Source organism: Trachurus japonicus, chromosome 2 (assembly GCF_045865225.1).
Source record: "Trachurus japonicus isolate A0001 chromosome 2, Traja_1.0".
NCBI classification, from domain to species: Eukaryota; Metazoa; Chordata; class Actinopteri; order Carangiformes; family Carangidae; genus Trachurus; species Trachurus japonicus.
In genome coordinates, this window is record NC_140908.1 from 9349455 (window position 1) to 9493633 (window position 144179).

At 42.9% G+C, this 144179-nt stretch overlaps 2 protein-coding genes across 5 annotated transcripts in view; both read right to left on the reverse strand.

The window, feature by feature from the left end:
• Positions 1-60418: 60418 nt before the first annotated feature.
• On the reverse strand, positions 60419-115653 carry LOC146990810 (fidgetin-like). 3 transcript variants are annotated; one of them, XM_085799582.1, is made up of 5 exons: positions 115602-115653; positions 95563-95714; positions 91241-91508; positions 90263-90293; positions 60419-63282 (listed from the first exon to the last, which is right to left on the reverse strand). In XM_085799582.1, exons 4-5 carry the CDS (start codon positions 90285-90287, stop codon positions 61007-61009), a joined length of 2301 nt encoding a protein of 766 aa, XP_085655708.1. In that variant the 5' UTR covers positions 90288-90293; positions 91241-91508; positions 95563-95714; positions 115602-115653; the 3' UTR covers positions 60419-61006. The 3 variants fall into 3 exon arrangements, with proteins under 3 accessions (XP_085655708.1, XP_085655700.1, XP_085655716.1); XM_085799574.1 differs by lacking the exon at positions 90263-90293; XM_085799590.1 differs by lacking the exons at positions 95563-95714; positions 115602-115653 and having other exon boundaries at positions 90263-90354; positions 91241-91313.
• Positions 115654-137116: 21463 nt separating this feature from the next.
• Positions 137117-144179, reverse strand: part of LOC146990811 (uncharacterized) — an 11143-nt gene continuing 4080 nt past the window's right edge. The window contains exons 5-11 of one of the 2 annotated variants that reach the window (XM_085799611.1): positions 143376-143405; positions 143205-143287; positions 142915-143112; positions 142722-142821; positions 139935-140455; positions 138515-139316; positions 137117-137627 (exon numbers count right to left, since the gene is read on the reverse strand). In XM_085799611.1, the coding sequence (XP_085655737.1) occupies positions 137620-137627; positions 138515-139316; positions 139935-140455; positions 142722-142821; positions 142915-143112; positions 143205-143287; positions 143376-143405 (1742 nt within the window). In that variant the 3' untranslated portion in view covers positions 137117-137619. Of the gene's footprint in view, positions 137628-138506; positions 139317-139519; positions 139719-139910; positions 140456-142721; positions 142822-142914; positions 143113-143204; positions 143288-143375; positions 143406-144179 lie in introns of those variants that run through there. The other variant, XM_085799602.1, reaches the window with a different exon arrangement.

Sequence of the window (144179 nt, forward strand, 5' to 3'; positions counted from 1 at the left end):
ACGTCTCCCTCTCAGACATGCATGCACAGCAAACACACACACACACACACCCACACCCAGACTCTAGGGAAACATCTGTCCTGCCCTTACACTATAACTCTCCCTCCATCTGGTACATTGAGAATACAATGCACATGGAGGTTTGGGGGGGAGAGGGGATGGAGAGAAGGCAGCATATGTTGCTTTTACAACCTCTGCTCCCGATCACACACAGAAAAGCTGTATTTGTATCCGCCTGCAGCTTTTGCAGAGACTATTGTTTGCTTTAACGCATTAATATGAATTAATCAACAACAGCTAGTTTCTCATCACACTGTAATGACATTTGAATGCACGACACATTTTTTCCTTTCCATTTCACCCCTGTCACACGGCCAGCACGACTCACTGACTCACAGCAGTGAAACAGTAAAAGGCTAGGCCTGCCCTTGAGTCATATCCACAGTAAATGGAGTGACAGCATTAATTAATTGTATTTTAGCTCATAATATGCTCCCTGAACGGACAGCTGGTAGCAAAGAACAGCAATTCCTTTAGAAGACAGGAACACCTGCACACATGGATCAAAACCAGTGTTATTATTTGTACAGTGCAAATAATGTAGGTATTCAATTTTGGGACCTTGCAGAAATATGTGCACTGAATAAAAATGGTGAACGACAGGATAAAGCCTCATTCAAATCATTTCTAAAGCCATTTACAAGATGCATGTGTGTCTAGACCTCCATTGATAGGCTTTTATTATTTCATTACCTACAAGACAAGGCTGTGAGAAGACAGAAACGCACGGGGAAACGGGAGCACAATGCCCCAAAAGAAGATGTAGAAAGCTTTAACCTGCAGTACAAGGCCATTTCCAGTGCTGCTGAATCCCCATTGGCTGTCGCTCTTTCCAAACGATGAACCTCGAACAGTTTTATGACATCATTAGCAGGCAGCAGATCCATGACCATTTTTCTCTCAGATAGCGACTGGGGCGTTTATTGACGTCCAGTGCAGGAGAGATGAGGAGAGAACGAATCTTTATTCGACACAGGCAGAGGGTTAGACCTTTGGTGCTAATTTTGTGTTTTAGTGCAAAGCCTCGTTATAGATAATATGTGCAGTTTTACCAATCTTGATGACACTTTCTCTTCAGTTACTGAAATGTTTCACTAACTATAAACTATAAACCATAGAAAGATATCCAAATCTAACTGGTGGTGTGTTACTGCCTCTCCATAAAGTCTTCTCCTTCCCGTTAACCCCTGAATATCTCCGACCAGATGGTTTATAGGAAGTGTATTGGCTATAAATAGATAAAAGTGTATTTACTCTTCATCTGTCGAGAACATCACTTATCTGTTTACGGCCTTCATGAGGCTGCATCCTCCCTGCCAGCTTTTATGAGTTATACGGTGAGAGAAGGAAATTAAACTTCATCCCTAAGATGCTGTTAAAGCTGTAATTAAGTATAAAGTGAAAATTAAACAGTGCAAGCGGGAACACACAGGTCGACACTCAGGAATGCTGTTGTGAAGCCAGTAAAGATATTTGCTGTGTTATGAGTTTACCTGTGTTTCATTAAAAGCAACAATGTGATCAACACCAAAGCATACATTAAAAACTAGAGCCTTTTAGTCTCACAGGAAACACTGTGTGTCGCCACCTTATCCTGCAAACCACACGGAATATATGTGATAAAGGTTGTAGAGGCTTGGTGACATGTGGATTAATCATATTAGCTGCGTTTCCACTAAGGAAGTTCCTGGTAAAGAGACAGGAACCGCCCTGTCTTCTTAAAATTATTAACCTAAACTTCTGTCTGGCAAATATCCTATTAAAAAAATCTGGATTGATTTTAAGATCCTTTTAATGGTTTTTAAAGCTCTTAATGGTCTCGGTCCCAGTTACCTATCTGACTTGCTTTTAACATATGAACCCTCTAGAACTCTCAGGTCTTCAGGCAGCGGCCTTTTAATTATTCCAAAAGTTGCGAACAAAACATATGGTGAGGCCTCATTTTATCATTACGGCCCACGCCTGGAACCGACTGCCTGAGGACTTGAGGAGAGCAGATAATCTGGACATTTTTAAAAGCAAACTGAAGACCTACCTTTTCAGCCTTGCTTTTAACTGATTCGTACTATTTCTATTATTCTGAAACATGCATTTAATTTAATTTATCTCATTTTCTTATTTATTTGTTTACTATTATTATCTTTTTTATTCTATTTTAATTCATCCATTCTTTTCTATATTTTATCCCACTACACCTGTCTATTTTACTTCATTTTACCTTGTGTCCTTCTCGTCTTCTCTTTTTATCTATTTTACCTCATTTGATCTAGTATCTCTCTTATCTTCTCATTCTATCTATTTTACTTCATTTTACCTAGTGTCTTTCTCCTCTTCTCAATTTTATTTATTTTACTTCATTTTATCTAGTGTTTTCCCCACTGCAAATGAGTGAGTATTAGATAGCATTTCCCCAATGTTCTAAAATTATTGTGTGAATGTGTATGTGTTTGCGAATTTATGTATGTCTCCCTAACAGGTTTCCCTATGTCTCCCAATATGTGTCCCCTATATTGCTTGTTTTTAACATGTGAAGCACTTTGAGCTGCCATGGGCATGAAAAGTGCTATGCAAATAAAGCCTGATTGATCATAAAACAACCGTGTCGACCAAATTCATGGAGTTTAACATAATTCACCAACATGTATTTTATGTTTCAATTCAATTCCCAGCTGTGTGGCCCTTCACTGACTCCATCGACGTCAGTATGAACCCTCTGGGAGAAAAAATACTGCCCACTGGCCAATTGTCTGTATGTGAGTTATTTATTCAGGGGGGACGGACGTCATCTCCAGAAGTGAGAGGTGAACGGGTGTCACCAATGAGCTTCTTTTAAAGACTGTATGATTACCCAATGCTGCTTTTAATTGGAGGAGTTCACACTCCAACAGAGGGAGGTCAAAGATGATGAATTTCTCCGTCAGAGGTCAGTTGACTTGGACATACAGGCAAATTGCAGCAGTTGCCGTTAAAAATCAATTTAATTCGCTGTTAAAAAACTTTGCCAACAACCGGGGTTGAAATGATGGAGTACGTCTGCGGCCGTGTCTTCATTTAAAACAGGGATGGGTGTTATTCACTGAGTTGTGGCGTTGCCGTACGAGCCTAAGTTGAGGAAGGATAGAGCAGAGCTAAAAAAAACAAAAAAAACAGCCACTTTATAATTGGAGCTGAGTCAGCAGGCGAGTGATTACAACGCTGCCCTATGGGATCATTACCATCATTATTGGAGAAAGAAAAATGGTTATTACTGTGGAGTGTAACCTTGCCTTCAGCCCCGCTAATTAGGTAGACTAATACCAAACACTGCACGCTTTTGACAGACTGCCACTCTCGGATAGCAAGGAGGTCCACATTCAGCAGAGAAAGGCAGTACTCCATCCACAGCTGCTCCTGGGGGGCGTGGCCAAACGGGGGCTTCCTTCCTCCATCAATCAATAGAAAAAACACACACACACACACCCTTCCCTTCCACTGAATCATTTAAAATTAGTTTTGTCATGCAGAATTTAGAGATGCCACCTGCTAGGACGTCAAGGTGAGGGTCTTCAAAAAGGGGTTCGTTCTCCAGCTTTTGTGAGCGTATGAAAAGCTAACATGGTTAATTAACGTGGGCCGCCGACAAACCAGCAGTGATTTCCCCTGGTGGTTGTAAAGGATCTCTATTACTACGAGGCATTTTCTCTGACCTCAGCTCATGAGAGAGGCTCAGCGTGCTGCTGCTGCTGCGGCTTGTGCAGCAGTCATTAAATAAACCCGGCCGGCGCAGCCTAATCCACTCAACATCAGCTCATTCATGACTACAGAGAGGAACGGACAGCATGTGTGTTTGAGAGTACGCATATTTATACATATCTGGTTGTATCTGGAGCATCTAGGAACCCCTCTACTGCAGTATTTTAGAAATGCTAAATGTAGGGTGGAATAAGGTGAACGTAGATTATGACCATGCATTTTTTTTTATTGCTTTCTATTCACAATTTGTGCTCTTCATTCCTTTGACTGATGTCTGATGCTGCAATAGGCTACTGTATATTTTTCCGATCTTAATCTTAATCTGACACTCCAACTCAGAAGATTTGGGGCACAGAGTTGTTGTTTGACCAGAGAGCCACTCTGCGCGTGCAAACATTTAATAATCCCAAAGACATAATGAACGTTTTCAGTATGCAAACATTTCGTTCAAACATTCACATGAAAAGCTGATTGAACATTGGAACGATATATGAAAACCAAGGTGTAAACAGACAGTTCAGCTGTACTGTATGTTGCATTTAGATTCTGAAGCAGGCTACACTTTATAATCTTGTTGTTTACTGCCAGGTAGCATCATCTTACTACTTAGAGCATCAACTTTGCTGAAGGACTGAGGACCACCACCATTCCCAGGTGTTAAGTTCAAGGGGAATTATGCAAATCCGGTTGCTTTGTCACTGTTTTGGTTGGCAAATAATGCTCAGAACAGCACCCAACTTCAGCAACAGTACAAACAGGGTCCCATCCCATATACGAAGCATCAAACATCCGATAGCTTTGCCTGGTTTCTATTGAAAAGAATCGACAACACAACTCACCAAGCCCTGGCGAGTCGATTACAGAGTCCACAAACAAGAAAATGTATGATTATTACTCTGTGGAAATGCAATCAAAGCCTACCGGTTTATAACAGTCATTATAGGTTATTATGCACATAGCGGTCGGCAAACTTGATCTCTTGAGAGGGGGTCTTACTCTGTGTTTTTGGGGAGTCGTTTTTGTGATTAAATTTGCGGACAGCGCCATGTTGGATTGGCCGCCTTTAAGTAGCTACAGTTTGCTACAAAGGAAACACTGACAACTGCTGCTTTGCTTTGTGTGCTACTGAATTACCTGAGTATGCTATCTATAGCATGCTAATTTGATCTAATCCTCCTCTTCCTTTCTTTATAGAGCGTTTCATGCTACAGTACAGTCATAAAATGCACTAATCCGATACACCACATAACTACACACTGACCCATCCACTGCACACAGAGAAAAATAGAAGTACGGAAATGTATTCAAAAGGGTACAAACCCTTGTCGCTCCAGGCGTACCTTTTTTAGAGACAATTTTGTACCCATTGGTGCCGGTACATTTTTGTACCTTTTCAAATTGTACCAGTTTAAGTACAATTGTGCACCTAGCATCTAAAGGGTATATATTTAAAAAATAATTACTAGTTGAATGTTTAATTATTATCCCTATGTCAAATGATTAAATTTACGCCTCATAGGTAATACCCTTTACTTAGGCTACTAATTTTTTCTAACAAAGGAAACACTGATAATGTACCTTCAGGGGGTAAATACTGTACCTTAGGAGTATCTATAGCATGCTTGCCATTCTGGAACATTTATGTGCCTTTTCTACCCCCAAAAGGTACACATAGGTACTCTAGAGTACAATAATTGGCCCTATAGGCTACAGTAGGACAGAACTGTACCTTTAAGTACAGAAATGTCCCCCTTCTGTACCCCTATTTTTATCTGTGCAGAGTAAATGTTCTCTCAACCCAATTGTTGATTTCATATGCAAATGGCAACAATAAAACAGAAGCCACACCCCCTGCAAAAAAATGAAAGAGTAGAAAATTTTCAATTAGTGATGTTGAGGATGATGGTAACGATTAATTAATCATGATCATGATGATGACAGTGTGTCAGAGCTGGGTGATGATGGTTGTGATAAAAACAGTAGCATCAATGAGTCCTATTAGCGTGTCTCCTTCGTGAGAAAATAAATTCCCCTCTGTGTTAATCTCCCCACTGGCATCGGCCTGGAGCCTCCTTGCTGCTGCTGCTGCTGCTGGGAGTGTTTTTGAAAGGAGAATATCCCCCCGTAAGCCCGACTCTATCAGCTCTCTTGGTCCATTCATTTTTAGCTTAATCTGTTCAGTATGTGGAGCAATTTAGATCAGGCGGCCGAGGCCTTGGCCCCTAATCCACGGATGACTCCAGGGGCAAATGGCTGCCTACACCCAGGAATGACCCTCTCATTCTCTCTCTCTCTCTTTTCTCTTTCAGTTTATTTCTGCCTGTTCATGTTTTTGTTGGCCTTTGACCTCCGCTCTGCAGGAAAATCTAAGACATTAGGGCAGAGCAGAAAAGTGTTAAGAGTTATCATTGACGATGCATGGACTTGGGACGCATCCTCTGTCCGTCCGTGTCTGTCTTTTTCCACAGCCTGGCCTCTTCCACACAGATAAATGTCTCACCTTTCTACATCTCCTGCCTTGCTATCTTCTGGGAGCTCAGTGGTTCATGGGAAATACGCGGCGGGGACGCGGTGTTGGCGTGCCTCCGATAACCCCACGTGTCACTCTGAGATACCGTGGGCCGGCGGCTGCCTAGCAAAACCCGTGGCTTTGTGTTCTGTCAGTGTCGCCATCACAGCTAAACGCCTGTGACTGCACAGCTCATCGCCACTGAGAGGTGTCATCTCAGAGATGTATCACCCCACACATGTCCCCGGCTCTTTGCGCGTCCACTCCGGAGGTGTCAAAATGGAGTGACTCTGACTGAGGGGTGGCGTGTATTATGTGTGTGTGTACTTGTATGTCCTTTCAAGAACAAATCGGTGTTTTTGTGCATGGACAGCGTGGCCATCTTGGTTTGTTATCACTTCTAAATGGAGCCTGATTAACCTGTTAAAGGCCTCTGGGTAGACATTAGAGATTCTACCTCAACATTTTCATTGAATTAAAGAAAAAACACAACACACACTATAAACAGCAGTGTGATTATAATCTGCTCCCAGAAACCAATCAGTGGTGCTATATATAGTGGGATAATAACAACGCCAATGCACACTACAGCTGTGCAATGATCACAATAATAAGTATCAGTAATAATCATCATACACGCATTTAATACTATTTATGAGGAAGGAAACACATTCAACTCGTGAAAAAAACTCATTCAATTTGAAGTCTCTGTCATGAGATGAGTTGATGACAAATTATATCAAAATAATCAAAGGTCATGACATCATAATGTTCTAAAAAAAAATAAAGCTTTCTGTCCATTCCATTATCAGTGATGTGGAGCTAAACGAGTGGTCGGATGTCGCACTGCACTGCAAAAATTCAAAATCTTACCAAGAATATTTGTCTTATTTTTAGTCAAAATGTCATTTCTAGTCAAAATAAATCTAATTGTACTTAAAATAAGACTCATCACATTTAAAAAGTAGCTTGTTTTTCAACACTTTTTCCTTTTTTCAAGCAAATTTTCCACTTTAAATAAGTAGAAAAATCTGATATGATAGATGTTTTTCTTTCTTATTACAAGCACAAAAATCTTGCTTTCACTGGCAGATTTTTCTACTTATTTCAATTGAAAATTTGTTTGAAATAAGTGAAAATGATCTAAAAACAAGTTCATTTTTAGGTGATGAGTCTTATTTTAAGTGGAAAGAGATTAGTTTTGACTAAAATTGAGACATTTTGACAAGAAATAAGACAAATATTCTTGGAAAGATTTTGAGTTTTTGCAGTGTGATCGAAAAATGTTTCCATCCTCTAAGCCATTTGCTTCCAATAGCTTTGAACGCCTGTGTTTCCTTCATCCTGGCTGACAACATGTTTGTTTTTCACTATAGCCTATAATATAAAAATGATGAGGTAAGACACAAGCGAGAGATGCTGTGGTTAGCTCGGGTGCTAACGCTAACACTTTGGAAGTGCAGATTTAGCGCTCTGTGTCCTGGATCGATGGCAGGAGGACAGTAAGTAACATTATCTGATCAGATCAGTGAAAAAGCTTTGTTGTGCTTCCTGTCTTCACTCTTGGGTATCACTCTGGTGTTTATCTAACTTTAAAAAGCTACTGCCACAGGATTATGTAACGACAACTGGTCGATCCATCACTGCCACCTGACTGAAATATCTCAGCAACAATCGGATGGATTACAATGGCGGTTTGTTTAGGCACTTATGGTATAAGGTGTCCTCCCACTAGCGCCACCCTGAGGAGGGTATTTGTGGTTTGAGTGACAATGACATCATCTATCAGCCCATCATCTATCAGCCTTAGCTTGCATTTCCTGCACTAAACTCCACTGATTGGTATAGAGGTATTTATATCGAGCCATGTATTATTAAACTGATCAAAATAATAATACAATTTTTTATTCTGTCACATCAACCATCAAGTCAATGATCTTAATCTCAAACTCCAAATTGCTCCACCTGCTGCAGAGTTGCATTAGCACACATCCCAAGTCAGGTCTCCGATTGGCTCCTTGTGCCAGTTCCTATGAGCATAGCACCCAGTCCTGTTTCTGCATTTAGCATTTCTTTGGCCTATAATGACTCCTGCTGAGAGACAAGCTCTCAATGAAGTCCTTTTGTCATTTGAAATTACGGCAGTGGCGACAAAGCTCCAGAGTTAAAGCCTTATACCTCCCTCTGTCTGCTGCTGCACGTGCCACTCAACTTGTAAACGACACATATACACACACCTGAGATTTCCACTCATTGTACACCGATCATGTGTGTAATTTAATGAAGCTGTGTGTCATCTTGTCACCAAGCTAAAAAAAAAAATCACAAAACAAGTCACATGAATCATCCTCTGGCAGTAGGAGTTAGTTGGCGTGTGAATCTGAGGAAGTCGCTTGGCAGCACGACTAGTTTGAGCAACATTAAATTTTAAATATAGCCTACTTTCTGCAAAGATTGGGCAATAATAAAGTCATAAATGTGAAGTGAATAAAGTCAATGGTTCCACTCTGAAGTCACTGAGGTGACCGATGGGATCTCTAGCATCACTTCCCTCCATAAAGTCTCCTTGGACAGAGTTTAAAAACAGTCTGCATACTCTGAGCACTATGCATTCTACGCACAGACATGATTAGACCAACATTATTATGCATTAGTGTTGACAGAGCACACAGGGAGCCAGATATTTATAGCTTTGTTTACACACTGAACAGCTCTGTAACCTGGTAATCCCTTGTATTTCTCTGATGAATTTGTGGCCCGTGCAGAAGGTTCAAATCTATCCTTTAAACATTTGGTGTGGTTACGGTGTTAGTTAAAGGGATAGTTCAACATTTTGGCAAATTGGCCCATTGCCATAATCCCTATAGTTTTAGGAGTAGGTTCGTCACCTCAAGCTGTTTTAGAACGGCAGAGCATTGCGAGAGTTGTTTTAGAGGTAAATTCGTGCAAAACCGCTGATGTGCATTCCCGTCGGGGGCAGTTTTTCAGCAAGCAGTCTCTGTATTTGCCTCTGCAACAACTCTGTCTGGTAACGTTCTGTTATTATCTCATAGCGTGGTGAATGTGCAGGTCACAACTTGTCCACCAGAGCGTTTTGGAGTTGTTGGATTTTGTATTTCATGGGTTTGATGAGGGAAACCAAGAAATTCCATTAGCCACCGTAGCGTAGCTCTGAGCAGCTCGCGGCTCTGCTCCGCCGTTCTAAAAACAGCTTGCACCGACAATTGAAGGTAATGAACCTACTCCTAAAACTATAGGGATTATGGCAATGGGACAATTTGCCAAAATGTTGAACTATCCCTTTAATAAGTCAAGCTAATGTGCAGGAAAAACCAATGTTGTTCAATCAGACCTGGAGTTTCCAGACAATATATTATATACATGAGTATTTCCACCTTGAACTGCAGTGAAACAATGAGTCTCATTAAAAAAACAGGTCCGACAACCCGACAACATTAGCACTGTGTCGGCCACGGCCCGTTGCAAGCTGAACCGTCTCCACAGCAGAAATATGAGAATGACTCTCAAGGTGTGCTCGGTCTTGTCAGATGATGAAAGGCTTGATGGCCTCCGATGGCCTGGCTGTTGGGAGGTTATCCCTCTGGAGACCGGGGCTGCTTCCTGTGCCACGGCTCCATTCCTCCTGTTCATTACCATACTGTTGTCAGAAAGCTCTGGACGCACTCCAGCCAACCGAAGCCACCACCCCTCCTCCTCCTCCTCTGGTGTCTCTTTCTCTCTTTTTCTCTTTCTCTAATTCTGTGCCAGCTCTAGCCGATCTGGAGGGTTTGAGGGGTGGGAGGGTGGGTGGGGGTTGGATCCGGAGCCAAGGTTGCCGTGGCAACTTGTCCTATAGCTGGATGGATCATCCCCTCGGCTTGTGTTCCCCCCGCAACGACCATCACAGAAGAGTCAACTTCTTCCCCTCTGCAGGATTTTCCCTGTTAAAAAAAAAAGGCAAATGCTCTTTGATTTCCTTTTTCTACATTTTCTTCATGTGTCATTTTCTGTCTCCCGCTCCCCCCCGAGTCAGCAGGGTTAGGAGGAGGATGACGTTTTTGTGTTGCAGCCACAGTCAGATGAAATAAGCAACGGTGAAGTGAAGCCACGGGGTCACACTCCTCTGTGGGATTTCCCATCATGCCTCCTCCACTGACAAGGCATTAGAGAGAAGTCGTGGCGGCTGCCAGGGGTGAGACTCTCCAGGGAGGAATATGACATCTGCAGCTGTGAAGGGTTTTCAAGATTTATACCTGTGTACACACACAGACAGACACACACAAGCTTATTTCTTGCAAATAAAAAGATCCCTGTACGCCGCTGGAGTTTGCTCAGCATCGTACGGTAAACAACGAGCGGCCCAGCGAGCGGCGTAACCGACCTTTACAACTGTGGCGAGCAGAGGAGCAGCTCAGGATGCGCCACACGTCCATCCAGAGTCCACGTCGGGCTGCGCCGCTGCTGCTGCTGCTGCTGCTGTCGGCCAAGAAGATCAATCTGAGGATGCGGTGGACGCTGGCTCACCTGGTCTGATGCCTGGGCTCATGAATCTCAATTTCTGCTCAGGCTCACAGACTGGTTGGATGGAGCGAAAAACAGCATGAACCCACCGACCCAATCTGGCTTGTACAGGTCGGTCGTGGTGGTGTCACGGTGACGAATCGGTTCTGGACGGCCAGTAGCACTGGACACGTCAGGGATTAGATTAGATCTGACCATGAAAACCACCAGGATTCATCCTCTGGTGACGACAAACCTCCATTCAGACCTGAGAGTCAAACTGACGTTTATTTCCTGCTTTAAAAACAGTGGACATTTCATCAAGATTGATCATTACTTTAAAGGGATAGTTCACCCAAAATTTGAATTTTGGGTGAACTATCCCTTTAACCTCTATCCCTTAATTATCATTCAGATTTAGTGCCTGCTCTGTAAACACTCTGGTTCTCTCTGGCCTGTGCTGCCAAGTTTCCAAAGGCCTCCAGGTGTTATTAGTGATTTGTCCATGAATATATTTACACCCAGGTGCATTAATCTTCGAGGATGCTGAGTATTAAGCACCGTGATGACCACATCGCTTGAGATTAAACCCGACAGCGCTGTGTGAAGTGTACGTGCGCTGGCATCAGCCGCACTCACTTTAACCGACCCGAGTTTGAGCAGTAAACACTTCTCTCCCCACGGGTCCAGAGAAAACAGCTACATTTCTGTCTGGTTGCGCTTGACAAATCAAGTCACCTGGGGAGCTGGAGAAGTTTCTAAATCCGGCGTCAACATTTCTCTGCTTCTGAGAAGATGTTTGAATAACTCCCGACTGCCGGTGCAGAGTGCATGTTCCTGCGCCGTCTTTGCAGGGACCTCAATCCGATTCCTCACCCTGACTCTCCTCCTCAGGTCCAGCATCCAACACCAGAGGTATAGTGGGACTGCAAATGTCCTAAAACAAACACACATACACACCCTTCATCGACCCAGGTGGGACAATCCATTTAAAAGATGTCATACAAGGTGAAGTTAGCCACTGATCAATCTCCTCCATTGATTTATGGCTAATGACATTGAGAGATGACTGCAAAAAGCTGCTACATTTAGCTCATTGACACGTCGTATCGAGTGACGGATGGCTGACTGTCAATCATTTGGGAGGAGAGTAGAGCTCCCCGCCAGCTAATTGACAATATAAAGGGCTAAATATAAGATAGGAGGCTATTTGTAGCACGTCTGAGACTGGGCGTCTCTTTAAAATGTGATCAGTGTGACTGGGTCCATCGCTTTGGTTTAGTCATTAATCCAAATGCATGAGGTGACGCCTGGATTACAGCGATAAAAGAAGAGTCAGTTCTTTTGAAGTGCCTCTGAGCAAAACACCAATCACTTTGATGTTTCCAGTGTGGATGTAATCAGCCAACAAGATATATTCACTCTAGAGCTGCAACAATTAATAGATTAATCGCACAAAAATTGATTATTAAGTTAATCGTCAATAAAATTTTAAGAAAAAAAGTCAAAATTCTCTGATTTCAGCTTCCTAGATGTGAATATTTCTGGTTTCTTTGTTCCTTTATGACAATAAACTGAGTATCTCTTTGGTTTATGGACAAAACAAGACATTTGAGGACAGGTCATCTTGTGGTTTGGGAAACACTGATTGATATTTTTAATCTTTTAACATTTTATTGACCAAACAACTAATTGATTACTCGTTTAAATAATTGACATTAATCGATAATGAAAATAATCGTTAGTTGCAGCCCTAATTCAATCAAAAGCTCACTCATTACATTCAATGCCAATGTTTTCCTCATCTATGTAAGGCATGTGTGGAGGTCAGACAGACAGGCCCAGTGGTGGAGTCCATGGTATAGTCAGTATAAACACTGAAAATGCATTAATATTTCAGTATGCCCACTACAAGCATTTTCAAATCCAGATTAAAGACATTTCTGTTTTCATGTGAGCTCTTTGAAAGAAATTTAAATCCTAATCTTGGATTCACACTCTAAGTCCTCTTATTTGTTTTAATACAGATTATGTTTTGTTTTTATGTAAAGTACATTGCCCTTTGGTATGAAATGCGCTGTATCCATAAAGCTGCCTTACCCTGCCTACAGCAAAACTATCTAATAGTCTATGTGGTACAGGTATGAACGGTAACAAATTAGACCACAGTACCACTGGACAGGCCCATCCATCAACCCCCACCGTTGGTGCAAAAGAACATTTGCATTGGACATAATTATTATATTATCCTGTTATATACCCAGATGAACACAGAAATGAATGGGGTGGTGGAAAAAGAAAAATTAAGAATACGTTTTTTCCTGTTCTGAGCCTGGATTTATTGTTCGTCACTTTTTCTTTCTACATAAAAGCCAATAATCGGTTATCTGTTGAGTGCACAAGCAGCTTACTATCCCAACCCAAACGTCCACGCAGTCACCAAAGAGAAGCAAACACTAAAAAACCGATATTATTAATAACAGTGGTGCATTTTAAGGACCCTTGCTCTCACGCTGAAAGTTAGTTGAAGATTGATTGATTCTCTTGAGGCCAGGAGAAGATTAGATCAAAGCAGAGCAAAACTAAAAGAAGAAATTTATCTTGCACTGTACTGTACATGCTGCATACTGGATGGTCAACACATTCTGAGGACATTTGACTACATCTAATCAGCAGCACTCAGTCACAGTCAGTCAGTCAAGACGTCTGCTGCCACTGGCTGATTTCTAATTAAATGGACCAATTATTCATTTTGCCAGAGACACGCTGCTGTTTGCAGGCTGCTATCATTTCTTGTGCATCACCCTCCTTCCTACTGCAACAATAATTAACTCCCTTGGCTTTTTTTACACGGTGTATTGGTGTCTGTTTAACAAGGCTGAAAAACAACCAAAGCCAGGCATCCACACCGTGTCTTAGCTTACCCCAAGTTATAATGATGTAATTAAAGCATTTAATTAGAGCTTTCCACAGCTGACGCCATCGGTCGGTGTAACAGGAGCTTCTGCCTGCTGCCTATCGAGGGCAAGGGGAAACTATAGAAGCGTCCTATAAACTCAGACGGTGACTGCCAGAGCGCCAGCAGGATTCAGTTCCTCTTATAGGGCACCTCCGAAAGCAGCTGGCCTCATTAGACGCTACAAAGTTATGTAGAGGTAAGGAGGGACGTCAGCTGGAGAATCGCCCGGGATCTTTTTACCTTTGCTTTCGGTCTTTTAAATGTCAATGATGGTATGAATGAACCTCACCGGGCTGCACCGAGTCATAACTCCTCAGATTGGTGCTGCTGCAACATTACACATATATGTGATATACCGCAGTGTGTGAATATTTAATGAGGTGGTTGTCAGTGCACGTATGAAGCAGAGGCCCCGGGTGTCGTAGAGTGAACTCAAACCTATAATATATATATATGTATCTATATATATGTATGTAAGAGGTAATGAAGAGGGGTAATGAAAAGGAAAACAAGAACAAGAGCAAAAAAAATGTTGGAAAAATGAAGAGTAAACTTTTCCACCTATAGTATGTAATATCTCATCTCATAGAATGACTACTAGGTTCCTATCGCCCCCTGCTGACGATGTGATATAAGCACAACTATCATATATCTGGTCAATACATCACACTTATATTACTGCTGAATGATTCACCTACAAGCACAACTCATTTGTTGTTTAAAAAGGGACTGCAAAGAACAAACAAAATCTCTTTTTGTGACACTTTTGCCGACAGAAACGGCTGATGGATGAGAGAGGTCCGAGGTCAGGCTGGTTGGAGCAGACAGAAACACTTCTACAGTATGAACTCCTAAAGAACAACACTACACGTTAAGGCTATAATAGAAGAAACTCTCCATTCATTCAGCATTAACCTCTGACCTTTCACTCTGAATGATCTGGCCTTTAAAATGATGTGACTTTGACTTTGTATTGGTGATTTCCTGTCTTATTTTGAAATTCTTCTTTCCCTAATGTCCACTTCCCTCCCTGATGTATTTAATACCTACAGTACCTTACAACCAAAAATGACTCACTTCCCTGCATTTGCCCATCTGTCGGCTCCACTTAGCCCAGTGTTTTTCAACCTTTGGGTTGGGACCCCACGTGGGGTCGCCTGGAATTCAAATGGGGTCGCCTGAAATTTCTAGTAATTGATAAAAGAAATTACTGATAAAAATATGTTTTTAACTAACACCACACACAATCTTAAACAACTGTATCTATACTTTCACTTTCTCGAATATAAATCGAGTTCAAATAAAATGCAGCATAAAAGTATCTGAGCTGGCATCTTGAATGACAGGGGGGTCGCCAGAAATTTGTGATGTCAAAATGGGGTCACGAGCCAAAAAAGGTTGGGAACCACTGACTTTACCATTCCCTCTTTGGTGCTAAAGAAAAGAAAACGCGGCTGTTTTCGTCCGAGTCTGGAAGAAACGTTGTGAGTTCAGCATCAGGTGCCAGGCCGCTCCTTTACACACCAACACTTCCACTTCCACTTGTTAACCAGTGTCTCCATTGCATCCTGTCTTCCTCAACACCTCCTGCCTTGCAACTCAATCACCACCACCTTCTCCTGGTGAGAAAAAAACACATTTAGCTGCAAAGACAACTCACAAACAGCCCACTTTAAGACAGATCACAATCAAGATGATGGGAGGAAGACATCCAGTAAAAAAAAAAAAAACTTTAAAAGCAGTTCAGTGAAAGGCCGGCATAAGTTTAACAGAGCCAGGTTACCTGTTACCTCCACTTTGCTGGCTTCATATTTCACAGATGGGTTCTCTTGCAAGGACTTGGACTGGAAAAGACTTGACTAAATATATTCAAGTGTTAAATTCCAGCACTGCAGTAGCATCATGTTTCTGACTGAGAAAAGCTCGGCTCACATTTAAACAATGCCACGAAAAAGTCCTGAGCGGCGTTCATTTGATTAATTGCGATCATTTACAAGTTGTTCTCCTGGACGGGGGGAACATTATAAGCCATTATGCGACCCATCTGAAAGAGGAGCCGAGCGGCGCAAACACACAATCACAGGCATCAGTTGACCTCGAGGTGGAAGGTCACGGGGAAGCTTGATTTCACGACTTGACTTGTGTCTGGATCAATCATTTACCGCGCCTCGTCAAATTAAAGCTCTCTGTCTGTCATTAACTATATAACCACTGAGGTAAACGCAGGAGGAGCAGGGTGAAACCGGAGCAGAGAGAGAGAGCAACACACCTGCCCGTCTACCTCCCCTCCCTTTTCTCCATTACACATGTGTTGTCTGGTCTGTGTCGAGGACCCCCGGGTGAGATGAGCCCCCCGTCATGTCTGCACAGATCTAAACCACTTTAGAGGATGAGCAGCGGCCTGAGCTCCCTGCAGACGTCCTAGCGCAGCACTCTGTGCAGAATGAGATCCTGCAGTAGCCCCTGTTTAGCCACAGATAGCGGCTAAGTGCCCTGTTAGTTCACTCTATCTCCAACCCTTCAGGCTTGATTCCCAAGAGCCTCTTAAGAGATGCTGTGCAGGGTTTTTTTCCCCTTCTTCCTCTTTTTAAAAGCAGCTGAGCTCAGAAAAACACATTTGTCACACCGAGGAGCTTTACAGGTATCAACGCCTGTTACAGCCCATCATCCTGCTCATATAAGTTTATATGCACTGGCTGCAGTTATTAAACTACTAAATTAAAGCATTTGTTTTCTTTTTTACGACCTCTGTCCCCCAGTAGAGTTTTTTATGGGCAGTGCTGTTGTGTGTTCCCATATTAAAATCAAACTGGTGACTTTTCCACCCAAAGAAAAGCTCAGCAACTTTATAAAACAGCTGGGAACAACTGAAGGTTGAACCAAATGTCAATCAAACAGGAAGAAGTATTTTCTATACTATTTTCCACTGCAGATTTGTACACTTTTCGGTTTCTAGTTAGTGTTTAGGGGTTGGCACAATGAGCAATTCAGGAAATATCTTTTAAAAATGGTTTTAAAAGCATCAGTCATGTTGGTTTTATGTTATTTGAACCATTTTTAACAAAAGCACAACTGATGCCCATGAAAATGTCGAATGATGTAACCACAAAAGAGTGATATATACATATTAAATATTTTATTCAAATTTACTTGTACTTTCTTCTGAAAACATGTCATTTAAATAGATGGTTTGTATTTTGTTTTGGCTGTATTTCTATATTTACATTTTAATGCATTTTGGCAACACTGAGCAAGACAAAATAAATAATGTGACAATTTATGTAAAAAGGTGTCAAGAAACATAGTGTTGCACTGTAAAAGTGAATTACATTTATTCCACATTCGAGTCCAGATTTATTTTACACCACTTGACAATGGGTTGCATCACGTCATCGACCCATTTACTGTTTGTTTTTGTTTTTTCTTTCCTGTTGAAACATGAAACATGATATAAATGTTGCATTTTTGCTTCTTTGGGGTTTGGGGTTTGTCTCCATACTTCCATTTAAATGCCCTACTTTCATGATATTACTGTATATCACTGTTGCATGAACTTTTTACATTTTCCATCAATTTCACCCGGAAGTCAAATATCCCAAACTTTTTGTGTGAGAAGTGTACATCTTTCTGGTGCATGAATAAAACATATCTGAATCTGAAATGCATATACAGATGGAAATAAAAACAAACCGACAGAAAGTTAAAGGGTTAAACCAATAGAAATGGAAAGACACGCGTGTCTAAAAGGACAAGTGAGTGACCTGCTCTGATATCGCAGCTCTTTTCACTTGCACAGACTGAACTAACCGTCCGTCTCACCACTCGTCTCCGTAGGACAACCCTATATGGGCTATAGGTTTACGGACACCGATACACCTGGGTTACGTCTAAGTGGCTGAGGGTTAAAGTGGCTTTTTTTTCTTTTCTAAGAAGGATGCTTTTACTGTACCGCACTCTATAAACATCTCTATTTCCAGGACACGGCTCGGTTTAAAGGGACCTGTCAATCAAACTCTCACATGGACAATGTCTTTCCACTGATCTGAAGTGGCAGGAGGAGTCACTTTCAGGCGAATGGAGACGGAGGTGAAAGGGCAACCCGATCCCTTCCCCGTCCCCGGCCAATCGAGTCGTTGGGAATCTCCTAATGAGCTTCACTTAATGAGTAAAGATCAGACCTACATGTACAGACGGCAACTCACCGGACAGAAGAGCTTTCTGGTTTCATTTCCTGTTTTATTTTTTATTTTTTAAGTATTTTTAACACATCTTGAAGGTGTGTGTGTTTGTGTGCCATGAAGCAGGTGTTAAAGTAGGAAATAACTAAATGGAAAACGACAACACACACTCTTTCTGCTCGATTGTGTTTTAAATATTCATGCTGGGGAAACTCTATAAGAGGAGAATGGCCAAGTTTCCTTCTAGCCCGTCTGACGTTATCGACAAAACACCTACATTTTCATCGAGTTACAGTACAGCACAGACAGCACACACTCCTCCATCAACATACATCTGAATGGATCCATCGTCAGGACTGTCACAACAAACCCACTTTGTATTAAGTCTCTGGGAAACGGTTACATCCTGAGTGTCAGAGTGTCACGGTGTGGGAGTCAGGAATCATAAATCATCCGGATGATGAAAGCACGAACAGAACAAAGGCAGGAGTCTGTTTTATGCTGGTGTCTAATATTAGCACTACACTACACTCTTTTCAGCGATAACATACTTTCTATCACTCACCGATTTGCACTGTGAGACGGTAAGAGTATATTTTTTAAAAAGTTGAATTCAAAGACATGATGACAAGAGTTCAAAGAAAAGCTTAACTATTTCAGTGCAATATGAGGCTGTTGGTTGCCATAACGACCAGCAGAGGGCAGTCCTACTGCATATATGATGCCCTGACATCCCACTGACCACGTTCAGTCACTGCAGTGATTCAGTGATCAATGATCGGTTTTCTATCAAAGCTAAACAAACAAACAAACAAACAAAAAAAGTGTCAGAATAGAATAAATAGACCTCCATATTTTATTATGCCAATTTTAATCTGCAATTTACAGCTGGCTTCGGCCTTTTAGCTCAGAATATTCATAATAAACTCAATATTCAATGTGTTTAGGCTGAAGGTTTTAAGTTTCCACATGTTATTCTTATGTAATATTTTTAAATGGCATAAAATCCTGATGGTGTGTTCACATGTTAAAGAGACAAGAGTTAGACTTTTAAGTCATATAGGAATTTAGGACAGAAAAGACATTATAAAAAGACAGTATAATATAATAGGCTACTAGTACAGTAGGTGAGTAATTTAGAGAACATGGTGAGTTTACTATAGGCTGCTGTTTCCTTTCCAACTATATCATCCGTTTAGGACATTTTCAGTTACATAACTTTGTTTTCTGCTGAGTTGTTACTTAACAAACTTAAATAAAGAATCACTTTAATTGAATTTATGTCGTTTTCCACCGTTCGAGGTTTGAATGGTCCTCTTTTAATGACATCACCACGTTGCGCCCCCCCTTCTCCTTATTATTCTATGGGTAATTTGCGCTACAAACTGTTCATCTCCAGGAGCGTAATTCCTAATATTCAACAGGAATCTATTGACATTTGCATCCTGAATTTAGTTGCAAACAGAAATCTAGTTTTTATTGATATGTTCCAATGTTTAAAGCCAATAAATGTCTCTTTTTCTATTTTGTCTTCTGTATGTGTGTATATTATTAAACTATGTTCAGGGTTATACTATAACAGAGGCATAAAATGATCAGAAAAAGACAATTATTGTGTTATTCGCAATTATTTGTATGCCAATTATCAACTAAAATAATATATTGAACACTTTGAAGTGATCGGTTTCATGTTGAAAAGGCCTTTTCCTGACAGAGCTGTGGTCTTAACCCAGTTTGTCCTCAAGGTGGCGACAAAGATCAGCAACGACGGTCCAAACAACCACGACCATGATGGACGATCTGTTTCATTTCTCTCTCTTACATATAAGAAACTGAAAAGTTAAAAAAAATAATTAATTAATTAAAAAAAAAACCTTTCCTGATCTCTTCCTGTGCAATCAAGGACGGGATGAAATTAAGAGCTCTTAATACTTGAAGCAAATGATACTTTATTTTAAATAAAGGCCAACGCATTCAACTGTGGCTGCATTTGAATTATGTAAAAAAAAAGAAAAAGCAGACCAGAGAGTTGAGATGAGACATTTTGTTTTCCATCCTGTTGAAATCTCAACTTTCTTACCTAAAAATGTCACGTCAATTAAACCTTTTCTATATATTTTTTTACATCTCATACTGTAAAATATGAATCGACTTCCTTGCATTGAGGTCTGAGGTCATCAATCGGAGTGTGTGTGTGTATGTATTCATATTGTGTGTTTCACATCAGTGAGGGAGGCGAGAACCTACAGGTGGGCTTTTTCTCCCGGGGCGTGGGAGTGAAGAAGGAAGTCAGGTAACTAAATCAATATCATGTGAATTATTAAGAGCTTCCTCCGTTGTCACGCACCGTGGATTCTCAAGAAAAGATACACTCCCTCCCTCCCTCCCTCCCTCCTTTGCTTGTTTTCTCACTCCCTTTCTACATTTCCCTTCTGTAAGTTTTCTCTTTTACCACCAGATCAACACACACACACATACACACACATACTCATGCATGTACACATAGCTACATACTATACGCCTTGTACCATTTCCACACATGTGCAGTCTCACACACACACATGCACTGGTCTTTAAGCTCACCCTTGTTGGAGTGCTCATTAGTCAGTGCAGTGATGCAGAGTAGCCCTGTCATTAGCTGAGAGCTCTGTGTCCTCCACTCCCATCCCTCTGTTTTATTCTCCTTCTCTCCACCAAGGATTCGTCTTCATTTTATCTCCGAAGCCAGGGGCATTCCAGAGATCTACATGACAAAGATCTCCCTAATCCCACTGAAGTCTAAAATACCTTCTGCAGACCGTCTTTATTAGCAGAACTGAGATCAGGTATCCTAATTGCCTTTTGCCGTGTGTGTGTGTGCGTGCCTGTGTGTGTGTGTCACTTGTTACTGCTGTTAAGCTTAAAACTGAGAGGAAACAGAGTTTGTTCAACTCTGACTTTGTTTCCTCTGGTTCAAAAGTCTTATATCCCTGCTCCTCCTAACATTTCACTACTTTATTTTATTTTATTTTATTTTATTTTGGGTGAAGTGCTTATTTGATGTCTTTGGGTCAAAACCAGTTATTAAAAAACTAGACGGTTCTTAAAACTTAAAACAAATTTATCTTTAGATAGATAGATAGATAGATAGATAGATAGATAGATAGATAGATAGATAGATAGATAGATAGATAGATAGATAGATAGATAGATAGATAGATAGATAGATAGATAGATAGATAGATAGATAGATAGATAGATAGACAGACAGACAGACAGACATCTGTCTCTACAGTGTGTTATCAATAATAAAATACAGGATAATATAACAGTAAAGTATAAAAACAGATAATCTGTATCTTTAAACCTCCACTTGTTTCACGTCTGTGCTTTTTCTTCTCTTAAACACACCTGACCAAATGCAGACAGATTCACTTTGAGATATTTCCAGCTCGGCTACGATGGATTTTTCTTTTTTTCTTTTTTTTAAATGTCAGGTTTGGGTGTCAGTCCTTCAGAATCAAAGACTAATGGCCTCTTTCATCACTGTGCAGCAACATTCAACAATTACAGAGTGAGAAATACATCATGGAGGAGGCAGTGATGAAATGTCTCAGCGGAGTGTGGTGTGGTGTGGTGGTGTCTGTGATCCAGCATCCAGCACAGACCCAGGAGGCATTTGGAGTCGGGGTGGTGGGGGTGGTGGGGGTCTCGACTCCCACTTTCACTGGACTTAAGGACCTCTTACTCCGATGCTGCGATCACTATAACTAATGCTGTCGCTCTCTGCACCTGTGTTTAGCCGGCAGCTGAACTTCACATCCATTTCATGTGAAAGGCATTCTGGGAAGTGTAGGAAATAAATAACTAGAAAACACCACACCCACCGACCTCCTGACACCGCTGCAATCTGATTTTTACCCACTCACACTGGATTTTGACTCAGACCTATACATCATTTTCTAATCCGCCAATGAAAAATAGTCCCTGACCAAACTGCTCCTGTTTGATGTTTCAAAATAAGACTCCAGTTCACATCGTCTTCCTGTCGACCACGAAGATTGATCTGATCTGATCTGAGAAACTGATTGTTTCTAAAACAATAAGTCAATAACACTTTCTTTTAGATTTTTACTGTTTGTTTTTGGAGCTCATTAAAGGGATAGTTCAACATTTTGGCAAATTGGCCCATTGCCATAATCCCTATAGTTTTAGGAGTAGTTTTGCATGAATTTACCTCTAAAACAACTCTGTCTGTAACGTTCTGTTATTATCTCATAGCGTGGTGAATGTGCAGGTCACAACTTGTCCACCAGAGCGTTCTGGAGTTGTTGGATTGTGTATTTGATACATTTGATGATCATCAAATGTATCAAATACACAATCCATGAGCCTCTGTAGCGTAGCTCTGAGTAGCTTGCGGCTCTGCTCCGCCGTTCTAAAAAACAGCTTGCACCGACAATTAAAGGTAATGAACCTACTCCTAAAATTATAGGGATTATGGCAATGGGCCAATTTGCCAAAATGTTAAACTATCCCTTTAACATAAACGCATGCCATTCAGTATAATCAGGTGTTGAATTATTTCAACAGTAGTTAATGATGGATCATTGTCAATAAACTCACTGAGGATTTATGTGCTCCGTAACCTATAGAGCCATTACATCCCAGAATATAAAACACAGTTGCTGAGTTGGTGCATGCATGCACCATAAATGACAGTCAACTTCTGCTTCTGGAGGATAAAGGACGTGTGCAGCAGTAAATGCTGGGCCCCGTCCAATCAGCAGGGATCACTCAGGACCTTGTAAACCTATGATTTTCTGGCGCACACTTTTGTAGCATATCAGAAACAAGACTTCCTTCCCTTCCCTTCTCTCTGTCTCTCTTTCTCTCTCTCTCTGTCACTTCTTTAGCGCTTGTGACACTAATGCGTGTTCATCATGTTTAACCCCAAGAATCCATCACAACGACGAGACGTATTTATTCTTCTCAGTCGTCAGGAATCCCACCCCGCATCCCCGGTCCTCATTTGTCTGAGTGGGAGACGGCTCCGTCACGCAGACTGATGGGATACGCCGCTGAACACATGTTATCCGATCAGTCTTCCTTTCCCTTTTTTTTTTTTCCTCTGGCTGCTGTTTCTTATCTCCCAGTCGGCCCTTCTTGTTTACCGACACCATCACTTAAAACACAACATCCTCTTATGTCTATTAAGGCTAATGACCGTGTTGTAAAAAATCTATCAATCTGCACACACACACAGAGCCAGGGAGAGGTTGAGGAGTTGTAGAAGTTGTTAGAAAACATGCCAGGTAAATTTTCCGCAGCAGATATTCCTAACAAAACACGACTCTTAAGTACATTTGCCAGAATGAATGTAAGCTATTTCTGACACATAAACACCCATCACACCCAACCTGCTGTGTTACCAACCACCATCAACAATGCAATTAATGAACACAATGATGATAGCACCAGGAGGACAATCCTCTTTGCTCATCACGCATTCCGCGCTGCATGCTATTACAAATGACCAAACACTCCATATAATAGCACATCATTTAGCCGATGTCCTTCGCTGGCTTGGCTCCCCGCATACCCTACACTGGCCATCAAAATCTCTGTGATAGAGCACATTAATTACACCCATCCAGAGACAGCTATGATTACAATTTCACACGTTTGAATGGACTACAGCCATTTGCCACAAAACTGCAGAGGCAGAGCAATGACTTTGGTGAGGCGGGGAGTAGGGGGTGGCGGCGGCGGCGGCGGTGGCGGTGGGGGTCGTCGGTAATTCTCCGGAGAACTGCAGATGCAGGATATGTGGACGCATGGATGCTGACAGCTCTGGCGTTTAAGCAATGTGCTGTAATTGCATGCAAATGGACCTGAATCTGTATCTTAACACATCTTCATTAGCCGGTTCACAAGTGTCTGCAGCTTAGATGGAGGGACAATGGAGGGTTGAAGTTAATTCTTAGTCGGCGAGTTCTGTTTTCATATTCGACAACTTTAATTAAGCGATAGATTAAGTTTTGAAGGGATGGTTTAATGCATTGAATCCCATGAGTGGTCTAATAAACAGCAGAATAGAATCAGTCAGTGGATATCTAATGGGGTTGAAAATACACACAGACATCTATATTTCATCAACCAAGTGCTTTTCCCCCCTAATTTAAATAGAACTTAAACATTACACTAAATGTCTTGGTGTCTTTCTGCTGTGCTGCATGATGCCTCAAGAAATGTAATGATGTTTGATAATTACAAGAGGAAAAGTTCAATATGACTAATGTGTTCTCACTTTTTCAGAAGTTACGATATCATGAGTTTTACTGTAAAAGCAAACTTAAGACATTTACCTTTTTCGCATGGCTTTTGATTCGATTTTACTTTTTTACTTATTACCTGTTTTTCCTATCCTTTTATTTATCTATTTTAATCGTTTAGTCTTCAGTCTTCTTAGCCTTCTTAGCCAAAACTAATGTTTGTTACCTTTAATTGTTGGTGCAAGCCGTTTTTAGAACGGCAGAGCAGAGCCGCGAGTTGCTCAGAGCTATGCTACGGAGGCTAATGGGATTTCTTGGTTTCAAACTCATCAAATACACAATCCAACAACTCCAAAAGGTAAATTCATGCAAAACCGCTGATGCGTGTTCCCGTCGGGGGCAGTTTTTTGGCAAGCAGTCTCTGAATTTACCTCTAAAACAACTCTTTCTGGTAACGTTCTGTTATTATCTCATAGCGTGGTGAATGTGCAGGTCACTATTTGTCCACCAGAGCGTTTTGGAGTTGTTGGATTGTGTATTTGATGAGTTTGATGAGAGCCATCCACATTGAAATGGATCTGGCCAGGATCGCATTTGAAAACCACCTCCTTATATGGTTTGAATCAGATTTGTACAATCAGATCTCATGAGGTTTTTGCCTGTTTATACTATCAGAAAAATTAAACTAGATACAATCTGGATCAGATTAGGAGTGGCAGTGTGAACAAAGCCATAGAGAACAGGACATGCTACTAGTATAAAGTTATATAACCTAAGCAACCGACCTGTTGAAGTCCACACTGTTCATTTCTAGCTTTGTATAACATTTGCACATTTTAACATGTGAGCAAACACACTAATATGATAAACTACATATGACCCATTTAGCATGTTACATGTTATTAACCCAACATTGATTGATGCAGCTTTAAACAGAACAATAGAGGGCAGTAGGAAGGGCAGGACGGATGTGTTTCCAGCTCTGATTTAAACATAAAGAACAGCTTTGGTGAGTAATAATCAGTGATGGGGATGAAGCATGTGGCAGCACGCATTATATTCATTCTCTGTAAAGGGTGTCTGGAATCGTTTTGACCTGTAATCCCCAAGATTATAGTGGCTAAACTGCCCACTGTGTGTTTTCTTGCTCTTTATCAACTCATGGTATGCTAGGCTGAGAGGACTGCTGGCCTCTGGATGCCCTTAGCCTGACATTCAGGGATCACAGGGGTAGCTTGCTGTGCGTGTGCACGTGTGTGTGCGTCTGAGTGTGTCCACGTGCGCACAGACTCCACTGCTGCCCTTGGGGCGGAAACCGGCTCCTAGGAGGTAACAGTAGGTCAGGGGGTTAGAGCAATTAGGAAGCAGTTGGAACCATTAATAAGCTGATATATCAGTTACACTATTGTTGATATAGACTGCCTTTTCAACTATAGGCTGGAAGTAACCTCTGGACAACTCACTGTACTCCTATTAGGCTCAAGACTTGCTAATAATTGCCACCCACGTTTTTAGTTCACAGCCTTTAAATAACCCCAAATTTACACGGAAATGACAAAAATGCTCAGAAATTATAATTCTTAAAAAATAACAAATTAGTAAGTGAACCTTGGACATGATGGCCGGCACGGAGAAAACTCTTTCAGCTCTTTGCCACGTCTTCAGGCAACATGTCTTCTAAATTCACATCAGGGTTTTTTTTTTTTTTTACTTCTTTTTTTTTGGGTGTCGGGAGGGTTTCACCTGTGAGCCGAGCCCACCTTGAGCAGTTTGATTTTCCTCACTGTGCCTCCAAGCCAGGCTGTGAACTTTCAAAGGCTGCGAGCAAAGCCGCTGTGAAAACTCAGACAGGGAGAAGGGGAGCGAGGGAGCGAGGGAGGGAGAGGTGGGGTGGGGGTGGGGGGAGTTGGATCTAAAAAGCCTACAAGCTCAGGAGCTCTGTGGCTGAAAAGGATGGTGGATGGATGGCGTGGAGGTTTCTTTCAGCCCGGGTTGTTTAGAAACCATAGAAATGCGGGTAGTAATGGGGATTGACAAGGCCACCCACGTGAGGGAAGGACGCGGCGGTTGCATGAGAACGACACGGCGTGCATCCCCCCCCTCCCCAACTTCTCCTGAGAGGTGCTACCCCGGTGAGCGAAACACCAACCGGCCCTCCAGCTCAACAATAAGGCTCTTCCTGCCGCCGCCGTGCCTCTCTAACCCGCAAGCGGGAGGGATAAGCGGAGGAACACAGCGGCGCTCCCCAGGAGTAGCAGAGGCCATTTTGTCAAGCCACTGAGTGACTGACAGGAGCTGACGATAAAGGGAGAGAGGAGCGGCGTTGAAGGATAGCGGCCTCGGTGATGGAGTGCTCGTGGGGAAGAGTGGCTATTGAATCCTCTTTTTAATCTGTCTGTCAAGGTTATTGAAAGTGCTGTCTTCGTTATTGCACGCCAGCCTTGGAGTTGGAGGGGACATAAGTACGAGGACACGCCCTGTTCCTGCGGGCAGATAAACAAGCTGTGAGCGAATAGAATACACACAAATGCAAAACTTATAGATGTGCAATGCAGCTGAGAAAGTTCTGGTAAAAGGTGCTGAAAACAAGCCTGAATGGAGGGGAGCGAAAGTGCACTACATCCGTATTGAATCTTTAAACATTTGGGTGGCCCCGAACATTGATCCCATCAAACCCCGGTCCTCACATTTTTGATCCGCTCTTCACACCAGTGGCTGTTCTTTTTGCCCTCACACAATCTGTGCCTACCCCCTCCTCAGGTTAGACCGAGGGAGGGGGCTCCACTCCAAACTGGACCCCTCTTTTCAATCGATGTTCATCAGAGGGTCGGAGCAATAACTTGTCAATGGGATTCTCATTAGGATTCAAGTATGCTTTTGAATAATATTGTATAGTACTGAATCACACTGACAGATGACTGGGTGAGTGGCAGTTGAGAGCTTTGTCATGGAGTGAATTTTAATCAAAAGAGGGGACGGTGTCAGGCAGGAATTGATGTGTCTGTATCAAACCACTGATACTGCATGTTCCTGTTTGATCTGATAATCTTTAAAAAGGAGTTTATCACTTTAAATAGAGGTTCATACAAACACTTAGTCCCTTTAAAAGGATGGAGCTGCCTTTCTTTTCTCCATTATAAGGAACCCAGACCAACTGCACATTACTCTGCCTCTTAACGCATCCTGACTTGGTGCCAGTTGGCGCCAAACCACTGATTGGTCACCGGATACATGTATTAAAAAGTTCCTAAAATGCTGTTTTTACAATAAGAAGCCCTAACACCACTAAAACAACACTTAAAGGGATAGTTAAACATTTTGGCAAATTGGCCCATTGCCATAATTCCATAGTTTTAGCAGTAATTGTCGGTGCAAGCTATTTTTAGAACGGCGGAGCAGAGCCGCGAGTTGCTCAGAGCTAAGCTACGGAGGCTAATGGGATTTCTTGGTTCCAAACTCATCAAATACACAATCCAACAACTCCAAAACGCTCTGGTGGACAAGCTATGAGATAATAACAAAACGTTACGAGACAGAGTTGTTTTCGAGGTAAATTCATGCAATCCTGAGCCGTAAGTGTTAGTTTTCACCAGTCTTTGGACAGCAGTGGAGCACATGGACACTCCAAGCTACATTCAAGGTTGATCTATACTGTTGACATTCGGAGAAAGACACTTATCACACACTGATCCTTTAAAAACGATGTCCTTATCATGTCAGCTCGGAGTGCAAAGCAAACTTCCTGTAGAAAAGAAACAATTCCCTCTGTTCCTTCGTAACATCCCCGGCTGTGTGAATTGCATGACCACCCAAACGGAACTAAATGTAATTACGATCTACTCAAGGTTAATTTGGTCAGTAATGGTATTACGTATATATGGAGTTGCCTCTTTTTTTTTTCCTTTTCTAAATACCAGTCCATTAAATCTCTGTTACGAGAAGATGACACTGAAATGAGACCAAGCATATACACATTAAAAATAATTAGTTTGTTCTGTATGTTTTTCTTGAGAGGAAGATAAGAGTTGAACTAAAGTAAGATTTATTTTTATTTTTATGATTATTACCACTGATCGTCTCTTTGTTTGTTACAGTTCCTTTGTCGACTCCTAATATCCTTCTGGACAGACTGAGATATTCATGCGCTCTGGTTAAAATCGATCAGTCGACGTGCTCTTATTTGAGCTCCATTCAAATTACAAATAAAAGACGGTCTTTCAAAAATTGAGCTTTGCTAACCAAGGAGTGCTACTTGAAAAACTGGCATCTAGCCAAGAGAAATAACCTTCTTTTCTCTTATTCATTTCATTTTTAAAAACTTGGTCAGAGATTGCCCTTAAAGAGAATAATTTTCATATGCCAAAGGCGTCTCTTTGTTATCCCCTTGTAAGCACAGTTTTCTATCAACAAAGTGGTCTGAAATTACCAAATAATCCGTCAAGAGCCGCTGCTTTTCAGAGCGCTCTACCTCATATCAAAGGCTTACCTTGCCTTGTATTCAAATTTTTCCTGCATTATTTGACTATTAATTTCTTCGAAAATAATGGACCTCTGGAAGATATAAAATCTCTAAAAGATGTATTCTAGTGCTGCAAAATCACTTATTTGCTCATGAGAAGCCGGCCAATTTGTGCTGTCCCTGAACCACAAATGGCTATCAAGAAAGACATAACAAAAGCTACTGTATATGATTCACTGTCTATTCAACTCTTTCAGTTATGTCCTTTATTAATATAATGTACTAATCTGCTGTTTAGAGTTTGAAAGGGAATGTCTTTCATGCTATGCAGTTGCCACTAGTCTCACACACACACACATATGCACATAGGAATATTTGTTTAAGAAGGAGATTGTTATGACCGTAACATTATCAGCTACAGTTTACACTCCCGCAGCAATTAGGATGTCTTCGTGTGTGTATGTGTGTTCCTACTGTAGATGTGCACTGGTGTGTGTGTGTGTGTGTGTCTCGTCACAACATATGCCGGAGCCAGTGGGGAATAGTTTTCCCCAGAGAGTCTTCCACACAGCCCTCTAGTCAGTGTCTCAAATTAGAGGGAGCAGCGGCATAGCTGTGCCTCATCCACTTTAATAGCATTTTAACTGTTATTGGAGCTCTTATATATGAGCATTCAGTGATGCTGGTCATGCCGGCGTGCCTATGAAAAGGACAGTGCCACAATAGCCTCCAACTGAACTGTGACAGGCCAATTAATGAGCCTTCATTGGGAAACAGTCGTTACATAGGTCACCTAAGAAGTGTAATTAGAATGCGATGTAGATTCTTATTTTTATTGAGAGCGTTAAATTGAAAGAGGGAGCGCAATCAATGGCAAGTTGTTATAACGATGTGGGTTAAAAAAAAAAAAAAAAAAAAAAGGTGACTGTTTATGTTGGAGAAGCAAAGCAACTCACATGCAAGAGTGAGCACACACAACACACAGGCATAAATGTCGCCCGTGAGGCTTGATAGATGTGTCACAGTGGGGATGTGAATGGGAGCCAATTACATTTATAATGTCAAACGTGGTGCAGAAATTAGCTTCAGTATTATTATGTGGAAGCTAATTGCAAGGAAATGCTAAAATGATTTAAATCACCAGGGCTATTTCAAGACATTCAGACATTTTGAAGATAGCTACAGCACTAACAATTTGTACCACCCATTTTATAATTACATTTAATAGGTTGTCTTATCAGCGCTCTAAAAGTGGATTTGGATTATCGCAGGCAGGACCAGACCGAGAGAACAAAATTGTATTTTTTTTTTTTTTTTTTTAAGCGATGAGTGCCGGCCATTCTGCTCATAGGGAGAAGAAGAGGAGGGAGAGATAATATTCTGGGGGTTAAACTCTTGGATTGCCTTCTTCAAAAGGTAAAACGGAGCGGAGCGCTATTGGTGGGCGCCGCGCTTTGTGTTTTCAAGAAGGCAGGCTGGAAGGTCTACTATTGGCATTCACCGCCACTTAACTACCCGGCGCAATAGATTTCCTACAGTATGCAAAGACACATACAGAGCATGTTGCCAAGCCGTGCTCAGGAATTGACCCCCATCCAGCGGCACTGACCTCACCATTGTTGGCGCTCTCAGCATTCAGATTGTATGCTAATAAGGCCAACGGATGGAGGGTAGGGGAACCAGGAGACGTGCTTTGTTACTAAGTGTATAAGCAACACTTAAGTTGCTGCTGCTTGTTAATGTTCAGGGTCCAACACCACAACCGCTTCTTTTTTTTTTTCTTAAACAGAAACACAGTATGTACTGTAAGTATTATCCATGAAGGATGAATATTAAAAGGTCAAAAGGAATTAAATGCAGTCTAGAAAAAAATCTTGACAGAAGTTTTTCCCACCAAATTCATTTCACTTAACGTAGACTGTTCTGAAGGACACTCAACACTTTAATGTAGAGCGTTTCATTGTTTGAATACAAGATGGTGAGCCCAAGTTAGCTGAACGTGTCAAGTGCTGTCTGAACTGTGCCTCGGAGTCACAAAAAGAGCTACAGGAGAGGCGTCAGAGAGGAATAATGACAGCGAGAGAAGTCGATGAATGAAGGAGGCGCGATTGGGAAAATGTGGGATTGTGTGAAAGGATGGCGTGGAAGGGAGGAGGAGGAGGAGGAGAGGTGGATCTGTATTCTGCGAGCGTGTATACAGGCCCGGCGAGGGCTTAGGGCTCTCTGTGTCCGCAGCAGCACCTCAAAGCCTTATCCACAGGTGTACAATCAGCAACATAAGCAATAGGCCCCTTTTAGCCTAAGACCACATCATCCGCCGGCCGGCCATGCAGACCCAGGGTGCCGCTCAGAGCTTAGCAGGAGATTAAGGTCTGGTTCTGGTGAAGGAGGAAATGTATCATTCATAAAGCAACATTTCCTAATGGTGTATGATGTTGTCTGCTCCACGTCTTAACCATTTAACCTCTGCCTCAAATGAATTTCCCTTTTTCTTTTTCTGCTACCTTTACATTCATCTGCAGGTTTGATTTTTGGTTTCTGGTAGTGACTTTTATTCCCTCCTACAAAACGACCTTATCTGGACAATAAGTAATGCGTACATTAGATACGAGATGAACAAAGCTGTACGATCATCCATCTTGCTGTTGTTTATTATGTGATGTAATAGGTCAACCGGAAAGTGGGCCGTATTAACCCGCTGAAACGACGCATATCGCCACCTAGTGTTGAGGAGGAGGACATGTCGTCAGATATCCGATTTTCTCAGTTGCAGAAGTCCGATAAGATGCCAAAATCGTGTCCTATGTTTTTCCCACTGCTTCGCTGTGACATCATAAAGTTACAGAAGTCCAGATGGCCTGTCTTAAGGCTCGGTTTCTTGTCAACAAGCTGTGTATACTTTAATAGCTACACAACCTTAGACCTGCTTTATAATGAAAAGATGTCTAGATGGCACCTTTTTAAAAGCCAAGCAGTATTTTACTATTTCCTTATTCCCTACACTTGACTTATATTATTACAGTAATTACCAGTGTTAACATGCTGCACTGTCCTGAATTAAAAAGAAAAAAGAAAAACAAGACTATTTCTGTTTTAAATGCTTCTTGTGAAGCTGTGTTAACAACATGGTGTTCTCCTTTTGTTGTGATTATCTGAAGGCTATATCTGAGTACATCCGTAAGATGCTATGTGATTACTTAAGTATGTTGCAGTGAGTTTCACAATGAAATAATAATAAATAATGTGTGGTTGTGGGTTTGCATTGAGGAGAACTTGGTGATTCATAGAGTACGCAACAGGGAGATGTGTGTGTGTGCGGTGATGAGTTGGCCTTGATTTTTAAAGAGAGAGTGGCGGTAATCAAGCTCTGTGCGTTGTTAATTCCATGTTCCATTATGTGCTTACATGCATGGGCACACGGTGAACGACTGTACTCTGCACACATGGTTCAGCCACTCACCTCATCACACACACACACACACACGGATACAAACAGAGGCAGAGCTCTATACATGAAGCATCTCTGTCTCTGTCTCTCTACCTCACTGTGAGTCATTAGCCATTCCAGACGCAGGGTGATCAGCAGAGCCAGCCTGGCCTGAGACAATTAGAGACCCCAGAGGTGGCTGCACATCACAATGAGCCCCGCGGCCATGATTAAAACATCAGCCGCGCTCTATGCAACGCTGACGGGAGGAGAGAGAGAGAGAAGAGAGAAGTGGAGGGGGGGTTAGCGGGGGAGAGATCACAAAAAAAAACACATGAAGGGATTGAGAGTTTAGTTCTATCAGCTCCCTATGTTCCTGATTAAAAGAGGTGTTTGTTCATCATTTCATGAGCTAGAATAAGTCATTAAATGGGGGTTGGGCTTCATGTATTCTTTATTATTCATACATCCCTCCCCCTTCACCACCACACACGTAGCGCGCACACATTACACAACTGTATCCGGGTGATTTAAGACACTCGGTGCGATGGAGTCGTCTCGTCCGAGTTCTGTCCTTGTCGGATCGTGGATGGAAACATGTCCGCCTCCTCAACACTAGGTGGCGATACGCGTCGTTTCAGCAGGTTGATACAGAGCCCTTTCCAAGCATGCACCCATGTAGGTCTCAGCAAAATGTCCGATGTGCGATGACACTGTTCAATATCGCGATGACGATATGACTTGCAATAAATAAGCAAATGTGCATATTAGGGTTGCAACTGACTAACTAACTATCTGTCGATTAGTTGTTTGGTCAATAAAATGTTTTTAAAAATGCTGAAAAATGTCAATCTGTGTTTCCCAAACCACAAGATGACGTCTTCAAATCTCTTGTTTTGTCCACAAACCAAAGACAGACTCAGTTTATTGTTGTAAAGGAACAAAGAAACCAGAAATATTCACATTTAAGAAGCTGAAATTGGAGAATTTTGACTTTTTTTCTTTAAAAAACTACCCAAACCAATTACTCGATTATCAAAATAGTTGACGATTAATTTAATAATTGATTATTGTTTGTTGATTGATTAATTGTTGCGGCTCTAGTGCATATTAACCATACAGTTCCTGTGTATTTCGAAAAACGACGATCAATATGCTGTAGTACATACACCAAGCCACACAAATACACCAAAAACAGCCAGCCCTACACACATGCATCGTCCAGTTTTCAGTCAGATTAAGGCGTAAACATGCAGAGGAAAATTGGTTTCCAATCGCATCATCTGGGCGTTTTGAATGGATGTGGAGAAGTCGGACTAACACATTTACATGAACTCTAGTTGTTCAGTTACAGACGGATTAAAGGCCATAATTCGTTTTTTTCAACTGTCATGTAAACGTAGTGACTGACTCCCTTCATCTCTGCTCACCTGGTTCAACAGTGACCTCAGGAAAAGATGTGACAATATTCACAGGCCATCAAACCAAAGAGAGAAGGACGACTGCAGCCGTCAGTGGATTACCACCGCTGCGACGCTGCTATCTCCTTTGACATTTGTGGCTTTGATATGTATCTCAGTGAAGGGAGATTTAGATAACAAATCCCTCAAGTGCTTCATTGAGCCGAGGTGCATACTATTCAAAAACCTTATGGAGCGGGGCTGGGAGGGGGGGGGGGTCGAAATAACTTGAACACCACTTGAAATAGCACCTGACGTTTGAAGTAACCAAATCACAGTTACAAAAGACAAATCAAACAATGTCCACGTGAATGCGTCCATTCACAGTCGTTCTTTCAGGTATTTAATTCTCTTTTTGTGTAATGGAAAATCCAAATATAAAGTTAAGTGTCTGTTTCAAGGTAGATTTACTTTACAATTAGGCCTACCTGTGAGAAAAAGTTTTGCCAAACAGAGTCCAAGTTACTTTCAAAAAGAAAATTTTGATTTGTACGTTTTTCTATAGCTGCATATGTTTTATTATTAGCAGCAATTTACAGTAGGAGAGCGTGTCCAGCATCAAACTTCAGTTCACAACAGTCTTTATCACTTCTTTCACACTATAGTAACAAAAGGCCGGCTTTATTTTCTCAGAGAGACTGATGAAAGAAGAGAATGAGAGATTGCGTTCAGTTGTAGAAGTTTGGTGGTAGTGGTGGTGATGGGGGGGGGACATGACATCGTGACCACAACTTTCTGTTAGCAAGTAATTATAACACTGATTCGGTCCAGCAGAGTTGTAATTTATTTTGCTGGCCTCTGTTTGTTTACTTGTCTGTTCATCTCTCAAGTTGGCTTAATGAAGTGAGCAGGACGTAAATAGGCTGCTGCGTGAAACAGGAAGTCAAGGCGAGGCTCCTCCTGTTCACTTGACTGGGACGCCACATTGTCTGTTGGTTTTTAAAGGGCCAACTCCACCTGTCTAGCATTGGATGACGATGAAACATGACTACACATTTCCCATGGTGCAACTTGATCTATCTGTCTTGGACTAGTCCTGACTCTGACGTCTCAGTGAGTTCATATACACTTTTCAGGACGACTGAAATTTGTAATTAAAAAAAGAAAAAGAAAAAAGGTGTCATCAACTTTTATTTTGTCCATCTGCTACCTTCTACAAAGCTTGGTATCGCAGTAACAAGAAGTCTTAAAGGTACATTGTGTAGGAATTGCTCCCATCTAGCGTTGTGGTTGTATATTGCAAGCAACTCAACATGCTGCATTCACGTGAAATTGGGCAGACCGCAGACGGACAACAGCCTCTACGTAAACAAGTGGTCCGTCAGCACGAGGCAAAACAATACACGTGACAATATGTTGTCATGGCGATGTCATATTGTTTACCTGACCCACGTTTTACCAGCTTTCTCTCGACTTCTGTGACAAAAATGACATCTGGTTTGTTACCGACGGCCGTCTGCCCGACTGCAGGTGAATGCAGCATCAGTGTAACACTCCATTCCTACTTTTCACAGATGCCACCTCGACCTGAGCCGACAGCTCCAGTGTCTCCGGTGAGTTTCCGTGGTTTCTTACCGTCACGCTGCCACTGAACGTAAAAACATGACGACACGACATGGCAGCCAGCACCGAGCTTACCCGCTCCATGTAGATATGAATGATATGAACGGCTAATTCAGAGCTGAAAGGAACACTTCAGTTTGTTGATGGGGGGGATTACTGATTAATGAAAAACAGACTTTTGAATGAAATAATCGATTTTCGTGAATAGATAACAGGAGAAGTTACACAATGTCCCTTTAAGTGTGACATTTTTAAGAGAGGCTGAGTGGGTCAACACAACACTGAAAAAGCTTTAACAAGACACTCCTCGTCTGCTCTATTATTAGCCAGCCTGAGAGCGCACACTCCCTCCAGTCAGGGAAAAACCAACCTATTCACTGGTATTCCCACTGTGATGTGCCCCCGTATTCCCAGTCCTCGCTGCCTGGGCCGACCCTCATCTCCCCCCTGACTCCTCCTCCAGCTCCTGCCACCCCACCCTGCTCCACCTCCCCTCAAGAGCCCGGCTGTCCTCTGATCTGGAGCGACACCACCGCTTACCCAAAGGCAGCGGTCCTCCCGGAGAAGGCTGCGGCTCTCCCAGAGTCCCTGCGGTGCGCGGCCCTCTGTCCCTCTGTTCTTATGGTTCAGTCACCATTGAGCAAGGCCACATGGGAGCTCCACTCCAGCACTGTGGTCCCACCACGGAAACTCCACTGTTCACCCACTGTGCAGCTTTCTGTCCCTCCGTGGAACCTGAGGTCTGCGGGTTGGACGTAAACCTGTACGGTCAAAGGTCAACAGTGCAAATATTTCACCAAAAATTCACCTTCACATGAACCAAGACAGAAGGAATAAACAAGATGGACGCAACATCTATTCGTGGCTCTGAGGTTGCAGCTGCCGACGCTGTCTCATTGCATTTAGGATGTTGCTGCGTCCCCCTCCTGTTCTGACACACGCTACAACAGCTAATTATATGTGATAGCTGGTATTATTCAATTCAGAAACAGTCGTACCTCAAAGAGCAAAGAAAATTACAAAATTGATTTGATGACAGCTAAATTGCGAGAGAAGGCCTTGATTTAACCAGCCAATGTAAATGAGTCCAATTTAGACTCATGTAATGCAGCGGGCAGAACGCGGCAGAAAATGATCAGGCCGGCCAGTCACAGATATTAAAATGAATTATATCTAATCGGAATTTTAGTCACGCTACATTAACTAATAGAAAGTTATTAACATTTCAAGAGCGTGGGGGGGGGGGGGAGAGGAAGAGGAGGGAGGCGAGGGAACAGAAAAAAAAACGCTTTTGCCTGCAAAATTAACAGTGGCTGGGCTGACCTGTGGGCTTGCGGATGTGAACACTGTAATGACAGCATAATGGCATATTTACATTTAAAACCTCACTGGCTAATATTCAGATTCAGAATAGACGCTAAGTCAAGGAATATTTGGTTTGGCCTCCTGGCCTCTCAGCAGAGGGTTTCTCTGATTTCAATAGTACAGTCTAACTTTTAATTTCCTTTTTTTTCTTATTTCTGTATCTGCTTTTTCTTTTTTACGACTTGTCTTTGGTATGGTCTCCGTACAGTATGTCTTTAATCTAGGATGTTACAGGAAAGTGCCAACTCCTTCCCTTGTTATTTCCTTCATCTTTTCATTAGAGCGTATCTATAGAAATATTACGCGTCTCCACTTGTGTTTGTCTTTGTTTCTCCTCCTCCCCCACCCCCCTCCTGATGATCCCAGTCTGTCATTAGGCTAAGAAGGCCATCCCTGACAGCTATTTTACCTCTGGCAACAGAGTTTTGTATTTTAAGTGTTTCACTTTTATATGTTTTTTTCTCCCTTTTTTTCCACCAATATGACTTCAGTGTCTTATGCTTCTTCAATCCACTCTGTTTTTAAGTTCAAGGGCTGCGGAGAACACAGAGGCGCGTTCAAAGACGCTGCGTTTGAGACGGTTGATACCTGCCAGGTTTTGCTAATTGTCAAAGAACACTGAGAATATCCATAATGAAACGGCGCCCACCAGTCAGCCAAGGACGGCGCGGCATTCAAAGGCGTTTCATCACTTATCACACAACCACCACAACTGAGCCATTAGTATTCACAACATATTAGAAGCTTCATGGACATCATACAAGACGGTTTCGGATAAACTCAAAGCGTCGTCAATCCTTAATAAAGGCGTCAAAGTCTTTCCGTGCTCGTGAAGTTTGTTTTCCCGACCGGGGGGTTATTCAAATTCTAGTGTTTTTCAGTAAGTGAATAGAACAATTTACATGCACACAGTGTGAATGTGTGTCTGTATGTGTGAGTGTGTGTGTTTCTGTGTTATTGTTTCTGGGTTTCGCCAGAGTTGGGCTGACCTCTGGCTCAACACGTTCAGCGCCAGACATCACCGCTCCTCTGCTCTCCTCATTTCCACTCCTCCGCTTGTCTGCAACCGCTCTGTTCATCCGCAGCAAGCGATGAAATTTTTACCCAGGACAGACTGCCTTTTTTATAATTTAGCACTGTATGGGGGGGAAGACAGCTCCTAGTATGGTGTAGCGATGCATTTAATGTTTGATTCTTCAAAAAAAACAAAACAAAGAAAGAGCTGTACTGCTGCTGCGTGGTGGGTTGTCATTGTGGTATAAAAAAATACATTCAGATCTAAGGAGGGGTTAGTGTGTGTGTGTGTGTGTGTGTGTGTGTGTTTCCATGAGGGTGACACACACAGGATGAGACAATATCTGGGGTTCACGCGTGTCAGGATCGAATCATAACATGCTCCCTTTACGAAATGTACCATGGTATTTGAGGAAAACGTGAAGGCTCGCTTCTCTTTGTCCTTTTATTCTGACACTTTTAGCTTTTGACATTCATATGGTCGATGTGTGTGTGTGTGTGTGTGTGTGTGTGTGTGTACAGTAAGTGTCTGCATCCATCCCTGCAGTGCTGTGTTTAAAAATTTGAAAAAAAAGAAAAGAAAAAGCAACAAAGACCGTCTCCAGCTCTGACGTCCAGACTGCAGACCTTCCTCTTAGCCCACCATCTGCTCCCCAGGTCACCACCACACACACATCCATGCTGCCTGCTAACTTAGTAACCGTTTCAATATGCACTGATGTGTTAAATGCTAAGAGACTGAGCTCTGATTTTTCTGTCTGAGGAACTTCCCCAACATCCACATTTTAAACACAGAGCAGGAAATTGTACAAAACGCTTTCATGTCACATCATCACCTCACATTAACCTGGGAGGGAGGAGAACAGACATTTGATATTCTTTAAGACGCAAGGAGATCCAGAGTATCGTCATGGATACAGGGAGCAGAATTGAGTAGCTTTGTGCGTTTACGATGGAAATGACATGTACATAAATACAGGACAAGTCTCACTTTACGAGTCGACGCCATATGACAGAGGACATGAGGCAAGAATAGAGTCAGGTGACCAAAACAAAACAACCACACAGCTACATCCACAACGATGTTGGACCGTGTGAAAACAACCACATATTCACATCACAGATTTACTATGTGCACATACATCAGGACCTAAGTTGTGATTATAACGTGGAGAGCTGCAACAAAACTGGCAACTTTCACAATGCAATTACTGATCTGATGATTGGCACCGATCAGGCGCACTTACATGGTTGTGTAAAATAACTGACTTTAGAAAATTGGAGATGTTGACACAGCACATTAGATAGGCTACAGTCTCTGCAGACGCACGTGAAACCAAACCATCAACAGCAAACAGACAGGCCAACCACAGCAGTCTAGAGATAATATCTAACATCTACAGCAGAGGTCTTCAACAGGGGGTCATGCAATTTTTGGTTGATTATGAAACTTTGTAGCCTATATTTTTTTGTTTCCACATTTGCATATAAATACACATTTTTATAATTATTTAAAGTAGGGAGTCCCTGCTTCATCTCTCCATTAGTTTGGGGGTCCTTCACCTGAAAAACGTTGAAGACCCCTGATCTACAGTTTGATCCATAGAGCACAAAGTAAAGTGAAGACACAACAGCCCAAGTGCAAAGCAGCAGAACCAAACACCGGAAGTAACAACTAGAACGTCACAGGAGCGAACCACGTGATTACTAATGGGGGGGAAACACCAGAGGAGGATCCATGCATTTACAGTCTATAGCTGTGTCCCAATTTTGTAGAAAATACAACCAACAAGCAACGGCAAAGACTGCAGCTTTACATCAAAAGAAATCAATAGATCCCCCTAATTCAATTCCAAGGTGGAAGATAATAATAATGTGCACAACACACACCTTGAACTAATGAACGGAGCTCTCTCTCCCGCTTGCCTTGCTGCAGCTGTTAGCATCGTTAGCATCGCCGGTCTCCCGCTGGCTGCTGTGTGGCTCCTCCGGCTCCCGCTCCGTCTTCATATTTCACATGGGTTCCGTCAAATGTCTGATATGGAAGCAAAGTCATTGGGCTCTACAGGCTAATGCCTATGGCTAATGCATATATAACGTAATATCTATGAGGCTAATGTTACAACAGCTGTTAGCTTCTCTTGTTTTTTGTTTCCGGGGCTCCACGTTCAGGTTGCCTAGTGACGTACGTTGACTTCTGACCTCTTCAATGAGGTCGTGATTGTATGTCGCAGCCAAAACACACCATATGTATTTTTTCTTTTTCACATTTAATCTCGCGTTCGTGCTTTTTATGTTTTATTTGATGCATTTCATGGCTTTATTTAATAAGACAGTACAGAAAACAGAGTGAGAGAGAATGAGGAAGTGACGTTATATTGACGTAGTGACGTAATAGACACTACCAAAACAAAATAGGCTACTGTAAATCGATTATTAATGTCAAAACATACACAGAAAACACAACACTACACATAATAGTATTATCAGGAAATAAATACAAGTTTATTTATATTTCAATATTTAATTAATGGTTTCACATCTTTGGAAAGTGCTGTCTACACCCCCATGAATAGTTTGCAAAAAAAAAAAAAGTTACAAACCCAGTGAACATGAAGCATTGTTCAGCAAAACATGTGCATTTATTGCATACACCTCATAATGACAGTAAAAAGAGAAGGTATCTGATATGACAAATGAATAAAAAGCACCTTGTCATAATACAACACTGATTATGAGTCCATTTCTGGCTGTTCACAATGCGTTGGCTGTGTTGCTCTGGTGATAAATGATAAAACAGACCAAGGACAGCTTGTGTCAAATGTGTTTTTTAATATCTTGTTGCAACACTCTTGAAGAAGAAACAGCTGCAACGTAAAGTCAAAAGCCTCATCCTCCAAGAAAGTTTCACTTTCCAAATCTTTGTTTGCTACTTTGCTGTGGTAGTTAAAGAACAGCAGCAACATTACAGCAGGTAGCTGGTTTTAATGTTGTGGCTGATCACTGTTTACAGCATGTTGCTGTTACTTTATATAATTAGACTCCCTGTAATGGCAGGTTGAAGGTCTGCAGGAAAAACAGAGTAGAGGAAGTCAGTGAGAGTGTGGGCATCTGCTGGTTTATGTTTTATGTTCCTGTGGATGTGTGTGTGTGTATCAGACCACACATAGAGCATACATGTGAGCCTGTATGTTTATGAGTTGTTGTGTCCGAACTGAGGCGTCTGTCTGCGTCTGTTCGCACCCTGTGGTAAAAAAGAAAAAAAAACACCAAAAAAAAAAACAGTTTGTCTCCCCCCACCACTTTACAAATGAAATCAGTGCTGTGAGGCTGTGGATTAATATCATAAGGAAGGCCAGAGTGGGCCATTAGAGTGGTGTAATGTTGCTCCGGGGCCTTGTGATGGATGGCCATCGGCGCTACGGCCCTATTTGCACACAGTCACCTCTGTGGTGGCCGCCATTAGCAGGACATGGGAGGTAAGGGCTAAGGGATGGTGGTGAGGTGGCTAGACCAAGGTTTTATTAGAGAGGTGCGAGTGTGTGTGTGTTTTTACTTCACTGTATGTGCCGGTGCGAGTGTGTTCATATTTGTGTGTTTGCAAGCAATTTTGAGTGTGTCTGCAAAGTGTGTGTGTGTGTGTGTTTCGACTCTTCAACAGACAGATGTTGCGCTCCCCGCCCTCCACTCTATCTAACGTGTCTGTCTCTCTCAGTGGACGGCGGTGGTAGGCAGCAAACACACTCAGTGTAATTAAGACAAATTAGCCCGGATGGCAGCTCGCAATAACAGCAACATATGTTGGGAGGTTTGTGTACAGAAGATTACAATCAAAATCATCATTAGCAAACCACTTATCACAAACCTTGGTAGATTAATAACGCCTCGATTTCTTTTGAATTATTTATCTCACTCTTCTTTTACTTACACACATTTTTTCCCCTCCATTTGCTCTCTTTGTTTATTTGTCGTCTTCCTGTTGTATTTCTATCTCTTTGCCTCAATCCGTCACTTTCGGAGACAAAACTGGCTTCAGATTCTCCGTCACTGGTCCTGGACTTTGTCGTCTGAAATGATAAATGCCACAATTAGATTCTGTCAGGAGGCGTAAGCTAATTCTGATGCTAACAGTACAACTTTCTGGACCGACGTTTTTTAAATGAAGAATATTGCAGCCAAAGCTATGATGTAATGCTTGAAATGACAGAAATCCAAGGAGGCCTTATTGTCATTGCCACAGCATGTGGGGAAACAAAATATACTTCCACATAAAACACATAATAAACATGTAAGACGTTTAACATTAAAAATCAACAATATTAAAATCAGATACGTTATTAAAGGTGCATACTGTAAAAAGGACCTGCAGACAAAGTCAGTGCACAAAAAAGCATAGTGCAATGCATCATGTAATGCTTATAAGCTTATCTTCCACCTTGGAATTGAATTAGGGGGATCTATTGATTTCTTTTGATGTAAAGCTGCAGTCTTTGCCGTTGCTTGTTGCTTGTATTTTCTACAACAAACCAACAGCAACACAGTTAAATGTGTTTAGTGGAGCTGAAACACCATGAACACTATGAAACACACTGCTAACAGCTATAGCTCTGGCTGACTTTGTAATGTTTCCAGCTGAAAGACTAAATCTCCTTTTTTTTCTCCATGTTGCAGCACGACAGATAAGATGATGTGATTTCTTTTCGTTTATTTATCTCATTCAACTCTGCCCATTCGCTTTATTTAATTCTCTTCCTCACTTTGTTTCTCTCATCTTCTCTCCTCTCCTCCTCGTTCCATCTCTCTGTCTTGCTCTATCGCTCTCCATGTCACTCCCCTTCTCCTCACTTCTCTCTCCATCTCCCTCAACATTTCAAAAGAATGAATTACTTTGGGCTGTCACTTGGCCCTGGCCAAGAATTCATTTTTGTGGGTCAAGTGTTTCAAACTGTCATCTTTGACAGGAACCATCTCATACAGTAACTACATGGATGGACCTTGACTTGGAGTGCTTTCATTTTGTTTTTTTTTCGTCCTTTCTTTCTCCCTCCTCTCTTCATATGCATGCTAAAAAGATCTTGGCTATTGTTGGTACAGAAAGAAGGAGGGATAGCGCGTAGCCATGAAAAGGGCGGCAAAGCAGAGATCAATACTGGATTAATAGATTCAACTCCACCACATGCAAAGTTATATGAGGTGTGAAAATATCAAGGGCTCCAGCCGAACACTGAAACACTCCAGCGTGAGGATAAAAGACGTCACTTGACACGACAGGAGTGCGACGACGTTTAGCTGCACCAAGGTTTCCAACATCATGGATTCATTACAGATAAGAAAGATGCACAGACACAAAAAAAACCTTATTAATGTGTGATGAGGTAAAGATGAAGTGAACATAAAGTGCATGTGTGTGCATGTGTGTGTGTTTGCAGGGAACAGCAGGGCTTCAATGGCATTGGACTTGAGCAGACAATCTATTTACAGTGTGCTCAGGGGAGCTTATAAACAAATGTTGAGTAATTTCAGCCAGGAGTAATTACCCTTGCCGTTGACAAGGAGAGTGTGTTAGCACTCCCCTTCACCCTCGGCCCTGTCCAGAAGGCTTGGAGCTTGTGCGCAAATACACACACACACACACACACACACACAACCGTACACACAACTATGGACGTGCAGATGCAACTTCCTCGTGTATGTGTGGCATTTGTCCAGCAGTCGATACCACAAACACCTCTTCAGCTTTGTCGCCCGCGTATCTGAGAGTGAGCTGATGAAATATTCCTGTCTGCTTTGAAAAATACTGTTTATTTATTTCCACTGGAGCCTGTAATAGACACAGTGTTAATAAGCTGCATCTGACATAATCTGCCTCTGGCGGACTCTGTGGTTTTTTTTGTTTTTTTAACCAGCAAAAGGCAACGCTCCACCTGAAAAACATGAGGCTCTGTACTGTAACAGTTAAGTTGTACAAGTTATATATTATTATTCTAATACTAATATGTTTACTGATCCATAGAAAGGCTTCATTTTAATATTTAACTTTTGTGTTTATAAGACACATTTAAAAATGAAATATATTATTTATTAGGTGATTATCAAGAGATGTATTCCTATGTATTCATTTTACTTATGAAGGACCAAGATAGTGTTGTTTCCCTAAACTAGGTTAAGCTTACTACTTAGGTAGTAGTACTGTATGTGAGTTAAGTAGATTTTGTGAGTAATTGTGGAAGCAGCTTAGCCAAGACTAAAGGTTTACATGGATGCGAGTGGAACAAATGTATGCTAACACTGCAGCTACATGAAATGTCAAATAATACGTATCAAATCAGAAGAATTTAGTCTTTTTTATGTTACATAGGAAAATAAATGTTAATGTCTGTATTTTGGGGATTAAAACAACAGTTTCTTCTTTTATAATTGTAATTAATATGATAATTGAAAATGAAAAATAGCAGATTAAACAAAGGATAGGTTTGTGTTATCTCACTCACCTTCATTATAATTCTGTGGACGCGGTCATCAGGCCAACAGATCATGTTATTGAAAAAAAAAAGAAACAAGCAATCAAAGTCACATTCATTGCTCCATTGTTTTACATTTTAATCATTTGCAAGACTTAATTACAGGATTGAAATGTAACTAACGAACAAGCAAATTAATTTTCACCTTAACCTCTGAAAGGCAAGCGGGGCCAGGACGCAGGCTTTATCCCATCTGATCGATTATGATCTCTCGGCTCAAACCGAATAGATTCCCATGCAAATTCAGCCGGATCAATCCGCATCCCTGCCCGATCAATGAAACAGCTTTTCCAGACCTTCCACAGGCAATTGTACGTACGATTAGGAGATGAGATGATAACGACTGGAGAAATAACACAGGATCAGAACAGATTAATTAGATCAAAACAAAACAAAGACTTGCACATAACTGGTGTGTAAAAAAAAGAAAGAAAGAAAAGAAACTAGAGTGGAAGAAATGCAAGAGAAGGCAACTTCTTGTGTGGAGCTTTAAAAAGCCACAGCAGAGGCCTCTCTCCCCCTCATCCCTGTCTCTGTTCTCACAGCCTTTGATTCCTATTGAGCAGGGTAAAGATGTGAGAGAGGTGGCTGGCTCCCCTGACGCCCGGCCGTCATGTGTATTCTGCTGCTGAGACTCGGAGGTTCGCTGCTGTGACAAGAACAAGCTCCTTGATACACAGATTGAATTTCTCCACCACTTGAATGTAACAACTTATATATCAATATGTTTTCTATGATATCAATATGTTTTCTATGATTTCTTGCTATAGATGAGCAGATTGATGCCTTGATTGTTATTTGTAAGATAAGATAACGTAACCATTAATCCATAATCAATGCTATCTAAATCAGTTTTTCACCTTTAATGTCATGTTTTAGGCTTCTGCAAACTTCTCTTTGTATTATTATGATCTGAGGTTGAGTTGAGTTATCTTAAAGGAGCTATACGTAAGAAATGTATGGCAAGTAATCATAAAATTACTCAATATGTCACCAGAGACTAATGTTTTTACGTTTTGATTTTGTGGTTTTGGCTTGTTTCTCCACCCACCGCTCTCTATCTTCCAATCACAAAGTCAGGAGCATTTCAGCATCATCCAGGTTTCCAGTTCCCACTGAGCTGCAGCTACAAGCGTCATGGATCCTAATCTGACGTTACTAACATTAACAGACCTCGCTGTGACTCTCAGAAACGTCTTGACAAAAGCAGAAACAAAAAACCAGGAGATGGAGACGGATGAAAGTGGAGAAGCTGGCACACTTTTGAGCTTTTTGCACAATAATCTGTTTGCCCAGTGCATGTTTACAACTTTATGCACTTCATTTCCTTCTGTTACGACTGCAGCAACAGTTTGTCCACACTCTTACACTACAGACTGTACAGCTCTTTTAAATCTTTTGCTCTCCACCAATTCCAGAGGCTAAATGCGTGGTCAGGTCGCAGCTCTAAAATATTACTTTTTTGAGATTTCAATTGGCATTCAAAGCTTTTCTTTCTTTCTTTCTTTGTCAAATTTATTTTGTCATTTGTAAAACATAAATTCTTCATCAGGCTGGTCAAAGCCATGAATACCTAGGTCTAGTTGGTTCAAACACGTTGGGTTCAGCTTCAAGTCTCGAAAAAACCTTTGCACATGGTAGAAAGAGAATTGCATCAGTGGTATCAGCTGGGAATAAAAAAAAAAACTGAGGTCAGTGAAGAGAAAGTCACATTTTCACATTTCACTGAAGCATTTCAATGTCAAACTTCTCTGCTGTGTGTCCTCCACATCATATATACACTAAGACCTCCACTTTCCATTTGCAGAGAGAACATCATTTACATTTAAACACACTCACATGCGTCACATGTTCGATATCGGCGTACGTTTGTGCATATGTGTGTGTGTGATGTACCTGTATATGTATACAGTTCTTTGTCCTGTCTTTGAACAACTCTTTTTTCCTCCCAGCTGATATAAAATGCTGGGAGGAGGGTGTTGTTGGTGGTGGTGGTGGTGGTGGTGGGCTGCGTTCAGCACCATTGTGTTGCCGTGTTGGCCGTGGACTGCAGGAAGTTGCGCTTGGCACCGGGCCCAGAAGCAAGGTGAGGACAAACCCTCCCTACAACAAACACACACACACACACACACACACCGACACCCACAGAATTGCGGACGTGTACGTACAACATAGTACACATTGTGTGTGCGAGCAGGTCTACCTTTCATCCGCGCTGAGGTTTTGGAAAGGCTTCACTTTGCACAGGCTCCTTAATTCTCCCTTAATTCATTTGCGCTCCAGATTCACTTGGCTGCTGGGATAACCTGGGAATGATAATGAAGTGAAGGGGGGATAGAGAGAGAGGGGGGGGGGCATGAAAACATCATAGCACATGGCTCCTTCTTCTATCTCCCCTTTGACTGTGTTCAGAATGGATTTAGGGCTTTTCACTGAGTCTTTTAAGAGAAGATGGATCTTATTAGAGCTGATTGTTAGTCATAGGCCATTTCTGCCTCGGGAACCCACCTTACTTAACCCTTTCAAGGATGCACCGGGAATGTATCATGGCTGCAGTTGAGCATTTTATCAAATCTGAATCCTTTCAAATGTTTTATCCATTCTACTACTGGTTTTAGGCTTAACCCTGTTTCCAGACAAGAATGCTAATACATCTGGATTATTATTCAGTTATTACTTTACCTGCTCTCTCTCTATAATATCAGTGTACAGCATCTCCTGTATGATTCATGTCAGTTGTTGCAATTTAATTATGGCTAAAGGAGCTACTTCTGCTACATAGTTAGCGTTAACAGCCAAGTTAAGCATCAAACATTAACAGGTGTTTTTTGTTCTGCTATGTCTTTTCTTGTTACCGGTATCCTATAGCACTTGTGTTGATATTCATAATGAGAGGCATTCTCACTTAATATCATAAATAATATAATGTTATTCAATCAACGAAATAACAACTCCATCAGCCTTGAAGCTACAGTAAAAGAAACACTTTTTTCCCAACTTGCAAAGAATGGCAACTATATATAAAGCCAGGGCCGTTGCTAAGAATTCTGGGGCCCCTGAAAGAATACTAAAGTGGGCCCCTGACTTTTCCACTTTTTTTCTTAGACTACGTATGTATTATCATTTTTTATTTAGTCTACTTTGTTTTGATGCTAATGCAGCATTACTATGAGTATTAGTCAGGGTCTTATGCAGAATAATTCAGTCATACAAAGACTACTGGGGTTTTTTGTGGGCCCTACTCGGCGTTGGGCCCCTAGAGTTATCATCACCTTTCTCCCCTATACAACGGCCCTGTATAAAGCTCACCAAGTTCCCATATTAACACAACTTTTCATTGTATTTCTTTAAACTTGGAACAAGATTGAAAATGGCTCCAGCTTTTAAGCAGAAACTATAAATAAAAGACAGTATCTCAGAGGATCCGATGCTTTCAAAGTGCAACGATTAGTTCTACTTTTGAACAATAGATCATTTCGTTACAGAAAATCACCTTGAATCTTCTGGCTTCACTTAATTGAGCTGTATCCAATGTCTTTGCTTAAATAAGTATTCAGAATGAGTCAATTACTTGTCTGTAACTAATTGATCTTGCCTGAAACAATGGCAGCGGAGGAGACGTCCCAGCAGGACGGAGGCCTCCCCCTCCAGGAAAGCAAAAGTAAACGCTGCCACTAATTGAAATGATTTCGATTAATACGGAGCCTAATCAAGGTTAACTACACGGCATCGCAGCGGGTCATGCAGGCGGAGTACTGCCGTTCCCTGTGTCTCCTTTTTGTTTTGACCCAGAACCTCTGTGTTTTGACAAATCTCGCCCTCCTCAATACACAAAGCAACAATTCATCCTGCGGAGAAGACCGAGCAGACACGGGGAAGAAGAAGGAGAGAGAAAAAAAAGCAGCTTGGAGCAGGGCCGATCGATAAACAGAGTCGGAGCTGTGATTTATTTACCGCTGTGTGTTATGTAGAGCCGAGAGGAGGGAGAAGAAAAGCCTTGTGATATGGCCACAGGCAGCCGACATAATGGGGCCCTCTCAATCTTCAGTGAGTGGCTTGTTGGATTGTCAGGCAGGTTTCCGCCGGTGTTCAAAAGTGCTATCCGATCAAACCCCCGAGACGCAGGCGACCAGACAGATGATTACTCACTGTAAACGATCCAGGAGGAGAAAAAAAAAAGAAAGAGAGAGAAATAACTACAGCAGATATTGATGACTCAATAGACTCCCTGACAGACCGTTCCATTTGTGTCGAGATAAAAAGTGTTGACTGTCTTGGATCACACGTAATCTGGGGCCTGTTACTGAGCATAAAAACCATCTTTAATGTCATTAAATCCAGATCGAGCTCCTCACCTTCCTCACCCCTCCTCCTCCTCCTCTCCCTCCTCCTCTCTCCTTCTTTTCCGTGTATCTGGCAGCTTGCTACAGTACAAGCATTTGAGAACCAGGGAGTGGGGGGATGGGGATGTGAGTTGTGTTGTTGTTGGGGTGGTGAGGAAGAGGAGGAGGAGGAGGAGGAGGAAAGGCATGGGTGAACAAGCGGAGATGGGAGAAGAAAAAAAGAAACCTCGGAGGCAATCATTTCTGGCAGAGCGGTGGCAGTCAGTCAGTCTGAGTGTGTGTTTCTCTCTCTCTCTCTTTCTCTCTCTTTCTCCTTCTGTCTTTTTTTTTTTTTTTCCCAGTAATTTCAGACGGTTCGGACGGGCCCGACACTCAGCGAGGGCCAATAACAGTTTACACACTGCTGATGTCATCACATTTTGACAAACTTCTCAATCTGGAGTGACCTTCGTGGCGCTCACACACACACACACACACACACACACACACACACACACACACACACACACACACACACCTCTCTCTCTCTCTGCATCTACTCTACTCCCCCTCAGCTCTGACTGAGCACAAGTCGCTGGTAGCAGGGGATGTTTGGCTTTATTACAGGGATTCGACTACTTTACATAATAACCGGCTTTTACACAGTAATGAGGATTATGGGCTGGAATGCAGCTTCTGAAATCCTGAGGGAATAAAACAAACTTAAGGAAGGAAGGTGATTTGTTTTTTTTTTGTTTTTTTTAATCAAGTGTCTCAGGGTTAGACATAAGTTTTAAAGGGATACTTCAGCCAAAATCGATAATTCACCAATTTTCTACTCACCGTCATACCAAGGAAGGGTTTGGAGAACTTTCGGAGTCATCAAAAAGCTTTTGGAGTTCAACGCAACGGATTTTCATTTAATGGCGGCGGATAGAGTTTTTTTTTCATGTGGCGGCTTCAGGACACTTGGGTCAGTACAGACGAGCAGTATGGAGGTATCTGGATGTTTCATAGTGTGTGTTTTAGACGATTCAAAAGTGAACTCTATCCATCGCCATTATATGAAAATCCATCGCATTGAACTCCAAAAGCATTTTGATAACTCATAAAGTTCTCCAAACCCTTCCTTGGTATGATGGTGAGTAGAAAATTGGTGAATTATCGATTTTGGGTGATGTATCCCTTTAAGGCTACACATTTCTATTCAATTACTAGTGTCAAATAGGTCCTGATTTCAATTTGATTCAATTCAAATATCATCAGTGGACCATGAGAGGAGGTGGCAGCGTTCATCTTACATTAGATGGACTCAGTTACTGATGATTAACCTGCAAATTAAGCATAAAAAATTTGTTTTTACCACAATAAAATGTTTTAGTCCTAATTCTGAGATATATTATAAAAGATAGTGAACATTTGCAGATGTTCTGATGTCTAAAAATGCAAATCAGCTGCAGCAACCTGTGGAGGAGCTCAGCTAGGACTGACACTCTGGGTCTGTCCTCAACAACCCTTCACCTCCTCCCCTGCACATCTCCTCCTTTTCTATCCCACCCCAAACCCCACCTCCCCTCCCCTTTGCTGCTGGAGGCCTTCACCTTGGGGCCCAGCTGACTGACAGCTGTTGATTTGGATCTCTCCATCACACGCCAGATAAAAGAGGGATTCAGGACTCATTCGTGCTTCTCCCTCTCCGCGCGCCGTTCCTCCCCTGCAATCCTCCGCCGCAAACGCAATTCCCAGGCACCGGACTTCAACAGGGGCCTCCTAATGAAGTCATTCCCAGCACACATGATTGGGTGAGATTGCCACACCACCACCACCACCACCAGCACCAGCACCACTGATGCTGCTGCTGCTGCTGCTGCTTCCTCCCATCCCCCCACCTCCACTGAGTGTACTCATGTGGAAACAGCAAGTGGTTGTGTGCATTTTCTGTGTGCATCCACTCCCTCTCTCCCTCTCTCTCTCTCTCACGTGCATGTGTGTGTTTATACATTTGCGACACCTTTGCGCGTGTGTATGTGTGTAGGTGTGTGTTCCTTAACTAAGCTAACACAGCCTGACTGGCTACTAATTGGATGTCTCCATCGGCGGTTATACACGCGGCGACGTGCTGGCATTACGGCTGAGAGAGAAACCACATAGGAAACTATACACCTCCTCCACCACAATGCACTGTGGGAGAAAATAGAACAAGTGGGATTTTCCTTCATGAGAGAGGAAATATCACATGATGGTGGTGTCGGTACAGGACGTGCTGCGATCAAATCAATCACACAGGTAGAAGAGAAGTGCGTTATTTCAAGCTGTCCATCACTGTCACACTTTGATGAGTAATGATCTGAAAAAAAAGGTAGACAGCTAATGAATCACCATCTAAAAAAACCAAAACCAACCCCACCCACGCATCCACATCCACACACCCAACAAATACAACAGCAGCGTGTCTTGGTGGAGGCCTTGCACAGCCTACTGCACATCACAGTCCCTGATAGTTCACTCAGCGACACCTCCTCAGTAGGAATCCTCCAGAGACAACCTCGCTGCCTGTCAGTCGGTCGGTCTGCCACTCACTGCTAACGCGACAGCCCGTCCCTGAGAGCCTGTGAACACTCCGCAAGCGCCGCCAATCTGACAACACACACACACACACACCAAAAAAAAAGAAAAAGAAGAAAAAAAAAAAAAAACCCAGAGAGTGTTTCTGAAGGTACCCTCCTGTGACGCCCGAAAAGGCTTGTTTCAAGTTTTTCCCCTGCCGAGGGAGGAGGGCATCGGAGTGAGGATGACTCAAGTCTGACTCCCTGTTAGCGAGGGGGCTGAGCGATCAAACACAACTGATTTTTGGCGGCTTTGAATCTGGATGATGGCGCGAGAGGTTTGTAAAGAGGAAAAACGCCGGACTGATAACAGCCAGCTGTTAAAAACCTAAAGAACATCTCTGATCTCAAACACTCACTGATACCTCCCAGATAAGACGGCCTGGGCTTTATTCTCTCTAAGAATGGATGGATATTTACAGTTTAATTAGAAAACCACATTATTCTTTATATTCTATCAAACCCTGCAGGTTCATTCCTGTTGTGATTTAGATACTGAGATAAGTGTCAATTAATAGGCATCTAACATATGATTTGCATAAGAATAAATGCAATGCATTATCAATATGCCAACATCATGCATTATTAAAGATGAACACCATTAACATAATAATATATTAGCATAATCAAGCCCATCATTTGCATGGGAGATGTTCTTGTAAACCACACAGGATCTCCACACGTCAGCAAGAGGTGAAGCCAATTCACTGTGCAACATCATCATCATCTTCATCAGATTCACATTGAACATTCATTTAATTAGGGACGTGTTTGTTTGTTGGACTTAAACTGGAGAAACTACAGTCTCTATTTACTCTTTAGTATAATTTACTGTTATGGTCATATTAGCCAAAAACCACTAATTGGGATCATACAAGTAGTTTTCCTTCATAAAGAAAAATAAAAAGTTTACTTCATATATAATAAAACACAGCATTGCTCACTTGGGGGCTTTGTTGCTACATGGTCTTTAGGTTATGGTTACTGTCAGCTGATGTTAGCTACGTATATAGCCATAGCAGACATTACTGAGTCAATACATTGATTTTAGCTCCTCTCTGAACTTATCCCATACATGTCACTTCAGGCCACAGCAAAAGTTCCAGCTGTGTTTTTTAAAAGTTCGGCAACACACCCGTCGGCAGATATCACAGCTCACAAACCCTTTTTTTTTTTTGCTGTTCGAGATTGCGGAAACTTCACCCTCTTTTTCTGCAGATCGCTTCAGCTTCTCAGATATTTTTCTCCGGCCCTGCACACACAGCTGGTTTAATATCTACTTACAGATTTGCAGTCATGTTGCAGGTCAGGGGACTGTGAAGGCCGTTCCAAAAAGCTGCAGTTTGTGCTTCTTGAAGTAGTTTGTGGTTCACTGGCCTGTTGTCCAAGTCGGCCTCTCTTCACTTGCTTGACTGACTCCAGGACATCTGCATCCAGAATTTAGAGATATTTAGTGGAGCTTATTTTTCTCTTTTCCCCCTTCTATCCACACGCAATGTTACCTGAGCCACTGGGTGCCACACAAAACATTCATGTTTCCACCCCCATGCTGTCAAGAGAGATGCAACCTACCGAAAACTGACGTGATAAGTTGGCCAAGCTTTTGCACAAGATATAAAATACATAAATAAATAAATAAATAAATAAATAAATAAATAAATAAATAAATAAATAAATAAATAAATAAATAAATAAATAAATAACAGTGATGAACATTAACATTTAAATAAAGTTGTACAGAAATCAACAAAAAGTGCAACCCAAGGCCTTGCAGCTACATTACACTTACATATTCATCTTTAAGCTGTTATTTTCCCATTCAGCAGATGCCAAGCATCACTAACATAAGTGCTCCACTCTGCTCAGCAGCTGGTTGAAATGCCCGTCGCCTACTTTCACTTCAAAAGGAGCAAATTCAAAGTTTTTGCTGGAGCGACGTAGCCAACGTTAGCATGAGCAGCTGTTTACGCTGCTGAGAGTTCAGCATCAAACTTCAACTGCTTCACTTGGCCAACATCTGTCTCCAGCTGTGGAAAGCAGCAGCCCTTTAGTGGTTTTGTTTCACCACTGCTGCTGTGTTAGTGTTTGTGTTTGAAATTAATCAGCTAGTTCTGGCCTGCAAGGTTAAAAAAAAAAAAAACAACTCTTATTTTGAAATTTTCAAAATGGCCGAAGTTCCTGTCACCAAACGGATGCTAATGCTAACAATGTAGCAACAGCAAAACCTTGACAGTTACAGTAATAGGCCCAGGCCACTTTAACCTCCTGGTTCGCTTCCCTAATAGCACTAGCAAGGCAGAGATAATAAACCACTCCGGTGCACTCTGTGAAATAACACATTTAGAGTTTGCAGATAATAAAATGTAACAAACGAGAAGAAAAAAGAAAAACTTTAGTCCACCCCATGAGCAATACCCATCTTTTCTGCTTCTTACTTGCTCACTATGAGGAAAAAATTCAAACATCTGCAAGAAACAGCTAACAGGCCGCACATTCTGTAGGGACACAAATATTAATCTTAAAGCAGATATCAGTGGCACGGCCGTTTCGGCTAATGCTGCGTTCAAGGCAGGCTTTTGAAACCGTAAGTTACAGCTTCAAGTCACAACTACGACTTGGTAGCGTTCCAGGTAACCCGTAGCTCGTGTTTTTACCGTCCTGTTGTCTGTGAAAGTTCCCTATAACGGCCACTCGTAACTTCCGACCCGTGAACTCGTACCAGATCGTACTGGTATGACTTCACAGGAAGGAAAAACACAAAGTACGAGTTTCTTTGAACGCACCATGAGTTAGCAGCCCCCGCCCTTGTCAGGCATCAATTGGTCCTCGTGCTACGTCACCACATTCACGCGCATCCCTTGGCTGCACACACAGCCCTTCATGCGGTTCTCTCTCCTCATTGGATAACACTTGTATCCCACAAGGAAAATTTTCCCCTCGGGTTACAGCAGAGCAGAGTGACGGAGAGACTCGTGTTTAGGCTGAAATACTTCATGTAAGTGATTGCTGACGGAAAATAGGACTATTTAGGACTTATATTAACAAAAACATTCCACTGATATCTGCTTTAACATCATGTAAGTTTTAAAATACCTGGTAGCTATGTGGAAATGTCCCCTTACCGACTACCAGCTGCCTGCAGCCCAGGTCTGAAACATATAAAAACAGTTCATATGACACACACATCTGAACAATAGGCTATACACATCTGAACAATATTGAAACAATATACTGGTGTTGCTTTGTTTTCCCTGCTTACCAGCATGGAGTGAGGTGTGCACCTAACTGCCCTGGCCGGAAACCAACAGACACACACCTTTGTTCCTTCTGCAGGTCGACATATTCCTACCCGCCTCTTAATTTTTGCACCTAGACCTTTAATTCCTACTTGGTGCCACCTGCCACATCACACTGGCTACATGCTATATATGGACAGTTCAACTATAGTTACTTGGTTGCTGGTTTGATTGATTCCCAGCTGAGACTTCCTTCAATGCATTGATCTCATCACATTAGGCCAAAATGTCCCAATCTATTGTTGTGGTCATCTATTTCCCATAGTGTTGGTCTGCATGGACATTATGTGAACAGGAGATAGACAATATAATTAATTGCAATTGTACCATTTGGATTTTTTGTCATTAAATCAGAAAGGTATGGGTTTTCAAGTTCAGATTCAAAGTGAAGCAATGTGCCCCTGATAAAATAAAGCAAAGGCACTTAGCATGTGTTCTCCTAGTTAAGATTCCCTCTCAGCAGTAATACAATGTTTCTGAGTGTCTGCTGGAAAACAAGTGGAAGGTCAAGAACACGAACAATAGATGTTGATTCCAATTATGTGTAAAGCATTGAACAAGATGCGCTAATGATGGCGTTGTCGGGAGAAAAAAAAGGTGTTTATGTGCTACTCTCCTAAAGCCTGTGGAACAGTTTATTAAGCAAAGGCTTTATTTCCATAAAGGCTGATAAGACTTCAAATGATTCACTGAAAAACAGTCCTGGCATCAGCACGGCGAAGCAAAGCAAAAAAGCAAAGCAGCGTGTGTATTTATCTCTCCCGACGCCGGGAAGACAATCAAGACAAAGATGATAGCACATTTTGAAATGCAGCACAGAGACATAATGAGATTGCAGCTACTTCAGGAACAAAACCAGACAAAATGTTTTTTTTCTTCATAAATGGCTCCTTGTTTTATTCACTCACACCAAAAAAAAAGGCCATCGTTTTCAATTAATGAAGCAGGGAATTGAGTCCGAGGTCCTGCGGGATATGGATTAACCATGATGGCTGGAGGGCCCAATCTCACACTGAGCCGTTTGCATGGAGGAATTTCTCATTCAAGGCCCAGACCCCCACCAATCCACCCCCCTTAACACCCTCCACTGCCCAACCTCCTTCTACCTCCAGCTCATCCATCCATTCCTCATCCTAAGGTGAGTTGCTTCAGTGCAGACCGCTATTAGTGGTAGGGGGAGATAAAACTGTAAGTGTTGCTCCCAATTAGTGCATCAGTGACCGCTCTGTGCCTCCTCCACGGCGAGGAGGGGAGGCAGGGGAGGAAGGGGAGGAAGGAAGGAGAGAGAGAGAGATGGAGGAGGTGGGTGGGGGTGGGGGTGGGGGGTCCACAGTGGGTGAAAGATTGGAGGAAAGGATGACAGGAAAGGAGAGAGCGGCGTGAAGAAGACGACAACGGGCTTTGAGAGGAGAGGAATGATAGAAGGGAGTGGGTTGGAGAAGGTATAGCTAAGATAAAGAGAGGATGAGAGATGAAACAAAAAGAAGAGAGTGGTGGTACAGACTACAGAGGGAGGTGTGGGGGGTGGGAGTGACTAAAAAATGGCTTAAGCATTCATTTTGAGTGGCGAGACAGGTCCTATTAACATTTAACAGCGTTTGCGCAACTTGGTGTGGAGGTTAGGATGCAAATGAGGAGGAATTAAAACTGGCCAGAGGTTTGTCATTGATGGATTGCAGTCCGGCGCTACTCACCACTTCCTAGTGTCCATCACAGACGATTACTGTATAATTAAACCTTATTTCTGGACTCTCTGGCGCATAATTACTTGTGTGGGAATGTAACCATCATCTAAAAGCTCCAGCAAAATGCTTTAGCATTTAGTCTGGCAGGCTGCAGTCATTTCACAGTCCAGTGACAGATAGAGCCATCTGATGATCGGCAAAAGAACAGTCACTTTTAATAAGAGGTGGGAAAAAAATATTAGGCGACAGTGTGCTGATTATAGGAAAATTAGGCTTTCAAGTGGTAAAGTCCTTTGTGTTATTTGCATAATTTATTCCAGCTTTACCCCCCCACCACCCCCTCTGTTCAACCACCACCACCTCTCTCTCTCTCTCTCTCTTTTTTTTTTTTTTGCGAGCTGTGGGCAATTTCCTCTCATATTTGAATAGATTGCACATTTAAGACTACTTAAGGAAAATGATCACTTAGCATATTTTAATTGTCGTGCAAAGAGCGAGCGGAGGTGTGTGAGGCGAAGCTTATGGAGCGAGGGCCCTTTAAAGTGAGGGAGGACGCGGCCGTGTTGTGGCAGATAACCTGGAGGATCACACACACACACACACACACACACATGCATTGACTCATGCAAACTTATCACACACAACATTTAAATTATGAATAAAGGAGGAATTTGTTTCATATAGTATTTCCTGTATCATGTGATTCATGATGTGGGACAGCATCTATAGAACTAAATGATCAAAAAAATACAATAATTGACAAAAAAAAAGAAAAAAAGCTTGTACTGTAAATTATTACTGATCATGGCTACTTTATGTTTCAATGTGGAGGAATAAAAGACGACAGCAGCCCTCTGCTGCTCTCTAACCTGTTGTGAAGCGTCTGAGTTCTCACAGATAATTATAGAGGCTATACAGCAGCTTCCCACACCTCACCACCACCACACCGTATATATATATAATGATAGCCTAGAAGTGCAGTGGGCAAAATGCACATCATTTTCATTAAGAGTGCTCACATAATCCAAATTCTTTGTGATGGAGGAAGATAATTAATGCTTTAATGTTTTGGTCTTGCCACTCTCGCCACAGCAAGAGAAATGAATTGTTACATTTTAATGAGAGAAGCGACAGCTTTGGCTTCTGTGCAACACGGATGATTTTATAATTGCACACAAGGGTGACTAACTCAAGGCTCATTAAGGTGATTTTTCAGCTGGGCTATTTTTTGGCAGGACAATACATTTATTTTTCCATTCTACTGATATATCATAATATAATAATTCTGATGATGATAGTATTTAGAGACAAACAAACAAAAAAAACAACATCTACAAGATATAATCTCCCAAGAAAATGTCTTTAATGAATCGTTTGTTGCTGCTTGTACCTCAGATTACATGAAAATACATTTAAGTTGACTGCAAGTATGGCAACATATTCACACATATAAACAAGTGGTGCATTTGTATTGTATGTATAGGTATGTACAACAGAAACACGTTACACTCTGGTTTAAAGTTGTGCAAGTGTGTTATATATACTAACAATTTATAAAATTCAACACACTAAATAAAAAAAAGAAGAGTGTGCCCACGTATATACACATTCACACGCGCACAACCACAGTAGTTCACAAAAGATTAAAGCAAATGTATTGGATTATACATTTCCAGGTCACCTTTAGGTCGACCCCAAACTCCCCCCCCCGCCCTCACAAATCGCTTGTGAGTGTGTTTCTGACGTCAGTGTTATGAGGTGTGTGTGTGTTTTGCCTATAGCTCGGATCTGACACACAGTGACAGAGACCCACACACACACACACACACTAGGCTATGCTGCAGCCTGCGGTTGCACCATCAGCTAAATGTTTAAGTACAGTCATCTGAGGTAGACTGCGCAAAATTTTATGGTGTTATTCTCCCCACATCTTCATCTACTTCTTTTTTTTTTTTTTCAATGCATTTTTCACAAATGTCTGACATTTGGAAAGACGTAAATCAAATACCACGTGTGTTTTGTAGCCATGAGGTAGAAAATGCTTTAAAGAAGAACTCTAAGGAAAGTTTTCAAAAGGAAAAAAAACAAAAAAACAAAAAAAAGCTAGATTTAAACACCATGTAGAAAAAAGATCAAGACACAAAAGAAGAGACCACAAAAACACGTAACAAACAAGCGTAGCATTGACCGGTGTGTTTCAAGTCGTGTGTTTGTCGGCGCTGGGGAGCGGGCTGAGAGAGAGCGCCTGTGCTGTTGTTGTGTGCTCTGAAGTGCATTAGTAGGTTTTTCTGTCTAAAGGGACTCTCTCTCCAGAGGATCTGCTGACAGAAGGAATTCTGGTACAGATTGTTTTGAGGGTGGTTTTCTGACGGACCACTCTGCTTTCCCCTTGTGCTGCCGCCCGCCACACCGCCACACCGCCTGGCTGTCTTTGCTTTCCGTCAGTTTTGCTGATGCTCAGCAGAACTCCCCCCCCCCTCTCACATCAGGTGCCTATACTAGAGATAGCAACAGAGAGGGCCTGTATGGAGCTCCTACGTCAACAGAGATATTCTATAATATATAGATATATATATATTTTAAAAAAAGAAAAGAAAAAAAAGGGGATGTACGATAAAAAAGTTAAGTGTTTAAATTGTCATCGAATCAGATAAATGGAAATCTCCTTCAGGATAAATACCAGAGAGACAAACCGTCAGTGGTATTGAGACATTTCAACAAAACAATATTACACACAAAAATGCTTTAGTGCACATACAATAATCTTAAATACCTCCATGCCACAAGTAGAGCTAATGGACAGCTTCTTACAGAGGCAATACGGAAGAGACAAAAATACATTCCAATGCAATACAATGGGCAACAGATAGAAGACTAGTGCCAAGACTCCCCAATCATGTTACAAAGCTTTTCAGTAAACTGAAAATGCACTTACGAGTATGTGCTTCATGACATCTGTTTAGATACAGTGGGAAAAAAACTGACAATACAGTTACAGAGGGTATAAAATGACTGGGTTTGAATTGGATTAGTTAGTCTGATGAGTTCTTTTTGGATTTAAATGAACTTTTATGATGCAGGCCCATTAAAATAACGCAAGTTTTTCCTCATAAAAATTGAATGAATGTGAGATATGTATTAGATTAAGTGGCATCCCATTTCTATAGCTAATCCAATTCAAATACAGCTAATCAGCGTGCGTAACAAGGCAACTCTGCAAAACTTCCAACCTCAATATCCGTGTGGTGCTAGCATCAAATCCAACTTAAAAACTACTGTAGGAGAATGACTGACTTGAGCTTTCTTGACGCTTGTTTACTCACAGGAGAACACACGAGCCGCTTACTGATTATTTTATCCAATGCAGCATTTAGCATTTTACTAGAGTGAAGTAGACAAGTCAAACATGTAAATTTGAGACCCACACAGAGAGATACGGTAAATTATGATTGATATTAGTGTGATTTAAAACACCATGTTGACATTTTGGGGAAATATTATTTACTTTCTTGCTTAGAAGTTAAGATGAGAGGGTCGATGCTGCTCTTTGTCTTTTTAGTATTTTCTGCAAAATTCAACTACAAGTTGTCAATGTTGGACGTTGTTTAATGGTTTAGACATTGAAGCCTATGAAGCGTATTATATCCAAATGCTTTGTTTTCAAATTTTAGTTAGCAGACGGGCCCGTTGGTGTCTTTTATTAACTTCTTGAATGAAGCAGGTTTTATTATTGACCTGTTTTCTTTCTTTAAAGCTTTTTGCTAACACTAGATTACTGGTAACTGGCACTAGTTTGGAGAGCGAGTGACAGCGATCCTCTCTTCTAGACAAGAAAGCAGACTGGAATATTTCCCAAACTATTCTTTTTAAATCATTTGGAGGCAGCATCAAGTTCCTCCGCATCTTCCCCGTCACTAAAACAACAGGACAAATGAGCTATTTGAGGTATTTTGCGCAGAAGTTAGCTGACTGATGGGACCTCTCTGCAGCCTAACCATAATATAGCCTAGATCACAGATTATAAACAATGTTGATTATGGTTGTTTTTAATAAATATACAACTCCCCCGGCCCCCCCTCCCACCCCCCACACCTCAAAACCTGCCTGTCTCTCAAACAAACCCACATGTTTTTTTTTTAAAGCGATGGAAATTGGAAATAAGCTTCAGGATTGGTCGAGAAGAAACATGTAAGGAAAGCACAGATCTGCTTAGAGGGGGACAAAAAAAAACAGAAGGAAAGAAATAATGTTTTTACTCTCACTATAGATGATGTCCCGTCGATCCAGGACACATCTCGTACATTCATCGTCACCTCTTTGCTATTTATCCCATAGCCAGCTGAGGTACACCTAACACTGCTGAACTGCTGGACATGAACTGCCAAAACCACCTCGGATTCCTCTCTCAGGTCTTAGTGCTTTTCGTCAAGATATCTTGAGGTACTGTACAATTCACAAACGCTTTCCTGAGTTTTGTTTGTTACGTTTGTTCGTATGTTTGTTTTGTGTTGTTTTGTTTTGCAGACACAGGATCAGAAGAGATGAGTGTGAGTAAGGGCCCCGACTGCCGCTCTGATGGATTTACTGCTCTTAGCAAGACAAATACAAGAATGATTGACCACCGGCGATTGGCGACTGTCAATCAGTTGTTCAGACTCACTGCTGAAGTTTTTAAAGCTCTTAATAATCATCAGCTCATGCCATGAATGTAGATTGTGAGGCAAAGAAAGAAAGAAAAAACCAGAAAGCACCACTTCAGGCACTTGGATAGCCAAACTAAACCTCAAGAACAAGAACGTAAGGATATATACACAGACACTGGGGCGTCTTTCTTTCTTTCTGAAGCCAACATGTGTAAACAATGCCTGGCTTTCTGGAGTGTCAAGATTTCAAATTAAAAACTCTTGCTCGTTAACTGCGAAACTGCCAGTCGTCGTCTCGTCAAAACCAGGTCTCTTGGAGCGTCTCGACCCTGCTTGTGAGAACTCGGTGGGCTTGTGTTGGCCTTTGTGTGCCTTTCCCTCCAGCACAATGCGTCTGCCCTGAGGAAAGGAATTGTGGATGCCTCTTTTTTCTCAAGGGCGGGATCTATCTTTTCACTGGCTGCAGCCGAACATTTTGTTCCACTCAGTGTATGTGTCAATCTCTTTCTGTGATATACTGGCTTGGAATTTACAAAAGACACTCTCAAAGTCCTGGTAGGTGAGGGGCCTTATCTGTCCCCGGGGCATCATACCTGTCATGTCCATGCCCTGTGCAGAGACGTGTAACAGACCTACAAGGGCTTCCTGGCAGAGTCTGGCCAGATCCAGTCCGGAGAAACCCTCTGTACGCTGGACCAGCAGCGCCAGCTCCTCCTCGCTCAGGCAGTACTTGTGCTGAGACTGGACCAGGAGCTGGTTCACCATCTGGTGTCTGGCGGCGCCGTCCGGCAGGGGCACCAGGACCCTGCGGGAAAAGTACCTGCGCAGCCCCTCGTCCATGTCCTGGGGTCTGCTAGTGGAGCAGACCACCAGCACCTGGTTGCCGCTGTCCTCGCCGGAGCCCATGAGCAGCGAGTCCAGCTGGGCCAGGAGCTCGCCCTTCAGCCGGTTGATGGGGCTCTCCTCGCTGAGGTGGGCCGACAGCAGCATGTCCACCTCGCTGAGGAACAGCACCGAGGGCTGCCGGCACCGCGCCACCAGGAAGGACGCGCGGATGATTTTCTCTCCGTCGGCCAGCCACTTGGTGGCCAGCGTGGAGCCGCTGAGCTGCAGGAACGGCGCCCCCAGCTGGCTGGCCAGGCAGCGGCCCAGCAACGTCCTGCCGCTGCCGCGGGGGCCGAACAGCAGCACGCAGCGGGGGGCCGGACCCAGACTGCTGAACATGTCCGGACGGAGGATGGGCCACAGCACCTCCTCCTTCAGCGTGGCCTTGGCCAGCTCTAGACCGGCGATGTCGCTCCAGTCCACGGGGGGGCCCTGCTGGACGATCTCCGAGGTGACCATGTCCAGGAGGTGGGGGTCGCTGGTCTTCAGCTGCTCCTCGGCGGGCGGCCGGGAGGAGGACGAGGACGAGGAGGAGGTCGGGCCCGGCGCCGAGTGGGACAGGTGGAGGCGGTGGTCGTCGGCGCCTTGCTCGCTGAGGGAGGGGGAGGTGAAGCTGGCGAGGGAGTCCGCCGAGCGGGACCCCCCCAGGGTGGAGGAGACGTAGGTGGGCGGAGTCAGCGGCCCGGCCGCCGCCTGGCCGCCGTACTTCCTCTGCTCTGACGACATGCTGGACTGCTTCTGAGGGTTAAAAGACACGGACGACTTCTCTGCGCTGCGGTCGAAGCCCCCCCCACCGGCGCTGTTGGAGCCCCCGTTGGCGCTGCTGCTGTCCGCCGCCACCCGGTACATGGGGCTGTCGGCCGCGCCGCGGGCCTGGCCGTAGCCGAAGCTCCCGTAGGACGAGTCGATCTCGGCCTGGCCGCTCATGTAGAAGGCCTTCCTCTTCAGGGAGTTGGAGGAGCTGCCGCTCAGCGGGGTGGGGGCGATGGGGGGCAGGTTGTGGCTCTGGTAGGGGTATCCAGGTAGAGCGGAGGAGGGGGGGAGGGGCGTAGGGGCAGCGATGCCTGAGGGGAGGTAAGAGGAGGGAGGGGGCGCCCCCCCGGGGCTGTAGCCCGGTCCCACCGAGCTCTGGGCCGGGTATCCTGCTGGGGGGTAGTTATAGCTGGACAGGTTGGGGGAGCCTCCGTTGTACGCCGGGACCAGCGTGGGGTGGGAGGGCGGCGGGGGCGGCTGCAGGAGCCCCGAGCTGTGCAGCGGGGAGGGGAGGGCGGGGGCGGGGGCCGACTGCGAGCTGTAGCTACCGTGCAGGTAGGAGCCGCCGTAGGCCGCGCCGTATTCCTGAGAGGGGAGGGAGGACGAGTGCAGGGCGGTGGCGCTGTGGCTGCCGCAGCTGCTGCTGGAGTAGCTGGGCTCGCTCAGCGTGCTGGACGCCAGACCGGGGGAGCTGCACATCCCCGACACCACGTCCGACGCCGCCGCCACGCCGCCTTTCCTCACCGACACCCCCTCCGGGATGCAGCTCATGGGGTAGACGCCGTCCTGCCACGGCTCCGACTCCCCCTTCCGCCCGTTCATGACCCCCGGGGCCTCCGAGTACGAGCCGGGCATCTCCAGGATGCCGGAGTACTTCTCGGCATACTTCTTGAGCAGGTTGGAGGCGGTGAGCGCCGAGATGTCGTCGTTGGCCCAGGCGTACTGGTAGGCGGTGGCGGCGGAGCGCTGCAGGTGGCCCGGCACCGCCCGGTAGGCCTCAGCCTTGTGGGCGGGCGAGCGCGTGGTGGAGGAGATGTCGAAGTGCTGTTCGGCCCACTGGCTGTGCTCGGGGGTCCACTGCATCTTTAAGCCTGCGAGGGAAGAGACGACAGAAGAAAACTCAGGGTTCCCACTCTTTTCTTGAAATCATTTCCCAGGACTTTTTCAGCTGCTACATGTTAATATAATAAACCCCCGTCCTATTCAAAACAGCTGTACCTTCTTTTGTACATGATTGTTTCTATGTTTATTCCTCTCTCACCCCCAGAAGTCTGATGTGCAGTTGGTTCTCACTTATATATGAAATAATCTCTTACACGCTTAGAAATTATGACAAATTTATCATAGAACAACGTCCAACACTGGAAACACTCATCAAATCAAAGTCTCTAGTTTTCTCGCCAGGCACTGAAAATGGCAAATTGAGCTCTGGTAGCTGATAAATCATTTTCCATCACATTTTACTTCTTTTTCTCCTTTTTTCGTGTGTTTTTCATGACTGGAAAATGGTTTTCCAGGTTTTCCAGGACACGTGGGAACCCTGCGAACTGCGCGTGAACACACTAAATTATTTCGGTTCTAATTGGAAAGGCAACACCTTCAAATTGGCGAAGATGGAAGGCGGTCAATTAAAAAGGCGACATCCATCTTGAGGCTTTTTTAAAATATATATTCCCCTCTGTTTTTTTGTTGTTGTTGTTTTTAAATGTCAAACTAGACATGTATTGTTGATTTCTACAGATCATAAGGAGGGCAGAGTGTGTGTGTGTGTGTGTGTGTGTGTGTTGTGGCTACAGAGGGATGCTGGGAAGGCTGGTTACTGCAGCCTAATGCACCCCGGCCAGACCAATAAGACAGAGGCATTGAGGGTCATTCTATAATCCCCGGCTCATCTGAGGTGGCTGGAGATGGGTTTGAAAATGCGCCTCGCCGTGCACCTCAAAGCAACACACACAGACACACAGACACACACACACACACATACTCATACACCCCCACCCCCCTCTGCTTTCATCCAACACACACACACAAACCTCTACTCAGACACACAGGCATTTAAAAAAAAAAAACTATCTATGCCTGCACTCAAGCGTGCTGACGTGCACACACACACACACACACATACACACGAGCTCACATCCACTGACCCAGACGGACAAACACAGGCACGCACACAGGAGCTGTAGCGAGCTATGAATTACAACACATTGTGTCTCAAGCTTAGTTCCTGTCTGCACAGCTCCACCTTGACCTCCTCTCTCCACCGCTCTCTTTACCTTTCTGTCTGCGTCTCTTCTTCACGCCTCCCCGCTGCCTTCTCTTCCTCCTCACTCTCTTCTCCCCTCTGCTTTTTTCTGTCATCCATTTTCCACCTCCCCTCCTGCTAGATCCTCCTTTATTTCTCCTCACCCCCCCCCCTCCTCCAGCCGCCCCTCCCCTCTTTTTATTCTGACTCCATCTATTTCGATATATATCTCTCCTTTTCATTCGGCTCTTTCTTCACGGCCACCCCTCTTTTTTATTTACTCCCTCTGTGTCCGCTTCACCTCCTCCCCTCCCTCCCCTCCTTCCTCGCTCCATCTCATCTCAGACACACTCACCTGGCTCTCCCCCCTTTATTGCCTCGGGAGGCTGGAGAGCCACTGTTTCCTTTAATCCCAGCCAGTGCCATCTGCAAACACTGACAGTCACACAGCGACTCCATCGTTGTCTCACTATCAAAGCCGCGTGGCTATCAAAGGCTGGACGGGGCGTAATCACAGCAGCCGCACGGCAGATTGAACCCCGTTTGATTTGACTTAGTGCACACAAATAAAGGATAATATCGGTGTCATTTAGGCTGCTTCCTCTGACTTATTGACTAGCACTGGATGCATGTAGAGAGCCACGGTTGGGGGTCTAGTGAGCAATACCTGCCTTGGAATTGGTTTCTGTGTGGTTTTTTTGTGCTTGTAAGCAGACATGCACAATAAAATCCATTCACCGAGGAGCAAATCTTCCCTCTCTCTCATCCATTTACGCTGCTGAAAACACACACACACACACAGAAAAAAAAACAGGCAAGCACAAACACATACACGTTCACACTCTCTTGCTCTCTTTTCCGAGGGCCTTGTGTTTGTTTGGTAACAACACACAGCCAGGGAGGGGGGGAATCCCCAGACTCCTATTTCCTCTCTGATTCTCCTCTCTAGCCATCTCTCGGCAGACGCCAGTGGCTAATTAGCAGAATGGCGATCTGCTAATTGTGTTAATTTACAACATTTTAGCCGAGGGGAGTCTAGCAGGGGCTGGCAAGCCTGTCACCATCCCAGCGTACCGAGTGAGGAACGCCTCAGACAAAGAGCCGAGCGGAGAGAAGTTTTTTTTGCATTAGCTGGGAGGCTGCTCTGAAACAGAGAATATATTAAGTGGAAGCGGAGCAATCAGAGGGCAGTGTTTCAAGGAGAAAATTACAAGTCAGGAAGAACTGGACAAAAGGAAGAGAAAATACAGCTCTAGGCTAAACACAGATTTCACAACACACCCTCTAATCATTTTTATATAGTGTTGTGAGCTTCTGAAAAAATAAAAACAAGGATTAAAATATCTTCAAGTTTAACACACAATAAAAAGAAAACGACTCAGTCACTAAATGTATGTGAACTGAAAACCTTTGTGCTTGGCATAACTACGTTTTTATACATCACATTGATTCTCTATATAATAAAAGACAGAAAAAAAGAAAGAGGGCTTTACTCTGTCATTCCCTCTTCTATCCTTTTGTTTCTCACTAACTCGAGTGGCAGGGATTGGCTGTGTAGAGTCACATGACCAGCGCTGTCAAGACTAGAAAGGCTGTTGCAGCTATAGTAGAAATGCTGCGTCAAAATTATTGATAATCATCGATAATTTATTAGTTATCCAGACCGAGGCTCGCCTGATTTCAATGTCAGGAAGAAAACTTTTAAATGAAAGAAGCAGCACATTTGATCAGTGTCTTATCTATAATATTATATGATCCTATGATGATAGGAACAGGAAATGATCATTGTATTGTCTTATTGAAGAACGGTTTTAAAGGCTTCTCCATTATAATGTTTGTTGCTCTCAAGCCGAGCTGTGATCTGCAGCCACGGGCCAGATATTGGTTCAGCATTGCACAGGAAATTTCTATTATTCCTCCTTCATCTCTCGACAACACACACCGAACGACACGTGGCAAAGGCCACACAGCTTCAGACACCAGAACCCGCCTTCTCTGGCTAATCTACAGTCCGGTCCCTGCACCTGACTCTGCCGCAGTCGCTGCACCATGTCGCTCCAGACCGTCTGGTCCTGGAGCTTTTCACAGGCCGTGAACCCGCTTCACCGACGCACGCTCAGTCTCTTGATTGTGCAGTGAAAAAAAGAAAAAACACATCCACTATCACATGTCACCTACTGAGTAATCTACCATTCAAGTTTCCTAATCAAGCCCTCCACCGCTGATCAGGGGATTAACAACACTGGCAAGTGCTTGACCTCGTCCCGCTGCTGATAATATCAGGAAATGCCACTTTTATAGAGCAGACGCTATAGGATGATGGAGAGACGCGGTGATTAATAAAACAAGGCCACATAATGATAATTAGGAGTTATGTGATATGACCTGAGAATATTTACACCTTGCAGTGTTTAGCTATTCATCACCACCCCTGCAGAGGAGCTAACTTTAATGAAAACATGAATCTGTTGTATAAATCTCATTATGAACTATAGGAACTTGAAACATAACCAAAAATATCTACATCTATTTATATTCTTTGCATTTGTACAGATGTTTTTATGGAGTCTAACAATTTAGACAATGTGTTAGACTTGTGTCTGCAGGTGCTCGGTGAAATCAAGCAGAAATAAGCGTGTTCCAAGATCATTATTAGTTGATTTAACATAACACATGGAGAGGGGAGAAAAAAAAAAGAAGAAAAAAAAAGCTGCTCTTGGATGATAGAAAGACGAATGAGGAGGAGAAGGTCAGAAAGCAAACACGGAGGAAGATGAGGGGAGAGAATAGTAGAAAGAGAAATAACAGAATACACTGGGCTTTGTGAATCATAAACTCTTCCCTCCACAGAGTTTGACACTCCATCAAACTCTGATATGTCCTCCATTTAAAGAAACATGGATCTTTCTAATTCCATCATTAATAAAGATAACATATATAAAAGAGTGTGTCAGGCTCCATCAGGGCTTTCATCTCTTTTATAATGAGGTTAATGCAGAGACGCAGTGATTACCCCTGCAATGCAAATGAAGGCCAAATGATAACTTGCACTATTTAAATAAGGTAATAGCGATTACTCCACGTTATTCAAATGAGGACAGATGCTTTGAACCGAGCGCTTTGAACTCACTGCTCCTTCTCCAAAACATATGGAAGAGCTGGAGGAGGATTGACTTTGGTATCATTCAGGATGTAGCCTCTAATTCAATGTGATGTAAACCAAGGGCAATGAGCAAAGCAAAGTCGCTTAGTGCGGAGGTGCAGGACGGGCGGTGCTGAAAAGAATAGTCAAGGTAGCTTGACTTGCTACACACTCCTTCATTCACTTTGAAAGACCTCCAAAGTCCCCGCAAAGTCCTTCATTGTCAAAGCGAACACAAGATCCAGCATGGTGGGTTTTTTTCTTTGGGTGGTAACTTGAATCACCGTTTGTGTTTCCAAAGTTTTTACCGCATCTACTGTACCAACGAGCCAGCACAGGAGAGGGAAGAGGTCGTTCTCCGTCACCCCGTTTTCACCTGGCATTAAAGAGGAACTGTGCAGGATTTGTAGCTCAACTATGCTACATTTTTACAAACCCTTAACCCGTAACCTCTTGTTCATGACAGATAAGACTACACAAATATACACGTTGTAACATCGTATATGATATATAACGCCATCTACCGCTCTACTGATTGCTTTCTCGCCAGCTTCGTTGTAAACAAATGCACATGGCCGAGAGGAGGGTTAGCAACACAGTGGAAAAGCAACCGGACTTACATAGTTTCCTCTTTAACATGGGTTTTTCAGTGATGGGATTGCAGTCGGATAGTGTTTGACCACCATATTTGGGTCAATAAGGTATTTATTTTCTTTTTTCTTTTTGAATTTACCCACGCAGAAAGAAAACAACCTCAAGAATCCAGATTTAAACCAGATACTATATGAGTGGTTGAGTCCTCACCACCGCCAACGCCAACGCCGACCCTTGAGCATTTGCTGTACGTCGTCTCTAACTCTTTCCAATCCACAAGTTTCCGAACATCATCTATGGGCAAACCCGGAGGCCGGTTTTGCCGGTTTGGTGGAATTGTACGTTTACGTTTCCATGGTTTTCAGTCGTTGTCATTATAGTTGCGGTAAACGCATGGATCTATTACCGCTGGCTTTTAACACGGATGTCAATTTGTGTGATTGTGATATCCACTGTTAAAAGCTGGTGTGATGATCCGTGCGTTTTACAGATTTTCATTGAAAAAAAAAAAAAAAAAAAATCCATGCATTTACCGCGACTACTGAAACCATGGAAACGTAAACATAAAATTCCACCGGAAGAGCAAAACCGGCAAAACAGGCTACGTTTTTGACGTTCGGAAAAAGATGGATTGAAAGGAAAGAACAACCTCCTCAAAGTCCAATCAATCAATCAATCAATCAATCAATCAATCAATCAATCAATCAATCAATCAATCAATCAATCAATCAAATCCAAGTACAGTACTTGTCTTGATGACTCGGTTGGTCCAACTGGTTGTTGGTCTTTCAGTCTATCAAACCTGAAGTCCACACTACTTCTCCATCAGCCACTCTTTCTGTTTTAACTTTTTCTTTTTTACAGTTTCACTTTCCTTTTATGCTGCACATGAAGCCTTCATCTGTGCCACGTGTCAGACACTAAAAGCTGATAGTTGTAGCCTGCACATTGTCCAATCAACAACAAAAAGAAAACTCTCTTTAATAAAAACATCAACTCGCCTGATTCTGAATGCCACTTGTCCAAAAAAAAAAGATAAAAAACTTTCAAGGCCTTTTTCTTATTTGAACTATGAAGAGAATTAAAACTCTGTGTGTTTTGGCTGCAGCGGCCTTCAGCAGGGTAACAGGGCATCACACAATACACTTTAAAAGCTTTGTCCACATTTTCCTAAATAGTCGTCGGCGGATCGTGTCTATTCATTCACAGTCCAGATCCTTGATGGAGCTGCAAGGCTGCGCGAGATTTGATTTTGCCCACAACGGGGTTTTGAAGCCTGGGGGACAGAGAGAGAGAGAGGGGGGGGGGGGGGCGGATGGGGCGGGAGGGGGTTACAGGATTTGCAAAAGCACATGGAGGGACACATGCAGCAAAGTGTGCGAGTAACGAAAGCAGAAAAGAAAGTGTGTTTGTGCTGCAGTGAAAGAGGGAGGGAGGGGCGGATGGGGAGGGGGGGATCGTGCACTCAGCTGAAACAACATCCAACAGAAAATCTTCTCCACCTTCTGAAGTGTCAAGTCTGCCAGCACTATGTTTTTTTTTGGTCCTCTCTCCTCCAGCCTCCACATAGAGAAGCCTAATCATTCTCATTACACTCGGCGTCCATCTGCATCAACAGAGCTGCCTATTACTGTGTGTGTATATGTGTGTGTGTGTGTGTGCAGTAAACAGCTCTTTAGAGAGAGCTAATGAGCTCTTTTAAGTCTGTCCGCCGTGTGATTCTGCAAGCGGGGTGTCAGAGCAAACTGCCCATTTTGGTAACGTCATAATTAAGCCGCGTGAGCGTTGGGAAGAGATGCCGGCACACATGTTGCAGCCGCCGACATGCCCACACACACATACACACACTTACACAATTACACACACACATGCATAAATATATTTCTGAGATGAGATGTACAAATGTGTGCGGCCTTCTTTGTCTTTTTAACATAAACAGACACGCAGGACCTTCAAAAACAAACTACCATGTCACATCCTCTTAAGATATCTGTTCCACAAGAAGAAGGAGAAGGAGAAGAAGGAGGAGGAGGAGAAGGAGGAGGAGGAGGAAGGAGCTGACATGACAAGCGATAACTTCATCAAGAGAGACCTGTTTTCACACCACCGGGGAAATCTAAGCAGCCAGTTATTCAAATCCTTCTCAAATACACCAGAGGGGATCTGTTAACCTCTTAACTGCTGCAGCTCAATGTGCTGCTATTGTTTTATTGTGTGGATATGAGTGTATATAGCCATGCACACAGAGCCTCATGTGTGTGTGTGTGTGTGTGTCTGTGTGTGTGTCTGTGTGTGTTTGACAACCTCCGGACCACCTTGTTAATGAGTCCGGCACACTGTGACTAAGCCACGGGCGATGCTGTATTGGCACACAACCTACTGTACAGAGTCAAATAATGTGATTAGGTCCTCCAAAAGGCAATTAATTATAAAATTAGTCATGAGCTTGTGTCACACACACACACACAGACACACACAGACACTGACACACACAGACACACACACACCATAATCAAAACTCTCTCCCAGCGCTGGTGAATTCGTCTGTGATGCCAAACCGGAAAATAAACGATCTGTGTTCGTTAAAAGACAAAAAAAAATATATGAAACGAAACAAACGAGATAATGTGTTCAGCTAAATTCCTCTCCTCCTCCTTCCTCCCTTTCTTTCCCACCATGCCAGACTTTGAAGCCCCTCGGTTCAAGCTGAGCCGCCGAGCTCGCCATTACAACGACGACTAGAGTCTGTGGCAGAGCAACGACAATAACAATAACAACAACAACGACGACAACGACAACAACGGCGGCGGCTGATAAGGGAGTAAACAGAGCGAGTTCAAAGTCTTGACGGCGAGCAGTGACCGGGAGAGATGAGCTGTCACTAACTCAAAGACAGTAAGGGTGAGAGGAGGGGGAGGGGGGATGACAGCTCCGAGCTGCAATATAAGGATATTTGACAAATGACGGCGTCTTTAAAACAAAAAAAAAATCAAATATTCATTGTAATCTGTGATCTTTGACCTCCAGACAAGTTTTTTTTTTTTTTACAGCTTCGACTTTAAAACTTTGAGTTAAAAAAAAAAAGAAGAAAAACCAAAAAAAGAGAGAACTCTTTTCTGCTTTTTAAACACGAGGCTGTATTTAAAGACTTCCACTGTGATGAATCTCTAACTAAATTCCGGAGGCATATCATGGCCGCCCCTGCTCGGCTGTATCAGATCTTCCTTAGAGCTGGATAAATTGACACTGTCTAAATTTCCTTTCAGTAGACAGACTATTGAATGGGTGGGTTAAATGGGTAGGGCGCAGTTAAACAAATGCTCCGGATCAAGGAAATTGTGCGTGGCTTCTTTTGTCATCCAGAGAGGAAATTGAGAGATATTCGGCGGGGGAGCTCCGAGCCGCTAACGCACCGGCATTCATCTATAATGCACTCGGCCTGTCCGTCAGCTACTCCATTTCCTGTGACTAGCGCAGCGTGCCTAATCACCCCGGCGCCACGCGGGGTTCCTTCCTCAAAGACAACCCTGGCACACACACACACACACACACACACACACACACAGGAGAGGAGATGCATGCAGGACACAGCAACATGCATAGAAGAAGCATCAGGCCCGCTGAGGCAAACAGATTATTCTTATCTGCTGAACAAAAACATCTGTAAAGACTCTCACCACCACGGCGCTCTAACAGTGTCACAACCCCAACAGCATCTCCACATCTCCTCTTTCATCACTCACAGGAGAAAAAACCTTTCACAGGAATCCACACACACACACACACACACACACAAACACACACACACCAGTGGAGTGGTGGTGTGAGTGTGTGGCTGATACAGTGAATGACACACCTGTGTGGTGGGAAAGTCAGGTGAGATCACACACCCGCATGTTGAAGCCTGTGTCTTTGTCTCTTTGTCTTTTTCACAGGACAAATAAAAAATGTGCAACTGATGAGGAAGATGATGATGATGATGATGATGATGAAGACAAACTGCAGGCAGAGTCTTAACGGACAATTAATTACCTTAATAAATCCATCTGTCAAAACATCTGCACTCATTCAGCTGTTAAATCTGATTCTCTCTTATTTCTGATCAATTAAACATCGATAATCTATTATTATTATCTTTTATTAAAACCTTTTGGTCGTGTGAGATTATTTAATTGTTGATACATTAAATATTTTCTATCCTCATATTAAGTAAAAACATATGATTTATTATGGTTATAGAAGCTGTAACCAATGGCTAACAAGTTATTTATCAACTTTATTTATGGATTCTAAATGATTACTAAAGTCTTTATGTGTATTTAAAAGAATGAACAAAAAAACATCCAGTAACACTATAAAAACAATGAGTAAAAACATATAAAAACAGTTGATCAAATAAGTAGACGCAGCTATTAGGTTAACTAATGATTTATAAAGCCTCATATAAACATTAATTAAGCTATTACTGAGGATTACATATCAATTATAATGAATGCTGTCACTGATTCTTCTGTTAATTGAATAAATCTTTTTCAGCACCAACAAATCATTTATAAACTTGATAAATACATTTGTAATTATCTATAATGGCTTATGGAGCATTTCCTAATGGGCTGTAAGTAATTATTAAACAACAATTTATTCACTTGTTAATTATAAAATAAAGAATAAAGATTAACTTTAGACTATATTATGATATTGAGTCCATAAACTGACTGATGACCTTTAAATGATGCACATATATATATTTATAATCTCTAACCCTTAAAGTGAACATGAGCAGGTGAACAGGAGCCGTCAAACATCTGCATCCAGCTGCTGCTGCTGCTGCTTCTACCTGCGGTGCAGTCAACAGGATCCTTCAGAGCGGCCCCTGAGGTTAACATGGGGCCACACACTATCAATACTCGTCCGACGCCCCCCCAGATCCATACCCCACCACTTTGTTTACCTGTGTGTTCAGTAATTAAAATAGATTTCTGCGCGGAGGCTTAATCCTTTTAGAAATGACATTGATCCACCGACACCGGTGCAACAGAGCTGTGTCCAGACTCTGCCTGCTTTTAGTTTTTTTTGTATTTGTTTTTTTTCTCCTGCTCTCTTGCTGACACTCTCTACATACAATCTCCAACCAAACCAAACCCCCCTCTTTACCCTCCTTCCTCCTCGATTGAAACTTTGGAAAGTCCTCGACATGAAGGACGTCATTTAGGGCCAGGCGGGGAGGAGGAGGAGGAGGTGGCAGGTGGAGATAATAGAAAGGAAGCCTCTAACCCCGTCTAAAGCTGTCTGTCTTCGTAAATAAAATGAGATAATTATTGAGTGAACAACATTATACGCCGACGACGACGCACTCTTTCTTCCCCCCCCTCCTCCTCTCCCGCCAGCGCAGTTGTAAATCTCAACAAACACGGTGCTTTTGGACATTAAGTGCTCACTAAGCACAGTGGATGCATCATATTTCAAGAGCAGGCGTTGTGTGGGTGAGGAGCTGGGGAAAATGGAGTGTAATGGTTATCCATTATCTTATACGGCAACGGCGGCGATGATCATTTTCAAGTGACTCATTTCTGGAAGTACCTATCTATTGGCCACTTGGAGAGAAGACTTTGATGGCTAATCCAAAACAACTATTCAGAGGTCATTTGCTGCGGCAGCACAGAGACACTCTGCACAAGAGAACGCTCCAGCCTCCCTCATTATTCAAATCCAATCCTCAGGAAGATCCACATCACAAACACAGACACACACACACACACACACACTGCGACTGGCCGGGCCGCAGTCACCGGGAGTGGGCGATTACCTCCACAACACACACACACACAGAGTCCAGAGTGGAAACATTAACAATGCATCAACAAATGAATATATCACAATCTGAGTGAGAGAGTTTTGAAAAGCGCACAAGAGATATTTGTCACGGGAATTAAATAGTGATACCGGAGTTTATTAACATATCGACGCTGGGTGGGAAAAAAAGCTGGGTACAAGTGAGAGCTGTCACATTATTCAATCATATTATTGTATGTTTTATTCAGCCGGGGTAAATAATGTATTTTTAGAAGTGTAGGTGTGATGTTTGTTTGTGTGTGTGTGTGTGGTCTCGGCTCCACATGAATGGTTACTTAACACCACGCTGATTTCCCCTCAGCAGTTAGAGAGAAACCAGGCGATGCTCAATGATGCATCACCGTGTTTGTTGCCGCCAGGCGGTGTGCATATGTGTGTGTGTGTGTGTTTTCTCTTTCTGTGTGTGTGTGTGTGTGTGTGTGTGTGTGTGTTAGCATCACTGGCACACAGACAGACAGCCCAGGAGTGACTGCCGGAGTGTCACCATCTGTGGATGCATTTATGTCTGTCTGCACTGGGCTGTGTGTCTCTGTGTGTGTGTCTGTGTGTCTGTGTGTGTGTGTGTGTGTGTGTGTGTGTGTTTGTGTGTGTGTGTGTGTGTGTGGGTGGAGGGTGGAGGATGAGGGGGTTGGACACAGGCAGACAGTCACTGGGCCACAGTTTCATAGTTTATAGTTTATAACAGGTCTATTGTGTAGAACTTCTACAATAATTATGTTGAATACTTTTTTTTCCCATCCAAACTTGAGTTGAAAAATATATTTCAAAATAAAAAATAAGACTTTTTATTCTCTTTTATATTCCTAAAAACTGTAATTTCATCACCAGGCTCAATAAATAAAAGTTTTAAATGTTTTTAAAGCGTTGGATTTATTGGTGAGTTCAGTAGTTGGTACAGATTGACGCTCATGATGTGCGAGACTTGTGTGTGTGTGTGTGTGTGTGTGTGCGTGTGTGTACCTGCCTGTGGGGTACGTGTGGATGACCTCTAACCCCCCCGGCCTGTGAACTCGCAGGATCCTTCATGGTGCATGTTTGAAGTGTCAAATCCTGCACACTTCGTATAGATTCTGGCAAGATCTGCCAACCTCAACGCCTTCTCTCTCTGTTCCAGTGATATAAAATAAAATAATATATATTTATATATAAATATAAATAAAAGATGTGGAGCAGAATTAGTCTCAGAAAGCGTGTTTTTATGCACCTGGGTGGAAATTGGAAGTAAAAAATAGTGTGAAAAAGTTTTCACCCTTAACGGAGGTGGGAATAAAGTCTGAATAAATCATGATGTGCTGGCCTCAGAACAGTGACCAGAATGCAACGCTGCTCAGATTAATGCATGAAACAAAAATAAACTCTATCATTCTAAAATCAATTTTCATTTACAACACCTCACTTTTTTTATATATAGTAAACCCCCATTTAAATCTATTGCTGGAGGCTGATGAGCCAATCAGGAGAGAGGAGGCTCTGAGCTTCAGGTGATTGATTGCTTCGTTGTGACATCACAAAGTCTGGTTTTTCCGCCTTTCTCCATGGACTGAGAGTTTAATACTTTCACAGTATTAATATAAAACCTAGAGCTGCTTTATAATCAAAATAGACACAGAAATCTGCCTTTATACGATATGAGACCTTTGAAAATTTAGTTTAAGACTCACTCAGAATAAAACACCGTTAGCAAGTGGAGATTAAAGGTCACACTCATGTGTCTAAAAGTGGATTTAATTATAGAAAACATCACTTCTGCTGAGTGAGTGTGATGTCATTTCTCCTGATGAAATGGGAGGACGTGTCGCGTAAGGTCACGGAGTTGGATTCTCACCCACACACTCATCACCAGTTCAACTCCAGCTGCTTTTATTCCCATCTGGACTCACATGTTACAGTAACATTATAAGCTGTAAACATGAGCAGGTGATATCGCAGGAACCGTCAAAAACATCTGTAAACGACAGCGGCGAAACATGCGTCTTTGTAAATCCACTGCGGGCCTCGCATCACGCTGGAATTCACACAGGTTGTCTAAACAGTCAAACAGCGGATCAATACACCCATCGATCGGTGGCATTGAGACTGAACCGGTCGTGTCGAGGGGGCAGGAGATTCTCACTACAGCTCTGTGCAACGCTGCCGCCTGGAGAACTACACTCACAAACACACACACTGGGTTTTTTTTTTTTTTTTTACATATGTAGTGTGGTATAAACTGCAAATCTTCATGCACACACAACATTTGCACTCCACTCGTCTCGCTCTCTCCGACAACAGACACAGTTCTCGGGACGCTCATCTCTCAGGAGCAGATTCAGGTCCTGTCTGCTGGAGTCGGAGCGCTCGGCCGGCAGTTTGTCTCAAAGTGAGGGCATCCAGTCAGCTCCGGCAGCTGAATATCAAGCTGCCTGCCGCCGCGTCTCCTCGCACTCCACTGACACCGTCGATAGCTCTGCATTATTCATGGGGATCGGACGGGGGCCGATGAGATGGCCTCTCGCTGCGGGCTGGATTTCAACGCTTCTCCAAAACTTTTACAGGGGGGTTGGCGGACGCGTGACACCTCCGTCAGCGAGGAATGCGGGAGTTTGAAAGCAGATTTTCGCTGCCTTTTAAATAAAAGTCCCTCCAGAGCTAAAATAGCCCCACTCTGAAAAATAAAGTACATATCATGACTCCCTTGTCAGCTCCTCTTGTTCGCCATCAAGTCAATAAACAAGGATCACAAAGTTAACATGAAATCCTGAAGCGTCTAATAAAAAGAAAACAAATCATAATTTCAAATGCCTGCTCATCCGTGTTCACTGATTTCCATTACACAGACTAAAAGACATCAATTAGCCAAACCAAACCACATCGGTTCAGGACAAAGGGAAAGAAAACAGACAGTTATTTGGAGTGAATCAAACAAGACGCAACAAGAGAGAGAACCAGAGGCAATGAAACACGTCAGGCTGCTTGATATCAGATCTCGGAGGAGAAATTTGATGGGCACCGATGAGCAGAAGGCATCTCAGGAGGATTGGACAGAGGAGAGATTTAATGTGATCATAGGGGACGCTCATCTTTCAGGGAACGGGGTAATAATGAGCAATCAATAACGTCCTTAACAGAGTTAGAGCGAGTGGCTGACAGCAGATGTAAGGCTCCGGCTAACAGGCCACGTCTGATCTCACATTACCGCACTGGATCTGGCTCTAACATGCGTGCTGCACGTGCGCGTACGTGCACACCCGCCAGCATATGGAGCAGCATGCACCAACATATGGACACACACACACACATTTTACTCTCCTTTTCCTTCTTTCCATTCTGCAAGGCTGTTTTTCTCACCCACACACACATACACACAGACACACACACACACACTCTCCTTCTCCTCAGGTGACATCCACCAGCGTCGTGTCATTGTGTATCGATCAATAGCTGTAATCACATTCACAGGCGATGAACATGGACGCTGGGAACACAGGCCTCCTCTCGGTTTATCTGCCGACGGCCGATTTCACAGGTTACAACGACGACGACGCTGCTGCACACTCGGGAGGTAATGAAAAAACACACACACATACACACACACACAGACGCAGCATTTACTTATTAAGTCGACAAAACTCCTGCCTGCTGCCATCCACGCCACTTAGGCTTCCCGGCCATCACGCTCGCAGTCTGAGCAAGGCCACGCGTGAACATGACACGCTACATGTAACAATCTGTAAAATATAATCACAGCAGCAGCCGAGCTGGGCTTTTATTTTGAAATTCAACACTGCATAAAACATGTTCCCTATCCAAGCTATTGTTCTCTTTTGCATCATTAGCATTTCCATTTATTATCAGTCCACTCATCACTTTCTTTTGTCTATAAAAGGTTGAAATATCTCAAACTGTCAATCAAAATCTGAGGGGAAGGGGAACTTGTCGATGAATTGACACTCAGTCAGTCAGTCAGTCTGTTAGTTTAAGGCCCCCGGTGTGCAGTAAACGCAACGTATTCTTAGATAAACCTTTTTTTCTACACCGTAACGACCCAGTCAAACCGAGACTTTGTTTGTTTTGAGCTAAGTGTCGTACTCCGCTGCACCTCGGCGTTATCAGCGGCAGCCATCGCAGTTGCAGTTTGTAGCATCTCCTCTGAAAAACCACCACAGCAGCCGAGACGTTTCATCCCCTCTGTGTGTTCACCACTCTGCATCTCAGCCTGATATGGAGTAAGAAAGACCAGGACCTTGATAACAGTGCGACTGTATGTTGGCAACTTCATCTACACATATTCTCAGCTCGATATTTCGCAGCAGCAGCAGCAGTTAGAAAAAGTCTTGTTTTCCCTCTCACTAAATAAATAATTACAGCTTTATTACTGTGGGGCGCCGCAGGGAAACACAAGGTCTCTACTTGTCTGTCGTCTAGGAATAAAAAACGCAAAACTACTTTGCTCGTCTCCAAATGACAAGAGACGACTCACTTCTTTGGGATGCTTAATCGTCGTGGTGGCGGTAACCACTTCTACGTGTGTGTGAAGAAGCCGAGGAGGCAGAGAAAGGGTGTATTGAAGTGATGAGCTGTGATAAGGAGGCGACTGCGCTGCGCTGTGTGTCCTGTTGGGAGGGGAATGTCATTCCACCGCCGAGGTCCCAGGAGGGAGATGACTCAAGGCCGAGGAACGCTAAGGCCAACAGAGCAGCCTGAAACTCAGCCCATCACATTCTCATTTTGGAAACTTGCGGTATTTGTCACATCCTGCAAAAAAACGAGCAGGATTTTTATTTATTTATTTTTTTTATATCATTTCACCTGCTTCCTTGCTCTATAGACAGTTTTTTCTTTTCTTTTTTTTGTAAACAACATCATGCATTTGCGGATGCTTGTGCTGCTAACAGCTGACCAGATGTGTCCAAGGGTCTCGGCGTCTCCTAGCAACAGTGAAATGTTATGGCACAGATTTCTATAGTGTGTCATTTCCAATGGATCCTGCAGCCACTTCTGATTTTTTTTTTTAACTTGGAGAGATTTGTGTTAATTCTCTCCCATCTATCTACCTACTCTTCCTACAGTTCTTCAGGTTGTTCGTTGCTCTCCAACGTGCCTCTTATCTTATCAGCCAATCGGCGACAACACGTAGGAAATGAGACGTGCGACCAACAACACTCAATTACCATACAGCAGCACGCAAATCAGGGCAAACTGAATTGCTGCTGACGTTAAAACCGACTAAGTCATTAGTCGCATCCATATAGGGAAAGCAAAAGCGCCGCGGGAACGAGGGGGGACAGAGGTGTTGTTTTATTTGGCGGCGCGTACGTGTGCAAAAGAGGAAGTGGTAAACTTCTTCCCGCCGCAAATCCGTCCTTTTTTCTAATCATGAGAGTGTGTTTGTTTTTTGATGCAGCCCCTTAAATTACTGTAGTTGTTTGCTGCTTCTGTCTGGAGACGGAGAGAGAGAAAGGAGGAGGGGAGGAGGAGGAGGGAGGGATTGGACATATATACGGTATAAAGAGAGAGACAGAGATAAAGACAGGAACAGATTCACAGAGAGAGAAACAAAGACTGAGACAAACACATAAGGCGAGAGAAGGAGGGAGAGAGACACAGACAGAGAAAGAGAAAGAGAGAGAGAGATAAGGATGCTGGATGTGTGTACTGCATCCCAAGGGATCACTTACTCAGTATAGACACAGTACTGGAGGACAGAGCACAACAAGGGTTCATTGGCCAAAATCTCTCCTCTTTACACACACATACACACACACACTAACGCACACACACACACAATCCCTCCAAGCGATATTCCTGTAAGCACTCGTCCACTGAGAATAACCGCATTGACTGAAGTGGAGTGGAGGAAGGAATGGAAGAGGATGATAGAAAAAGGGGAGGAGGAGAAAAAATAAAAACGGAGGGATCAGGACCAAGCAGGAGGATGATGATGAGGAGGAAGAGGAGGAAGAGGAGGAAGAGGAGGAGGAGGAGGAGGAGGAGTGTCCACCTGGCCGGTGTCCAGGGGAATTAAACAGTCTGTTTACCATCTCGGCGCGGCGGCGGCAGCAGCAGCAGCAGCAGCAGCAGCAGCAGCAGCGCCATGTTAGCCTAATGGCACGGACACGAAGCCAATTGATTTGTGGACCAATAGACCTGTCCCACTGCACGGGCAGATTACCTAGATCACTGGCTCCGCATCGAGTAGACATCGCTTCTCATTCGCGCCCCACAGGCAGTGGAATGTGAACAAGGTTTAATGTGTGTGCGTCTGACTCTCTCTCTCTCCCTGTGTGTGTGTGTGTGAAGCTTGCATATTTGTACACGTGTCCCTGGGATTAGAACATGAAACAATGGGGCCGGGGTTGTAGGCTGCTGTATCTGCCGGGGGTTAATTCTCCACTTGGATATTGTCGCCGTCAGGTAAAAACGTGGCTCCTCCATGGGTTTGATAACACCATCATGTCTTAAAGCGCTCACGCTACCCTATTACCCCCTCCAAAACACTGCAATCCCAGAATGCTCTCCTTCCTTCCCATCCCCGCGGTTCCTAGAGTCTCCAAAAGCAGAGCCGTTAGCGATCAGGCCCCTCGACTGCAGAACTATCTTCCTTTTTGATAAGTCTTATAAGTTAGGGCCGACTCAGGTGAGCCCTGAACTATCCCCTGGTTATCCTGCTATGGGCCCAGACGGCTCAGAGACTTCCTGTGATGCAGCCAGCTCCTCTCACATCCCATTACTAACCCGGCGTCGCTCTGCAGGTATTTCTGCCTCCAAGAGCTGCAGAGTCCAGATCTGTGACTGCAAAACCAGCTACACACATTATTACCAGTCCTCATTAAAAGTCTGATTGTTGTTATCACTCAGGATTTCTGTTGTTTTTTTCTATGCTGCTTCTTCAATGGCGCTCCAAATGGGGAGAAGTTGGGTCTCTGCTATGTGAAAAGTGCTATGCTGTATAAATAAGATGAAGTTGACTGAACAATTTAATACTCAGCAGAATTTTCTTATTGTTACAATAGGATAATGTCGTGTTTTTGGTTTTTCCTTGTACAAATAACCTTAAACATCAAATATAATTGTGAATGATTTTTTGTTATCTGCTCTACATGATGTTGAATAAGATGTGGTTGCACCAAAATGCTGCCTTAACAGTGTATTTTAAGATTATTATATATTTCTTAAGGTACAAGCTGAATACATAAGACTCTAATTATCAAACTGAAACAAAGATACACTGCCGGTCCAAGAAAAAAAGTGTTTCAGCTGGCAACAACTTATCTACCTATTGTAACTGACACATCCTGTGGTCGTGGAAAAGATGTTAATCTGTTTCAGAAGGGTGAAATTATTGGCATGAATCAAGCAAATAAAACATCTATCTATGCTGAAACTAAAATTGGGTTAAGAAATGTCCAACGCATTAAACTGGAAGGAGAGTGGGGAACCATCATCTTCAAGAAAGAAACATGGTCCAATGTGACCATAGAGTCCAGACCTGAACTCCACTGAGAATCTTTGAAAAATTAATGCAACTCTGGATGGAAATAAATGCTGTGACATTGCAGAAGCTTATTGAAACGATGCCACAGCAAATACGTGCTGTAAACGAAGCTAAAGGCGGTCCAACTAAATATTGTGTGACTTTTAAAGGATGAGCTAAGGTTAGTTTATAATAGAGCTAAACAGGTTGAAAGTTAGTTAGCAGCTATTCATTTCAGTTAGACTTTGATTTTTTTTTAACGTTTTAAGTTTAAAGAGGAACTAGGCAAGATTTGGAAACAGCTTTTCAGTAACTGTGATGGTTAAATGGCTCTCTGCCTTCCACCTAGCGTCTCTTGGCTGAAAACCAACGCTGTAGGATCAGAGCCTCCGACTCGTAATCTCTTGTTTATGACAGATGACTACACAAATATACACATGGTAACATGGTATATGATAAATAACGTTATCCACCGCTCCATGGATTGATTTCTCACCGGTGAAAACAAATGCACATAGTTCCCCTTTAAAACAATGACATAAACAAATTATAACCAGAAATCCAAACAGCTGTTTTCAGCCTCCAAGCTAGCTGCTAGTAGAAACTTGCCACTCGACAATACAAGCAATAAACAATATAAATATCTTAAAATTACTAAAGCTGAAAATCCAATTTGCTGGATAATCTAAAGTATTATCCTATAAAATGACGCTCTCATGTGAGAAGTAAGTAGCTCAGTGAGTAGGCCTGTTATTTATCCATCCACAGGGTTACAGTTGGCTCTGAGCACGATGCACGTTTGCAGCATTAACACTTCATACTCTTTCTAATTGAATCTTAAACCCAAATAAAAAAATAAAAAAAAGACTTGCTGCGCGACAATAAAAAAGACCACACAACGCGAAACTACAGTCGTCTGTGTGTATGGCCGTGCAGTGGGAATAATTCCACATTTTCCACAGTTTTCACTCATGTCACTGTCCCGGTTGATAAGCATGAAAATCCATTTATCTACAAAGGAACTGTATGGCCCATATTGGACAATGTCTCTTTCATGGACCCTCGCAGGCCCTTTTTTTCGTCCACAAAGCCGCCCAACTGACTCCACCACGTCTGTAATAGGCCACATTCATTTGATACAGACACATCAAGGGAGATATTGCAGCGGTTTTCGCCGTGCATCAAGAAAGGACTGGAGCTGGTTCACAGAAACAACAGTGTGCTCTCAACATAAAAGAACAATGGACACAGGCAGATGCTGATCGGAAAGAGAAAAAGAAAAAGAAAAAGAAATAAATAATGAAAATACAGAGGAGAGGACACACGGCGCAGGCCTGCATATAAACACCAAACATGTATCCGTGCATGAATGCATGAATGGGAAACCATATGGAGACACGGTGAGGCTCACTGTCATTATCATTCAGCCTTTTCCTCCTTGTGAGCAGGAATCAGGATGAAGAGGAGGAGGAGGAGGAGGAGGAGCCGTCAGATTACAGATTAGAAGGTGGGGAAGTGGTGGGATTAAACATGTGGTCTAGATGCTTGCCACACTAATACAGCTCACAGCTCACCGGCTAAGGGCGTTGTCAAACCCAGTCCTGTGGGTTTTACGCTGTGGCTACAAACCGCACTGAGGGAAACGTTTCAAAAAGGAAAAACAACTCTCCTGGATATTGTTATCGAAACACTTTCCACTGGGGTCAATGTTATTCATTGCTCACCTAATCCATATTTGTGTAAATGAGGTGCCGCGGAGCTTTTACAACAGAAGGCAGACACACACACATGAAAAAAAAAAAAAAAAGAACCTAGGAGACTTTGGTATTAACAACGACGCTACGTCTTAACCACCCTCTGGCTAATGCAGCTAATGAATGAGAGAGCGCTAGCAGGCTAACGGCTCTAATTCTCCTTCACAGGCTATCATGTTGCAGCCCGGAGACAGATCAATACCATTTGCTCAACACACAGGAGGCCCGGGAATCTATAAAAGGGCTTTTATTGAGTAATTAAACACCCATTACTGTCCCATGCAGCCAAACAATAAATTTGATCAGGCCTCTCAGGCACAGATCCAGCCGTGATTAATACTCAGTGCATGCATGACATAAAAGACCACAATGACATTTTACTAAGTCCTGTCTTAGACCCTTTGACAGTCCAGGGGTGGTGGTGGGTGGTGGGGGGGCAGGGACAGGAGTTGGGCTGCTTACAGTGACAGTTTCAAGGTTGGTTAGTGCAGCAGCAGCTTCAGAGAGAGATCCATGTGGACCAGCGTCCCAACGTCCCTGCCAGACTGGGATGGAAGCAAACCAGAACCTGCATCAAACACACACTGAAGTCCCACAGCAGCCACGAGCTCAAGATAAAAAAAAAAAACTAAACAACAACCCTCTAATATTTGCACTTCAGCCTCAGGAACCAGAACTACAATTATAACTATGACAATAATGATGTTACAACAGTGTGTCAGATTTAATAAGTGTTTACGTTACTTTGTTTAACTTCTCTCTCTGTCGTTGTAAAATCGATTTCAATTCACAAATTGTGACATTTTACTCACATCCTGAGAGTGTACACACACACACACACACACACAACACACTACTACTATTTTGACAAATACTACAATTCTTGTTCAGCATGTCACATTCGTATTAGTCCTTGCTTTTTACTATTCACCCCTTTTCACAGTAAACCGTGGGTTGGGCGCTTTTTTTTTTTGCTGCTTTTTTCCCCCCCTCAATTTCCCAATGTCCTTTTCTACACTTGCACAATTCAAAAACCTGTTACAATCACATCCTTGTTGGAGAATATTTAGCGTTGTTGAGCCAACAATATGGCATCTGGGTGATTCTCCTAAATATGAATGGCCCATTCACGGGGCTCAATGGAGTCGCTTGGCAATGGCCCGTCTTCCCCTCCCTCCTCCATACTCAAAACAATATTCAGCGCAGCAGTCTTGGCACTTTTCCCCGAAATCAACAAAAGAGGAACTCGAAGCTGTCCCTGAAACCCTCAAAGCATTAAGCCTCTGTGAGATGCAAGTACTTGGCACAAGCAAAGCGATTTAACGACAATGGGCAAATCATACAGTGCTTTGTGAGATTTAGGGGATACAATAGCACTCCGTTTCCAAAGCACACATTAGTAAGCATGTCATTGGGACCCCCTGGGGGGATTTGAGCAGCCCAGAGGATTGTGTAGTGAAGAGGATAAATATATGTTACTGGGCAAAGACGATGGACCGCTGCCAGTGCCTCCCTCCTTCACACAACATACTGCGTGGAATACATTAATAGAATAATCTTCTCGCAAACTAACCCACCAACTGAACCCATTTGGCTTGTAAAGCATATACATTGCAGCACATCCAAAATCAATTTACAACCATTTAACAGAGCTCAAGGGGTGCTGATGAGGAGAGTCTTGACTTATAAATATATATATATATTTATATTAAATATATAAATAAATAAAAACAAGCTCCCGCCATGAAAATAAGACACAAAAAAAAAAAATACACTTGTTATAAATGTGCGGCGCTTGCAGCCATGCTGACCTCTGAGTACTAAACAAAACCAACAACGGACAAGCAGACACCCACTCAAAAGTCAATACCATGCGTGCCTCCTATTCCTCTTGTATGGTTAATGCATGATGCCAGGTAGGGGAGACAGACGGAGAGTAGGATCTCATTATACACTGCATGCTATCATTAGTTAGCTACCACATGTGTCCATCCTGCCAACAGAGTCGAACAAGCAACATCCTAATGCTCTCGCCTGCTTCCAGTGGGGAAACTTGGCCCACACACACAAACAAACACACACACACACACTGTAGGAGCATGCACAAACACAATCACAGTCACACACACACCTTCTTTGCTTGACAAGCCAGGGTGCATGGACATACACAGGTTTAAAGTCACTTTTTTCCAGCAAAAATATTTAACTTCTGCGATTGCGGCTCCTCTAATGTGAGGATTTGTTGCTGTTTGTGAGTTTTGTGTCATTGTTAACAGACTTTGTGACACGGGAACGGACAAAACAAGGCGGCTAAAGATGTCACCTTAGACACCGGGAGGCAGGGATGCTTCAAATTATTCTGTCAATGAATTGATCACCTGAAAAATAGCACAACTCTAGGCACTTTTTCTTGTATCACCAATAATAATAAAAAAAAGGTGAATACATGATGAATTGTGAGGATTTGTTGCAGCTCATATGTGACACATGAAGCTGTAAATGGAATTTGAACAGAGGTTGATTGATTGATTAATAGGATAAAACTAAAAGTCGATCAATGGCTTTCAGCAGACGCTACTTAGCAGCAGCAGCAGCAGTTGCTTTTGCTCTCGTTCCCAGTTTGTGTCCGTCTCCCAGAGGCCACAGGCAGCTCAGTGATGCTGTGCCACACGCCCAGCCACTCAACATCCTTTGTGTCCATCCCTTGGCAGCCTGCCAAGCTTAAACACACACACACACACACACACACAATCCAGCCTCATACCCAATGAGCCATTGTTCATTAACGCGCACGCACACCTTTGCTGCCTCGCAGACACAAAAGTGTCCGAGTTACTTGGGAGATGCCGCGCTAATCAAGACGTTCAGAACTCAGCTGCAGACGGGAAGGTGGCGGGTGGGGGGCAGAGGGGCAGAGGGGAGTGGTGTGGATGGGTGGAGGGGTGGAGGAGGGGGGTGGTGCAGCGGCAGCAGACGGCCACTATCTAGCCAACGAGGCTCACTGTTAACAAAATCAGATCATCCAGCCAGAGCCGGCGAGAGAAGAGCAGCAGTGAAGAGATTACAGTCAGATCCTTCCTGTCATTTTCTTTGGCCCCTGTAAGAAAAAAAAAAAGCCTCTCGTCGTCTGCGTCCTCCATCACGGGGGCCAAATGAGCGGCGAGCTCCTCCGCACATCAATGCGCAATTTAACTTAAGACTTCCATGGCAATAACCTAATTAGAAACGGCGCCTTCTCATTTGGAGGCACAATGTAAAGGATAAGCTGCAACGCCGCCATGTCTACTGAGGTCTGATGCTGCAGGATTTTCCACAGTGGAAGTTGGATTTTTTTTTTTTTTTTTTTTTTAATAAGTCCTTAGCATATTTAACGCTTCCACACTGAATGTTTTAATATCTGCCCGAGAATCCGGGCCATGGGTGGTGGAGGTGGCGGTGGAGGGAGATTGCCGGCGAGGAGTAAAAGGCAGATGAGCGGGGGTCGGTCTGCTTAAAATATTCAGGAAAAAGGGGGGCAGTGGTTCGTAAAAGAAGGTGGGAGGAAAAAGGAAAAAGAAAAACCCACAGCTTTGATTTGATTAAAAAGCTCTGAAAATGACACATTACATAAAATGTAGGAACTTCAAACATTCGGGGGGATTCAGAGTTCAAAGAAAGTGAGATAATGCTTTTAATGCTGGAATTAACATGGCGGTGAATTAAACAGGACGGAGGTGGAGGAAGCTGGAAAAATCTAGTGGCACTGATCTAAGATCAGCTTCGGCTGCTGTGGCGGGAACGACTGCGACCTGAGCTGACCCTGGAGCAGCTGTCGTTTGCCTCTGACACACTTCTGCACAAAAACTTCCATCTCGTTTCTTTGCTTTAGATTTTTTTTTTTTTTTCCCTCCTCCGACTGGAAAACATTAAAAGTGACACCGGCTTTTAGTCGATTTATGATCGCGGCCACTGAAACATCTCAGAGCTTTCAAGTGTTACGCATCACCGTGACGCATAAAAGGCATTATGGTGGTATTAAGTGGCCTATCACAGGTTACAGCAGGGTACACAGTGGTAAGCTGGCAGTATTACTGCACCCCTGAGTCAGTCCTGTGCACCTGAAGCATCAGATTTTGACTAGATAATAATCAGTCAGCAGTGGGTGAGGGAAGTGAGGGCAGAGTGAATATATGTTTAAATCAATCAGCCGTCGATTGTCATTCACACCAACACAAAAATCCCCAAAATGTCTTTTTAAAAGGAAAGAAATGGAGCGATGAAAGAGGAGGAGGAGGAAGGAGGAAGGGGGGGTAGAGTGGATCATGGTGTCAAGGATTTAAGGAATTGGCGTCCGCTCATCTACGGAGAAACACGTCTCGGGCAGCGGCGCTGCATCGACAGCTGCCCGCCGTCTCTAGGAGAGGAACTTAGATCAGTGAGGAGGAGGAGGAGGAAGGGGAGGAAGAGGAGGAGGAGGAGGGGAAGGGGGGGCTGTCAGCGAGCATACAGGGAAACACACAAAGACTTACACAGCCCCACTACAGTTAGCTGACACACAGCCCCCAGCACTGTCTTCTGGGACGGAGGGAGAGAGGGAGAAGGAGAGAGAGAGAGAGAGGAGGGGAAATAAGTGGACAAAGAGTGAAATAGATGAGAGAGCAAGGAGACAAGACAGGCTGACGCACTGTCGAGCAAAACGACGTGGAGGGAGAAAAAAAAAGAGAGGAGGAGGAGGAGGAGGTGGTGGTGGTGGTTGGTGGTGGGGGAAAGAGAGAGAGGGAGAGGAAGATGAGAAGACAGAGAAATGGAGAGAGTGAAACAGACAGACAGGTCCGAGAGGGATTTGTTCTATTTGCATGCGCCGGGGGCTCCCATGGGGTCCGGCTCCGCTCAGCAAAGCCGAGAGCACAAAAGATAACACTTAACATATTTGCTAAAAGATGACAACCCTGCCTGGATCTCGTTTGAAGAGGGGCCTCCTTTGTCAGGACGTGCAGACAGCAAGAAAATCCACTGATACGGACACAGCAGAGGCTAACAAATGTCTCCCTCCGTATATATATGTGTGATGTCTGTCTAAAAAGCACAATATTTCCCCCTTTACATCTGGCAGCTCAGTCCCCACGGGTCGGATCGCACGGTGGCTCCGGGACGGTAAAACAGCTTTTAATGGTAAACATTACAGACTGATAGAAAGTGTCAGGATAATTTATTTATATGGTCCCACTGGGAGTAGCTGAGCCGCCCCTGTAGCACGCCGGCTCTCTCTCTCCATCCATTTGAGGGAGAGAGGTCCATATTTAGATAAATAAAGGAAGAGTAAAGAGGTGGCTGTTTGTAAAGCAGTTCCTCTCTTCTATTCCTATTATCTCCCCTCTCTCTGTCCCTATTAGCCGTAGCGCGGGGGCTGCCAGAGATGTGAGGCGATACGTTATGTGTATAATGAGGGGGATTATTGCTACTGTCACTGCAACACGCGCGCAGACGGCGGCTGCACGGGGACGGATCTTAAGCCGAGGACTGTAGCAAACAAATAGACTTAGAGGGAATAAACAAACCGCTGAGTGGTGTCTGCGTTATTTACATTACGCTAGGGGAAAAAAAAAATAAATAAATAAAAAGGAGAGACACAGGTACGGTTCTCGCGCTCCAGCTTCCTCACGCACAGCCACACACGTGAAGTCAAATTTCAAAACACACACACAGTCCACGAGTCCACATGATGATCTGCAAAACTTGATTCTCCAAACTGAAGTTTTCAAATGCATCTGCACAACCAGACGTCTTCATTTCTACTTTGATGTCTCCATTAAAACACTCATTATTTAAAATTAAAATAAGAAAATAAAATGTAGATGGTTTGATATTTAAATAAACACACACACACACCTGCTGCTGTCTGTTTCCTCAGATTAAGTTCAAAATGACTGGATATTCACACACTGCTATGATACATTTTCTATTTGCATTACAGTCAGAACACACACACACACACACACCTACTACACAAACATGCAAATATTTACAAGGTACACACACACACACACACACACACACACACGTGCATCAGCAGGAGGAAGGGGAAACCAGCACATGACCTACTGTAAAGCAGGTGTGTGTGTGTGTGTGTGTGTGTGTGTTGAGTTCTCACTAATAACTGCTACAAAAAATACCAAGACTGTGCAACCGTGGAACTTCAGCCTGCATGTGTGTGTGTGTGTGTGGTGTGTGTGTGTGTGTGAAGGAGCCACCAACATGATTATTCATTAGAAAAAACTGCACTTGCAACCTGGTGGGATGTGTGTTTCAAATCTGAACAATCTGCCATTGTTCCACATGAACGTGGAGGAAAACACATTTTCATTTTTTAAATTTTTTTTAACACCTGAGATTTGAATGAACTGGACTCTGGTGTGTGTTGCTGAGCGTCGTTAACGCTGCTGTCACCAACACATGACGACCAACAGTAAATCATTATCTCTAAATCCATATTCAATGAAATTTAACATTAAACATCTACTAATACGTATCAATATAGTGCAGCTTTTAACAATAAACATGAATTTAGACTTTTCCTCGTTCACTCACAATCACATGCCCTCAATACGACTATTTTCTAGCCTTCAATCAAAATAAAACTTGTGTGTGTGAGTACAAAATGAAAAAAACTTATATTTATATTTTAAAGCAACAGGTTTGTTTTAAAAAAGTAAAAAATATATATAGATTTTTGCCACAGTTTTGTTGTTTATTATCTACAAAAAACTAATTAAAGCTGCAGTGTGTAGTTGAGTTTAAAGGTATTAATTAGGAGGTGCTGCTGCTATGTGTGTATGTGTATGTGTGTGTGCAATATATAAAGATGAATAAATAAACTTCAATATGGCACCTGTGCATTTCTCCTATAATAAACAACACAATTTACATGTCAAGCTTAAACACAGCCAGTGCTGTTGTTGCTGCTGTTGTGAGTTTTACACCTTGTAACATGTGATTCAGGAGAAAACAAATAAGAATAATAACAAGTGAAGCTGATGGAAGATCAACCTACCATAGACGCTGCTGCTGCTGATCATGTCGTGCTGGAACAGGGAGAGGAAGAGGAGGGAGAGGAAGAGGAGATGAGAGCATTGGAATTAATGTCTGGAGGAAGAAAAAGCAGAAGGGTTCCCTCTGAATAAAAAGAATTAGGACACTTTTTCTTTCTTTTTTGGGGGATGGGGGTGGGTTGGGGGGGGTCCAGCACTGCTGCTCGGATTTCAAGTCGTGTGAAAGGTGGGCCCTTCCGAGTCTTGGAGCGAGCAACTCAATAGAGAGAAGGCATCTTAACCTACATGCATCTCATTAGAAAGTGGAGCCCGGGATGACAGGAGGAGGAGAAGAGGAGGAGGAGGAGGAGGAGGAAGAAGAGGAGGAGGAGGAAGAGGAAGAGGGGTCAATCAACTAGTGATGCAGAACTGAAGTTAAATCTGTTGATAACGCCCTGTGATCAAATATAAATAAATAAATAAATAAATAAATAAAATGAATAAAACGCTCCCTCTCTTTTAAAAAATACATGCTGCGGTGTCATTGTATCCAACTTGTTGTAACCGTAACCGCGAGAAAAAACGGCTGGAAAAGCCTCCGCGTGCATGCACCGCAAGTTGTGTATGTGTGTGCATGCGTGTTTTTTTAGTGAGTGCCGCACAGGGAACCTGTAGTGCAGCTACGTGTCCGTTCCTGTGCGATTTTAAACGGTGGCGCAGGTGCGTTCCTTGAAAATCCGAGATAGAAAAATATTAAAAAATAAATAAAATAAAGAAAAAAAAGACGCACGCTCCAATTTCCGCGCAGGTTGCGTGTTTTTGCAATAAGGGAAACTTGTCAAATCACAAAGTGCACATGCATTATTGGGCTCGTCTGCACAGAGCGCTGCCTCGCAGGGAGAGAGGCTGTCTGTCTGCTGCTGACCACTCTGCGGATCCCCCGGACGATCCTTCCTTCCTTCCCTCTCTCCCTCTCTCTTCTCCCCGCTTCCTTCCCTTACCTGTGTTTTTAGCGACAGGTCGACCTCTCACGTGGGGCTTCAGGGTCGCATCGATCCCGGGGAGGGCTGCTGCTGCTGCTGCTGCTGCTGCTGCTGCTGCTGACGGTCGGGCTGGAGACGAGCTTAAGCCGGGTTGCGTGCGAGCTGAAACCATCCCAAGTTAACGCAGGAAAACACTGACCACAGCCACTGCCATGTTGGAATTTCACCAGCCCCCTTGAACAGCTGCTTCTCAGACTGACCAGTACGCTCCCCACTGCGCATGCGCCTGCAGAGAGAGAGAGAGAGAAAGAGAGGGAGGGGGGAGAGGAGGAGAAGAGAGACAGAGAGGGAGAGAGAGAGAGAGAAAATCCTCAATTCCAATTATTCCCATAAGGTTGTTATGGGCGTCTGGTTTGTATGGAGAGGTCACGTGGTGAGGAGAGAAGGAGCAAATGAAGAGATAGAAAGAGAAGAGACGGGCTCATTAACAAGTCACCTCTGTTTATCTGGATTAAGAAAATAAAGGTGTGAAGACTTCTTTTGTTTTCATTCCCATCGACTGACAAACAAGCAGACATTGACTCATTACAGTAAAAACACATGTTGACAAATAACTAATCATGATAAGTTAAAGGAAGCTGATGAGATGCAGGGACTCAACTTGCTTCGGCCAATCAGATCGCAGAAGGATGATGCACTTATAATCAAAGCTGCAGGGTGAGAAAGAGCACATCCAACACAGGACACAGAAGATCAGCGGTTTGATTCCCAACTGAGATGAATATCATATATCTTTACTTTTACTATTATCAATAGACCAATCAATATCAATCAGTAAGAGCCAATGAGGTAATAATAGCTGCACTTTAAACACCCATATCTGCCCACCTCCTGGGGTGAGGACGGAGGATGCCGGCGCCACAGTCCGCGTCCGTGTCTCCCAGTGATAATTATAGCAGCAATATGGTTTCAGCAGTGGAAGCGCTAATTAGAGTGAAAATGTCCCAGTTAGCTCGTTATCAAAGCGTCATCAGAGGGGGGTTAAACAAGACATCAAAGATGATGGAGGGAGGAGGCACCGGCACCTCGCTGCAGTAAGTTTGAGACAGCGAGGGAATCGAACCCACACATGAAGCTGGAGAGTGTGATCCGAGAGGAAGGGAGGGGTCAAGAGTGCAGCACTGAGTCACCATCAGTTGTTTCCTTTGTACCTCCACCTTTGTTTATTACAGCACATTACAACACACTGTAATTAATTGTCTTTTTTATGTATAAATATATAAATTTATATATATAACTCCATCAATTCATTTAATTGGTCACGCCTGCAATGCAATCAAGGATTTCTTTTGTAATTAAAATTGATTGAAAAGGCAAATAACTGCTGTAACAGCTCCATAAAGAAGAAACCTTCTCCTTCTTCTTATTCTGTGTTTTATGCAGCGCTGATTATTAGTTAGTAATTAGAAAAATCCTACAACGCTTTAAGTGAGAGAAAACAGGGCTTTGTGTTGTGTTGTGGACTGTGTGTGTGTGTAGATGTGTGTGTTACCAGGCTTTCTGTCTGATTTACATACACTGAAGGCAAAGGTATCATTCAAGTGTGTTGAATATGCAGTGATGCTATAAAAGGCTCCACACACTGATGTGGGAAGTCTTGTGTAGGACACTTTGAGGTTTTAATTTTCTAACACCCTTTTTTTTTTTTTTTTACTGATTTGTGATTGTGACACAACCTGCATGTATGTGTGTGTGTATGTGTGTGTTTGCGGTGGAGGCGATTTAACGGCAACATAAATCTAAATAGATTTTAACTCATTAGCCATTGGAGAGGTAATGATGTAAGTCTGCCACTAATGAGCTTAAGCTCTTAATTGAATAGGAGGAGGGGAGAAGGAGGGGTAGGGGGGGTGGGGGAACGCGCACGCACACACACACACACACACACACTCATACGCACGCACATGCACATTACACACAGCATGGACGCCCACACAACTCTCAGCTGCACAAAAGGATGCACACATAAAGACACGCACGCACACACCTACAAATACAATCCCGCCTCCTGTGTTGGTATGGGGTCTGTGTGTGTGTGTGTTTTCTTCCCTTCTCTGGGGTCATGATGGAGGGAGGAGGAAGAGATGGGGAAGAGAGGTGGGTGTCATAGTCACATGACCAGCTAAATTTCAACTCCACTGCCTGTGGACTTCCAGTGTCGGCCTGCATCACTTCAAATCTGCACTTTTATTTATGCTTTTTTTTTTTTTTTTTTTTTGCCCCTCCCTCCTCTTAATACATACTCTAAAAATAAATGAAATAACACACTCTTGTTCATGTGAAAACAAGTGAAAACAAAGCCGGCTTTTCAGAATAAGAGCTTAATCAAAGCTAATCAAACCTTCTGGTGCGAATAAAACGCTCCGTATTTGCGGAATAAGGAAAAAAAACATGCAACAGAACAGAAACAGAAAACCTACTTGCTTTGATGTCACTGTTCAGATTTTTTTTTATTCATCTCTTCTAAATAATTATCATCACTTAACCTGCCATGTCTGCGACGACGTAAAAATGTCACAATCAATTTGCACAAAAAGGAGAGACGGGAAGCTTATAGGATGAAATGTCCACTCTTTAGAATAGACCCTGCTCCCTTGGTAATACAGTGTGGAAATGATGATATCCAATTTCTTAGTGTCTCCCTATGAAGTGTACGCTGGTATAAACAAAGCCCAAGTGAATGGGGGGTAGGAGTTGAGGTGGGGAGGGGGGGTGTACAATCTCAAAGCAGGAAAATCCAGAGGGAGAAAGAAGAAGAGATTAGACTGTTTCCAGTGCTCAGATAAAGACGAGGGGAAATAATGTTGGAGAATAGAGGAGGGAATGGCTAGTGTGTGTGTCTGTGTGTGTGCGTGTGTGTGGCCGATCCTCTTTTATGAGCCCAGACTAACGCCCTGATGGGACACAGCGTATATTTGAGCAGAGCCTATTGAGCATAAGCTGCTAAATTTGGCAATAAAGGGAATGTGATTTACTGTAAGCTCCACTGGGCCGAGAGCGACACAGCCCACGGCATGTGTACACACACACGCACGCACGCGCACGCACGCACACCTGAGAGTGTAAAAACACACACATACACACACATACAGTAACAATAACTCACTCACTCTGTTACTGTCTCTTGCTCTCTCCCTCATTCTCCCTGACACACACACACACAGAGCGAATGCCTGACCAGCTTTCCTCTGAGCCCCACACACATACGCACAACACACACACACACACTCGCGCAGCCACTCATGCGGCTCAGCGGCAGTGACTTTGACAAATAACCAGGAAGTCCTGGTGTTGGCTTAAAAACTCCAACTTGTTCAGTTGCAATTCTGCATTTGTCCTGCTTTAATGGCTGTGGAAGTGGCTTTGGAGGTAATCTGTCAGTGATTGATTAGAGCCCGGCCAAATCCCCTCACTGAACACATTGGTAGGCTGCCGGCCCGCCCGCTGCTTGTACCAGGCAGCGAGAGAGAGAGAGAGATGCAGAGAGAGAGGGGAGAAGACAGGAAGACAAGCGCTGACACACGCTTCTCCGACGTGCGAGCAGAGGAGTCAAAATGGAAAAAGTTCATCCACACTAATAGGAAAAAAAACATCAAATATTAACCACAATATTCAAGAATCAGGAATGTCTCATGTTTTAACCCCATCTGACATCCTACTGTAATAAATAACATGAATACAAATATTATAATAGAATTTATTAGGATGAAGGAAGGGGGAAAACACAACAACAATAACAGAGGTCATGTGAGGTCACTGGTTCAAAAAGTCATTTTTGTACAATTTAAAACCAGATCAAGAGGAGCCAATGTATAGAAAATGTTTAGAAGTTTACCTGACCCACTGATGGACCAGTGAATGCATCATTTAAATCTGCAAAACCTGACATGCAACACACATATTAACATTAAATATGCCCTAGTAAAGTAAAAGCTAATATTTATATAATGTAAAAATACTCCATTACTATTAATAAAAAAAAAAAACCTGCTTTCATGTCAAAATAAAAGCCTTCTATCTTTGTCATTTATTGCATTTAAGCTGGAGGTGGATTTTGAACTGTCAATTAATAACCTATAGATATACAGCATATGTAGTATTTCCCTAGTGGAATTGAAGAATAAATACTCCACAGTCTCTTTCCACCACTGTGTAATGTTAAGATGATTTTATTCTGACTTTGAACTGGCTATTAAAGGGTTAATGAGACAATTTCTGATTGAAATTTGTTAGACGTGGATGGAAAAGATGAAGCGTCTGAAACTCGTGAAACCACTCACGTCGACATGTCAGAGGCGTCGTCTGGATCTGAGCCTGAAGTTTTCCTTATTCCAGACCATCAGCTGAAGAACCCAGGACTCTGTCTGCACGCTGCCGGGGGATTCGCTGCCTTGCACGCGGGCGCCTCGGCAGCACCGATGTGAGTAGGATCCTGTGTCATGATCAAAATGCAAATGTCACTAAATAGTCAATTAGTAAGGGTTGACACTTAACACAGGTTTGATCACAACGACTGTAACTGTCGATGCTACATTTGATGTGATTTGTTCTGTTCTGAGTGGAAACTGAGAAAAAAAAGAGTGGATGAGTCTCTTTGCAGCTAAAAATCCATATTATCTTTCCTCCTTTTTTTTTTAATGGCTGCACCGATTTAATCAATGCTGATATTTCACATGCTGTAGCCTAAATGAATTAGTCCACAGATAATTACACTTCCAGTGATGTAATCATCTGTTTTCATCAGTTTCTACTGTACCAATGCTGATGACTGTATCTGAGTTTTACATGTAGGACAGATGAATCTACTTACAGTACAAGCAATCAAACCAAAACCATAACACAATTATAATTAATCTGACATTTATGTGCAACATGTTGCTGAGAGTGGTGGAAAAAATTCTCTCTGTGAGTCAGTTCTCAAAATAAGACCAATATTATTTCTGTCCCTGTTTCCAATCAGTCACAACTAATTTCCACAGCGAGAAAAAAAACACAAAAAAACATTAGATTTCTTTGTCTTTTCTTTTATATTCAAAGACGAGCATGTCCCTTTGCCTGTGGCTGACCATGAAAATGTTCAGCATGAATCTTAATATCACTTAAGTGATAATTATTCCGCTCGCCACAAACCTGACGAACAAAATGGAATTCAATCAGAGCCTGCGCATAATGACAGTCATTATGAAAATAATGAATAAAAAAAGTAATAATGACATCCCTATCTGCATTCAAACCTTTTTTTTTCTCCCCTCACACATCTCCATGGTGATCTGTTTTTTTTTTCTTTCTCCCAACTCTACATTCTGGCTGGCCCATGGCCGCTTTAATCACATTGTTTATGGTAAACCAAGCGTTGCACACTAGCACTGTGCTTGGACTCATTTAATTAACCACTTGAGAGGTGTAGCTGAGTCTACGGCGGTCCGGCGTTGTCTCCTGCAGTGGTGAGTGCAGGGTTATTGTTGCTGACCAGTCCATCTCTCAGCAGCTCCCTGCGTCTCTCTCTCTGCTGAGACAAATCTCCCTCTGAACAAGAATTTGCCTTTCAACCATTAATGCGAATCAACGGCCCCGACAATCAAGAACAATATAATTATGAGGAAAAACATCTCACTGGGGTTGTGGAGAACAGATTACGCATGCTGAGATTAAATGATAAATCACTGGCTGCTATTCCATTACAGCCTCTTGAGCTGAATACAAAACAGTGACAGTAAAAATGTCAATTTAACTTCATATTATTCCGATTTTAAACCCACAACTGCACCTATTCATAACACTAGTCATCATTAAGTGCATGCACCTGCGCGAGATACAGTTCCTTCGCATGTTTTGAGTGTTTTTTGAGGTTTTCTTTGTAACGTGCGAGGATTTTCCTAAGCTTTCCACACACAGCAGAAGTGTGTGTGGTGGACCATGTCCTTGAGGTTTACTCTTTTGATTCAATAGCGCTCCACATGGATGGACTCAATCAGATACCTCAAACCCAGTGAAGGGTGATGCTCAATGGAGCTGAAGTTACACTACAGCAGCTCCTCGGAGAAAAAGACGGCCTGGTTCTCAGACGATGTTTACATGTAAAGACACTTCTTCATCTTTTTTCTTTTCTTTCTCTCTGTGGAGACGACACAGCACCTGAATTTTAGGGATGTAAACAAAGTCGTTTTGACTTGTTAACACAGCTAAAACACTTAATTGTTGTCGCTGGCATGGAAACATATTAAATGTTCGCAGAAAACAACAGAATTTCTGAGCATATGGGAAATAAGGATACAGTATCAGTGTCTTATCTCTGCTGTTAAATCCGACTGTGTATTTAAATCATCAAACATCTTGAAATCTGCGTTTATCACAGGTGTTTGGCTTAAAAGGGATTAAAGGGTTGTGAGCAAAAATACTGTTTCATTTAACTGTACAAATCCCATCTCGTCTCTACAAAAACACTCTCACACGGCTCCTGAACAATAGCTGTGAAGGTCTGGCTAAGGAACTTGAAATGGCCAATAGGTTTCTGGCCCTCGAAGCCATTACTCCTTGAATACCTTGAGGATAATGAAACTGGGCCAAGGGGAGAGTGGAGATGGAAAAGTGTGCTGTTGGAGTGCAATGAGCCATTGCAAATTTCTGTTTGAACCCATAACACTGCGGCCATGTGACAAATGATAGCAAACACGGAGCCCGAGCCGCTCGCAGCAGATTACAGTCAGCTCAGATTCAACTAAAACTCAAAAAAATTTCCTTCTCGCAGCTGGAGTGGACTCATTATTTAACCCAGTTCAGTTGACAAGAACCTATTTGTGTTTGTGTCAAGTCAAGTAACATTAAGGATAGAATAGGTATAGTATAAAGTTTGCATTGTCTAGTAGTGCCTCTAAACTTAAGGTTCAATATCGTATAAAAGCAGATGTCCATGTCTTCTTTGATTATTGATATCTACTAGGACAAAGTGCCAAGTTCACAGAAAAATACACACACAGCCTTTAAAATGCACCGTCAGACAATCTGTGTCTTTGTGATGTCACAAAACAGTCGACTTCAGCCGCGCCTCTGCTCCACTTAAAGGGATAGTTCAACATTTTGGCAAATTGGCCCAATGCCATAATCCCTATAGTTTTAGCAGTAGGTTCGTTACCTTTAATTGTCGGTGCAAGCTGTTTTTAGAACGGCGGAGCAGAGCCGCGAGCTGCTCAGAGCTACACTATGGAGGCTAATGGGATTTCTTGGTTTCCCTCATCAAACTCATCAAATACACAATCCAACAACTCCAAAACGCTCTGGTGGACAAGTTGTGACCTGCACATTCACCACGCTATGAGATAATAACAGAACGTTACGAGACAGAGTCTCATCTGATTGGTTCATTACCCTCAGAGCACCAGAGAGAGGAAATGCGATGGTTTTTGGTGCTGAAAACCACAAATACATCTCCGTGTGGATCAATACTTCAAATAAAACACAGAGAAAATGATGCATGTGATGAATTCTTGAAAAATCTGTAGATGTTTGCCCTGTGGAGCGAGATAGGCAGTCTTGTTTCCACGTTGTCTGCTACAGTAATGGATACAGATACAGTGTGACAGGCTACGTCATCTCTCACTAAATACAGTTTAAAAGTTTGTATTTGTCATACTGTATCGCAGTAAAAATCGATTTTCCCGGAGCAGGGAAATACATTTCTTCTTGCACTTACAGCACTGAGGAACGACCCAGACAATTTCTGCAGTGAGTCACATGTCAGTTTGTACCGGCTGTATCTGAGAAACGAACATTGGCTGGGAGCAGACTTCCTGATTGGTCATTTTGAAGCAGAGAAGTATGTCTGCATGTCCTGACCTCTGCCCGTTGTTTCTTCATGCTCCCGCTGTATAACAAGACCATCACACAGCAACGACGGGAGACAGGTCTCAGCTGCTCGCGCTCTTATCAGAATGGGCTGCGCGGAATGAGACGCCTCGAGGAAGTATCAGTAAACAACGCTATAGGGTTCCAGTTGCTATACGCTCAGGCGCTCATGCAAAATTCAGCACTTTGTAGACCGAGATGGAGCCGAGGCAGAAGTCAGGGGTTATGTTTTAACTGGTGAACCTTCAGAGCTCCACTATTCCCCCTCTAATTCTGAAGGAAATGTTTGCGGATTTGACCTGAGAGCATGAAACAAAAAAATATTAATTGCTGCATTTATACATGAAGAAAATTCAAACAGCTGCTGCTATTGCTGAGCTCCAGCTCCAACCAGTTATCTCTCTCTCTCTCTCTCCATCCCAAGTCTTTTAATGGTGCGATCGCCCTTAACTCCACTGTAAATCTCTCCCCAACAGCTTATGGTTCAAATTAATGGCCCTGCCATAAGTGTTTGAATTTCATGAATTGTAATAATACTTACATCACAAGACACATGAAGTCATGTCTCCCTCTCTACAGTGGAGATATGATACATTTTAGAGGGATGCACAAAGTGGTCCCCTGGTAGAGTAGTGATGTATTCTAATAGACTGAGCTGGCCAACCCCCGGGTGCAGATATTCATGATTCATATTTGAAGGCTGCAGAACATTTAAATGGGACATTAAGTGGCGAAGAAGATTAAAACACTATTGGCTTTGTGGAATAACTGGGACGTTGGCTGGTAGAGTATTATGTCTTTTTTTCCCCTATCCCCCCCACTTAATGGTAACTATCCTCATGGTGAGGAGTCAAAATATATTAGAGCTGAGAGAACTATACCTTTCAGTTCCCCGCTCATTTTATGTTGGAAATATCAATCAAACTTGTAATTCTGCTATCTTTTTGCATATGTATTGATTTCTACAAAGTGGGTGAACAATGTCTGAGCTTCAAGACAAGGAGGCAGCAGGAGGAGGAGGAGGAGGAGGAAGACTGTCGGCCCCCTGGTTATTAAACTTTATGTGTGTTCTCCACCTGTTCTCAACAAACAAGGACATTAATACACAATACGAAACAAAAGAAACTGACGTGCTCGACTCACAGTCTGAAAATACACCGGGTGCCGACCCAAAGCTCAGCACAGCGGTGTCAAAACGGACAATATGTCTTTCTTCTTGGCTTTCTTCACACTGAAAAAAAGCCAAGAAGAAAGAACATATTGTTTCTTGTTTAACATAACTTACTTTAACAAAAAAAAAAATCCCCAAATTATGAATAAAATCAAATATATTCCACTCGGAAAGTGAAGCAAGTTCACATAGCAAGTACAGGCTAAATTGTAAACTAACTAGCAAGCTGGTATAAACAAATCATCATCACACAACACAACTGAGGTTATCATTAACAGAAGAATATAGTCATGAACTCTAGAAAACACATAGTTAGGTTCAAATGCTCATGGTTATTTCGAATAATGTTGGTGGCAGCTAAAAAAAAATGAAAATGGCTAAAATCAGATGCAGCAAAAATGGAGGATTGGGTCGAGGTAATGCTTAATATTTATAGAATGGAGACTAAAAACAGATATTTTTAAAAAATTACTGGGAAAACTGGGTTAATTCTGAGAGCAGACTTTGTGTAGTAAGGACACTGTGTTGTAGATTACTGACCCCCTTGGTTCAGGCTACAAACTTGTTCATATGTGTCTTTGTTATGTTTACCCTCCAACAGGAGAAAAGGGACAATGCAAGAGAGGTGTAACAATAAGGAAAGTGTTTTATTTTACTTCACATTTACTCTACTGTAACTTTACTTGAGAATTTATGTCTATCTATGTATAGGAATAGAATATATAGGAATGTTTTATACTGTTGGAAAACTGTACCTATATGTAAAATGTTGATGGAATATTGATATGTGGAATCAAAAAAAAAAAAAAAAGTTAATTACAAAAAAAACTGGCTAACTATCAAATATCTATGTGTCCAATGACAGTGAATATATATACATCTATTTATTAGCTGAAGTAAAATCAGAGTTCACTTAAATTTTAAGTCAAAATTGTGGCAATATGGTGTAAGTGTAATTTGTAAGCTACAGGTAAGGTTATAAAACTGACAGATAACGTCCTTGTCTGTCACAATAATCTTACAACTTCATTGCGCCGTTGTTATTACGGGTGCATGTTGTGTGAGTGTGTGGACTACAGATGTGTGTGTGTGTGTGTGTGTGTGTGTGTGTGTGTGTGCTGGAGCAGGAGGACACAGGCTTGATGATCCCCCCCCCCCCCTTCGTCCCCGTCTCCTGGTGACTGTGGAGCCAGCCAGCCGTGGCGAGGCTGCCATAACTACCAGTTGAGCTCTGTCAGGGAGATGACCCACTCTCTATTCAACAAGACCTGCCACCCTGACAGACAGACAGACACAGAGAGAGCGTGACAGACAGTCAGACAGGTGGCGGGCGGCGAAGACAAAAGACACAACATGTGAATATTTTAACTCTCGGATGAATCGGAGAAAATCGCAAACTCACTGAGAACAGGGGGGGAGATGGAAGGAAGAAAAAAAAAAGCCGTAGGTGTAATTGGATGGCAACAGCACAGGTCAGGAGTCAATGGTCTTATTTGAGGGCTAACACCATTTAAGACTAATTTGAGACTATGTGTTATTGTGCCTTTAACTAAGTTTCTAACCTGATCTGTACAGAGGTTCGTTGTGCTTTTAAAAGAGACCTGCTGCCCTGCAAAAGGCCATCTAATGGTTTTTCAAACCCACAGTATTACTTTAATGTACCGTGGATCAAAGGATAAAACAACCACTTCTACAGAGGAGGAGGGGAGAGAAAAAAAAATGTGTGCGGAGAAGATTTTAGATTTTCTTTATGAAAAGAAGTCCATTTGGGTTTTAACTGTCGCCAAAGATTATAGACTTATAGCCTTCAACAGCACTTTAAAGCAAAAATCAAAGTGTATCTCAGCTCGTACAATATGTTTCCCAAGGGTAAAAAAATATTGTATCAATTCAATGGACAACAATTTAACAAATGTTGATATCACAACATTGAGTTTGCCTCGATTCAGGTGTGATTGGATCGGATTCAGGGGCCGGTGATTGACAGGAGACGACACACAACACAATCACTTCCATTCATATCAAATCACAAAAAGCAGCTAAAGTATTATTTGACATTTTTATTCCTATTTACTATATAGTGCCACATTGAGCATTACAGTTTTCACTGTCCATAAAAAGGAAGGTTTTCAAAATAATGGTCCAAATCTCATAGTGGATTCTCACATTGATATTGTTAATGTTAACTGGCTTATCTCATCATGTATGTTCATGTGTTTAGTGTGCATTCAGGTACAGTGTACCTGTCCAAGGCTTTGGGCATGTGTGTGTTCATTTTGTCATTGGTGTTTGTGTGTACGTAGCGAGGTCAGGACCCTGGCTGGAGGCCCGTCCCTGGAGAGCTCGCCTCCAGCGTGGCCAACTAACACTACAAACAATTAAAAACCACTGCTGCCTCTCCCCCAGGGCGTTCGGCTTTATCCAGCTCGGGTCGGGAGGAATCGCTGCCTCTGCGCTGCAACATGATTCCAAACTAAACCCTCGGTATCTGGTCTATAACGATGCTGGGCAGCGCAGGAGATGGAGAGGCAGAATCGATACGGCTACAGCCTGTGGACCAGTGTGGAGACAGGGGCCTATTATTAGGACGTCCTTTCTTTACCACCTGAGCCACTTACACACTTAGGAGAGTCACACACACACACATTCAGCTCCTCCTCTGTCAAAAGAGCTTGGATGTAGGAACAAAATGATGCTTTTGGGGGAAACAGACAGAATTATTACAACATAAAAGCCTTTTTTTCCAGTCCCAGCTGTCCTGAATGTTCACATTACAAAATCAACACGCTGCTGCTTTGAATTCACTTGAATAAAAACAAGACTGATGTAAAATTAATCGCAACTTTGAAAGCGAACGAATAATTCAGACTCCTGCCTGCCTGATGCAATAGTGTGAGTCGGCTCCAGAGAGGGCCGCACCGCACCGCACCGCACACACGTACGTCTGAGGGAAATTCAGGATTTGGGTTTTCGAAGCAAGAGTGGATGAAGTTAGTGCAGTGAGGTAACCAGTCAGCCAACCAGATATCTCCCTAGGCATATGCTGTGTCCACTGCTCCAGAGCCCCGCTGTCAAAGCCATTGTGAATCCTAATGATCACAGTGCATCCCAACCACTCAAGACACACACACACACAGACAGAGACACACACACACACACAGACAGAGACACACACACACTCCCTGGTCTTCGCTCCAGGGGTCCTGACAAAACAGGAGACGGCGGGGACTCGTCAGAAGACAGCACTGCCGGTGCGCTCCACCTGCTCACTGATTCTTACGCCTGGAGGAGCCTGAAGGCACTGCCATCACACACCCTCCCTGTCCATGGCACACACACACACACACACACACGAATACACAAATCAATAGACACACACACGGATGCCCACATGCTTACAGACACACATAGATCCACAATGCATATACACCCAGCTCCCCCTCGTCTCCTACTTCCTTACATACCTCCCACCTCTTCTCCTCCTCCTCCTCGCACCCTTTCCTCCCGACTGCAGAATGCATGAAACTACATACACAAACACACCTACACACACACCCTCTCACCTGTCAGGTAGCATCAGAGGAGGAGAGGGTTGAAGAGACGTGACAGCATGCTGAAGGAATCGTGTGCCAGGAAACACAAGACCTCTCCGCGTTCACCTCTGCTGTGCGAGGAACACAACGAGCTGCAGCCCCTCACCTTTGTTAAGGATCAGACCTGTTTGGAGAGTGCTGGAGAACCTCCAACAGTCGGAGCAGCGAAGGCACGCTGAGGAGACGAAGGTAATGCATCCGAGTGTTGAGAGCAAGTTCTGATAATCAATAGGCGCGCAGAGTAAGTCGGAGAGGAAGAAACAAAGACAGGAAAGAAGGAAAGAAAGCATGGGGTAGGGAGGGCCAACACATGCAGCCCCAAGGCCTTTTCACTATCCATCAAATTCAACAAGTTGGCCCGAAAGCTTGCAGCTGCCGTATGTGGTGAACCATTTGCACAGTGAAGTCCAACAAGTCAGCAGCAGCCGGCAGATGATTTGTTAGGAGAAGAGGAAAAAAATCCACCATGAAAACACTTGAAAACTGCAGGAAACCCAGCTAATGCTGTTGCACTTTGGGTTTTCTTGGCCAATTTTCCTTGATTGATGGCGTTTCGGTTTTTAGAAAAGTGGCTAAACATCGGCAAAGTTTTATCGCCTCCAATATTTCAACAGCATTCAACAACATAGCAGTTATAGTCAACACAGTGCATACTGCTAAAGTCATTTATTATTCTCAACGTCAAACACCATTTAGGTTTCTTTCTTTTCCACTGATGTCAAGATCAGGAATGCACCAATACCAATACCAATACCCAATACCGATCCAAATGTACTTTACAATGCAACTTGCAACATTTCCATTGCAGATATTGCAAGAAGCCATTGAAATTGTTGCCGTAGCAAGTGTGAAATACTTCCAGACAGTAGCACAAACATAGAACTGAAGGTAATAGATCAACATCACCATTATCCGATACCCGATCAAGCTATTTAGTCAATATCTGGGCCTATATCCAATCTGAACATCAGACCAGTGCATCCCCAGTCAAGATACACAGTAATACATGGTTAAAATACAGTGCTAAGAGCCTCAGATAAAATATTTAACCTGACAGTGTCAAGACCATAACTAACATAACACGCAGCTGTACATAGCAACCATATAATACGTTCAATATCTTTGGATCCATTTTAAATATATAATTGAAATTAAGAGACTTGTCATTGACCCTGTGACAGACTGCTGACCTGAGGAGGTCATCCCTGCCTACTGCAGAAAATATGCTGATATAGACCTCAGCCTCCCATGACCCCAGGGAGGGGGGAGATTATGAAGAGAAAGAGCGCTGCAACTGAAGGCTACGGTGAGGTTAAGTCTACCATAAAAGAATGTGTTCAATTCACTCTTTCTTTTTTATTTCGCCTGTTCAATTATCAAATTTCCTGTGGGCAATCTTGTTTTCCTGTCCTTAACGTTGCCCAGACAAAGTGTATAGTCATCGGTGCACAATAAATAAATATGGCTATAGTGGAGGATATGTATCCAAAACACACTGCATGAAAAAAAACCTCAATGTATTCATGCTAGGAGAATAAATTAATAATATGTCTGCATGCGCTGGCCTTGGGAAAACATCCCCTCTTTATAATTAAGCCAGTGGCAGACTCCAGCGCAAACCTCTGCATCTCCTCCCGGTTTGAGGGGAATGTTAAAAGCCGCTGCAACTAATTGGTTCCCCTGCCTCCTGTTTGTCATGGGAACGACACAACAATCAACACCCTCCATCAACTCCTCCGGAATCGGGAAGTGAAACAACAGGGTGGTTGTTTCATGTCACACCAAATAGACTGGCTGTCAGTCGGCCACTGGTGAAGACTGATGTCACACATTAGTCACTTACAGGGAGGTTGATTTCTGTCCATCGCCTGTTCGGACTAACCCCTGTGTCTATGTAAACTCTGTCAATTATAATAAAACACAGTCAATCATAAGTTCTTTGTCTGTAACTTGCGAGTGTAGGAATTAACTTCTCCCACTCTTTTTCTAATCTTCTAATTTCTTTACTTCATTTACTTTGAGGGAGCTCTCCAGCATTTATATTAAAGAAAAGCCCCTCCACGCAGATTTAAAAGGGCCATTTGCGAGTTAGAGAACGCTACTTGAGCAATAACTACCCATCTCTAGTGTTAGTTATCCTCTGTGTCCACAAGGGCCATTTGCACAAAGCGGGGTAGGAGGGAGGGATGGTTTTCTCTTCATCAGGAAGAAGTGGATCTTCTAAAAACAGTCATTTTGTTTCTGCGTCTTCCCCCTCCCCTCCCCCATCACCCGCCCTTACATCTCGAGAGACGGGGTTGCGGGCTGATTCTCCACGTGAAGGGCCTCTCGACGCTCTCCAAACTTACATCATGCATTGTTTCGCCGCCTGGCGTGTTTTGCGGGCTCTTGGCCCATTCGGGTGGCGGATTTGAGTGTGTGTAGGTTAGTGGGTGGGCAGCAGGAGTGGGTTCTCTGCGAGGGGCAGGAGATGCTGGAATTCCTAATAGAACATAATTGAAAATGAGCACTTAGCCGTCGGCTGCAGTTTTTCCTCGTGTACGGTGAAGGGCTGCTGTAATCATGTGCTAGACACTAGCTATGTTTCCATCCACTTGTCAATCGAATTATCTGAAGATCGCTTAAAATATTAATGCGAATAAAGCCGGTGAAAGTGCGTTTCCATCTAAGAGCTGTAAATCCAATAGAAACTTGTGCGTAATGACGCCGCACGCTGTTTTGCGATCAATCGATTGGTGTATTGAATAGATTACTTGCATTTTAAGGTGTTTCCAAAGTTGCCTTAGAAACCACTGAGCGTTTTGATGAAGATGCAGATGCACCTAGCATTAGCTTAATGCTACATGACAGTGGAAGTGACCTGTGGTTTGGGAACGAACGGCAGCGCTCCGATCAGTTCTGGGAGATCGTAGGTTGAAAGACTCTTCACAGAAAAGCCTATCTGTCCGTCTGTCCCCTTGCATCTTTGTTTACTCCAGCCGTGTCTCTGAAAAGCTGGAAATACGTAGCAGAATCGACGTAAAATGTGATCGCAATTCACATTTTTCCGACAAAGAACTGTTTCCATCGGCATTTATCACTCACGATATTTGTTATTCACGATATTAAATCGAATTTTACTGTTTCCATGAGGCATTTTTAATTCGATACAACTTATTGTGCATAAAAATGTGTGGATGGAAACAAACCTGTACTCAAAATGCAATCAACAAGGGGGTTGGTGGATGGTTTGCATTACACCCAAAGAGAAACAGATCATTAAGCTTCTGGACCGATCTGTCGCGCTAAACTTTTTGTCCTTCTTGGGGAAAGAGCTGTAGCCTTGAGAAGTTTTACTGAAATGCCACAACATTCAGTGAGTAGGCAGCTGAAGTGGATGGCATGCCCAAAGAGCCTCCACCTCAGTATTTCTTTCTCTTTCTCTTTGTCTTTCTCCTGCTGCCTCTGTCCATAACTTTCAGGACAAATGGTACACTCACCCTTTGCTACTTTTGCCACCCTCAGATACACTCACCATGAGCTTTCAGTGCATGCTTCACTCAAGATAAGTCCTTGTTCCATTTGTGCAAGTTGAAAGGCAAAGAATAAACTCTTTAAAAATATGTTGAGCTGAGGCATGATCACCTCTCTGAAGGACATGTTGCCAGGAGAGTGGAAGATGGTGAAATGGTCAGAAAATTCTGCTGAATGGCAAAATAACACTGCTATTTGCCTCCATTGTGCTCCATAAGGGTGTGAGGACACAAAATGTATTTACGGGGGTAACCTTGGGAGTGGAAGCAAATCAAAGAAGAAGTAGAGGAAGAGAAAGACAAAAGTAGAAGAGAGAGGCAGGAGCTGCCTGAGGAGTGGAGCGTACAGACAGGGGAGGTCACATGATCCAGTTCTGATAATCCACACATTTAAACGGTTCGACGGCGACGGAGCTGAAATTCTATAGCCGCCCGCCTCACTCAATCAGCCACAATATCTTGCTCCAGCAAACAGAAGCTGTGCTGCTGCCGCTTAGCACCAGGATAATGATCAGATTAAAAGCTTTGACTGGTGAGACTTGGACTAATGCCAGGTGATGGGAGCAATTTGCTGCCCAATCAACGTCGGACGAAGAGGAGGAGGGGGGGAGGGAGTGCACCATTGGATACCGGCGACAGCGGGGAGGGGTGAGGAGGGCTAGGAGAGGAGGGGGAGGTGTAGAGGTGGGGGGTGGAAGCATCCCAACCCCAAAAAGCAGCAACAGTTCCTACTGTCAGATTCCATTACACCCCAACCCACCGCTACGCCCACAACCACTATCAGCGTCCTCTCTCCACCTAGAATCAACTTCCTCCTCTTCTTTCCTCATCTTCCTCGTAGCAAAGGCAGCGTCAAACACAATAAAAGACGAGGAAGTGAGGATAAAACAGAAACTTAGGGCAGGCAGAGAGAGTGAGGAGATGAGAGAGACATGAGTGGGCCGGCGTGCTAATCATTGATCGGATGATTAAGGCAGATGAGGAGGGCTTTTTCCCTCCGTGAAGGATCTGATTGTCGGTCTCCTCCCGCCTGCTGTCCAGGGAGCACGCCGGCGGCAGCGGCTCCGGATCAATACACTCAATCACGGCTGAGAGGGGCAGCGTCAGTCACGCTGTGCCAGACTATTAGAAGCAAGTAGGCAGACAGTGAATAACTCCATGCTTCCCTGGTCCCACCTCACACCACAGGGGGAAGCGATGAACTGGCTGGCTGGAAGGAATGTGTATGTGTGTATTGTCACTCCTGCTTTTGGTTTGGTCAAAGGAGTAGTTCAACACTTTGTGGAAATCACCTCTCCTCACTGAAGGCCCTCACACAGCGGGGGACGTATTTTTCATGCAAGTAATTCATAGATATTTTTCTTCTTCTTTCACACAGACCACGAATGTTACAAACGTAAACAAACCGCTGCTGAATACTTGAGGGATAAATGGCGAGTATGCATTGTACAGTTTTAAAGGAGACATATACTGCCCCCTTTCCACAAATTAAAATAGTTCCCAGGTGTCTTAAAGACATGTCTGTAACATGCTGTGGTCAAAATACTCCAAGGACCAAACTTCATAGCTCTTTTCATCCGCTCAAAACAGCCCTGTTCAGAACGGCTGGTTTCAGTGTCTGTCCCTTTAAATGCAAATGAACCACTGCTTGCCCCGCCCCTTCTACCGGTCACAGGTAGGGGTGGTATTATGCAAATTCGAAACCTAGTTACATCACTGGAAGACAACAGCTCGTAAAATCAAGTGGATTTCAACCTAGGGAGCCTGCACATTACAGATCTTTTTGTCAATTCTCACATTTTGGTGGCCGGAAGGCAAGACAAACACCCAAATAAAGGGCCTTCAAAAAGTGATATTTCCATAATATGTCCCCTTTAAGGCACAACATGGCGGAAAAGAACCACCAGATGCAAAGCGAAACTTAGAATTATCGCGTCTGTTGCATTTTGAATGTTTTTGATGGCAATTTTTATGTGTAAGGGTCTTAAGACTGAAAATACAGACTATTATCTTAGCTGAGTAGGAAGCCAAGCTCTGTGCAAATCTAACAACATCACGGATTAACACAAACGGTATATTGCTTACAAAATTAAAGTTGAAATTACATGCTTTTGGATTAAAATGGTCATGCCCACTGCTGTTTTTGGCTCTGCTCCTAGCCGCCATGCTACGGTAAGCTTGTTAGAGTGCTAAGTTCAGAAGACGAAAATAATAGAGAGTTAACACTGGCGTTGCTGTCCATTGCTGGAGAAAGTCATTGTCAGGTGAAAGGATGAAGTTTGATGCTGAACTCGCAACTTTTCTTCTAAAGTGCCAAGTATGCAGCTGTAAATGACAACAATAGCTACATAGCTATAGCATATCTTATAAAAAGCTCCTTTCAGAGAGCACTGAGGCCCAGGTATAGTTGTTTTGAGTGGTCAGAGTGGACACAATTATAAGAATGAGAGTTTTCCGTAGCTACCCTGTGAGGCGCAGACCACCTTTAAATAAGTACTTAGCTGGACTTTTATTCATATGTATAAGGGTGTTGGAATAAAAACACAGCTCTTATTTTGTGATCCATTATGTGAAGCAGAGTATTTGTAAAAATCGATAACTGATACTTGAGCTGCACCTCGTCCTTGTAAGACAAAAGCAAATATTCCAGCACTTCACCAGTCTCACTGACTTTAGAAATAAAACAGCAGCAATAACAATTTCCTTTAGTGTATCCTTCACCTTTTCACAATGCTCCCTTTAGATTCTCAAGTCCCTGCACTTCAAAAATATAACACTGAAAATCATTTTTTCCTCTTTGCAGACAAAAGGGAATAACAAACCACTGTGAGCTCTGCCGCTCTGATGTGGTGTCAGCAGACTTGTACATGCAGTCTAGCACTCGTCCTCCTCTTCTGCCTGAAAACCTTGTGCACTGACAGAAAAAACCCTCGTGCCCCTATAGACGACATCATCCTATGTGTTGGGTGAAAGACTTGTTAGCGCTGTAAGAAAGGCGGAGGGAGGACGGCACTTCTCAGACAGCTGTGTCCCTGACAGACAATGGATGGCCTGCGTCCATCTGGGTGCTGCAGCCCTGGACCAACATGATGTATACATCTTAAATAGCCAATGGGAGCCATCAATCCCTCCTTCACCATGGTGACCAGCGGTGACAGCCAGCCGAGGACCACCGCCCCTATCCATCATCTATCTATCTTTATCTTTTCTCGTGCAGACTGTAAACCAAAACAAATACATTATTTGGACATAAACAGATAATAGAGTCAAATGCAGTTAAATTTACACAACAAACTTGTATGTAAAAATAAAAGTTTGTCGATGAGAAATCACAGCAGAACGGTGCTTATGATCCAATGTGATGTCCGGAAACTTTTAGTTTTCTCTTTTCAATCCAACTTTATGCTGTTATGACCTAGTTTTGTGAACATCTATCTATCTATCTATCTATCTATCTATCTATCTATCTATCTATCTATCTATCTATCTATCTATCTATCTATCTATCTATCTATCTATCTATCTATCTATCTATCTATCTATCTATCTATCTATCTATCTATCTATCTGTCTGTCGAGGGTCTGTCTGTGTTCCCACCTTATCACCAGGTGTTTTAAATTCTGTATTATCCCTTCAGTAGACCCTGCGTTGGAGTTGAGTGTTTGCTGCATTCCTCTCTAATCTCTGCCTTTAAAAAAAATAAATAAATAAATAAAAACATCGCAGGCAACCTTGTCAGCCGAGCAGTGGAGATGCAAAGAGGAATTGGAGGAATGGCCTTGCTACAGGACCATTCTGAATATGTTAACAGCGCTGCTTCCCTTGAACTGTCACAACTTGAAAATCCACCGTGTTAAGAGCTTCACATGCAGGCGGCCATGAATATCTGCCGTTTCCATAGACTTGGCCACAGAGGCTCTTAAAAAGCACTTGTTGTAATACATGACCAATTTCCCGGCAGCGAGTGCAGGGGAGTATTAACATCTCCTCAGCCCGGTTCGGTTTTAATGTGACGGAGATGTTATTAGAGCGATCACAGGCCCAAATGAATGGCCAGTGGAAGCGTCACAGCGGGAGAGAGAGGGGGGAACGCACCGACCTTCGCCTTACCAAGGACAAGGACACTTGTGCTCGTAAAAAGGGGTGGTCCAATTGTTCACACCAGCCATGGCTGCAGACCGAGCCTTGAAGTCAGGCTTACATGTTCATATTACACCCGGTTAGTCAGCTGTTAGTTCACGCTGTCCGCAAATAAGCTTCAGTGATGATCTGAAGTCCTTTTAATACCATCTTAAAAAACCTGAGTATACCGCGTCTATAAATGCTTGATGCCCGTGGAGAGGATCTGCTGTTTTGAATAATTTTCTAATCATTTATAATAATGTAAATTATGACAATTTCATGGTATCGCTGTAAAAATCATTTAATGATGATGAACAGATGCACAGAAATATTAAACGTGTGTTGTTGTGTTTTTTTGAAATTCACTCCTACTGAGCTCTTCTGTGTGTAAAGTGACTGATTACATTAAGAGACTTTAATATCTCCGCCATCCATTTGATTAATTTTGCTGTCCTGCATTGTTGTGGCAAGCAGTTCTCCCTGTGACGAGAGGTGCTTTCGTCTTTGAACACTTATCCTGGCTCCCTGCCCCCTTTGAAGTATAATTATTTCACTGTAATTAGAAGCGAATCATGCTTAGTAAACACAAAAACACGGTCTCTTCAGATTAATAAGCCGGGGTAATGCGTTAGGCATGGGGAGTTGCTTTGAATGGGCTTTGGCTGTGCTCCAATTCAGGCATGATTCTCATTGTGCAGCAGCTCCCAGCCTTGACGAACTGACCAGTGACTAGCAGTTTGCAGGGGAGGCGGGAGGTGTGTGTGTGTGTGTGTGTGTGTGTGTCGGGGTGGGGGGGGTTGTAGAGTGAAGACACAGCAGAGAAGCAGCACAGGTCTGTGTCCAACACTGGATTCTGCTATTGTTCCAACACAAAACATGTTGTTCTTTGTTGTCCGCTATTAATAATACATTGGCCCAAATCTGTAAGTCAAATCCAGCAGAATTAGGCATGAGGAGCCTTGTGAAAAATACACACAAAAAAACCCCAAACAAACTGACTGTTACATAACTTATGAGCATGTTGTGAGACTTTTCAGTCATGCAAAATTTAAGATATTTGATTAAAATTCCACCCTGACGTTTGCTTTTTCAGATAATTTGTTCCGTTTCTCTTAACTACACATTCAAATGTAATGGATTTTTAGTTGAATTCATTTTAAACAAATTAAGAAAATAAAAGTGTTCCAGTTTTTGCACTTCCAAACACACATAATACAAACTGAATCTAAACAACAATCAATTTCATATCCAACTAAAACAAAAAAGAACTCCTGCAGCCTTTCCCCTAAAACACATTCAATTAAGCTATCAAACCCAAAAAGAGGAAATGCTCTAATATTTACTTGGCCGTTTCAGCAGTTATGCAGAGGGAGGAGGGTGGGAGGAAGTGAGGGGGGGGCGGTTGGGGAGGGAGGGTGTCGCTCTCCCAGCAACTAATTACTTAAGCAGTTGTCAAAGGTTTGAAGCTCGCTCTTGAATTCCAATGAACACTGTCCATGGACAGCGGTGGTTTTGCATATATTATGAATATTTCAGCTTCTCCCAGTAACCTTGGTGTCGTTTGGCAGATAGGGGCTGGCAGAGAGCCATTTAAAAGCTTCTCTGTTGCAGAAGGGAGGAGACAGGGTATTAAGCTTTATCTATACTTGACATTTCGAAGCATTTTGTAATTAATTCATATAGAAAATCTTTCTCCCACCCTTTCTCTAAATGACTGGCTTTGAACATCCTGTAGCTAAAAGGTAAACCGCTTTTGTTTCTGTGAAAGGACACCAGACGCAAAACCAAAGTGCTACATGGCAAACCTACACATCACAACACACAGAAAGCTTCAGGCACACACACACCGCACATCGAGTCAAAATGTGAAATTTGTTCTTTTTAAGCCAGAGGATCTTCCACTCCAGCTCGTGTGGACGTTTCTGATTAAGCATGCTGTTCAAGACTCAAGGTAAGCGCTCACGTCGCGCAGCAAGGCCCTGAATACCAGCACACGGGTCTGAGATTCTCAATGTGAATAAAGATGCACATGTAAATGTTAAGAAAAGTGAAAAGCGCAGCCAGATGGACAAAACTATAGTCTGTCTGCGTGTCACAACTCCTGGCACAGAGCCAAAGACACAGGTGTGTGTGTGTGTGTGTGTGTGTGTGTGTGTGTGAGGGACAGTGTGTTTATGTGTCATCTTTTAACACACAAACCGATCCTGTGATGTACAGAAGTCCCTAAACTCTAAAAGTTTCAACACACACCCACAGTGTGCATGTTTTCTTCCTCCACCGATCACACAAATAGACAGATTTATTTTCCTATAGGCTACGTCTTGCTGTTTGTGTTGCTCGACTGAAAAGAAGAAACATTTCTAACTTTAGTCAGACCTCCAGACGCCGGCCACAACAATCCGGCCTTGCATTTTATATTTCTGCTGCTTATTTATCCTCCAAAAATGGCCACCAGCAACCACAAGCATCCATGTTGAACAGATAAAAACCCACAATGCAGCTTGACAACTTTGTTTTCCTTGTATTATCAACACTATTGACTCAAGTGACATCACTTGAGGATAGGATCAGAGACAGAAAATGCACAATACAACTTGTAAACAAACTTATATTGATCACAGATTTAATATGTCCAAATATATTAGACCTATTTTTTCCATATGCAGTAGCCTACCTTAAAGCAGAAGTAAGTGGTCCGGTCGTTTTCGCTAATGCTGCGTTCCAGGCAGGCTTTTGAAATCATAAATTACAGCTTCAAGTCACAACTTACAACTTTGTAGCGTGTCAGGCAACCCACTCATGTTTTTCCGACCTGTTTTACCGGTGAAAGTCACTATAACGGCCACTCGTAACTTCCGACCGGTGAACTCGTACCAGATCGAACTGGTACCACTTCACGGTCGGAAAAATACGAGTTTCCTTGAACGCACCATAACAGTCCTCGTCCCTACGTCGCCACATTCACGGCGTTCCTTGGCTGCACACACAGCCCTGCATGCCGTTCTCTCTCCTCATTGGATAAAAACTGTAGGATACGATAAATGTTTTCTCCTCGGCTCAGAGCAGATCAGAGTGACTGACAGACCCGTGTTTCAGACCAAACACTCTATGTAAGTGATTGCTGTCGGAAGATATAACTATTTAAGACTTATATTAACACAAATACCGTATTTCCTCTAATAGTAGCCGGTATCTATTTAATAGCCGGGTCTGTTATAATGGCCGGGGGCGTGGTTTACACGAACAAATAAAGGCCGGCCCCAAATACAGGCCGGGTCAATGGGAAAAAAACAAACAAACAGAAAAAACCTGAATTTCAGTCACTGTGGATGCACTGGTCTCAGGCGGCCAAACACGGATGCAGTAACCCACAAGTGCCAGCAGATGGCAGTAGCTAGATCTGAAGTGCCACATGAACCCACGCTTCAAGGAAACAGTCACTGACAACTCGACCGAAGAGAGCTTTAGCAGCATGGCGTGTCACTACCCGATTTGCGATGCTACCCGATCTGTGACAAAACTGGTCACTTGTGCTCCAGCGTTTATTAGCCTAATCCTGTCCAGCTGATCGCTGCTGTTGCGGTACCTGCTACAGTAATGTGTAAAAAAATATAATTAATTGTAGGCAGAATGAAAACTGAGCACGGTAACTGTCAAATTTGAGCACCAGCATGAAACAGAGGAAGAAATAATAGCCTCTCTCAAATATAAGCCGGTCTCCAGTACAGGCCGGTTCCCCTGGGCAGCTAAAGTAAATAAAGGCCTCGGCCTCTATTAGAGGAAATACGGTATATCACTTACTTCTGCTTTAAGTTGTGATCATAACTCGGAGAGCTGCAAGAAAAACTGGCAACTTTCACAATAAATTTAGGCTTTAAAGTAGATAGATACAGTCTGAAAATCACAGAACATGTCTGTTCTGACGATACAAGTCAGCTGTGTAACACTCAAGCATGTTGGAGTCACAATAAGTGTAAAGCAGCATCCCTCAACAGAGCACCAGTCAACACAGTGACATGGACAGAACCAAACACAGGAAATAGGCATGCACACACACTGACACATATTGTAAACTTACTTTGAACGGAGTTATCTCGTCGTCCACATCCTCTAAAGTCCTCCATATCGAGGCTGGAGGACCCGGCGGGCTGGTCTTGGATCCGTAGCCGCTGCCTGAGCACCACCTGCGGCTGTTAGCAGCGCTGAGCTCCCGCTGCTGTGTGTGGCTCCTCCGGCTCCAGCTCCGTCTTCAACCTCACACGGTTTCGCTGAAATATCCGATAAGGAAACGGAGTCTAAACAATTAAAACATTCACGGGCATCCATTATTAGCTATTAGCTACAGGCTAAATGCTACAACAACTGTTTACCTCTCTGTTCCGGTCTCCATATTCAGGTTACCTGGCAACGTACAGCCAGCCAGGCCGTGATTGGCTGTCACAGCCATCAATCAAAAACACGTCACACACTTGCTGTAAGGTGCACTCAAAGGAAACTAGAAAAACACCAGAATATACACAAACACAATAAATACGAAAGTCCTATTTTAATATTAATTTAAGTATTAAGTCAATTAATTAATAAATTTAAAGAAAACAACACAAACTTATACTGTATCTGGGCATGTTGGACTTACAATTTCTTAGGCTACTGAGTTGCCATATTAACCACATAACTAACTAAATAAAATAAATATTGTATTCTCAACCACCGTAGTATTAATATTGTCTTGTGAACTATCAGGCAGGAGGATAAAGTTTTTTTAATTGAATTGAAATCTGGGAAATGTGTGCAAAAGTGCATGCTCCTGACTGTTCCCACTTTTGTTAGTACCTGATTATTATTTTATTAAATCTATGAAGATGTTTGAGATGTTTCCCACCTGTGCTCTACACGTCAGGCAGCTGAGCCAGGTGCATGTGCTTAGATACGACAGGCCAGCCGCACGGTGTATTTAAATTTCTAAAATCCTCGTGTTTTTGGGGGGACTGGATAAATACCATATCCATGTTTTCCTTGATGGAGGCTGAGCTCTTCAGTACTGTAGATGTGATATTTGCAGTAGCTCAGCCTCTTTGCTGGAGGTGATGTCAATCCACTGAGATGACTAGGCAAGTGTAAAGACTTCAATCTGCGGCTGTGCCTCATCTAAAGCCGAACCCATCCACACCATTGTGTCCATTTTCTAAAAGAGTGAGTGAGTTAGAAACAGTGTGGGGGTAGTGAGTGTGTTTGTGTGTGTATATGTGTGTGTGTGTGTATGGATTTGTTTGTGTGTGTGTGTGGAGTGAGTGTGCCTGTCCAAGAGCTTGCCAACTGGGATTAGGGGAATGTGAATCAGTGAGGGACCACCGCGGTGGTATCCAGTGGTGTTGAGTGTGCCCCCACCCTCCAACACACACACACACAAACCACAACCACCCCCTCCCTCTACCTCCACCCCTGTGCTCTCTTTCACAATCCACCCCCCCCTCACCTCTCCTCTCCTCCCTCCTCCCTCCACCCCCACTCCATCCTTGTCCCTTGTTTCTGCCTCCAGCTTTAGCACTTCCTAGTTTAGTTCTGCCCGAGTGCAGAGCGGCTCTCTCTCCAATTTAGTGAGTGGCAGGGAAGATGCGGACTGGCACCGCACTGATTCAGTGAAGTGTGTGCGTACATGTGCATGTGTGTGTGTGTGTGTGGAGAAGCCACAAAGAGAGAGAGAAAGAAAGAAGGGAAGAAATGTAAAAGTATATATCATTTAAGTGTAAATATAGCTCATTAGCAGATGAGCAATGTCTTGATTTCACCCCTTTAATCTTTGAGTGAGTGTTGCCATGTGACCTGTGTCTTTCCTAATTAATAACCCCTTCGTGTGAGAGAATACGCAGCCAAAGAGAGGCTTCAAAAAAAAAGAAAGAAAGAAAAAAGAGGCCAAATCATATCTTCCATCAGCTTCGATGCTTTATCTCTAAATCCTCTCTTTTCATAGTGAAGACTGGTGTTTGCACAAGGGCTGCTTCCATGTGAAGCCTGTATCTGTAGAAAGCTCCGGCTCTCTATGAGAAGGCCAGCGCTCAGTCTTCAGGGTGCCATCCTGTGGCAACATCAGAAGAAATGTCAAAGATTTTGAAGGCTTGGTTAAATACGACTGGATTTCTTTGCCTTAAACCTTCAATGACATTTTTGGCTGTCGGAAAGGTCAGCGTGCAGCTCCTGTGAAATGCTAGCTCTTTTGGGGTGAACTTCAATACAGGATAATAAATCCCTCTCTCTATTTTTCCCCTCCATACTTCCAGCGCCCGCCACAATAGCCGGTCAACAAGTAGGAAAACATACAGCGTTTGATGGATATATCTGTGTGGCGTGTCTTTTGTCCGATAAATCTCTTTGTCCTGAAGCAATTACGATATATTTTTGTCAGTGAACTGCACGTCTGACATATTGTCTACAGAAAGAATCATTAAATACATTTCATTTCAATGCCAAGCCAGAACAAATCGACTCTAAAAGCAGGATAATGAATGTTCTCATCTAGGGGGTAAGTGCAGTGTTTGTTAATTGAGATTGACACTTCACTTGTAATGAAATCGGATAAAGCTTTGCCATAAATATCTGTAAATAAAGGTTTTAAGTTCATAGATTTGAGGTTTAACATTTCACTACTGCAAACTGTAGTGTGGTTTCATAGTCATAATACAAAAAGATTGATTGTTTGATTGTGTAAATGTTTGGATTTGTTGCAGAAATTCCATGTCATTCAGAGCCTTTATACAGCAGCCAACACACATTTTATAAATTTCATTTTTACAATATACTATTTAGAGCTCAATAGCTTAAATATTTCCTATCGGTGGTTCCCAACCTGTGGGTCAAGGGTCACTGCTGGGGCACAAGGACAAGGTATACATGCACATTCACCATGCTATGAGATAATAACAGAACGTTGCGAGACAGAGTTGTTTTAGAGGCAAATGCAGAGACTGTTTGCCTAAAAACTACCCTCGACAGGAACACGCATCAGCGGTTTTGCATGTATTTCCCTCTAAAACAACTCTGTCTGGTAACGTTCTGTTATTATCTCATAGCGTGGTGAATGTGCAGGTCACAACTTGTCCACCAGAGCGTTTTGGAGTTGGATTGAGATGTCACAAGATGTCACATATATAATAAGAGTCAACTTGAAGGTGAGATGGAGAAACTTCAGAGCAAACGTAACGAGCACTGAGGGAAGTGGCGATGGAGCGAAGAGCAAGAGCCTGAGATAAAAAAAAAAAAAAAAAAGGGAAAGAGACCAAGGAGCTGAAAGTCTGAGAAGTCAAAGAGAAAAAGGAGGAGGAGGAGGAGGAGGAGACAGGAGGCCAAACTGAGATCATCATCAGACTCCGCCCAGCACCGCCCTGCTGCTGCTGCTGCTGCTGCTGCAACAAGCCAAGTATCAAGCAAGTATCTCATTTATTTCTCACCATTTCTTTCAAAGTGCATCCTTTTTACATGCTCGTCACATTTGTTTTGTTCCTATAAAACAGCAGAGAGACCCCAGACGTCCAGGGCCCTGCTCCGGCTGCAGGAGTCTAGACCGTCTGCACAGGAACAGGAGGAGATGGAAAGGAAGAAAGAAGAGTCCTGTAGACTCGTATGGAGTGAATATAAGATCATATATGAGTGAGTGAGCAGGAACGAGATCCTCAGAAACCTGCTCTTACCTTTAAACCTTCTTCATAAAACTTGTTATTTTGTGTTATTTCTATAAAATACGTTGTATCTTTTTTCTTTTTTTACATAATCTCATACCTTTACCTGTTCACCTATCCTTTATCCTGTAACTATTTCAGATGGGATATATAATCCTAATCCTTAATCTGAACTGGATCAACTCACATCCTGAAAAACAGGGAATCTAAGTTACTTACTTCTGTAAAGGAACAGCATCACGGTGCTAATTGTAAATATTGATCACAGAGCCAGGTATTGGTTTACAATCCCTTTTCATTAGTTGCAGTTGTTTCACTGACAGAGAACATGTTGTTAACATTGAAACAGTGAAATATAATACTGAGAGTGTATGAGGATATCATCATTATCTCAGGTGCATTTGACAGGGGGTAGACAGTAAATACGTCATTATCAGAACTGGAACATGGAGCTCCAACTTCCCTGTGCACTTGAACGCCTCTGCTGTAATTCTACCCCTGGCTTTACCAGAGGATGTTGCACTCCACCGTCCACCAGTGATGCACAATTACTCCTTCAATATGATGCCACACAAAGACGATTTGGAGAGATGGAGAATCTGATGAAAAGCATTGAACAGGAATTAAATCATGTTTTCCACACCATAGGTTCAGAAAATGGTGCTTGAGACACTGGAGAGCCCAGAGGCAGATTCCAATCTGTGGGCTGAAATTGGAAATGAACAGCGGTCCCGTCTCCATTCTGACAGCCTTGTGTCAATAAAAGTCAGTTTCCCTCCATTGCTTCCCATCGCTGACCACAAAGGGGACTTTTTTTTCTCTTTTCTTTTTCTTTTGGCAGCTACTAGCCACAGCGACGGATGGCTACAGTACTCTAACCTGCAGAAAATGGTGATTGCATTTGCAGTAAGTTAGATTTTAATGATGAATCAGAGCATATACAGAGAGAGGACAAACAAAGTCTGTGTTATATTATATATACAGCAGCGAATTGGTTGTTTTCTGCCTCCAGAGTGAGCAGCACACGCCGGCTCCCCGTGCTGAGGAGATCATATAGTGTGATTTATGGTTCTGGGGTGAATTATGGAAACACTGACCTTCCCTTTACATCCCATCAAACAGATAACTGGCCAGTAAGTTGCTGTTATGATAGCAGGAGGAGGGGTGGAGGCACTGTCATGTATGTTTACATGTCCTGTTGCGGCCTGAACGGCAAATAGAACCAGATTCATATCGGACACCGCCGCCTTTGATACATGAATAGGAGTCGGATATTTTGGATGTGGGTTTGAGCTCCTGCGTGATGCGTGATGGGATGTTTTTTTTTTTCTTCCAACATCCATATACATTTTGCAGCTACACGCTACACAACCTGCACCTCACGGCCTTGGCTGTACAAAATAACATTAACGGTTGCATCTCTAATTTTTTCTTTTCCAACAGAATGTCATGACAATACCATCTCAGAGGGTTTTTTTATATTATTATTTAAAAAAAAAAAACCTTCATCTCCCCCACCTTTGTTTGCACTTAGAATTTGCATATCAAAGAAATCCCATTGGGACCTGCTTTGCATATTTACATCTGATTAGTAACTTTAAATGAACATGTCAAAAATGGTCGAGTTTTCTTTTTTGAATGTGCGAGGACTACCTAGCTTGTATAATTAGTGCCAGCACATGTAACGTAGCCAAAAAACAAAACAAGCTGATTTCAAACAGCACAAGAGGCACCTTTTATATTGCCTTTCATTAGGCGTACTCAAATATTCCTGTCTCACCTTGGACCTCAAAGCTTGCTAAATGATAACTCCCTTCGAATGATAAAGACAAAAATATGTACTGTATGTTTGTGGTAATATTTCTTTGCAATGACATTAGGTCTTGTAAATTCTATCAGTTTGCTTCTGATGGGAATATTTTTAGATGTACGGAGGAAGAGTTTGAAAAGAGAACGTCTGGGTTCAAGGTCACTTAGTTCTGTGACAAAAACAATCTGTCTGCTTACCGTCACATAGTTCAAAGTCACAATAGGGTAAAGTGATATTCTGTCTTCTTACCTGACAGCAGAGTATGTCTCAATGCTGACATGTTATTCCTCTCATTCTGGAGACCACAAGTGAGATCTGAAACCAAATTTAAACATTTTATTTTGCCTGTGTTTTGTCACATGTGGGAGGGACAGACTCGAGGGCCTGCGCCTTCTTATTCCCACCAAGTTGAAAACTTGACATGTTTGACGTTCAGTGTGTGTGTGTGTGTGTGTGTGTGTGTGTGTGTGTGTGTGCATTGCAGCATGTTAAGGAATTGAAACCAAACTTTTCCCAGCTGAAACTTCCTGCTCCTGCAGGCCACAGTCTGCACACAGGGAGCCTAAAAATGAACTAACTATGTGATTATTAATTGGAGTCTATTTTGATTCAGTATTCCACGCTGCATATCGTCACGGGTCCTCAGTGGGATTGTGTCTGCGTAGCAGTGTGTTGGGTGGGGGGAGAGAGAGGGAGAGAGAGAGAGGTGGGGGCAGTCTGGAAGGCTGTGCCGTTAGGAGCACGGCTCGCTACCCGCACATCGGCATACCAATGAGTGGGGTTAAGAAGGCACGGCTCCTCACGGAGACACCGTTCCTTCAGCAGACCCAATCCGCCAAGTCTCCACGGACCTATTTCCAAAAGCTGCTCCTAATGTGGGCCTGTGTCAATCACCCCACAGACACCTCCTCCTCGCCCCCCCTCTTCTCCTGTCCATATGAAATAGTCATACATTAGGAACCAGGGGACAGCACCTCGCTGTCTAGGAGTCCTCATGTATTCTAATGCAATTCAAAAGCTGTGGGTAGTTAAGAGGAGGACAGTAGCTGCTCGTTACACCCGCTCTCTATGGAAGCACTTCCTCCTTTTTTTTTTTTTTTTTAGTTTTTCAAAGAGTTGGATTTCGACATGCGAGAATTCGGCTTTCTTTTGTCTCTGTTTGTTTGTTTATGAAGAGTCATACTGTGCAGGCAAGGAGAGGCTTTAACAGAGGGAGCGTTGTTCTGTCAGCCAGTGGACGGGGGCTCGATATTGGATCTTGCAGTGACATGTTTATGTGACAACATCGTTTGACAGCTTTGACACTCCATAGACAAAACACCTTCAGAAGAGCAGACAGTATGCCCGCTCAAAAAAAATATAGGGATACCTTTTTTTTTTTGCTGCCAAATGTAAACTAAGTTGATGGACTAATATTTTTATTTATTTTTGTTCAGACTTAGGCCTCGGAGTGCATTTCAAACATCGTCACCGCTGCATCTGGCAGCCGCGTCTGCGATGCCTAAAATTATAACGTGTCTTGACTGACGGCTAAAAAATAAGCAGCTGGATGCAAAATGGTGATTGTAGTTCAGATGAAAAAAGTCAAGATGTTTACGAAGAGAGAGCAGTTTCACTACAGAGCCAGCATTAGCTTTAGCGTTAGCATTAGCTGGAGGCGTACAGCAAATGGTTTGGACTTGGACCAATGGCTACTGTGGTTAGGATTAGGTCCATTGATTGATTGATGATGTATTGATGGATAAAAGGATTTCAAGTCTACTTTTTTTTTTATGTTTTTCCAAGTTGAGAAAGAGAGAGGACAAGAAATTTCATGTCAGCCTTCAACACAAAGCTGCCTCCTGTTCATTTAGTTTTGGACATAACAGCAAGATCTGTCTATTTCAAATCAATGAGGAGCACACACACACACAAAAGAAAAAAGAAGAGAAAATCAGAAACCTCTTCTTACAAACTTTGGTAGAAAATTGTGTTTTCATGTAGCCGAACACCCAACGTCTTGTAGCAGATTGTAAAAAGAAATATTTTCAGGACCTTTAAATTGGTCTTTAAATGTTTCTTTATTTTCTTGGTCAAGTGCAAGGTCCAGTTGAAATATCTGCAAAGCTAGGGAGGGCTTTGCTTTTAAAAAAGATGCACAATAAGGTTCAGGTTTTTTTTTTCTTTTTTAGAAAACTGTGTATTTATCGTGGAAATTCCTACCCATAGCTGTGATCTGTGAGTATTTAAAGCAGCAGGATGGTTGTGTTTACCACTCACACATTGCAAAGGGCTCAATTATAGTGTGAACAGTGATGTCATAACATTTAAAAGGAGTAATCAGTAGTCAGTAATCTACAGTAATTACTTTTCCAGAGCAATTTGTCCCCAACACTGACTACTTGTGGGTTGGTTTTGGTCTCACTGGGGAATTGTTGATACAAGAAAAAATACAGAATATCACCGGATGAACTAAACGTTTTCTGTAAATATCAAACAGGTAAAGCGAACTGAACATATATGTAGCTACAGTTTGGTGTAGTTTGGACAATGTCTGCTGGAGTTCAAACCACTTTTTGTTCCATGGAGAAACATTGAAACTCAAGACAAGCTCTGCAGTTTGGTGCACAAAGGTCTTGGGATTGGACGAACCAAGTTTGATGACGACCAGATCAGTTCTTTAGGAGCTAGACCAAGACCAAGTCCAATACCCGAGACCATTTACAAAACCATTCCTCTATTTAGTACCAGTTCTTATAATAAGCATGTGGCTTGATATTTATTATTCCTTTTTCATGTAAAATCTGTAATGGAAACAAAGTTTGGACTGAACAGAATCACACAAGTCTCTCACTTTTGGCACTGGTGCAACCAAGCATATACTTTTGAACAATTTAATCATCTTAAAGTTATTGAATTACATCACATAAACCAAAGTGAGCGAATGACAGAGCGAGTCCAGCTCGACCAAGACCGAGACAAGATCAAGACCTTGAATGTGAGTACCACAACACTACCAGGAGGAGTTTGTAAAAGCAGCCATAAATCAATAGCACATGTGGGTTTAAACCCATGGCTAAAGGAGGAGCCCCTTCTTTAAATCAACTCCATTAAACATGTAAATTTCCATGAGTTTCACGAGTGTTGGAGCAGGTTTATAGTGTCGGCCTATAGACTGATAATAATAATAAACACTATTCCAATAGGGTCATCACATCATATAAAAAACTAGGGATCATCCTTTTCTATCCTGACTCCTGATTTATTGCAGCCTGGGGTCTTATCACTCTACAGCGAACACATTATCCCACTATAAGGAGTCACACTGCGGTGCCATGGAGGCAGCTGGCACTAAGTTCCTCCATGACCAAGGATCCAATCTCCTCTGGGGTCAGAGTACATGAAGCGTCCATGGCTCGTCCAATAGCACCATGCTTGGCTGAGTGCGGCCCACGCTGGGCCGGAGCTATGGTGGCATGGACCACGGGACGTGAGCTAGGATGAGTAAACCACAGGGATCTGAGTGGATTTACTCTCCTGTCAGCATCCTTTCTGGTCAACAGAGGAGCTATTGTGCTGCCTCAATATGTTAGCAGCAACACAGAGACAAAGAGGAACTGAGGGAGACAACAAATAAAGACAGGTGGAGAGTGGTGTTCACAGACGGGAGGTAACAAGGACGCCTCATTCATTTTTTTTATTTCATTTTTTTTGAAAAATTGGCTTTTTATCACAGAATTAAACCATGATAGAAAAAAAGAACTGAAGGCCATGAAGCTTGAAATTATCAACACTTGAAGTATAGTTTTTTGCTTTGCTTATACTGATGTACAACTTATCTCCAAACTTAATTTAATATATGTGAAAAGAAGATGATAACCCAATTAATTGTGAGGAACTCTGCTATGTAGAGAATGTGAATTTCTTTCAAATAAATACAAAGTGTTGAAGGCTGTTCCTTAGAAAATCTTTCTGCTGGAAAATTTGGCCAAAAATATTTATTGGTTCAACCACATTCATTGTCCTTAAATAATTATTTTTTCTTTTTTAGCACACAGACATTGTGTATTAGCTCTAATATATCACTGACTAAACTCCGTCTTTAGCAGAGTCTCTGAAAATTTTGTGTTGGAATATAAAAAAAAAAGGAAAGGGTCACAGGAAGATGAAAAAAAATATTGCGTTTGAAGGCATCGCCTTTGAAAAGTTGTTGGATGCCAAAATCTGAGACACCAACACGGTGTCAGGATAAGCGAAGCGGCGCTGCAGCGGTGACAGCTGTAATGAACAATTCACATGGTTGTTGTTTTCGCCTGCTGCTTTTGTGTGTTACCATTTACTAAGGGAGCGTCTGACTTAGATTACTTTTCCTCTTCACCTTCATCCACGTTGCACAATTCTCCTTGAATCCATTGAATTAGTTGTTGTGAGGCTTAAGAGAGCTTGTTTCCCTTTAAACTTCTGTGCATTTATATGTATTTATTGTAATCATCACAGCTGCCAATATGGAGTCAAGTGAATTAATTGTAAGTGATGAAACAGACAGACAGACAGACAGAGAGCAGCTGCACCTCCTTTTTGAGAGGAATCAGACTCTGCTTGAACTGTTTTCTCCTGATAATGAACTAATTAAAATCACTCTGCCGGCAGATTTTATTGTTTCAATTAACACAATAACCTGTGAAGAATTCGCTTATTAGTAAATGTTTATATAATGGACAGTAGCAAAACCATTTGGGGTCAAAAAACAGAAAAAAAAGAAGAGGGAAATACAGTATATGTATTTTCTCTGTTTTCATTTCAACCAACAGTGCCCAGTTGATTCAGTCAGTCAGTACTTTTACATGACACTGGACGACTAAAGTTCAGCTAAACATGTTATTCCAATTCAGACTGGACTTCTCCACATCCGACTAAAACGACCAGATGATGCGATTGGAAATTGTGATTTTCTTGTAAACGCCTCAATCTGACTGAAACTGGGCGACGCATGTGCACATGCTCCACAACAGTCAAGACGAAGTGTAGCATAAAAGTCGTCCCGAACCTGCCAGCCTGTCATATAAACGCACTGAGAGACATAATAGGTGTTAAGTTTGTTGCACTTTTTGCACAAAGTGGCTGAAACTGAAACGGTCCATAAACAGGATGCACTCATTTACATTGATCATGATGTCATCACTGTCTTCCGAATCATAATTCACAATATAGGCTGTCAATAAATGAATAGATAATGCTACAACTCCATAAAACACAGGTAAAGATACCAAGGCAGAGGACCAGGTTGAATAAAACCATGTACGCGAAACGAAAATGAAAATGAACAAACCACAGAATTTAAAGGGGAATGGTCTCTTCTCCTCTGTGTCTCTAACCCTCCTCTCCACCATGTGCATTTGTTTTTAACGAACTGCGATGAGAAATCAATCCATGGAGTGGTGGTGGATAACGTTATTTATCATCTACCATGTTACCATGTGTATATTTGTGTAGTTTTATCTGTCATAAACAAGAGATTACGGGTTACGGGGTGCGTTATGTTTGTGTGGCGGTGCCGCAGAGACGAGAGCTGGAACACCGGGTCGGAGGCTCTGATCTTACAAGGTTGGTTTTCAGCCAAGAGACGCTAGGTGGAAGGCAGAGAGCCTCCATTCTCCCTGGAACTAGTTACAAGTCATTTATTAAACCAGCACTGTTACTACACAGCTGATTAAGGTACAAATGTAGCAGAGTTAAGGTGAAAACCCTGCATAGTTCCTCTTTAAGAGAGATTAGCTACTACTTAAAATACGTTTTAATCCAGTCTCTGTTTTTCTCATTAGCAAAATAAAAGTCCATAAGGTCATTACAAGCCATAATAGCAAAGAGCTAAAAGTTAAGTACTGACTTTTTTTGTTGAAAAGTGAACCATCCAAATAAGCCGCCCTTCCAACCACGACAATTTAAACTCGTTTTTTTTCAATTGTGCACTTTTTCTACAAATCCATTTCATATGATAAGACCTTGAGTTACACTTGATTCATAGAAAAATAATAATAATAAAAAAAACCATCTACCATCCTCTTTACACAGTTACTACAGTATATAGCATGAAGCACAGTGGAGGAATTTATCATTACTGTGGGAAGCCTGACGGTATGTGTGCTTTTAAAATTAATGACAAGAGCACTCTGACTTTTTAGTCCATCTAAAATTTTCATTAAATTTCATTATTCAGCTGTCTCTGTGGCCCTGAATTAATAAACTGCAGGTATTATATCATGAATTCATATTACATTTGAGACAGATAGAGCCAGGTATGCTGCTTTACAATATCCTCAAAACATACAATTAAAAAAAGTTCAAAGTAGTTTCTTTAACGTGAGACTTTTCTGCCTCGAGGACAAAGGGGAAGACAGCTGCTGCACACACACACACACATACACACACACATGCTCAGGTGCTATTTTTGTAGATGCTGAAATCAATGGTCCCAACATGTATCACTCAATGTGAACACATCTCTTTTTATACTGGCACTGACAGATGAAGAGAATATGATAAAGATTTTCCCTCAATGGTTGAAAACCTGCAGGCGTTAATGCAACTGATTTATATGAAGTTAAAGACGGCACCTGTAAAAAAAAAAGCCCTTTATATTTAACATGGTTAAATAAAACATCTGTACTATCCAGGAAAAGTAATCATACTTGGGCCCACATGCTGGTTTTTCTCTGGCCCATACAGTCTGGTTTTAAGATGCTCCCTCCTCACCTGGCAGACAGCAGTGAGCCAGACTCTGCTCAGATTTGGGAGTTCAGTATGCGGGGCGTTCAGCCTCAGGGGGGGGCAAGGACCCAGGTATGTGTTGGGCCAGAACTGAGCTACGTGGGACCGACAAACTGAAAATCATTTCGGTGGAGCGAAGGGAACATTTCAGCCTCTGCAAAAGTCATCACAGGCGAAAACAGAGAAGAAACACAACTGGCAGGATTTAACTCAAACTCAAATTATCTCTGACAGACACTGTCAGGGAAAAAAAAAGACCTTACTGCTTTTTAAAACACACATTTTTACATAAAACATCTGTATCGTTTGTGTGATGTTTTTCCAACAGGGAGAGAAAAATGTTTTTGTCAGAAATCAGACAAAATGGACAATTTGCTGTAGCCTATCGCTATTTTTTTTTCTCTCTACATAGCAGATCTCTGTTGTGTTGATGGTTCCTGTTTGTCCACCACCCTGCAGTACAGTAAGTGTGATGCCGCTGAGGTCAAAACTACTTTTAGGCCGTCCAAAGAAGCAGAGGTGGGAGGTGGCGGCGTGAGCAGCTGTTAATAGAACTGCCCTCTGTACTTCAGCAAAAAGTCAGATTTTTACACTAGACTACATTGCACCAAGGAAGCGCCGCCTTTCACCACATATCTCGACCTTATGATGGATGTAGAGGAAATAAGCAGGTTTAAAAGACAAAAGATAAGAATTAGAATGATTCAAATCCTGCAAATAACTACTGTACTGCATGTTTCCAACCTGGCTTTTAAGAAACTGACAGAACAACTGAACGCTGCTTCACTTTATTTGGTTCTGGTTCAGGGTCCAGACCACCTTAGGGGGTCTGGACGCTTCACATGGACCCTAATAAATCTAGTAAAGCATGTTCTAAGGTCGGATGCAACATGGTCCAGTTTCCTGGTGTGTAAGGACTGCAGTTCTGGATCAGCAGCTGCAACACGTCTAATTGGATCACTATTACATTAAAATGAATGCATGGACATTGGACAAAAAACAGTTTTTTTGGTTGTTGTACAATTTCTTTTTTTGCTATTGTTGATCGACATAAGAATAAGGGAGGCTGCAGTTGTGATAAAAGGTTTGTTCTTGGATTTTGGCTCTCAAGTACTATTTGTATGAGTGTGTGTTTGTGTGTGTGTGTGTGAATAGCTCCACAACATTGTGTGTGTCCTTGATTCACAAAACCTGTTTAATTCATCAAATAAAACACTTACAAATCCAAAGCATAAAAACATCTGAAACCACTCCTTGTTTAGAGTTAGAGTTTCTTCTCTTTTGCCAAAATTATTATTATTATTAATGTCTTTTTTATCATTCTGCATTAATAGAACAATGTGAGGCCACTGGTAGGAACAGGAAATTATTTGTGATTTAAAAAGAGGATCAGGATTAAACATTTAAACCAAGAGAAGTAGATATAAAACACACAGTAAAACATAAATCTATGATCATAATCAGTGCTTGGTCATTGGGCTGTATGTTAAGAGTTAAATCTCACTGGATGATTAGCAAGTTCCTTTGTCATGTTCCTGTGTATGTACGTCCTCCCCACTACAGACCATAATTGCCTGCACAAGGCCAGAGCAAAACAGCTATGATGATTGCTGCAAAGCAACAACGCAGTCTTATAGGTAAATTCCACACACAAATAACTACTTAAAGCGCTCACGGTGATTTATAAGATCCTTTCAGCTGCTGTCTGAATGGAGACAGAACGACTCAGTTCAATAAACACTCAATATGTTTTCACAGCTTCAGTGAGGATAATTACTCTGTTTTATTTTGAAATTAGAAAAAAAAAAAAAAAGTTTAAAATTAAAAAACATCAATTTGAATAACTTGCATGCATAATCAACATGCAATTGAGAGATAATGTTGATATTGGCATTGGTATCCGTTCATAAGGTGCGTTTATCAATGGCAGTGGGTTGACCACCATAAACTCACTGTACCTGCACATAAACATAAATATATGAACCTGTGTATTAATTGAATAGCTGTGAATGCACATGGACAAGATGCAGACTGAGCACAGTTTGATATGAAACACAGTGTTATACGATATCTATAGTAGGGGGGTTGAAGACGCCTGCTGTCGACTAATTTGTGTTTAATTCCTCTATAAGAATTAAGGTTATATAGACATAAACCTCCTGTTGCAGAGAACAGAACAAACCATGAAAGATAATGGAGACAAAATGTAACTAATTGTCATATAACCCTCAAATTGGGGGCCATGAAAGTGTCTAAATAATGGCAGCTAATTTGCCTTGTATTGTGCTTTTCTTGATGGGTTTAAATTGAATGAGTCAGGATCCATTCTGGCGTAATGTGAAAGCCGGGGCACCGGTTCACACCGGAGACATTCAAGGTCGAGCTGCTCCAAATGAAGGCTTGACGTCTTCACGTCGGGGGAGTGAAGAGATTTAAAGTAAGGCAGCTGAGTCAATGGACGGTCCGGTTGCATATTTGGCACCTTATACATGCAACCTTGAGTTATTGTTTTTTTTTTTTTGTCCCTCCCTTCCCCTCCCTCCCTCCTCCCTGCATTGAAAGCTTTTCTAGCCCTTCTCAAAATTATATTCTTTTTTGTCACCCACATTTAATGGCACAATCAGGCAGGGAAAAAAAATTGCAGTCACAAATTATTCATTGTAATCCTCCATTTGAGGACCCTAATGCCTCTAATTGGGCTTTTATGACTTACAAACTGTATCTTCCTTTCTTTTTCTCTCTCTCTCTCTTTCTTTTCTTTTTTTTTTTATATATTTTTTCCCCTCTGGCGTTTGTTTTTCTTCCTTCCCGCCATGGTGCGGAGTGACATTGAGCCTCTCCCTGTCGGGGTGCTCTCTTGTCTCACTCCAGTGCACATTTTCGCTGTCCCCCTCCTCTCCTCGTCCCCCTCCTCCTCCTCTCCTCCCCCCCAGACAATGAGCTTTTGACTGAATACATTATCTGAGCTGTTGTCCTGTTTGTTGTTGTTTTAGCATCCAAGAAAAAGAGATGAATTATTAATGACGACAGACAAAAAAAAAAGAAAAAGAAAGAAGAGGAGAGGAGAGCAAAAAAAGAAGAAGAGAAAGTGTTTTTTAGGAATGCTGCGGCTCCATCAAGAGGCCCGCGGATAAGACCGTACAACATAAATCTTTTTATAACACGGCCTGTGATTTATAGTGTAATATCATTGTACGCATCACAAAGCTATAAAATACCTATGATAGTTGAAATGTAGGTACAGTAGAATAAAAACAAGACTGTGGGGAACAGCTGAGCACAGGAACTCAATTATACTCAGGTATTTTAAGCTCCATACAATTCACACTATACTGCCTGTCACTAAAGAAGAGAGTGGTTTATCACTTTATATTATACTTACATACTTTCTGTCCACGTATAATAGTTTAAACCATTGAAAAAAAGTAGTCATTGCTCCATTTAAAGTTACAATGGTGCATTTTGTATTATTATGTTATAGGGTTAGGGTTATTATGTGCGTATTGTATTTGCAGCTCTACCTGCAAGGGCAGAGGAGTGCACAGGTTTTTTTAATGTTGAAATTTGAAATGCTAAATTCAAATTTAAAAAAAAGTAAAAAATAAAAAATAAAATAAAATAAAAAATTGGTGAATGGTACAGTTTCTGCATAAAGAAGCTGCCTTTACTCTACAATGGGAATCAACTGCTGCACAATGACAAACCAGGAACTGGAGGAGGAAGTCACACTGGACCAAACCTGACCGCCTGACGCCTTCGACTTTCATGAGTTGGTGCAGTTGTCAATAAAGATCCCGAGACTATAAGAGACATTATGTTGCTGCTAGTTAAACCCATTCTTCAACTTGTCCTTTCCCCCATAAAGAAACATTTCTATGGAGTCGAGACGCCTGTAAAAAAAAAAAATAATAAAAAGGAGTGCTTCTTTTTTATACTGCAAACACTGTTACATGTAACACACTCTTCACTGCTTATTGTAGCTGTGATATGACCTCACAGATTTACTGTGATTACACCTGATTCATTAATAAAAACAACTATAGTGAGCCTGGGCTAGTTGTTTAACCTGTTAACTTTAAGTCCATCATCAGTCCAGGATTTACCCCCCTTTCCAAAAACATGAGTGTAACAGTCAACTCTGGGCCGTGTTGTACTGTGAAGTCTGAGTTTTGTGTTGGATCCAGATGGGAAACTGGATTGAAAATATCTTGATGCAGTAGAGTCACATCTTAAAGCTCATTTTGTTAAATCTGAACTACCAAAATAAAAGCCCCAATGAGCAGGCAGCAGCAGCAGCAGCAGTAGCAGCGTCGACCGGCCTGAGCGTATGTCTTAATTAGAGCCGTCAGAGTGAATGTAGTTTTTTTTTTTATTTCTCAGGCCCATGGAAATACTGTCAGTGTGTCTTAAGCAGGGCTAGCTGTGCCCCCTGTTGGTCGCACACGAGCACTGCGTTGTCATTCAAAGCTTTTAAGTTCTCAGTGATCCTACTACTACTACAGTACAGCCAACTGTTGTGATCATTAGAGTGATTAGACCGGAGCAGCAGAGTCAAAGATATAGGCTGCAGGTGTCAGGGCACAGGGAAGGGGAGGGAGGGGAGGAGGGGGGGAGGGGAGGGGAGGGGAGGGGGGATACATTGTTTTGCATTAAGGTTCTCATTTGTTTCTAAGAGCAGAGGCTTTTGAGCAGCAGTGACAAATTAAGTGGCGAGATTGTGTCAGTTTGTCACCACGTTGGATCGGAGATGTCGACCAATTCATCACCGTGGAAAGCTGCTGCACCCCCACCCCCCCTTCCCAACACCACCACCTCCTCTCCCACTCTCTCTCTTCCTCTCACTCTCTCTCAGGATTCAGTGATAAGGGATGAATGAAGAAAAATGACAGAGAGATAGAGGCTTGTCCACTATCTATCACACAGCAACAGGGCCCATCGTGCTCAGCCATCACGCGCTGCCTGCCTACCTATACCTTTTTTTTTTTTTTTGCTTTTTTTGTTCCTCGCCTGTTATTTCATACAGCCGGTGCTGCTGCCGAGCACCATGAATCAAAACCAGGCTTGACTTTGTGGGTTTATGTCAAAGCGGGCTCCTCTGTGTCCTTTAACGCACAAGGCACAACAGTGAATCATGATTTTTAAAAAGGCCTCGGCGTAGTACTTGATTGATTTTAACACTCACTTTTTGGATTATCTATTTTTTCCTTTTGCTGTTTGTATTTATAGCACCTCTTTAAGTCCTTCTTCCCTCAACCACGAAAGAAGAAGGAGGAGGAGGAGGAGGAGGAGGAGGTGGGGTAGGAGGGGGTGGGCTGCCTGTTTGGAGTTTACAGGATCAAAGAAGAGGTAAATATCATTTCCATAACATTTGAACCAGTTAACCACCAGCACAATGCAGAGAAACACTACTGTAAGCGCCTGACAATGCCAATGAGGCAGGAACTCTGTGATTTGCCGCTCCGCCAAAGAGGATGGAAACGAGCGCAAACATGGAGGAGGTCGCCGGGGTCAACTGTGCTCTCCCTGCATCACTTTCCAAGAAGCCCCTCCAGCGTTGGTGATGTTTTAGGCAACCGTGCCTCACTTTGGGAGGAAAGGGGGGGGAGGGGAAGGGGAGGGGAAGGGCCTGACGGATGCCATTCCCAAGGTGAATGGAAAAGAATAGCATTAAGCTGCTCCACACTGCCTGGGGAGGACTACATCGCTTTTGGTGATTCATCTATTGATTATTTCTACCCAAGCATTGAGGTGCCATGTAAACACACATATATTAGCAGTCTGCCATACACACACACACACTTATACACACCCACCACCCCGAACACACATGCAGACGCGGTGGATCCAGCGAAGCAACCCCCCCTCGGGCCTCTTTTGCTTGTTTTATAATCAGAATCTGACTCCTGCCAGCTCGTGGGCATCTCCACACCACCATCTGATGGAGAACTAAATAGAGATGAATGAAAAGATGAAGGAATAAATAAATGATAAATGTGCATTACCGCTATTTGTGTGGGCCAGATATTGCCTTATTGATTTGAGCTGGGTGTTTCTTTTTTTTATCTGTGTGTGTGTAATCGCAGTATGTGGGCCAAGTCATATTGTTTTGCTTATTCTGTGCAAAATGAGTCAAATTAGAATTTTTTCCTCAGTGAAGATCTAAAGGTAAAGTAGCGTTTAATCATCTATATGAGATCACAAAGCAAACGTTCAGTGATATGTGGATGCGGTGTTGAACACTTTTGTCGACAACTTCTTTTTTATCTTTATCTAAAGAAAAAGCTGTACAAACCTCTGGGGGGAAGGGGGTTGTAAAAGGCCATATCACAAAGAGATTCTTATACAGGTCTTTATTTACCTCTCTAATCTTAATTAGACTAGTCTGGCCCACATCTGGGAGTCCAGGGGATTGAAGTCCAGATGTGGAGGTGACATCTCTTATACAGTAAGGGCCAGATTAGGGGCCAATGTGGAACTGGATGAATATTATAGTCCAGAAAGAGACAAGTATAGACTGGATTTATTTCTGCAATTGGTAACACTTTATAATAAATACACACTATTAAGCATTAGTTAAGCATTAAATACTAAATTCATCATTTATAACACATGAATACTCATTAGTATGTAGTTTAGAAACTGTTAAAAATGTTTTACTCATCATTGATAAGCACTAATTGTATTTATACACTACATGCTAATGAGTATTCATGCGTTATGAATGAAGAATTCAGTATTTATTAACTACTTATTATAAAGTGTTACACCCTCAACAAACTCTCATTGTTGAATTCTGACAGAAAACAAAATATTTTCAGCTGTGAGTAAAGCGAACTGCACACTTTGGCCCCGGCTGCCTGGCCAGCCAAAATTTTCTGTCTATAAAAAAATAAAATAAAAAAGTCTCAATTGCCTCACCCCCCCTCACCAACTCCCAGCGACCCTAGGAGGATAAACGCTATGGATAATAATAATGAAAAAGTCTTAATTCGCCGAGAGTGAGACTGGGAATGGGACCAGGAGATTTTGAGCATCAAAGGCCTTTTACTAACCTGAAATCATCTGGATTAAGAATCTTTAAAATACCTGTGAAACTGTTTAAACTACTTAATAAATCAATACTTCTGAAAACAGATACTACATTTCAAACAGAAATGAATATAGCGATAAGAAAAATCTTCTTTTGGTTCATTCATTGTCTAAAATCACAAACTCCCTCTATCATCAGTTAATACTGTATATATACATTACATTGTTTTTTTTGTAGTGTAGCAATGATCACAAGGCTGTTGTTTTTGACTCCTGTCTCAAAAACGATGCATAGTAATGCACTGTTCAAATAGATAAAATGATTTGCTGCAGAATATTTCACATTTATTTATCAAGAAAATAGATAGAGTTGGTTCTTCATCTGCTTTGCTATTTTCTTGTTCCTTTTTGTCTTGTGGTGTTAATTTCTACATTATTGTTTTGCATTATGATGTAATATTTACTTGGGGGCACCACAGGAAGTGTAGCTGTGGTTAATTTACATTCAAAATAAAAGAAAAAAAAACAATAAGCACGAATAAATATAGACTTATATAGGAAAACCTTGTTGCCCCATATTATTACAGCTATGGCTGCAAACTGATTTTTAATTATTTCATATAATGAATATCATTAACGTGTGTAAACAAGACACTGAATAGATAATTGCCCAGGTTATTCTTAATTCAATATATCACATTTTCCTTGTACACAGGTCTCCTTTTAATACATTGTTGATCCAGTTATTCATTATGTAATTTTTTCAATTCATTTGTAATTTCTTGCATATTTTTCTAATTTATTTGAGGGTAGGATGGCTCTGACATGTTGGCCTATCTGGATTTTATTTAATATGTTTATTCAACATCACAACACAAGTGTGAAAGATAGTCCACGTTTGTTTAGGGGTTGTCAGCTGTAACAGTTGTGACTCTCTCAGTGATCTTGCATTCACGCCACGGGCCCCTGCTCATTAATTTGTTTGAACCAGGAGGTGGCCATGTGACTGAAGTGTCCTCCAGGATTTAGACTCCCTCCGTTTTGTTCATGTCAGTCCCCTCCAATCGCCTCCTGAGACAATAATCAGCCAAAAAAAACAAACAAAACAAAAGCCTTCTCTGTGCCGACAACGTCTTGTTGATGATGTTGCTGTTCAAAAGGTCCATCGGTGCTGATAGCAGTTTCATGCCAGGTGCTGGATCGTAACTGTACATGACAGAGTAGCGTTTCCTGTTCTGCTGCATTATGACTCCAGCTCTCTTGTGTCTGCATAATCATGAACGCTGCTGCTCAGGTTGGAAATTCAACCTTTCACTGCTGAGGAGGGATAATGCCAGAGTTGTCACTTATATTGGATATCATTGCTTTGGGCAGGAAAAAGAGCTCCCATCCACAGTGTATATATATATATGTGTGTGTGTGTGTGTGTGTGTGTGTGTGTGTTTCTTTTTCCACAGTTAAAAAAAAAAACCTCATAGATGTGGCTCTCTCCCTTAGGGGCGGTAATGGCATTCTCCATGACAACGGCAGTGTGACACGGCTGTGCCCTTGAGGGCCGGGCACCCCCTCTGGGGGGAGCGCTGCAGAAACACGACAGGGTCAACGGTCACCTCCCATCATCCACCAGCAACCCGTCCTCCTCTCTCTCTCTCTCTCCTCAGGTAGAGCAAGGAATGTCGGAGAGAGAGAGAGAGAGAGAGAGAGAGAGAAAGAAAAGTCTTGAAGCGAGCCCACTCAGTCCAGGCCTGGCAAACAAGGAGGTTTAGCCACAGGCGGTTCTGGCTTGGTCTCTACCTCGCATAGCTCCTTGCTGTTCCTCCAAGGCCAGGGCTGGATCAATACGTATAGTAGTGCGGATTCTTTTGGCACCCAAGTATAGCTATGCAGTACTGCCCTGAGGTATGGGTCCGTTAAAGACATAACAGTGTGTGCATGTGAGCAAAGTGGACTGAGTTTATTCAGGAAGGTGCTGAGATGCTTGGCATAAAACTGATGCTTTTTTATTTATTATTATTATTTTGTCTGGAAATGCAGGAAATCTCATGTCGCCTTTAAATATTGCACATACTTTTTTTTTTTTTTTTTTTTTTAAATCTGTCCTTCGTATGAATATGGATTCTTGAACAGAGATGATGGCCTCAGAGAAAAATCCTGAGACATATATAATATAGTTCCTGATTTAAAAAAGTCTAATCGCTGTTATTATTTCTTTTAAAATGTGTTATTTGTTATAAATAAGGAGGGATGTAAAAATGTGCATTTAAAAATGATGCTCTTCTGCCACCTAGTGACAAAAAAAACAAACCAGTCTCAAACAGTGTCCATGAGTTTTACTGCGTGAACACATACAAAAAATATATACAGTATATATAGTATACATCCTGAGGGAGGAACTAAACATAGAATAAGCCAATAGGTTGAAATTACATGATTGCTTTTGTTTTTACATTAGAAATTGAAAGAAAGAAAGAAGAAAAAGGGGCTCTGACGTCAGCGTCGTATCCGCTTTGGCACATCTTAAAAGGAAGTAAAAAAAAAAAACAGGACATTGTCAGTTCAACAACTCGTGTCCTGTACATTTGGCCTCCTCCACAACAGAAAATGTTTATGTTCAACCTGTGAGCATAAAGATAAAAATAAAACCAGACGACATTGGCACAAAAATTAAAAGAAACAAATAAATAAAACACAAATAAAAATGATTATTCGTTTGAAACCTGACGCAGTTTGTTTTTAAGTGGTTGAGTTGAGTTGTATGGAGGTCACGTGCTGCGTGTGCGGCGTCCTCAGTGAGCTGTGAATCCTCACGTCCATTCAGACCTGTGTGAGGAAGCAGCTCAGGCACCTGCAGCAGAAACAAATATTTACATTACTAAAGCAAGCACAGTCACGGACAGTGAGTCAGCCACCAAACAGTCCTGCTCAATACTGTACATCATTACACAAACGTCATGTAAGACCACACCTGTCAATGTCATTGATGGCATTAAATACAGATAGAAAGTGCAGAAACGTGATCCAACTGTGCAGCAGACTACTGCTTTGTTTTTATTCTAAGGAGATTTGTGGATTAAAGGGATAGTTAAACATTTTGGCAAATTGGCCCATTGCCATAATCCCTATAGTCTTAGCAGTAGGTTCATTACCTTTAATTGTCGGTGCAAGCTATTTTTAGAACGGTGGAGCAGAGCCGCGAGCTGCTCAGAGCTACGCTACGGAGGCTCATGGGATTTCTTAGTTTCCCTCATCAAACTCATCAAATACAAAATCCAGCAACTCCAAAACGCTCTGGTGGACAAGTTGTGACCTGCACATTCACCACGCTATGAGATAATAACAGAACTTTGAGGTACATTCAGAGATTGCTCGCCGAAAAACTGCCCCCGGCGGTTTTACATGAATTTACCTCGAAAACAACTCTGTCTCATAACGTTCAGTTATTGTGTGGTGCATGTGCAGGTCACAACTTGTCCACCAGAGCGTTTTGGAGTTGTTGGATTGTGTATTTGATGAGTTTGATGAGGGAAACCAAGAAATCCCATTAGCCTCCGTAGCGTAGCTCTGAGCAGCTCGCGGCTCTGCTCCGCCGTTCTAAAAACTGCTTGCACCGACAAATAAAGGTAACGAACCTACCGCTAAAAATATAGGGATTATGGCAATGGGCCAATTTGCCATAATGTTGAACTATCCCTTTAATATATCACAGTTACAGTAATTATCTAAGTCACGCACCGTACTGATATGTAGACAGGGGTGGTGGAGAGGGGAGTGGATCGTGTGGAGCGCTGGGGGCCTGCGGGTTGAAAGATTTCCCTCGACGACTCTGGAGGCGGGACCTCTGCACAGCCATGGCAACGGCCTGGGCGAACCTGGACGGACCTGCGCTCATCCTGTCCCGAAGCGTTGGTGCAGCAGCAGCAACTGGTGGTGGCGGCGGAGGAAGAGGAGGCTCAGACGCGGCTGCTGAAGTCGACTCAGCTTGACAATTGTCGCTGATTTCACTGGTCAGTCTGTCCGAAGCTGGCAGAGAGGAAGTGTTCATGTACCCCTCGTCCATCACTTCTACGTCTTCGGTGAAGAAGACAGGTGGAGGAGGAGGAGGGAAACTCTCCTCATCCTCTTCTTCCTGTACCACCTCCTTTTCTTCCGTGTCTGTACTTACAGGCGGCTCACCGGGGCTTTGGAGTAATTCCCCCTGATCCTCTGAGTTGATTTGACCGTCGCTGTTGTCTGACAGTCGAGCTGATGACTCCTCATTTGTGACTTCAGGTTCATGCTCTCCCTCCTCTTCCTCCTGCCCTCCATCCTCATCCTCTTTCTCCTCTTTGTTGCCCCCTCCCTCAGAGCGAGGTGAACCTGGACCTTCCTCACGAGGCGGTGGAGGAGAGTCCGGTCCCTCAGACTCCTGCAGCTCCGGACCAGGTGGAGGTGTTTCAGCGTCTGGTCCGTCAGGTGGAGACGTGTCCTCCTCCGTCAAAAGACCAGCTTCACTCTCAGGCTCATCGTCTACTCTTACCTGGTTCTGGACTGAGACCTCCTCAGTGACCTGGTTCTGGTCTGGGACTTGGTTCTGGTCTGGGACATCCAGCGTGGCCTGACATTGGTCTGGGACTTGGTTCTGGTCTGAGACATCACCAGTGACTTGGTTCTGGTCTGGGGCCTCCTCAGTTAACTGGTTCTGGTCTGGGACATCCCCATTGACCTGGTACTGGTCTGGGACATCCAGAGTTACCTCACACTGGTCTGGGACTTGGTTCTGGTCTGAGACATCACCAGTTTCCTCACACTGGTCTGAGACCTCCTCAGTTACCCGGTACTGGTCTGGGACCTGGTTCTGGTCTGACACATCCACAGTGCCCCGGTACTGGTCTGGGACTTGGTTCTGGTCTGAGACATCACCATTGACCTGGTACTGGTCTGGGACATCCCCAGTTTCCTCACACTGGTCTGGGATCTGGTTCTGGTCTGACACATCCACAGTGACCCGGTACTGGTCTGGGACTTGGTTCTGGTCTGAGACATCCCCAGTTTCGTCACACTGGTCTGGGATCTGGTTCTGGTCTGGGACATGCACAGTCACCCTGTTCTGGTTTGAGACCTCCTCAGTGACCCGGTACTGGTCTGGGACCTGGTTCTGGTCTGAGACCTCCACAGTGACCTGGTACTGGTCTGGGACCTGGTTCTGGTCTGAGTCCTCCTCAGAGACTGGGTCTGGGTCGTGGAGTGTCTGTCTCTTCAGGGGGACGACCTTGAAGGTGGTCGTCCCCTTCCTCTGCAGTGGATCCTCCCACTCCGCCGTCGTGGGGAGGTCAGACTTAATCACTGACTCCAGCTCAGCGCAGAAACCCTCGTTATTCTCCGGACGCCTGTGATTGGCCGAGAGGAAGGAGCCGGCGTACAACTTTGGGAAGGTGGCGGAGTTCTTCAAACGCTTGACCAGCGTCCCTTTAGACACCGAGGACGTCAGGACTTTGGCCAGAGTGCAGCGGGCGTCGGACAAGTCCCTCCCTCGGAACGAAGGCAGATAGGGATCAAGCGACGGACGTGAGGAGGATGAGGATGACCTGGTCTGTGATGGATGTGGTGACGAAGACGCAGACAGCGATAGGTGAACACAGTCTGACTCATCACTTTCTCTCCGCTCCTCCGCAGCGTTCACAAAGTCTAGCGTCCCTGGAGAGACAGGAAACACTTAGTGACACGGACATGGGTATTTTCAAATTAAGAGACTGATGTTCTGCATAGTAAACACATGCAATGCAACATTTTTAAAAAGTTATTTAACATGTAAACACATAAGGAACAGATGATTTTTTGTTTTTATTTTTTCTAACACGAAGCCAAGTCTTTCAATCGAATTATTGCAAAAAAAAAGACAAACACTGATTAATAATGAAAAATCCAGCAGATAAACTTTGCATCATATTGCATTAAGATGAAAGAATCAAAATATCAAAACTTTAATATACAATCAGTGTAGATAAGATAGAAGCAGAGAAAGGAATGACTACAACATAAATAACAAAAAAAACATGATTATAATAAAGACGATATTATAGTGTGGGGTTTTTGAAGTTGGTATCTTTACGCTTTAAGTGTGTTTGTGTAAATAAAGAGATCAATCATTATTAGATCTTGGTCCAGGCTACTGATGAGATTTCCTCCTCATCGCCTCATGATCAATTGAGTTAAGTATCAACGTTGCAGACCTAATCAACTGAGATGATTCATTTACTAAGTACTAATGTTTACGTGGTTTCTGTTTTGGTTCAAAGGCACAGAAATGAGTTATAAAGTCTGATCAATGACACACACACAAATAAAAAGACCAAAACAAAAGTAATTACACAGTTTGCATAAAAACAGACACGCAGAATAAGCAGACAATTAAAAGAACACATGACCAATAAATAGGAAAAGAGTTGCAGCAGGCCACAGGGACACACATCGATAAAAAGCCACTAAAATGGGAGAAGGAGGAAGAAGAGGCCAACGCAGGAGGAGGACGGACGGAGAGGAGGAAGAGGGATGATGGAAGGAGGAGAGGAAAAGGAGACGACAGCAGCAGCGGCAGCAGCAGCAGCAGCCCTCAGTCACCCACTTCAGGTAACACAGAGTCTGTAAGCAGGGAGGAGAGAGAGCTCGGCTTTAGGGTTTAAAATCTGCACTGTTTACAATCCTGACTCCAACACGTTCACAATCAAGTCTCACACTTAAGAAAAAGCCACTGCGTCCCACTGCCTTAAAGGGATAGTTACCTTTATTTGTCGGTGCAAGCTATTTTTAGAACGGTGGAGCAGAGCCGCGAGCCAGTTTGATGAGGGAAACCAAGAAAGCCCATTAACCTCCGTAGCGTAGCTCTGAGCAGCTCGCGGCTCTGCTCCGCCGTTCTAAAAATAGCTTGCACCGACAATTAAAGGTAACGAACCTACTGCTAAAACTATAGGGATTATGGCAATGGGCCAATTAGCCAAAATGTTGAACTATCCCTTTAATGGAGGCGTTTTAGATTTTAAACCTCCACACATCATGATTGTGTAAGTGTAGGAGGTGCAGGCTTTTTTAATGACCATCAACTCTCGGCTGGGAGTTGTGTTTTTTCACGACTCAGCAGGATGAAGGGAGTGAACCAAGACACTGACGCTGCAGGAGGCGATTTAATCTGATAACTGCAACAAGAGAAACCGCCTTCAACTTCCACTATTTTAAAAAGCTATTTGCACAATGAAATATTGCTCTTATAATCACGGCGCACTAATAACAGAATGACCATTGTCCATTCAAGTCTGTGAAAGCAGCTCAGTACAAAAAAAGAAAGTAAAAAGAATAGAGGAGCCGTGCACAGAGAGGCTGAACCGAGACGATAAAAGCAGCATATCAGACGGACTAATACAGGGGAATGAAGTCTTGGACAATGGAGGGATTTATCTGGGAACAGACTGAAGCCAACGTGGCTCTGGGTCACTTTAATTGCCCTGAGCGGGGTTAAATTGCTCGGACTGATAAAAGCAGGCGTTATGTGCTGGATTTAACTGCTAAATCTGATATTTGCTAAATCTTTCTATTTGATGGTATTCACTCTGACATTTTAATCTTGATTTAACTTCAATCTCTCTTGACCCTGACTGAAGCCGTAAGGATTTGGCAGATATAAGAACAGCTCCCCCCCACCCACACCACCCCCTTGTCTACTCTAAACCCATTTGATTTGCACTGAAATACTGTAAAAGGTCAATTGGGATTATTCCACAAAGCGTATTTCATCTCGGCGTGTGATTTTCAGAGATGCTGAGTCAACTTTCAACCACTAGATGGCAAAATAAACAGCAGGAGGGTTCAGCTCTGGGTTCAAGCAGTGTTTGAACAGCTCTTTTGATTATGATTGTGATTAAAATGAGATCCAATCACTCAGCTCAGAGGTCGTCAATGAAGATTGTACCTGTAACCCGTGTGTTTGGCTGCAGCTCCAGCGGTGTGTTTGCACATGGCGGGGGAGGGGCCCTCCTCTTGGTGCTCCTTAATGTAGATTCTGCAGATCTCTATAGAGAGACAATGACGTTATTGAAGGATGTTTTTGCAATATCTGATCAAAAACTTGAAGAACAAGACGACAAAGAGGTTTAAGTCTCTACCGATAGCTCTCTTAGATGACATGTGCTGAGGTTGTTGGGGACGCTCTGCGACACACCCATGGGCGGCTGCGGCGCTCGCCTCTTCTTGGGCATGTCTGCCTGCAGGGTGTTAGAAGGAGAGCAAACATCCCGCTCATTCACACTGACCGCCACCTGCTTATTGAGACCAGGCGACGTGGGAGCACTCACTGCTTCTCCCTGCAAAGATAAAACATGATCTGATCAGTGGCGGCGTCCCGACTCGAGACAAAACAGTTGACATCGGGTGTCGCCAGGAGCTGCCGACGCACCGTCCCCAGCTTTTTCTTCTTTCTTCTAAACAAGCTGAGGAACCCGGCGTTCTCCTTCTGTTTCTTCTCTTTCCTCGGCAGTTCTATAAAATGATCAATAACCCAATCAGTGCACCGTCCAAAGCAGAAAACACTACATCTTTGTGTGAATGTGTGTACAGTATGTGTTACCTTGTGTCAGCGCAGGCGGTGCGATGAGCTCTGCCGGTGTGTCAGTTGTTTCGGAGAGAAAATGACGCCATCGTCCAGTTTTCGGTTTGCACAGTGTGAACAAATGTAAATTACGTGAATGAAATATCATCGTCATCATTATCATCATCATAATGTTGTGTTAAATGTCAGCTCAGGGAAGAAAGCGTTTGGATTTTGTGACATATTTCTTAAACCTTGTTCTGGATCACCAGCTCAAGTGAAAACACAGGAGAAGTGTAAAATATGGTCACATCGTCCATGAAACTGATGGTTTAATCAAAAACCATCTAGCCAGCAATGAAACAGCAGGAAACTGAGCCGTACAAATACAACAACAAACACACGCAAGGACAGAAAGCATGTAATAGTTGCTGCCTATGGTGCATAAATGTAAAAGGGACTCAAACTGATCTATTTGCATGATTTCATGTTTTCTCCGTGCACTGCCTGAGCTCTCAGGGCCGCAGGAGCTAAGCTGGAAAAATATGGTATTTTTAGGTCCAAGTCTAGAACTTGAAAAGCCTTGAGCATGAAAAGCACAGAGCTTCTTTACAAGCAGCATCGATGCAACAGCAGGAGAACACAAAGAAGAGCAAGAGTCTGTGTAAAGTGAAATATGATATTTGGTTGTAAACATTTTAATTAAGTTTTAAATAAACTATATAGAACTGAACTGTGGAGTTTTAATAAAACATCCGTCTGTGATGTGACGAACTCAGAACACAAATATAGTTTCTCTTTACACAGACTTAGACTACTATGCAAAGCACACACAGGGTGTTG

What these genes read in the sequence shown, in the direction of transcription:
- LOC146990810 (XM_085799574.1), bottom strand. Translation starts at nt 91,394, where the DNA reads ATGGTTTCAGCTCGCACGCAACCCGGCTTAAGCTCGTCTCCAGCCCGA. An exon ending in ACCTGTCGCTAAAAACACAG is followed by an intron (nt 63,283 to 91,240) that starts GTAAGGGAAGGA and finishes CTTCCCTCGCAG; the next exon opens with GCTTAAAGATGCAGTGGACC.